General features: G+C 33.1%; 3 protein-coding genes across 3 annotated transcripts; 2 read left to right on the forward strand and 1 right to left on the reverse strand.

Annotated features, from left to right (window-relative positions):
- Positions 1-27,692: 27,692 nt before the first annotated feature.
- Positions 27,693-81,524, forward strand: Nsun2 (tRNA (cytosine(34)-C(5))-methyltransferase Nsun2). The gene is given in 23 exon segments (XM_076501752.1): positions 27,693-27,935; positions 31,556-31,637; positions 36,429-36,503; positions 36,801-36,895; positions 40,680-40,784; positions 41,437-41,542; positions 45,953-46,024; positions 47,509-47,533; positions 47,536-47,589; positions 47,683-47,819; positions 49,154-49,212; positions 50,568-50,642; positions 58,590-58,720; positions 59,095-59,296; positions 61,095-61,222; positions 64,667-64,697; positions 65,687-65,779; positions 69,780-69,915; positions 73,882-73,959; positions 75,472-75,610; positions 77,768-77,807; positions 78,096-78,220; positions 81,224-81,524. Coding segments are annotated over 22 exon segments (2,157 nt in total). The 5' UTR covers positions 27,693-27,935; positions 31,556-31,577; the 3' UTR covers positions 81,415-81,524.
- A 2,541-nt stretch (positions 81,525-84,065) lies between these two features.
- On the reverse strand, positions 84,066-106,989 carry LOC143250777 (synaptic vesicle membrane protein VAT-1 homolog-like). The gene is made up of 10 exons (XM_076501753.1): positions 106,701-106,989; positions 101,894-102,023; positions 101,179-101,394; positions 98,045-98,187; positions 95,640-95,743; positions 95,087-95,142; positions 92,060-92,254; positions 88,121-88,210; positions 86,439-86,520; positions 84,066-84,713 (listed from the first exon to the last, which is right to left on the reverse strand). The coding sequence occupies exons 1-10, from the start codon at positions 106,901-106,903 to the stop codon at positions 84,703-84,705; spliced, it is 1,230 nt and encodes a 409-aa protein (XP_076357868.1). The 5' UTR covers positions 106,904-106,989; the 3' UTR covers positions 84,066-84,702.
- A 6,220-nt stretch (positions 106,990-113,209) lies between these two features.
- On the forward strand, positions 113,210-120,077 carry Aprt (adenine phosphoribosyltransferase). The gene is made up of 4 exons (XM_076501754.1): positions 113,210-113,413; positions 115,407-115,644; positions 115,747-115,825; positions 118,306-120,077. Exons 1-4 carry the CDS (start codon positions 113,331-113,333, stop codon positions 118,440-118,442), a joined length of 537 nt encoding a protein of 178 aa, XP_076357869.1. The 5' UTR covers positions 113,210-113,330; the 3' UTR covers positions 118,443-120,077.
- Positions 120,078-144,179: the final 24,102 nt, after the last annotated feature.

Here is a 144,179-nt window from a genome sequence, read left to right on the forward strand (position 1 = left end):
AAGTTTGATTCTCGAAATAAAAAAGATGAACTTGAACCGTCATTTTCAAAAACCTACAAAGACAACTAGTCATACCAACATGCCTATTATTAGCAGAAACCTTGGGGTTCTTTCCAGGGTTAGAAAAAGGGACTACAATTGCTTGATACCATGCATCAAGAAACTTTCATCTGCAAAATTTAGCTAAAACAACTAATAGATGGGCATTATAGACAGTATGAAGATGAGCATCATGTAATAAATATAGTCTGGGCCAACTAATGTACTTTCAGACTAATGAAGAGCGATCTTAAATTCTACCACTTTCAACATTCGGTTATAATCATAAATACTGCTGCCTTAAAATAGAGTAGTGACTTTTTGGCCTGTAAACTGATGGTCAAGAAGGCATGGGAAGAAGTGTAAGTGCTGAAATGGGGAAAAAGTGCTGATCAAGATTTTGGAAATACCCTGTAAATCAACAACCTCTTGGGCTTTTGGTTACGAGAACAAATACGATGGGAGATATACTTTCCATTCACGTTTAATCCTTATCCCAAAAAAACACCCTTGTAACTAGTGGTCAAAGAAGCAATAGAAATGAATGTAACCCAAGATTAAGTGCAAGGGTACTGAACATCTTCTCTTCTAATCCTAGGGAGCAGATAGGTGCTTTATGATAAAGTTCTATCATGTCTTCATTAAACTGAAGAAGGACTATGAATCTCTGGTCTATGACTCATTCATATTTGTTTCCTTGAAGCTGTTAGCCATGTACATAATCTAGGCTCTGCTTTATGCACTTTTATAGTCCAGAATTTGTGCATTGAGTCCAGTGAACCTCTGCTTTACACCAGATGCTTAAAACTTTTTTTACAGTATGTTCTGAAGCTGCCATTCTTATCACTGCTTTCCATCTGGCATAGTGTCTTTATGCCTTGGTGAGCCGTACCTTTTGCAAATATATTGTCTAGTATTCCTTATTTTGATCTTTGTATTTAGGCACAGTTCACTGAAATTGGTTTGAGATAAGATATTTCTAAATTCAGTGATCAGCCCATTCCTCCATGATTTGTTAAAATTCTTATGTATAACCTTTCTTTAAGTCATCTGAAGGGGTCAAGTTTTTCTTGACCCATTTTCTCTTTAATGAACATTTTTTTGAACCATTCGTCTCCTTCCATTTTTCTGGATGATTATGTGTACTTTGCTATGGTTTGCTGTGGCTTTATGATTTCTCACAGGACCTTTTCTAGAGATTCTGTGTTCACTGTTGAGCTGCATCCAATTTTATTTGCTTTTAATTGTGTTGAAGTTAAGAGGTTCACTATACTGTGCATTCTATACTGACCTATTTCACTTTTAGAAGGCTTTGGTTTGGCTTTGAATATCACAAAAAGCTACATGAGGGCTATTTTCACTAGCCATTCATAATTTTACAAATAACATGAACAATTTCACTCAATATTACTATATGCCCCTATTTCTCATTAACGACAATTAACTTTAAATTGTTAAAAAGTTACTTGACTTAACAAAATCAAGTGCACAACTTGTTAGATGCAAGAAACAATGTATGCAAACTGTTGTCACGATCAGAGACTCTTCTGAGCTGGAGGTGGTAGCTCCAATACAAGAAACAGTAACACTGTTGTAGTCAGGTCAAGTGGATGTTATTGCTGGTAATTTACTAATCATTTTTTCCAAAGTAATACTAGCAAAAAACAAAAACACCAACACATTTCTACAATCTTGTGGTGAATATTCCCATGTAACGTAGTTTGCTTTTGTCATTTTCAAGCAAGACAGAAATACAAAAGACTAATAATTTTAGCATATTTTATAAATATAATATCTGACACTTGACAATTTCAGTCATGTTTTCTGTTATACTAATAACATTGCAATTGTTAACGTTCATAAAAACTAGTATATACACAACCACCTGTAGCATTTTGTATAATAACACTTAAAATATATTGTACATTTTACTTCGGACTGCATTTCTTACTTCGAAACCGTTTTATTTTACATATAACTATCAGACCAACCTTTAGGTTTACTGTCATGTTATCAACAGTTATGTTTCTAAAGTCTGACCACCTATCCAAAAAATTTAAAAACAACAAACCCAAATCCTCATCATTATTTCCTAACTAATGCTTCTAACTTTTGATCACCGTTCCAGCTGAGCATAACCCCTTATGAATTTTGTAAAAAAACAAACAAAAAACTAGCACTTTTGACTTTTGAACACTAGCAAGACAAATCAAAAACCTCTGAACCAAAATCATTTTATTCAGTAATCTTCTAATGTAATGTTAACACATTTCTATCTTTTGAAGTGATGTACATCTACATACATTTAGTATAAATTGAAGCTTTCAATAAGGTTTTTTTTTTAACACACTCCTGCTACAGAACCTATGCTCAAATGAAACAGAGTAAATGAGTGAAAAAGCCAAAATGAAAGTGTCACATTTAATTTATGAGTGAACAATGTTTACAATGTCATGTATTTAGATTGTGTGAATAAACAATCTTTAGTGTGAAATATGAGGACGTTAACAAGAAAAAAAAAAAAGGATTACTCCAGAAATCCTTAATCTAATGGAGGAGAAAAGAAAAGCTGAACCTAGTAAGGAAAAATACCAAAAAATAAATAGACTTGTGAAGAAAAAATGCAATGTTGCCAAGGAAGAATGGATTAACACCCAGTGTACAGAGATTGAAAATAACAATGTAAAAAAAAGCAAATATATGCATAAGAAAATTTGTGAAGTGACAGGAAAGACTCCATCAGCAAAAACAGGATGCTTAAAATCTAAGAATGGAGAAATCTTGATCGATAAAAAAGATATACTTAACAGATGGTCAGAATATATTGGGGAACTATACAACGACAACAGAAGCCCAACCTCACACATAGAAATAGACACAGAAGGCCTTCCAATTATGTCTGATGAAGTGGAACATGCAATGAAGAAGATACATAAAGGCAAAGCAGCTGGTCCAGATGACATACCCATTGAACTTTTATTAGCCCTAAAAGAAGTGGGAATCCAGGAAGTGACAAAACTACTGAACACTATTTATGACACGGGTGAAATACCGGAAGACTTTAAAAAATCAATCTTTATTGCATTGCCGAAAAAGCCCGGAACAACTGACTGTGAACAGCACAGGATAATTAGTCTAATGAGTCATCTTACCAAGGTTCTTTTAAGAGTGCTTATGTCTAGAATGAGGAATAAGATAAGACCAGAGATTTCTGATACTCAGTTTGGATTTAGAGCCGATAAAGGCACTAGAAATGCAATTTTCGCTCTAAACATGCTCATGGAAAGATCACTGGAAGTACAAAAGGATTTATATCTATGTTTTATCGATTATTCTAAAGCCTTTGACAAAGTGAGACATGGTGACCCATTCGACATGTTGTCAGACCTGAACATCGATGCTAAAGATCTAAGAATCCTTGGAAACCTTTACTGGCAGCAAATGGCAGCTATCAAAATTGAAAATGAATTGAGTGAATATAGACCAATTGAAAGAAGGGTGAGGCAGGGATGTGTATTTTCACCAGATCCTTTTAACTTATACAGCGGAATAATCCTACGAAACATCAATGAACATCAGGGAGTCAAAGTAGGAGGATGCAATATCAACAACTTGCGGTACGCTGATGACACAGTCCTCATTGCGGACTCTGAACGAAATCTACAGACTCTCCTCACAACAACAGTAGACGAGAGTGAAGAAAAAGGCTTGCAGTTAAACGCAAAGAAAACAGAGTGCATGGTTATCTCAAAACAATCAATTACACCCATATATAGCATAACCGGCAAGGACGTGAGAATAAAACAAGTCGAAAGCTTCAAATATCTTGGATATACTATAACATCAAATGCAAAGAGTGACACAGAAATAAAGAAAAGAATTGCAATGTCCAAGGATACTTTTAATAAAATGAAGTCCATATTCACAAACAGGAACATAACAAATGTCACTCAAATTAACACCTTGAAATCATATGTATGGTCTGTTCTCTTATATGGCTGTGAGAGATGGACACTGAACAAAGATACAGAGAAGAGATTAGAAGCTGCTGAAATGTGGTTCCTTAGAAGGATGCTAAAAATATCATGGACTGAAAGAAAAACAAATGTGGAAGTCATGGAACTGGCAGGATATAAAAGGTCCCTCATGAAAACTATAAGAAAGAGACAAATGGAATTTCTAGGACAAATGTGTAGGAAGAATGGGATAGAGAAACAGATGCTATGTGGAAAAATAGAAGGGAGGAAAAGCAGAGGGTGTCAAAGAACTAAATATATCGACAGCCTCAATAACTATGTCACCAAGAACTCAATGAGCAACGCCGAGTTGATAAGGAGGATTGACAACAGAGAAGTCTGGCATGTCATGGTCGTTGATGTCTGCCGCAGATTTGACACATGAAGAAAAAGATGAGGACGTAATTAAGGTAGACATTCTCCAACAATGTATATACACAACACATATATTAAGATGTCAAGATGCAGGTTACTCTTGGAACAACGGACAAATAACTGTATTACCTGATGTGAAACATGCAGTGACACTCCCTTATCCTACCTAACCATATAATTATTGTATATAATTATAACCTATTAATATATATAACCTATTCTGTTATCTGTGATTTAGTGTGGACACACCCCCTAACCTTCCAAATTGCATAATTACCTCATCTTTATTCTGCCACCTGATAATTTAGTGTGGACACTTTTCCATCCTACCAGATCATACATTTAACTCCCATCTTTATTCTGTCATCCAGAACTTTAGCTTGGATTTTATAATGGCATACTGAACCATACAATTACAATACCTCTCACTAACTGTGCAGTTTTCTTACTCTCCAAATCTAGCTAACTGTACTACACCATCATTCTGTGGTTTGGATAGTTTAAGATCTCTATCTGTGCTATTGAAATAATAGAATAATTATCCTTTATTTTCTTTATCTCATGAAAATACAAGACATCATTTATCTAATGAAAATACAAGACATCATTTATCTAATGAAAATACAAGATATCGTTTATCTAATGAAAATACAAGACATCATTTATCTAATGAAAATACATCATTTATCTAATGAAAATACAAGATATTACTTATCTGATGAAAATACAAGATATTCTTTTAACTTACAGTAACTTAGCTTTCATAAATATGTTAAATCTAAGACATTCCATTAGTTTCCTGAATGATAAAAAAAAGTATTAGCCATGTAATTTTATCAGTAGATAAATATGTTCAATTGTTGAATGGCAACAACAAAATCAATAACTGTTTACCTCTACCGTAATAAATAGCAACACTCAAATATTTTCTACTCTAGTGAACAGTGGAAATTCTTAGTGTAACAAATTACATGCAGCAATATTCACACAAAATATCAAAAGGTGCTACAGCTTGGAGGATCATAATAATGTAACATTACTGCCAAAAGTTACACATTTTCTATTTAATTTTAGAAACCAATATAATTTAATACTCTCTATGGTTATCTTTGATTTCTTCTGTAATATGACACTTAAAATTACCATTCAATTGTTTTTCAACCCAACACAACATATACAGAGTGCAGTGTATAATGTAACATTCAATTTTTGGCTGAGCAACTATAAAAAAATCTAGTTATACAGTAATATTTTAGAATTTATGACAATTGTTCAAATTCATTACATACACAACTTCCCAAATTATTTCTTTGAATTACATTAGAACAGAAATTCCTGTTTCATTACTTTTTATGGTATTTCACTTAAATAATTTCTAAGTTATATTTTAAATACTAAACATACTTTTACCATCTTAAAAGAGTAAGTTCTGAACACTAAGATACTGTTAGTCATAATTTTTTAATGGTTTTCCTTTATAGATTAGTCATAGTATAAGTAAATAGTGACTAGTGAGATAGCATTAAAAAATATACCCTCATTAAATGTGCTTTTATCATAACATAATATCCACTTAATATTCTTATTATTTTACACTCTCTGTATGAAGTAGCCATCACATTGAGACACAATCAATGTCTGATCAGCCTATTCACTTGCCTTATATGAAGATCATATTTCTGAACATACATGAATATGATGTTTCCTGGTTTAGAGAAAGGAACTAATTGTTCTGGACAATTTTGTCACACAGAAGTACTAGAACAAAGAAATCAGGGAACTGATCCAAACTAACATTAAAATAAAAAAAAAAGCCTAAGAATGAAAGACATTAGAATGAAATACTGGGTGTGGCCCATTCCAGCATAAAAATAAAGAAACCAAGGGTCTGGCTTTAACACAAGAACAAAGACATCATGGTTCTGATTTAAGTTAGAATTTTAACATAGAAACTATGGTTCTGAATTATACTTAAAATAGTAAGTTCTGAACACTAAGATACCCTTAGTTATAATATCTAAATGCTTTCCTTTATAGATTGGTGACAGTGTAAGCAAACACTGACTAGTGAGATAGAATTTAGAAATAAACAAACTGAAATTCTGCCCACTGTAGCAAGAGAACAAGGATATCAAATTTCTACTCAACATTAGCATTAAAATCAAAGTCAATTTACTGGCTCATCTAAGCAGTAGAAAAAAACAACAACAGTTCTGGTACAAGCTAAGAGAAGAACAAAGAAACTACTCGTGTGTCTGAAACTTTTTTGTTTGTTTTGGAATTTCGCGCAAAGCAACTCAAGGGCTATCTGCGCTAGCCGTCCCTAATTTAGCAGTGTAAGACTAGAGGGAAGGCAGCTAGTCATCACCACCCACTGCCAACTCTTGGGTTACTCTTTTCCCAACGAATAGTGGGATTGACCGTAACATTGTAACGCCCCCACGGCTGGGAAGGCGAGCATGTTTGGTGCGACTGGGATTCGAACCCGCGACCCTCGGATTACGAGTCGAACGCCTTAACACGCTTGGCCATGCCGGGCCGGGACATATTCACAGGGCTTGGTTGAGGACGTTCACAAATGTTCAATGTTGATCTTGTCCGATGATTAACCAAACCAATGTAAAGTTATAATGATTCCCTGACTTTTCTCCCATGCCAAAGATATTTAATTGTGGATCAGCCTATTTTGTCTATATCCGATTACAAATATTTCTAGGTGTTCGTGGGATTAAAAACATCACCTAATAACAAGGGGATGTATTTTATTAGTTGATTCAAGCATTTTTATTCACAGTTTCATTTACTGAGTTATAAGTGAAACATTTTTTATAGTAATAAATATTAATAATCTGTTTTTACTTCCAGCCACAATATTTCAAAGATAACTAAATAAGCTTCAGTGGAAGGATGTAACAGATACAGTCTTTCAAATAATTTCTATATTTCACTATTTAGTTCCCAAGTGTATAACATAATGTTAACTTCAGGAGGAGCTTCAAATAATTGAAATTTCTACCCTGAAAATTAACTAACAAAACGTATTAAGCTGGTTCAGTTAACTTTGTTTACTCCTTCCCCTAGAGTATTATTGCAATGTCCTCGATATGTTGAGATCCTGACTGTTTGTTACCTCCTCTCCTGGGTGGGTTAGTTGGTGGTGGGCACTGAACTTACTCATTCCTTTACGGATGAAAAACTTAAACAGCTGCGTAATTAAATTTATATTAACTACGAACAGATGATTCTATCTTAATGACACCGTCTTCTGAAGTTCTTATGCGTGAGATTTTGATTTTGTATTCGTTGTCAAAATTTTCTCATTCAAATATATCAATTTTCTGTATATACAATAGGGGCTTTCTGGTTCCTCGAAGTTGATAAAGAAAGTTAGATGTAGGTACCTCTTAGTCAAAACATCATAATTTCTAACCATTCAGCTATTTTTAATATTGAAAAGTATTTGATGAATTATCAATGGGATAACCACCCACAGTAATTTGGATTAGTAAAGAAGATTTAAAGTTCAAAATTACTCAAACGTGTTAGCTTATATTTGCTATTATTAAAAGTCAGTTGTCAAACATTTGTTCAAATTACCCAATGATTCAAGTCATTCTGTAATGACTCAAAATCCTGAATACAACTAGAAATGCTCAAGATTGTAATGTAACCAGCAAATTTTGTCAATTAATTATGTTCTTATTAAAATAATTATTGTAGATAAGAAAGAATAGCTCTAGAGAAATAATAAACCTCATTTGTGGACCCTATCAACAATGGTTTTCTGTTGTGGATTAAATTCAACTGTTCATTTAAATATCACACCTTATATACTATGGTTATTTTTCTTACTACGTTTTAAATATTCAATCACATACAGGTATAGTCTATTAATGTGTATTATCTCACTCTTTTAACAGTCAAGCAAACTTTATGATATGTTCTACATTTCTTTACATTGCATTCACGTTTATTAATGTACTTTGGTGAACGTAGGTTAGAAAACTTGATAAGCGTCTATTTCAAATACAACTAAAGATTTTAATCAAGCATCTAATGGTTATAGTTAAACAAAAATAATCAGTTTAATTTGATTTTTAATTTTTGTTATAAAATGAGATGTATTGCTATGATACACACTATTGATAAACTATAAAATAGTCCCACAGTGTAGTTTTCATTTCAAAATGTTCCATAGTATAGTTGTTATGTTCAAAGAATACCACTCATCGCTACAAGCTTTCAGCACTCTATCTAGTGTACAAAGACGAAAATTTGTCAGTTACCATGTTAAAAAATTAATAATAAAATCTATACTTACTGTAACCGACAATTTGAATAGAATATCTTCACACAGAATGCACGGAAACACACCTCATTATTGTGATATGCAAAAGCTGAATTGATACATTGTGAAAGAAACATGTAGTATTAGTTTAACGGAATGTTATATTGTGTACTGCTGTCTAGGACATGTGTACAGCTCTTACCACTGACTCTTATTATTCGTGCATTCTCACCTCTTGCACTTTTTTACTGTGGTTGGGATATGAATAATGATAAGTCTCTTCATAGTTAGTCCTGGTACCCCAATCTCATCCATATTATTTTGTTTTCCAATACCATTAACTACAAGGGGTATCCTGGTGGTAGTTTTTCACCCTGGGTGTGAGTGGTGCCTTCTTGCGGCTGCGGTCCCGCACTAGTCGTGGCTGCATTCTAACCGTCACGATCACAACTGTCCTCCTCACTTGCACCACATGTGCTGCCTCTTCTTGGATAGCAGGTAGTGCTGCACAATCAACCCTATATGTAGTATGACCGGTTTATGTTTTGGTGGGTGATGTCTGAATCTTGTCTTGTGTGTTGGTGTCCTTGATTTAAAACGAGTTGCTGATTTTGATTTTCTTTTATTAATCCAAACTGACTGTGTGTTCCAGTGTGAGGCCGAGTACCAGAGAGAGCAAGAGCCGCGTAAACAAACATAACTCCCTTTTAAACAAAGCGTGCGAACGTCAAAGTGACCACCGAGCAGGCTGACTGCTGGCACTACTTCTTGCTTCCAAGTTGTGTTAGTTTATATGAAACGAATGGGAAATTCTCTCCTTATATTGGCATTAGGGCTTACAAAGGATATTCATTTTAAACATCGAAATATAAGGAAAAAGATATAACATACATACTATTGGGTCATTTCATGAATAAGGAACAAATAACAACTAAACATAGTTCAACATTACAAAGAACTGCTCTGCGGCATTGAAATCACCAAATTATATTAAAAGCACATGAAAATCCAGGACATATCCGTGAAATACTGTTAGAGAAAGTGTTTATCTTTAACCATATAGCACAAGTACTTAATTAGAGGGTAGTGATAATGTAAAATTACAGGGCTAATTAGGGAACACAAACACAGCTTTGATAGGGCATGTCGTAAAACTGTAGGCAGCTAATGGGAGTGAGCGGGGTGGGTAGGGTGGCGTGCGGCTGGCATCTGGATCTCAATCGGTCTCAGCCGATCGTTAGCCGTACGCAGAGCGTACACCATGATCAGCGGCTCGGTGATTATACGCTTAAGGCGTTCTAGGCGGGAATCGCGCGCTCGATGTTTGTTTGTTTGTTTTGGAATTTCGCACAAAGCTACTCGAGGGCTATCTGTGCTAGCCGTCCCTAATTTAGCAGTGTAAGACTAGAGGGAAGGCAATTAGTCATCACCACCCACCGCCAACTCTTGGGCTACTCTTTTACCAACGAATAGTGGAATTGACCGTCACATTATACAACCCCACGGCTGGGAGAGCGAGCATGTTTAGCGCAACGCGGGCGCGAACCCGCGACCCTCGGATTACGAATCGCACGCCTTACGCGCTTGGCCATGCCAGGCCCGCGCGCTCGAACAAAGCAAACCCGCGGCCTGGATATTGAATGGTCATAGTAGCACCAAAACAAAATGTTTAAATTGCAGTTGACCTTTACAGAAAGGCTGGTTTCTTCATGAGTTCACATTATTCATACAGGCCAAACTGTGATTGTCATATTGTTCTTATTATCATAAGTGTGACAAGCACCTGTTACAACAATGTAACTACTACATTATATTAAATTTGGCACTTCTAAATAGCCCAATGACAATTTCAAAATTCATTCTAAAATTGTTTAGAAATATTATTTGGTTAGTTAACATGTAAGGTTGTTATCTAATCATAAGTATAACATTAACTGGATTGTAAGTCACAATTTTAAGTGTATGCCACAATCATCAGTACAATTTCGGATGGCTGATACACAATGCAAAATGATCTCACAGAGGACACAACACCGGCTAAATGCTTCATAGTTTTGATCTATACACAATACACTTATACATGCATGCTATGCTTTACTTTTCAATAAAAGATAAATGAAATTAATGGGTAAATACCTGTGAAACCTTTGGTTTATCAAGTAAAATCCCTGATGATCTGTTGTAACTTGAAATCAACGTGGTTGTCTAATCTTCGTCAAAGCTCAAGGTAGAATGGCATTACACATGGAGCAGCAAGACAGTGCATGAGTTTCAGTGCATTCAGTACGTTGCTATGGGACGCATGACACATACTTTCGTCTTAGTGAAGATGTTTTTTTTTTTGCTTTTCTTATAGCAAAGCCACATTGGGCTATCTGCTGAGCCCATCGAGGGGAATCGAACGCCTGATTTTAGCGTTGTAAATACATAGACTTACCGCTGTACTAGGGGGGGCCATGAAGATCTTGAGCTCCACATGTCTATGTCTCTTTGATGTTAATTGTTAAGCAACAACGACGATTGTGTTTTTCATATTTTATGAATATATGTAGGTAACAATATTGGGGGGCTGAGGGGGCTTGGCTCATTTGGGGGACTCAACCCCCCCCTGGCGCCGCCACTGTTATTACTGAACCACCTGGTGGATACCTATGAAAAGGAAGTCACAGTCATGAAGGAATCGATAATTAAGGTAATTAATAAAAGTAATTTAACATCCGATGAGGAAATACTGTAATATAAAGAGAACAGCGTATAGCCTGCAGTAACTTTACTTAGGGTTAACAATAACGATGGATAAGATTTACAGTGGTCATCATACTACAGTATTTCATTATCACTTTAATTAAATAGTTATTAAGACACGATAAGAGTTTTGAAAACCGTAATGTGTACCAAACAGCATTGGAATTTTTTCACAAAAAACTAAACGAATTTGTTCAAAATGTGATGGAAAAGTTCTGTTTTGGAAAATGAGAGTGAGCTTGTTCTCTCTGTTCACAAAGTCTGTAACGTTGAAGAAGCTTTTCTGTCTCTAATAAATTGCGTATGATAAACGTCGTGCCATTAACTTAATTGGAAGCTATTTGTTGTGTTTTTAAGCAAAGCCACATTGGGCTGTTTGTAAAAGCACACACACATAAAACTTATGTGATATATTTGTATTTGTAAAGGAAAGTTTTCAATTTCAAAACTGAAACCCATTTCTGTTTTACTTAAAACCTTGAAGTTGGAAGGTTTACGAACGATTTTGATATCTAATTCTCGATAACGTGTTTTATCTGTAGCGAAAAGTTTTTCCCTCAATATAATTAATGGTATTGTAATTCTCTCTTTTCTCAGTTCCAATCCAATGACAAGCGAATAAAATGGATATACTTTTGTATATCTATTATTGTCTCGTACGGTTTTTGTAACTCTCATTTTGCGAGTAGGTGAGACCGAATTCAGAGAAGTCAGACATCAAGTGGTTCAGCAGCCAACTTGAAAGCTTATAATACTAAAATCCTAGTTTCGATACCTTTGGTAGCCACATTACAGATACTCCATTGTGTTGTTTTCTGCTTAGTAAGAAGTAAACAAACAGGGGATTGGGTTGGTTACAGAGTACTGTCATGGGTTCATGGTTGTCGGAATTCAATTTGGAGCACAAAAATGTATTTCGATCTCGTAATTTTGAAAAAGACACTCTTCTGACCCCCAAATTCACCTCTTCATACTTTGCAATAAAAAATATACGAAATTTATGGGCTGGCTGGACTGTGTTCTTCTTATATAAAATAGTTAATGCATTCATGTTGGTATACTATGATTGACGAAATGAAAAGTGTTTACAAACATTATATTCCGGTGGGTTTAAGCCTCCCAGTGGCACAGCGGTATGTCTGTGGACTACATTAACAGAAACCAAGTTTTGATTTCCACCCGTGGTAGGCAGAGCACAGATTGCCTATTGTGCAGCTTTGTGTTTAACTTCAAATAAATAAACAAACTGGTTGGTTTAAAACAGACAAAAATATTTATTGGTCTCCTCAAGTGCCGTATTTGTGAGGCTGATTTGGGGCGACTGCTTTAACTGCTGCTGCTACTGGTAGTACAACTACTGCTTCTGCTTATGTTGACTTGTTACAACTATTGCTGCTTCTGCTACTGGTAGTACAACTACTGCTTCTGCTTATGTTGACTTGTTACAACTATTGCTGCCTCTGCTACTGGTAGTACAACTACTGCTTCTGCTTATGTTGACTTGTTACAACTATTGACCATTTTCAAATTTGTCCTTCAAGAATAAGAGGGATGAAGGTTACTTTACATAAGACAGTTAGAAAACATGACTGAAAATATTGCTGCTTCTGCTACTGGAAGTACAACTACTGCTTCTGCTTATGTTGACTTGTTACAACTATTGCTGCTTCTGCTACTGGTAGTACAACTACTGCTTTTGTTTATGTTGACTTGTTACAACTATTGCTGCCTCTGCTACTGGTAGTACAACTACTGCTTCTGTTTATGTTGACTTGTTACAACTATTTCTGCTTCTGCTACTGGTAGTACAACTACTGCTTCTGCTTATGTTGACTTGTTACAACTATTGCTGCCTCTGCTACTGGTAGTACAACTACTGCTTCTGCTTATGTTGACTTGTTACAACTATTGCTGCTTCTGCTACTGGTAGTACAACTACTGCTTCTGCTTATGTTGACTTGTTACAACTATTTCTGCTTCTGCTACTGGTACTACAAAAACTGCTTCTGCTTATGTTGACTTGTTACAACTATTGCTGCTTCTGCTACTGGTAGTACAACTACTGCTTCTGTTTATGTTGACTTGTTACAACTATTGCTGCTTCTGCTACTGGTAGTACAACTACTGCTTCTGCTTATGTTGACTTGTTACAACTATTGCTGCCTCTGCTACTGGTAGTACAACTACTGCTTCTGCTTATGTTGACTTGTTACAACTATTGACCATTTTCAAATTTGTCCTTCAAGAATAAGAGGGATGAAGGTTACTTTACATAAGACAGTTAGAAAACATGACTGAAAATATTGCTGCTTCTGCTACTGGAAGTACAACTACTGCTTCTGCTTATGTTGACTTGTTACAACTATTGCTGCTTCTGCTACTGGTAGTACAACTACTGCTTCTGTTTATGTTGACTTGTTACAACTATTGCTGCCTCTGCTACTGGTAGTACAACTACTGCTTCTGTTTATGTTGACTTGTTACAACTATTTCTGCTTCTGCTACTGGTAGTACAACTACTGCTTCTGCTTATGTTGACTTGTTACAACTATTGCTGCCTCTGCTACTGGTAGTACAACTACTGCTTCTGCTTATGTTGACTTGTTACAACTATTGCTGCTTCTGCTACTGGTAGTACAACTACTGCTTCTGCTTATGTTGACTTGTTACAACTATTTCTGCTTCTGCTACTGGTAGTACAAAAACTGCTTCTGCTTATGTTGACTTGTTACAACTATCGCTGCTTCTGCTACTGGTAGTACAACTACTGCTTCTGTTTATGTTGACTTGTTACAACTATTGCTGCTTCTGCTACTGGTAGTACAACTACTGCTTCTGCTTATGTTGACTTGTTACAACTATTGCTGCTTCTGCTACTGGTAGTACAACTACTGCTTCTGCTTATGTTGACTTGTTACAACTATTGCTGCTTCTGCTACTGGTAGTACAACTACTGCTTCTGTTTATGTTGACTTGTTACAACTATTGCTGCTTCTGCTACTGGTACTACAACTACTGCTTCTGCTTATGTTGACTTGTTACAACTATTGCTGCTTCTGCTACTGGTAGTACAACTACTGCTTCTGCTTATGTTGACTTGTTACAACTATTGTTGCCACTACTCCTTCTATTTATCCTTCTCAGATCAGACTAGCTCCCATAACCGAATTGGCGAGTATTTGTCTTCAATTCTGAGCAGAAACGGTCACAGAAATGACTGGATAAGTCGTACCCTACTTTTGCACCCAAATGTGGTTTATATTTTCCTCGGCCATCTCTTCTGATTGAACTCGCGAAACCGCGTACAAGAGGTTTTGAATCAGAGCTTGCATTGCAACCTTCCTCGGCCATCTATACTGACAAAACTCGCGAAACCGCAGGGAGAGCTTTGAAACAAGACCTTGCTTTGCACTACATGTGAGCCTTGTTCGTAGGTGTGGGTGTATGGATTTTGGATGAATATGCTGAGTTTTATTTTCTAACAGATTGGAAACTAGCGCAAATTCGGCCGTGCTGGTATGATACCAAATATCGCAAGGAGTTCAAAATTTTGATAAGAAATAAAGTTCTGAAAAGCAACTCGCAGACTAGTCGTTAGTAAAAATTATTTGTTGAATGTACGGTAAGTTATTACACTGGCCAGTGAAAATGCACCAGATAATGGATTTCTCTTTAAGTGTGAACAGTACACGTTAGTGTTGATAGATGTTTTTCGTCATTTCTGGTGAACAGAAGTCGCGAGACCAGTTTAAAAAACATACATATAACATTTTGTCATTAATTACGTGATAAGTTCAAGGACTTAGAAGATGGTGAAAAACAATTGACTCCGCCCCTTTGACGTCAACTGTGGAAAGTAATATATTTCGTTAAGATGTCACATGTTTGCATATATCTAGTGAAAAGAATAAGGCCTCAGTAAAAGAACAATTTAAGTATTATGATTCACATGAATATAAAATGTTTATTGATATTCTAAACTGTCTGTTTTTGTTTTTTAAAAAAATGATGTACTAAAGATCAGGTCTGAGCGCGTTCTGTGATTTGTCCTTTGTCTCCACCGGTAAAAGATTATCTCTTTGATAAGTGTCAATTTTTTGTTCAGCATAGCCAGGTGATTCGGGCACTCGACTCGTAGTCTGACGTTTATGGGTTCGAGTCTCCGTCACACCAAAACATGCTCGCCCTTTCAGCCGTTTGGGCGTTATAAACCACGATCAATCCCACTATTCTTTGGTAAAAGGGTAGTCCAAGAGTTGGCGGTGAGTGGTGATGACTAGCTGCTTTCCCTCTAGCCTTACACTGCTAAATTAGGGACGGCTAGCACAGATGGCCCTCTAGTAGCTTTGTGCGACATTCCGATAAGAAACAAATAAACAAGTGTCATTTTCAAGATGAGCTCTACAGATTTCAAGTTTTCGATAGAAAAGAAAACTATAGGTTTTTTTTAAAACTCTCAATATGACCAAGTGGTAAAGGTGCTCGACTTGCAATCCGAGGGTCGCAGGTTCGAATTCCCGTCGCACCAAACATGCTCGCCCCTTTTAGCCATGGGGACGTTATAATGTGATGGTCAATCCCACTATTCGTTGGTAAAAGAGTAGCCCAAGAGTTGGCGGTGGGTGGTGATAACTAGCTGCCTTTCCTCTAGTCTTACACTGCTAAATTAGGGACGGATAGCGCAGATAGCCCTCGAGTAGCTTTGTGCGAAATTCCAAAACGAAACAAACTCTTAATAAATATTATATTTAGTAACAGAACTTTGTACGTAATGAATTGAAAACTAAGATGTTGTAATTTTCAAAAAGTAGTTAAACTGATATTCTCCTTTTTGAAAATTAATCTACGATCCCCACGAATTGTTATTGTGTTAAAATAAAAATAAAATGTTTACTGAAGTGTAATATTACCTCTTTCTCTCTTTTTTCTTGTATTTCGCAGAATTCAGTTGTAAACAAACACATTTTGCTATGTAGGGTTGATAATCATGGTCTTCAAATGAGTTCTAATTATAAATCAAATGATTATTCTTTCATATTTTGTAAATCTAACGCGTTTGTTGTTTATCGTTACAAAATATACTTTGCCAGAAGAATGTAAAATCACAGACTTGACAAGTTTCGCACAAACTGAAACACTAATTAACAAAATATCAAGATATGTTAATACATTACTTACGTAAATATCTTAGCATACTAGATTAGGTTTCATACAGCTTTCCTACACTATGTCCATATTACTATTTGCTCATTTCAGTTAAGTTTATATTTTGTATATAAATTATGTAATTAATTTGTATGTGTGAAAACAAATACTACATTTATCAGGAGACACTTTAATACATCGTACTGAAGACATTTAACTACATAAAAAGCGAATAAAGGATTCAGTTACGTACATTCTTGTCAAACATAATTATTTTGTGACAACAGCAGTATTATTTGTTCACACTCCACGTTCAATGCAACTTCAACATGTAATATTTCAGTTTGTAGGCTCAGAAAAATTGGTTTATCGACTATTTATCATTTTAAAACAGACATTCGCGTTACGTAAGTTTTGAAACAATGTTACAGTAACATATGATACGTTATCTTTCATATATACTTTATACAAGTATTATCAAATGTATTAATCGTCAGTTAGAAATAAATGTTCTAAAAATTACCGAAACGAATTTTCTTCTATGACTCTAAACAAACTCTATGTCGACGACGTTCAGATTTCCTTTCAGTCTTTGAATGTGAGTTATTTTGACTGTCAGTTTAAAACCGCTAATTTCTCGATGTGGAATCCTGTTTATAATGGGTATAAGGTTCCATGCATCATTCAAAATCTTACAGATTTCTCCAATACAGTTTCTAAACAGAGTTCTATAACCTCCTTTTCACCTCAGATGTTTGCAACCTTTTCTTTTTCTAGTATTCTGAGAAGCTATCATCCTTCTCGCATCATTTCACCAATTTTATGTCTTCACGCATCGGTGGGCTAAGTTCTTTTGCAAATAGAGGTGTATTATTCTTTTTTTTCCTTTGTCTTCAGGTAAATTTAACTGGAATAAGTTTTACATTTGATAATACTGTATAATCCAATCAATGGTACACCCTATTATAACTTCTTACCGTTCCAAATTATAATATTTATATAGGTTGGGATTACCCATTCCTCTTTCATTAACATCTTTCAAGACATTCTTCTGTTCCCACTTTTTATGAATAATTCGAAACCGTGTGACTACAAGAACTTTGCCATGATTTGCTGTGACCTTGTAATTGCTTGCAGGATCCCTTTTAAAGATTTTGTTTCACATGGTTTGCTGTGGTCCTGTGATTGCTTGCAGGATCACTTTTAAAGATTTTGTTGTCTTGCTCTGGATCATTTAGAAGCTAAACATTACACTAGTTGCATAATCTATACTAGGTGGTTAAGGCGCCCGACACGTAGTCCGTGGGTCGCGGATTCGAATCCCCGTCACAGCAAACATATTCGCCCTTTCAGTCATAAGGGTGTTATAATGTGACGGTCAATCACACTATTCGTTGGTAAAAGAGTAGCTCAAGAGTTGGTGGTGAGTGGTGATGACCAGCTGCCTTCCCTCTAGTCTTAAAGTGTTAAATTAGGGACAGCTAGCGCATATAGTCCTCGTGTAGCTTTGCGCAAAATTAAAAAAAACAATCATACAACAGACATTGCTTCTGTACTGCCAGTTTACTATATGGCTACATTCTCAACTACAAAACTTGATTCAGGTGTTAAACATAATATTCAGAGAAACTAGGTTTGAAACTATTATTTATGAATGATGGCTGGAATTACACTGGGAAATTCTTTAAGCACATCTATATTTGGCATGAATCGACGTTTCTGAAATGTAACATCATATAGCGTGTGTGTGTGTGTTTGTTGTTAAATACAAACCTATACAAGTGGATATTTGTGATATGCCCACTGCGGGTATCTAAACACAATTTTTAGCGTGTAAATCTCTCAATTTTTCTCTGTGCCATCAAGGGGTATCATTTAGAGGGCTTGTCTTCTCATAATCACCTTCTAGTGGTCATTTTTGTAATCTGTCGTGATTGAGTAGCACTGAGACATGTAAGTGAACAAAATAATGACACATAAAACTTGCATTATGTTTTATTACTCGCAAACGGTAGCAATTATGACCAGAAAATATAACACCATTTAATATTCTTGGTTCATCTACATTAAGGGGTAAAAGTATTATTCTATGAATTATTTAGATGTAATACCTTTGTAAACTTTTTTGTTTGTTTAGAATTAAGCACAAAACTAAACAATGGGCTGTCTGTTTTCTACCTTCTATTGGTTTCGAAACCCTGATTCTAGTGTTGTAAGTCTGAAAACATACTGCTGTGCCACTGGGGGGCGTTTGCATAGTGATTATCACACAACTACGAAAATTATATCCGAAAAAACGTAATTAGTTAATTAATTAGGGTCTTCGAAACCATAGGCTTTTTATCATGTTCTCACGTAACCGTATGATTTTCTTTCAGTCATTCTACAACGAGCAATTATGCATAAATAACACTATGTAACAAAATTTTTACTTTTTCTTGTTCCTGAGTAGAAAGTGTTATTTCCAAATTGCTTATGCCTAAAATAAATGGAAAAGACCTATTTTCCTCTTCAAACTTTGCTTTTGTGACCTGGGTAATGAAAATTTTCAATTTACTCATTTTCCAGAACATTCCAGGTAGATTCAGTGCTGAGTAGCTGATCGAGAATTTTCTCGAACTTACAAGAATTTTCAAGAACTTTCTAGAATGTTGTAGAACTTTTCATCTGTCTCATTCAGTGCACCTCAAAGAGGAATACAATAGTGTCAAGACCTTACTAGAAGCCTTGAAGTGTGATGAATATGGCTGGGAGGTTATCGGAGACTTCAAAATGTTGGCATTGCTGATGAGTCTCCAAGGAGGATTTACTAAGTTTCACTGTTATCTTTGTCCTTGGGGCAGCAGGTACACCGCAGCGCACTACAACAGGAAGCACTGGCCACAATGGACCGAGTTCTCTGTGGGGAGGCACAATGTCAAGTGTGAACTACTAGTGGACTGCCAGAAGGTGTTGTTCCCACCATTGCACATAAAATTGGATCTTATGAAACAATTTGTCACAGCTTTTGATAAGGAGTCTGCAGCCTTCAAGTTTCTTCGAGGCTTCTTCCTCAAGCTGTATGAGGCAAAGGTCAAATCTGGTGTCTTCGTTGGACCACTAATAAAGAAGATCCTGGAGTGCACAGAATTCCCCAAGAAGCTCAGTAGGAAGGAAAGAAAAGCTGGGGGCTTCTTGGGCAATCACAAGGCCGAAAATTATGTGCAACTGGTTGAGACTCTGGTGAAGAACTACAGCAAAATGGGCTGCAGGATGTCCCTGAAAGTCTGTATCCTTGACGCTCATCTTGATAAATTCAAGGATAATATGGAAGCATACTCAGAGGAGCAAAACGAGCGCGTTCACCAAGATATACTGGACGTTGAACGCCTCTACCAAGAAGCGTATAACAAAAACATCATGGGAGACTATATTTGGGGGCTGATGCGTGAAAGTTATTTACATTACAGTCGCAAATCTAGAAAAAACTACTTACTTCTAAATATTTTATTCGTTTTTGTATAACTTTAGTGTAAATAAATATAAATCTTGATTCATATGTTGTTTTATTCAGACCTTATGTAAATGAATATGTGCAAATTTGCCCGTTTTTACATAGAAAATAGGTTAATTTCTAAATTTTATTATCCAGGTCACAAAAGCAAAGTTTGAAGGGAATAATGGCTATTTTCTGTACTTTCACAACATAAGCAATTACGAAATAACATACTATCCAGGAAAAAAAATTATGTTACATTGTGTAATAGTAACAAAATACAACTATACTGAATAAAAATTCACCACAAACTTTATAATACAGATTTATACAGAGCTAAACCTTACCTTTGCAGGAAAAAAACATAGAGATAATAGTTTTTAAGGCACGAGCTTGAATTACGATTTTCTTACTTTTTTTGTCTTTCAAAGATTTGACCTTAGAAATATCAAAAACATAACTTATATGTTTATTTATATTCCACAGCACTCGTTAATGGAGTAAAAACTGCTTTTTGCGTAATCCTAATTACTGTCTATTTTTAAAACAAAATTTAATAGTAGTTTCATTAATTTTATATCTAACATATATTAACAATTTAATTCTTTAATTTCGGTTATGACAATGGAAGTACACTGTGTGAATGCAGTTTCAAATATTTGCTCTTAAAAACATCCAATTTATTCTTCTTACTGATTCTGAATCTTTTATTATTTAAGCTTTTAGAAAATCACTACACAAGTTTCAAAATATTGATTCTTTTCAAATATTAGCAAATTATGGCATTTATATTTGGGTGGCCTGCTATGGCCCGATGATTAGGGACATTCAACTCGCAGGTTCGAATCTAATTAAAGATATACGTCTTTTTAGCCGTGGGAGCGTTATATGTGATGATAAATTCCAATTTTTATTGACAAAAGAGTGATACAAGTATTGGTAGTGGCTGGTATAAACCAGCTACCTTCCCTCTAATATCTCACTTTTAAATTACCTAAAGCTAAGTCACACAGTCTTGGAGTTGTTTTGCAGAAAATTAAACATAAAACAATCTATCTAAGGTACTTTTAATAAATTTCAGCTCATAATAAATAACATTAGACAGTAATAAATCCGTTAAGGATTTTGTTACAAAGAAAATATGTACACTAAAATTTGGAAGCAGAGTTATAGTGGTTTTGTGTTGTTTTGAATTAAGCACAAAGCTATACAAAAGCTATCTGTGCTTTACCCACCAAGGGTATCGAAACCTCGTTTTCAGTGTTATAAGTCCACAGACATGTTACTGAGCCACTGAGGAAGCGTGGTTTTGTGTCCACTTTTGAAAATTTGACATCATATTGTCTGAAGTGAAAAAAAAAAAAAAGAATTTGGTAGACCTTACTGAATCGTAACTTTATGAAAAAGGAATATCTGGAATCGTATTGTTGATAAACATGTAGTTAAGAAAAATGCAGTGAGTAGATAAGAGTAGTGGTCGGAAATTTACTGAAATTCGCGCAAAATATACTGCTATCTCAGCAGATCGAAAAGGTGTGTGGTTCTAATTTTAAATTCTAGCTTGTAAATGCCTGTGATTTGTGTTTTCAATTCGTTATTAACTATGGACTTTGTACTGTACGCGTAATAATATATATAAAGTGAGTAAGAAGACACGCCATTTGACATACAAAAAGCACATTTGATATTTCGTAATTATTTTTTTTTTCAAATTAAGAACTTAAAATAAGTAATATCAAAATCTGAATTATAAATTATGTTATAATACCAATTTTATTATGAATTATAAATTAATATGTAATACCAATTTTATTGGCATAAAATGATAATAAAGTTGTTCAATTAAATTTTGATAATAACTCTTTAAATTCTCAAGACATACGCCCTTTGACCTCTCTGCATAGGCAGGTTTCAACATTTTCTACAGCACAAGTAACATCAAATTTATCCAGAGTAACTAGCGCTACTTATGAGGCTGATATTTTTCATTCAAGCATTGGGGAGACTTTAACCTTGTCAAGCCAATGAAGAACACCAGCCGTTCATTTTCTTGCATAACATGCATGCAGAACGCAATCATAATTTCCAAAGGTAAAATGGGTGTGACATGAATAACATGAGAAAAAAGAAAGGACTATCAGTAGCGTATTTATGTAGGGGCTAGAGGGAGCTCAGCCCCAGGTCCCATTGATGATTTTATTATATGTAAAAATTACATGGGATATGGGGTTCACAAAAGTTATTAGCCCCTGGGTCCTCACAACCTTAAATCCGCCACTGAGAATGATTTCATTGATACATTTTCTATGAAAATAGCACATACAGAGTAAATGATAAATTCAGAATAATACTATATTGAAGTTGAAAGGTAGAAATGCATGACATATTAATATACAAAAAGCAAAATTATAGTCTATGAGTGTCGTCACTGGTTGTTATTGTTTTGAATTAAGCACAAAACTACACAATGGGCTAGTTGTGCTCTGTCCACCACAGGTATCGAAACCCGGTTTTTAGTGTTGTAAGTTCGCAGACATACAGCTGAGCCACGTCGTCAATCCAGTAAAGTAGACAAAGAGTACTATTTTTATTTACTTCTAATAGGTTTTTACAATCTTCAATTTTTTTCAGTGGTCTGAGGTGTTCAGTTAAAATCATGTAGTTTCACTTCCACATTTAAACTGCAAGTTCAGTGACAGTTAAAGCATAAATAATGTATAATTTCACTGGAAGAAGACAAAAACCAATGTATGTTGTTACGTATCACAGCTTTTCTCGGACAAGCTTCCGACTTATTATGTGACGTATATTAGGCATTAATATTTAAAATAGCAAGAAATGTTAATTTATTTTAGAAGCTAATTAAACGTTAATATGTATCAGATTTATGATATTTGCCAACAAGACTGATACATGCAAGTTTCTTTTTTAACACAAATATATTTTAATACACACACACAATACAATTTATAATAACGGTTACTACAAATAGTTATTACAAATAATGATTTATATACAACAGTTTTAAAAACTTACAGACAATACAGATTCTTATACCCGGTGTAGAACTGAATATTTTATCAACAGTTAAGGTCCACGACGAACAAATGAATTCTGAGTCGCTATTGTCACACCTTACTGAAGCAAGTTACCTTGGTTTGCCTCTCGCCGGTTACAAGCCGGCTTTTTCCGGCGAAGATATTTAATGTTTTTTTGTAAAATAATAATGGTCAAAATAAATCACTGAAGTTGAACGGTTTGTTATATTTGAAATCTATAAACGTTCCTGGTGACATTCTGAAGTTTTCCGATTAATAGATGTTAATCACAATTATAGCTTCTGAGGCACACTGACTGCAGCTGTCCAACAATATTCTTCTATTACTGTCTCTTGACTAGCTGCTTTTATACGAATCACGCGAAGTTTTAGAATGATCAAAAGTGTTTGAACACGGTAGCGTTTTCGTAAATCAAATGTTATAGATTCTTACTCTCAAAAATCTTCTACAAATTTACAGAACAGACGGGACTTACGCAATACACAATGAACAATATAAGTCACATGCATCAAACTGAAATACACGTAAGTATCAAAATAAATGTATCACGGTAAATCTGTTACAACTCTCTCCCCAGAGAATTACAAATTGGCGTCAGACAATTATTACTAAAATATTATATATATATACATATGCATTGATAACAATGCATTAAATACAATACATTGTCAAAGAATTATACAGTTTCCAAAATCATGCCAATGTATAACACAATTACTATAAATAACCTTATGATAATAAAAGTACGTAGAACGTGAAAATGCTTAAAAACAGATGTTATTTTTATGGTTTAACACAGTCAATAATCATTCGACTGAGGTATTCTTTAAAAGCTGGAACAGGTTTGAAAGGAGTAACATGAATTTTCTGGTTAGATTTTTCCAATCACTTGTCATGTCTGACAAGTTTTACAAAAATGAGAAAAATTTACAAAACATTTTGCCTAATTTTTGTCAAAATAAGTGTTTCATAATTTTGTCACGCATCTTGTTGACATCTAGGTTATCTCCCATAGAAAGTTCATGGGTAGCTTTCAATATTTCAGAACGTTATGCTTTTGGAACAGCAATTTGATAAACTACCGCCCAGTTCTCTGAAGCTGATACTATGGTGGTCTCCATTTTCTCTCGAGCACATCATTTCTGAAAATATAACAGTCTGGAACTTTTTCCAGTTCATTCTTTGGGAGTGCATGTTTAAATAGTGAAGTGATCTGCAGATCCTTTTCTTGCTCAGAGATCGGTTTAATTCCAGCAAACAAAACTTCACCAGTTGTACCAGATTTCTCATATCCATCATTGTCACTCACCGAAGAACTGTAAGAAAGACAATTATTCAAAAAATTCCCGTTGGATCCAAAAAATCTATCATCCCATCCTCTGAACACGTGTCTAACATCTCTTTTTGGCTTAATTTATTAACCCAAGATCGAGTCACAGCATACGAGAGAAACAAGTTTTGATTCTCTTCAACAACAGCGTCTTTCTAAGATGAAACAGTGATCGGCTCGCTAACCATCTTAAGTTTGGCAACATCTTTTGCCCTAGCCAAATCGTTTCCCAACAATAATGATACACTCTTAACTGGCACAACTGGTCCTGAAGAGAGATCTGATGTTAAATGAATGTTATGAAAAGGAGCATTAATAAACCCACTCTTAATACCCTGAGCTATAACAGACTCACCAGTGGCAAAATTCGAATCTGAAGGCAATACACCTTCTAATAATAATGACTGAATCACCCCAGTATACGTAATATACGTATGGACGTGGGATTAGCAGTCATTTCACAAATGCACTGAACTAACAGACACAAAAAGCTTAAATTCCTCCCTAACTACATCAGCGTTTATATCAGTGACCAAATAAACAACATCGGGTGCTCTGGTGAAATTGCGTCTATATGTGGACACAAATGCATTGAGTGCGACCTCATTTTCTTTTTCAAACTCCAACAATCGGACATAACATGACCAGGTTTCTTACAAAAATAGCAGACGTGCTTTGATGACTTTAATAATAAAGTTTTATCCTGACTATCTAAAGATTTCGAACTAGAAGAGCTGGATTGAACAAATACTGGTTTTTGCTGAAATAGCAGAAATATCTTGTCATGAAAAGTGGTTTTGTGAGTTAAAGTGTACTCATAAGAAAAAGCAGCTGCTTCCTGTAGTGTTTCAACTTTCTTTTATTCCAAATAAATTTTGAGATCGTCACTTGTACAGCGTTTAAATTCGTCGGTTAGACATAATTGTCTAAATTTGTTGAAACTGTTTCCAATATGCATAGAATTACATCATCGATCAAAATGAACTTCTTGTTCCTGGGTGTATTCAATACAAGTTTGGCTATCTTTCTTGTGATAACCTCGAAACTTTTGGCGAAAAGCCTCTAGTACTAACTCATATGCTTTGAGGATAGCTGTTTTAACCAGAACATGTGGGACTTAAGCAACACGCATCTAACAATATAAGTTACACACATCAAACTGAAACACACGTAGGTATTAAAATAAAGGTATAATGGTAAATGCATACACTTAATACAAATATATTTTAATATGCAAACAATAATATAATTTATAATAATGAGTATTACAACCAGTGATTTATATACACAAGTTTTACAAACTTAAAAACAGTTTTGAGTCTTCTAACCGATTAAAAAATTCCTTGATATCTTTACGAGGGTTCATGACGAGCGAATTAACTCTCAGTTGATTTAAGAAAAAATAATTTAACGGGGAGCTAGCTAGCTCTTTACTGATCACACGTGAGTTTTTCATGAAAGTACTAATGTCCGATATTAATTCGCTGAAGTTAAACGGTTTGTCATGTTTGAAATATATAAAGGTTCCTGGCCAATATCTAAATTTCCCGATTAATAAGCGTTAATCACATTTACAGCTTTCAAGACTTATAGTATACCAATTGTAGAAAAGCAACAATATATACTGTCTCTCGGCGTCTCGCGTTAGTTGTATTTTATATGCGTTATGCGAATTTCTAGAAATTAAAGCTGACTCAACAATACTGACGATACGCTAACGCTTTCGTGAAACATATATTGTTGATTCTTACAATCGAGAATCTTCTACAGATTTAGTGGATAGACAGAAATTTCGCTACATGTATTTCTTAATATATATTTAAATAAAACGAACATCGGTATTAAAATAAATATATAACAGTTATTCCATTACAATGTATATCTGCTGTTGCTATTTTGAATTAAGCACAAAGCTACACTATGGGCTATCTGTGCTCTGCCCACAACGGGTATCGAAACCTGGTATTTAGCGTTGTAAGTCCGCAGACATACCGCTGAGCCACTGGGAGGCACAATGTATATCACATCTGTAAATGAGACCTGAATCCTACTGTGGTGTTCCACAATTTTAGGTTGACCCATATAAATTCTAATTCTAATTGTACATATTCAAAAGAAGTTTGAATAACACCTCATACCAACTTCTTAAAACTTATAAACTACCCTTTTACCTTTTTACATAGATTCGGCATGTCCAGTTGGTTAATGTGCGCGACTCGTAATCCGATGGTTGCAGGTTCGAATCCCTGTTACACCAAACATGTTCGCCCTTTCAGCTGTAAGGGAGTTATAATGTTACGGTTAATCCCGCTATTCGTTGGTAAAAGAGTAGCCCAAGAGTCTTACTCTGCAAAATTAGGGACGGTTAGCGCAGATAGCCATCGTGTAGGTTTGCGCGAAATTCAAAAACAAAACAAATTTTGTTACAACACACACTCTGCTGAAGTCATCTAGAAACTCGACCAAACTGTGATGTGTAGCTTTAGCATGAAGCGAGATGTAAAGCAAAGTTTTAGTTGTGTTCTTTCCATAATAATGTAAACAAAATTTGTAAAAATGTTCGTAAATATACCTAAATAAAGATATATTTATTATTTTAGAATAGTAAAACCTGACACTTAACATTGCCAAAAAATGTAAAAGTGACTCGTTTAAGATTTCTAAAACATTAAAAAATTACATCTGTTGATTTATTTATTGCTACGCACAACGCTATAAACACCTAACTATTCGTGTTCTGCATATCGCGGGTGTTGAAATCTGATTCATAACATTATAAATCCTAAGAATTACTGCTGCGTCACCCGGGATGGAGAGATTTATTGGTAAAAAATATACTTAAAATTTCAGATAATTTCACGTCCATTCTTAGGTAATGTTAGCCAAACGTCCCCCCCTCCCCAATGGCTCAGCGGTATGTTTATGGACTTAGAACGCTAAAAACCAGGTTTCGATACCCGTGGTGGGCAGAGCACAGGTAACCCATTGTGTAGCTTAGTTCAAAATAACAAACAACAACAACGTTAGTGAAACACTATAATATCTTTAATTCCTATTTAGTGTTCAATGATTCCTTTTGTCATTTGGAGCAGATTTTTCAGAATCACAAAATTATTTTAAAATTCTAACTTTATGTTTTAGAGTAATTTTAAGTATCACATAGTCTACTGATTTTAGAGATTTATGCACTGTCTGGGGCATAGAGGTAGATAACATTTCGATTTCTGTGCTGAGACAGAAATAGTTCGTAGAAACTTCAAAACTCTGAATTATTATTGTTTTAGTTTTGCCTTTAGATGGCGGAAGGATTTAATCTTGAAGAAAACGTGTATTGGTAGTAGTTCTGGCAGTTTGTAACATCAAATGTATATCAGGATTTAAATAAGTTTGACAATTATATCTGGAAGTAAAAAAGAAATTTATAAATTTAACGACATATATAAGTCTGTAGTTTGGAACAACAGTGAGTAGATTAAAATTTGTACTATAAGCACATTTTTATACTAATTGGTATCTGTTCTGTTTTAGCGAAAGGTAATTGCAAACATGAAAGCAATTCAGTGAAATTAGCGACACCGGTTCACTAGTTCTGCAGTTATGAATTGAGACGAATGTTTGTTTTATTGTTTTTGGGACATTCATTTAATTTATTTGAATGTTTTAGTAGTACAACCTCAGAAAATAGAGATGTTAGATTGACTAACAGTAGCATATAGTCGAGACGTATTCGGTTTTCCTCTTAGTCTTGGCTTTATTACTTTTAATATTTTTAAACTGTCTTTATTTGTTAGTTTAAAAAAATGAAAAAAATGTACTCATTCATGGGACAAGGAGAGAGAACGACCACTTTCTAATTTTGTTGTTAAGCGGTTTTGTGTAGGATTATTGCTATTACATGAAGAGGCACTCCCATTTTAACTAGTCATTACTGAGACTTGAAGGCTGTGGCAGAACTTAGGGTTTAATTGTAAATATCGCTGCATTTTTGATAAAAACTAAACTTTAATTAAATGTTAGATTGTTCAGATGGTAGTTGTAAATTTTATCAAACTGTTGAATTTATTATTAAAGCAAAAAATAATAATTGGTGTGTGTCATTGTAGCTAACTAGACCCAAAAGTGAAATCACCACAATATATGAAAAGTTTTTATAGACTGTAATTTTAACATATAAAAACAAAGAAAAAAATCTAATACAAATGATGGAAATTTGACTTGGTGATGTAAGTTGTTGCAGGGTGTTATCTAGGATGGAAGGACAGGTTAAGAATTTTCTTTTGAAAGAAGAAGAGTTAGAGATGATCTGATTGAGTTGCTTGAGATTGTTAGCATTAATGCATTATTCATTTTTGCACTTAATGGTGAGAATGGTCAGACTATGGAACACAAGTGTAAATTTTGGTAGGATAGCAGCCATTTTTTGATAAGAAAGTTGTATTTCTCGAACAAGTTGGTTGTCATCTGCAATAGGTTGCCTTGAAATGTGATGGATGCAGTAAATTTAAGGAGGTTTAAGAGAAGACTTGACAAACATTTTGAATTATAAGGGTTGGTTTTGAGTTTCTCTTTTTAATTTAACTGAATGATATGACCTGGATGGATCGACAGACTTCTTTTTATCCTTAAATTTGATATTAGATGCTGTTGATGATTATAGATTAATAGGTAACATATAATGGTTACAAATTTATAGGTTCATATGCAGTTGGTATAAAAAAATCATCAGCCATGGAATAAATTAATAAAACAAAAAAGTACACTTTGTAAATGAGTAAACAGCTTCTGTCATTTCATTTCCAGTAGTTTACAATAGGCTATTAGGTTTGTCTCATCTTTTTTCTTTTTCATTTTTGTTTGCTACTAGCCTGTTTGTGAAGTTAGGCCTATTGTTAATTACTAACAGAAGTGCCGCTTAGTGGTTAGCTGTTTGTGCTAATAATTACTAATCATAGTATTCAAATATTAGAAAAAATGAACATTTTCTTGAAGTTTTCTTGGGAATTTCTGTATGAAAAAGTGTTTGAATTGTGCTATTTGGTTATACACAGCCCTCTTTGCACCTGAACGATATACAGCAGCCCTCTTTAAATCTGAACGATATACAGCAGCCCTCTTTGCAGCTGAACGATATACAGCAGCCCTCTTTGCATTTGAACGATATACAGCAGCCCTCTTTGCATCTGAACGATATACAGCAGCCCTCTTTGCAGCTGAACGATATACAGCAGCCCTCTTTGCAGCTGAACGATATACAGCAGCTCTTTTTGCATCTGAGCGATATACAGCAGCTCTTTTTGCATCTGAACGATATACAGCAGCCCTAATTGCACCTGAACGATATACAGCAGCCCTCTTTGCACCTGAACGATATACAGCAGCCCTCTTTGCATCTGAACGATATACAGCAGCCCTCTTTGCATCTGAACAATATACAGCAGCCCTCTTTGCATCTGAACAATATACAGCAGTCCTCTTTGCATCTGAACGATATACACAGTCCTCTTTGTATCTGAACGATTCAATGCACAGAGTTCAAAGTTTTCATATGTTTCATTGATATAAGCTGTAATGCTTTTATTTATTAAAACTGGTACCATTCCTTAATATATTTGTGAAAACTTTAGTTTTTCAGTACTAAAGTTAACTATTACACCAATAAAGATGTATAATCAAAACTATCATGTACAACCATAATGAAAACTGTGTTCTTGTTGTGAGAAAACTTTCATTTAAAATTGTGTTTTGTCATAAATAAATGGTTGTTGCATGTACAACTGTTATTTTTGTAATGTTCTGAGTTTTGAATATCCCAAGTATGAAATGTTTTATGGATTTTTATTTATGGCACTATTCAGTAGATGGCACAGGAATTTTTGGTTATATACATAGGTACTGATATACTTGCTACATCCATAATAGTAAGATGATATTATACATGTTAGAATGTGTAATCAATGACATAAAAACTGTCTTTAAGTAGATTTGACCTTGTATTCCTTTTTTTATTGAATAACCCTAAAGAATGTACCTCACAAACCATTATAACAATATAATAAAATTAGATTAATTAAAAGAAAGTAATTAAAGAACATCATAAGACAACTATTGTACATTACCCATGAATAATTATTTATATGCTACACAGGCATGTCTGTGCTTTTCATTCTTTGTACTTGCTCACGACACAGTGATACACAACCTAAATGCTTGCTGTGCTAAATTCATTAGATTTTTAGTAGACCCTCAGTGTATAAAAGAAACTGTATACTTATTCCAAAATTATCCAGTATTAAACTTATGGTGTTTTTTCTTCTTAACTGTTGTATAACAGGTGTTTTTAACTTGGTTGATCATAGAAGTGGACATGACCTATAATCTGAAGTTTTCACTCCTTGTCGATGAGTATTTCACGTGTTTACAATGTGGTGCTAAATCTCTTAATTTAAGTAGTTTTTCACATCTACTTAGCTATAACTCTCGTTGTTAGATTTGTGGTACTTGCTAATTAATTAATCAGTGGCACTGTTAACTGATTACAAAAAGTGTTGTTGATGGGTACTGCCAGAGAGCAGAAAGTTTGCTTTCCTTCTAGAGAATGATTAACAAAAAGAAAAAGAGACTGGTAGACTTCATTATTAACCATGCCATCACATAAAAAAGAACAAGTGTGGTGGCAATATTTTGATTACTTGGATGATTGGAATAATCAAAACTGACAATAATTGGAAATCTTGATTTTAACTAGTTCATAAAATCATAATTTTTATTTATCAGTTCTAGGGATAGTTGAAAATGGTGGTAATTGGTAACAATAATTTTGATTAGTTGGTTATTTTCATGACAATTAATATAATTGGAATTCAGATGAACTGATTTTTGAAATAACTGAAAATGGTAATAATTATAAACACTAATTTTAATTAATTGATTTTATCATAATTTCAATTAATTGACCACTTCCGAAACTAATTGATGAAATCCTTGCTTGTAAGTAATTGATTATATCAGTTAAATGTATTTGTGTGTATGTAATGTGTATACACATTTTGGAATTCAACTGTATATGTTTTATGCATGTTTCAGGTGAATCTGTTTCTTGTCCAAAATGGGAAGAAGGAATAAAAGGCAGAAACAAGTCAAATCTAGTATAAGGTATCCTTCCAAGGTAAGGAGGTTTTGAAAGCTAAATGTTTGTGTCAGATGTGAGCTACAGTATTATATCAAAGAGGTATATAGTTTGTGAATTCTGTATTAAGAGATATGGTTTCTATATATTTGCTATGTGATTACCACACAGACTGTATGGAATTGATTTAATAAATTTATGTCATTATGAATGTTTGTTCAAGGATAGAACAAAGTAATTTATTCTTTAAATAAAATTTGTTTTTGGGAAATGTTATGTTTTTCAATCTTTCCCAGTAAAAATGCACCAACATTAAGAAAACTACTCTCAAGAAAAGCAAAAGAATACATATAATTTAATCTAGGACCCAAGGTAAACCCTGGATCCTGGCCAAAATGCATGAAGTAATTTATTTATGTTAATGCATAACATGAGTGACAACCATGGTTTTATGTGGTCACATTCACATGAGTCACAACTATGGTTTGATGTGGTCACATTCATGTTGCCATTTATGATTATTTAAGGAGTATAAAAAGCGAGTCCTCATATAATGCCTTTAGCTTATGATATATTTAGTAAATCAGTGCATAAAGTTTATTTTTTAAAGACTTGTGAGATATAGTTGAAAGAGAGCATTTTGATAGGATACCTTCTCTCACAGAACATCTTTTCTTGATTAGTGCTGCCCTGTATTGGCTCAAATTTTCAATGCTCATCACTGACCTTCTACATCCAGCTTCCGCATATCCATGTGTAAATTATCATGCAGCAGCTCTCCACCAACAGGAGTATAGTGCAACCCCTATAATAACCAGAGTTGTCTTTCACATTCGCACTTGTTAATCACTTCTCAATTAGCAATGGTGCTGGTGTTTGCTCAAAGATTTGTCAGTGTTTTTCTGTCAACTATAGACTTAATTCCTCTTTACTATTTATTTAAAATTTTGCATATTTGGAATTGAGAAAAGTTATTTTTCCAACCTTTCTTACTTTTTCAGTGGCTTTTTTAGCTAATGTATTGTGTATCCCACTCAGTGGCAAGTGGTTCCTCAAGAGGTATTATTTTATATTTTTTGAAAATCTCTATCCATGCTGTGATCATGCTTAATGCAGTTACAATGTAGACCTTTCTACCTTGTACTTGATGTATACTTCTAGATTTTGCCAGTTGTTGGTTGTGTATCTCTATTCTGTTGTCATCTGTGCCTAAACAATTACAATGCAGGGTTGGGTTATGAACACCATGGAGATGAAGTGTTCCTTAGGAGTGCTAAAAATCTTCTTTACTGATATTTTAGCTCTACACGTGTTCATTCAGGACCTTGCACTTGTGGACAAACATGAATAAAGCAGACAGAGATTGCAGACCTTCTCTGATGCTTTGTGGCATTGAAACGTTTCCTAACAAAGACCTAAAGAACAGTGACAGGTGCTACCAGGTTTTGGTTGAATGACTCCTTCGAAACGGTATTGAGGTTACTTATTATACCATCTCCAGTGATGTAGTCCTCTGGATTCTTCAGTGCATTTTTCTGCCCTTACAATTTCGTAGCTACTGGGGTGGGGAATTAATAAGGGCAACTTAAAAAAAAAAAGGCAACCAGATTGAAGGTTACTCTTTTTGCAAATGAAAACTTTCGAACAATGTCACTTTATTTGATCTTTGATTGAAACTTTGTTTAATTTAAAAAGTGGTTTAGTTCAAAATGTGTAGAGTGATAGCAGAAAGTGTTTGAACTTATGGCTGAAGTGAATAATGAATTTACGCAATGAACCTCAACAATTTGTTTTTCTCTCACAATGGTCACATTATGTTTCAATCATGTACTAGCTACAAAGTCAGTTCCCATTTTTATTTTACAGTTCTTCAAATAAAAAACAGTAAAGTGATTAGAATGTTTTTTTTCATGGCACTTTTGTTGATAATTTCAACTATTTCAAATTTAATGAAACTTCAAAGTAGATTATCTGTAGCCATTACAGTTTTTAAGGTTAGATTGTTTTTAATAATATACAATGACATCATCAACATTACTGTACATCATCAGAATCAGGCCACTTGTATGCTGTAATAACATTGTATTTTCTGTTTTCATATTTGGCTCGTGCAGTCTGCAAAATTGGAGTCAGAAGTGTTTGCCTTAACATGCATATATTTACAAGTGCATGTAGTAATGTAATGCTTCAAAAAATTAACAAATTTGCAGTTTTTACGTGCTTGCTTTTGGAAAGCGTTGACAAAAAAGAACTTGTATTTACGTCTTTCAAATGTGGGAGCCTTGATGTAGGCTTGGTGTCATATATAAAAAGTAAACAAAATATTAACATTTTAATTGAAAACATTATTTGTCTTTATAAAAAGTTGAAATAATCACTCTATTCTTCACATTTTATAAATTAATTTTTATCTATCAATTCCATCACATTGATACAAAAAGTTTATCTATTGAAGAAAGTAGTGATATTTTTATTAATGAAAGTGCATTTACTTTGAATACATGGGCATTCATAGTGACAGAGTTTGTGGAGAGTATGTGACTGATGAGTGTTCATAAAGTTAGGAAGGTCAGTTACAGTTTGATGTGAGTGCTGGTCAGTTAAGAAAGATTTAGATCAATTTATGTTGGGTAAAATTTTTAATGGCTCTTTTTATTTCGATGGGCCAAGCAAGCTACCTAACAGAAATTTTTTACAGGACTACTATCATTTTTGGAGGCTATTGGTTCCTGGGCCCCTACTAATTTTGTGTTTGTTTCCCTCTTGTTGGTGAATTTTAATTTATGTTGCGTATGACACATGGATTCAGGATGAATGTTTCTCTCCATAACCACATGCTTTAACTTTTGGTACACTGTTTGACATGATGCTATTGTTATCACTCCTAATGAATGTAATGGACTTACTATTATATATTTATTTTACTGATGATATTTGTTTCAGTTAAATATATACTTAGTAATGCAAGTAACTTGTATTGTTAAATCTGTATTGCGAAATTCTTGCTTATTCATTAAAATTGTAGAAGATTCTCAAGTGTAAGATTCACCAATGTACTATGTGTGTATGTAACTACTGATGATTGCCAGTATTGTTGTGCCATCTGAAATTCTTCGAATCTTGCTATTATCAATCAGGAAGTTACAGGTATATAACCTGGAATGTTTATAAATTCTGGACATTACAAACCATTTAACTTCAACAGATTGCCATCTGATGTTAGAATTTTTACAAAGATATTATATAACTTCAACTATGAAAAACTTGTATGATTAGCTAGCTCACTGTTAAGTGAATTTTACTGATATCAACTTAAAATTAATTTGCTCATTGTGAACTGTCGATAAAGTATTCATTTCTGGATCAGATAGAAGACTCAATGTTGTTTGTGAAACTTTTGTATATAAATCATTATTTGTAATAACTATTATAAATTTTATTGTTGTTTGCATATTAAATTATAACTGTAATAAGACTGTGTTTATCAATCTTGTTGGCAAATATAAATAAATTGGATACATATCAACACTAAATTTACTTCTAAATCCAATTTATAATTTAACTCAGTTTTAGGCTATTTGAAGTTGCAATACATAACATAATAAATTGTATCCTTGTCCAAGATGAATTATTATATGTAATATGCAATTACTCAGTTATATTTCGTTACATCAATTCCTTGGCTTTTCTTAATCTTCATTAATCTGTTTCAGAATCCCTTGCACTGTAAATTCTGAACTTTCCTTCTTTGTCATATTCTCAGGTGATTGGTTTCTTTGAGTGTTATGTACCAGATACTATGACTGGGTTATGGGTTACATCTACTGACAGGACCATGTTCTGCCTGCAGTATGCATCTTCTCTCCCTGTTTGAATTGGGGTTCTCTCATAAGGACACTACTTATTGTTGCCTTGCAAGCCATTTTTCTTTCATGTTTCTTCTCTTCTGAAGGTAGTTAATAGTTTGGTTCTTTTGGTTTTGTAAGTTGGGTGTGAAAAATACCAAGAAACACTTGGTGGAGAACAACAATAGAGGGTGATTTGAGAATTAAAGACCTGAGCCAAAGTAGAGGTTGAGAAATGAGAAAAAAAATTGAATGCAGTAGAGAGCTTTCATATTTGTGCTATTTGTACCACTTCGGTCTGGAAATGACTCATGATGATAGGCTATGATGTACAAACATACCTTTCTAGATTTTCTAGTATAGAATTCATAAGTGTGAAAGACCAAGACATTTATTTATTTATAGGTTTTCTCAAACCATTTAAGTTTTCAAACTTTGGAACAAAGAAGTGGCAAGTGTGGCCAATGTAATTTTTGATTGTGTTACAGCTGGAACTGTACAATACTAAATAAATATTACTTGTAATTTTTTAATCCCAGTTTTATTATTTCACATATTATAAAGATTTTTCATAAGCTTTCAAAACCTATTCAATCGAATAGTCACTGAGTTTGTATGCTTTTAAGAGAATTAAGCTCTTACTGTATTAAGTTCTTACTGTTAAGATTTGATTTATAATTTAATCCACTCATTCTTGTACTACTTTTAATATTGTATTTTTTAAGGAATTTCCAATCTTTCATGTAATAATGAAATCAAAACTGAAACAATACTGCAAATAAATTATAACCAACAACAAACTGGCAAATTATGTATCCTGGTGGTCATTTATATGATGTTACCATAATCATATGTTACTGGAGACAACATATTTTTCTCAACAAATAATAAAAACTTTCCTTATGCAGAAATTGATTTTGTTTAAATAATAAATAACTTCTTGTGAATGTTTTTTGTAGCATTACAAAAAAAATATATCCCTTAGAACACGGAAGTTGGTAAAAGAGAAGGTTACTCGGATATTGTCATGAAAAATGAGGCATTTGAAATGTACTACAAGGTAGGGTAAGCTATGTACAACGTTTCTTTTTTCCCTCAAAACTGTCATGATTTTGATATTTATTAAAATATAAACTTGGCTATTTACTGTACTGGGTTTGAAGTTTAAATCACCAAAATGTTAGGAAAACCTCTCTGATCTTTATGGTAAAATTTTATTTGTCTAATCGTTTATAAAAATAGTAGTTATAAAATGTTTTGCATTTGGTATGATACACATGAAATATACATATTAAAATAAAATAAATTTATTCATACTGTTAACTTGTGAAATTACTGAGATTTTTTTTTTTTTTAGGCACAGAAAATTGTTTCTGACGATGAATGGGATGCTTTTCTCTCATCACTCAGGGACACACTTCCAGTAACTTTCAGGATTACTGGATTCAAAGCGTAAGTAAAAACAGAAAATTTAGTATCTTGTTGAAGAAAAATACAAACTAGTTTTATTTTGAAATGAAAACCAAATAGAACATGTAATGCTGCTGGTATTTGCTCTACAAAATAATTCCCTAAAGAATTTCATAAACAAGTACAACAACAAAAAATTCTATGTGACAAGTGATAAGTAGTATTGCCTATTGCAGAGGTTTGCTATTTAAAGTGTATTTTCTATATAAATCTCTTAATGTAAAGTGTTCAAACTTATCCAATTCCCAATACACTTAATGACTTTTCATATTTATTTATGTAGCAGTAAGTCTGTCAGAAAACAGATATTTTGAGTAGTAGTAAAATGTACACACACTCACACGAACGGACACATAGAGATTGTTTTGGGCCAAGAATTCTTCTGCAGTAGGTGTCTGTGAGGTGTTGGTGATAAATTTGATGATAAATGAACATCATTCACCTCACTTGTTTAAAAATATAGTCAAAATAAGTTAACTGTGTACAAAAACTTCTTTATTCCATGTATATTGTAATTTATCTTAAATATTATACAGTTCTCTTCTTCTCAAAAGTCCACTTTGCCAGTTCAGTTGCTTTAGAAATCAGTTGATAAGTCAGACTATTTTTCTCTATTTTTGTCTCAAACACTGTCAGTGTATAATTAACTTATTCCTTTTCTTCTCTCTTTTTATCACAACAATATTGATGCATAATTCACTCACATTTGCTTGTGAGTTACTGCAGTTGTATCCTGAACTTCTGTTACACATGCTTTTTTGTATTTAGGATTACTTCCAATAAACATCTGTTTATTTTCATATGGGCCTACTTCCAAATTTTTTCTGCTTTTTTCAAGTTAACACAGGCAGGTTCAATGACTTTAAAACATCGTTTGACAAGACAAAATGTTCTAGAATGTCAGAAAACTGTTAATCTCACTTTTACATATCAACCCTTAGACTGTTTATTCCTATAACAGTTAATTTTACACTTTTTAACTTTTCTCTGACCAAAACTCCTTTCACTTGGCTTGACATTTGGCTTTGTTCCAGCTCTCTTTTTTTCATCTGTTTACTACTATTTATATTTCTGTCACTTAGGCTTTATATAAATCTCTATATCCTTGGTATCAATGGATTGCATACAATGTTCGATAGCCTAAACTTCAAAAACTTACAAGCGCAACTTCTAACAGTTATCCACTTTTAGCACACTCATTGTGAAAAAAAATCCAAACAATCATGAAATATTCACTCACAAAATAAATAAATTAATACTACCTACACTAAATAGTCTTTTATATCTGACATAGTCAAAGGGCTCATACTGCTGAAAAACCTGGTATTGATACTTGTGGCAGGCAAAGTACAGATAACCCATTATGTAGCTTTGTGATTAACAACAAACAAACAAACAAACAAACAAATGTATTTATGTGAAGATTTTCTAATGCTATATTTCTTCATTTGTAAAAATGAAAGCTTGTAAAATTATTATCAACTTGAATATCAGGGATAAGTAATTCCTGTCTCTGGAAACAAAACATCTTAGTACCTTCATGGCAATGTTTGAAGTCCATAAATAAAATATACAAACTGTTAGGTCTGATATTATTAATTAAAAAACCTAAATGCAGATTTTTTTTTCTACATTTTCCTCATTTGGCTTGTTGATGATTTCAAATCAGAGAACTGTTCAGTTGAGATATACATGATGACAGCTGAAAATTTAAACAGAATGCTATTTTATATGTGGTACTGTATGTAGCAGTCAGTGTCATGGCGTTAAACATTAAGCAATGAAACTAGTGTACCTAAGCTTGATAAAAACAGGCTAAGCTGCAGAAAAGACAGCAGTAGTTAATATTAATAATATAATTGCAATATCTCTAGTGTTATAAAGTGATTTGAAGTGAAAATCAAAACTTTCTATTTTTAATGGCTTTCCTAATACCAAAATAATAAATAGATGTATGTGACTATCATGATTTATGTATATCTCTCTCTATTTTGTTAAATAATGTATCTATGATGTATGGAAACAACATAATTAATTTCTTAATCAATTTTAAGTTGTTGGACCAAAATGTACCTATATCAGTAAAAAAATAAGTGTCTTAATGTAAAACTATGAGTACATATGTACATTATACTGCTGTAGTAGTATGGAAGTGTATCATTATGACAAACTTGCTTTCACAATGAACAGAAATTGTATTCTCCATCTGTTATTCTGATGCTTATTTTACTTTATTAACTAAAATAGAAAGCTTCATTAAATATTTTTATAACACTGCACAACAAAGTTTTTGCTTCTAGAACACTGTTGGATGTTCCTTATAGATTTTTGGCTGCTGATCACGAAAATCACATCCAAATTTGCCCATCACATACCGTTTCATCAAAATCTTCAGTTTTGCTACAATGGAAAAACGATATCAGGGCAACTGGAATCCTTCAATGCTTGCTGACTTGACACTGTTGGACACTGCAACGTGATGCACTGGACATTGAATACAAACGAAAATCAGGAGCAAAACACTTTTAATTATGTGGAACTTAATAGCATATTAGAAACATAAATGCAATTCAATATGTTAGTGCCAGTAAACAGTTAACTGTCTGTTTGTCAGAGTTCCTAAGTGATGAAGCAAAACCAAAACTATATTTGTGCATACCCATCAGGTACCTGTCACAATCAGTAAAACTTTTGGGAAGCAAAACTTTTCACAAAAATTGTTGTGCAGTGTAATTAGTCATATTGTACAAATATGGTGTTTTGTGTATATCTAACAGTATTTTGTTATGAATAGTGTAATTTTTTTAAACTGCTGTCTGCAAAAAATTTTATATAAGAAAAAAAATTGTAATACAGGAATTGAAAAATGTGAAACTTTTGAGTAGTTTGTTTAGACAACTTGAACTGATCAGTAGCATTTTTTTTGTTAACACAAGAACAGAGGAAATAGAGAAATAAAGTGACATTGTTTTTATTTCTCTGCCTTTCTTATAATAGTAAAACTTAGGAAATCTGGTAAAGTATGACCAAATTTCTCTGTGATGACAAAGGAATGAAAAGAAATCTGACATTGAATATTTTTTTTCTCAGTTCAGTGTATGAAGTGTGAGAATTAAAGAAATTCATTTCTTTTATCACTCTTCCTTCTTCTAATGCAAGAATGTAAAAAAATCCAATATTAAATTACCTTGTTTTTCTTTCCTAATATAAAAATTGAAGCAACCCAAATGCCAGTTGAACATTTCTGGTTTAGTGGATATCAAGTTAAAGTAATACTGTTTCTAATATTTTACTATGATTTGTTATTATTTCAAATTAATCTTTATTATTTGGAAAAATTATAATGGATTGACCACAAACTTCAATATTTTTACAAGTGAGTGAACTGTCAAAGTATTTATATTACTGTGAGTTTTGATTCTTGTTAGTATTACTTAAGTTGTATTTTTTAAGTTACTTAGAGCAAAAAAAACATGAAAAAAATTCCTTTAGGAGGAATATATTACTACCATGAGTTTCAAAAGAGATGAAGTTCTATGAGTCCCCTGCTAGTACAGCGGTATGTCTACAGATTTACAACTCAAAATCAGGGGTTTGATTCCCCACGGTGGGCTCAGCAGATAGCCCAATGTGGCTTTGCTATAAGAAAACAAACAGGTCCTGTAAATACACACTAGTTCAAGAAGTAGTAGTTTTGGAAGGAATGAATAATATTATTATAGTATCTTATTTTGTATTGTAAGTTATATATATTTTTTTTTTTTAGGCAAGCAAAAGCTCTGTTGAAGATCATCCAAAGCCAGTATTTCCATGAACTACTAGATGTAGAGGTCGAGGGAGAAAAGATTGAGTCTCCATTGTGCTTGTCATGGTACAGATACTATTAGTTCTTCAGATTTGTTGAAGATTTTGTACTTTAAAAAAAGTGATAGAAAACTAATGCTTGTTCAATATCTGTTTCATAAAGTTTATCTTGTTGAAACCATGCTACTGATAAAAGAATTTTTAAGATTGAGAAAATAATGAAATGTATAGCTATAGCTATTTATCAAAGTAGAATAGGAATTGTACTTGTTTATATAGCTGTTGTGTTCTGTTGTAAAATTGGCCTGGCCTGGACAGATGGTTAAGGCAATTGACTCATAATCCGAGGGTCGCAGGTTTGAATCTTTGTCATACCAAACATGCTCGCTCTTTCAGCCACGGGGACATTATAGTGTGACAGTCAATCCCACTATTCATTGGTAAAAGAGTAACCCAAGAGTTGGCAGTGGGTGGTGATGACTAGCTGCCTTCGTCTAGTCTTACACTGCTAAATTAGGGATGGCTAGTGCAGATAGCCCTGGTGTAGCTTTGCAAGAAATTCAAAACTAACCAAACTGTTGTAAAAGTATTAGATTTATGGAATGAATTATGAATTCTTCCTTTAGCAAGGAAATTGTATCTAACTAAAGGATCACTTGTATATATATATTTTTATTTTTCAGAAGTTTCTGAGTGTAACTTTGTGTACTTTTAAACAGGTACCCAGACAACCTGGCATGGCAGCTTAAAATTTCTCGTAAGATTATTCGGAAATCAGAAGAGTTTGAACGTTTGCACAGCTTCCTAATATCCGAAACTGAGAGTGTAAGATTTTATATTTGAATTTGTATTTGTATTCAGTTCAAATGTTACTACAATTACATGACAAATGTTCTGAAACATATTTTTGATTATTTTATCATGATCAGTGTCCTAAAATGGTTGATTTAGATATTTAAAATAGTTGAGAAATTTACAGTTTGTAATTCAGTTTTTGCTGTCTTTGGCTAAGGAGAATATGTGGAACTAAGTTATTAAAAATTTGTACACTAAGATATATGAGAGACAAATTAATAAATGACGACTCTACATTACATTACCTCCTCTCATATGTTTAGCTATTCTTGCTCAGTACTGTCCTCTATATCTAAACATTTCTTTTCTTGCCAGAAGCTTTGAATTCCCACACTCACTGTGTTTCAACTGTATCTTACATGCAAATCATAATTCAACAATTCTCCACCAATAGGAGTCTAACACACCCTCCTGATGCATGGGAGTCCTTTTATTTAATTCTACCAAACTGCCACTTCTCTTTAGACAGTGATTGAGTGCAGACATTTTTCACTTGTTCATTTCATTTTTTTCATTTTTTTGAAGTAGGGATTTACTTGATTTATTCATTTGCTACTGTTAGTTTTTTCTGTAGTTCTGTATTGCAATAACTGTTTATTGATTTTGTGTTTTTCTCATTTTCAATTTCTTCTCAGTATAAGATGGTTTTTGAAGTTTATGTTTAGCAACTTTGATATTATTACCACAAGTTCCCATGCCATTACTGGTTTTAGGTCTGGGGGGTCTAGACTTGATTTTTCATCCATCAGGATGTTTCTTATTACATGATAATTTTTTTCTCCTGACACCATTCAGGTTCCTCTTATGTTGTCTGAGTTTGTTCATGATGTAGAGAATTTTGACTGTTTTTTTTTTTCTTCCTTCTACCTATGCCTTACATTCTTGCACATCACCTACGAAGTCTACTAGGCCAGACCACGTTTTTTTCATATGCTATTTCAGGTATGTTTTTTTCTCTTTTTCATTGTTTTCATATTATACTGTTTTTTCTTTTTCACATGACTCCTGTACTTAGAGTTCCTTGTTTTCCTTCCTTTTCCTGACATCTGGGTTCATGTTGAACACTTTGTTTCTCAGTTGAGGGCTGGTTTTAGAAAGCCTCATCCTCCATAGACTTCTGATCATTATGCTTTGACTTAGCAAGCTGATCATTTCTTTGACTCCAAGCATTAGTGCCCATTTTGTTCATGTGGCAGGTTGTCCCTGATAATCTTATACACTTCCTTCATGTTAATTGTCCCCACTATTGTCTTACCATTACAGGTCTCTTCCAGTGTTTGTCCAACATAAACCTCCTTTCTGAGGCAATTCACTTTCTGTTGTTACTCATCTTTAGCATCATTGTCCTCTTTGGTCCTATCAAAACATAGTTTTGTTGCTGTTAGGATCTTCTTGGGAAGGCAGTGTTTTTCACAGGTTCATCTGTCTTCCCATTATCTTTGTGACTTCTGGATGGCTTATTTTTTCCATTGGTTTATTTTAAGAGAATTCCCAGTATCTTTAAATTCACTTACAGACTCTATGGCCAGTCATTTTCCCCCTTTTTTTTTTCCTGGAGCCTTACATCTCATGTCCATTGGAGGAAATACTTCAGTCACATGTGTGACCTTCATCTTGTATGTTTGTCCCAAATGTCTTCATTAGATTGCTATTTTTCCCTTGTCTGGATACTGCCTTCTGCCTGTTGTTATCTTGAATTGGTAAATGATCTTTTCTCCATATATTTTTCTCCAGGGGCATGTCCCATTTTGGATTTGGATCCTGCTCTGAATCGAAATTTGCCTGTCCAGGTATGTTTTCTATATTTCAAACACAACAGTTGAAATGGGGTATTCCACAGTAGTGCTAGTAGATCTTTCCTTGCAATATATTTGATTCATTAAAATACCAATTCCAGGCAGTACTAACCCATGGATTTACAAGGATAAAATAAAAGGGGATAGCTGTCTCTTTGAGTGAATAAGTTAGGAGTGGTGTGCATTGCAATATAGTGTTTTTATGGTAACCCTTTGCAATTTCCCTGGTGTTGATATTTCTCTGGACTCCACTTTATTTTCATCCCCTTGTTCTTCTATGGAAGTATGGGAATCTTTGCCACTTTGCAGTTCTGAGCCATGTTTTGGGAGGACCACAGAGGAGTCCTTCTGAATATGTTTGCTTCCATTCAGTAGGGCAATGATTTTCTGCTGGTGCACATGGCTTGTTATCCTCTAATTATGCTCTTCACTTCCATATGATTGGCCCTGGAGGTTGTTGATGTGCCCAATATCTGTGAGGCTCAATCTGGAGGGTGAAGCTGCTTACATTTTACCATGCAGTCTACTTCCATTGCTGTGGGATTCAGACAACACTATTTTGCTCTGGCTTTTGTGCAGTCCTGTCCAGAGGATGTTACTGCTTTTGAGTAGATCTGTCACATTGCAGTTCCCCTCTTCAATTGAGATCCTCATCCTATCATCACCTGGATGTCAGTTCCCTGTGAATGACTTTGGATTAGTATTGGACCAATGAACATAAATCCTCAAATATGTTGGTTGTGTTTCCTCCTGCTCCTTCAGTCTGCCTCAGAATCTCCAACACTGTGTGGTGGGTCATAGAGGTTGATGTTGTGCTAAGCTTCTGTGGAATTCTGTCTGGATGATGAGGTTTATATGTTTCTAGAGGTAAGCCACTCCCATTTTGTGCGACCCTAAGTATGGTGTTGCACTCTGGCTTCTGTTCATTCTATCCAGAGGATAATTTTGATCTTGGTAATGGTTTTTCCTCTTGTGCTCCATCTCAGGATGGAGTCTGAGGCTGATGTTGCACAATGTAGTTCCAGTTTGAGTGATTTTAATGTGGTGTATCATATTGGCACGCCTCTTCCTTCCATAATTTAGGTTTCCAGATGTATGGTTGATTGTGGATTTGTACGTGTATCCATTTCTTATATTGATTTGTACAAGGTATGCTTCCATTCTTCCTAATGTGAGGTGAATACAGTGTAGACCATCTTCCTACCATGGGTTAGAGATTCTGTTCCTGATGCTGCTTTGGTTTGAGCTCTAGTTGCTCAGTAGAGTCAGATAGAGGGAGTCGTGCATCAGGAGGGTATGTTGCACTCCTGTTGGTAATGGATTTTCATGCATGCAAGATGCAGTTGAATCACATTGATTGTGGGGTATGTGGGAACTCAAGACTTGTGGCATGTATAAAATAAGGCAGCACTAAATGAGAATAGCTAATGTGAGAAAGGTAAGTACCTATTGGAATTCTACTGTTAGTATAAGAAAATGATAATTTATGTGAAGTACAAATTATTAAAATCATTATCTGCATAACAGCCAAGTGCATAACTCTATGTCATGCTCTGTATCTCTTGAAAAGTTAAATGCAGAAAAATGAATAACGTATGAAAATGCTACTTTTCAAGAGTAAAATATAAGAAATTATTCACTTTTTGCAATTCCTAATATTTCACATCCATTTTAACATCAATCCATCAGTCTTTGTATGTACTGACATTTGAGAAAAACTTGTAAAACCAAAAATGCTTTTTTCATGATGGAAATTCTTAAAAAAACATAAGACTTCTTTCTTTGATTGATTAAAAGAAATACAGTATAACCCCTTTAAGCGGCCACCACTCAGATTCGGTCACCTCTTGAAAGTGGCCATTCAATCACAGTCCCTTTTTTTGTTTACATAATCCCTAATTATGTACCTCCAATTATGTTGGAGGTTTTGAAAACAACATCCAATAGAAGGAAATGATTCACATATTATGCTAAGCAAAGAGGAAGATGATTTGCAACTTTTTTTTTTTTTTTAGCAAGTTGTGATGCAAACCCGGATATTTTGTCCTTTTAATCAATATATATATATATGTGTGCGTATATATATGTATAATTAAATTTGTTTCATGTAACATTTACGTAATTGTTACAACTTTAATTTATAGAGATTTTCTCTTTTTCTAGAAAAATGTCTCAGCTTATTTGGATCATGCAAAACTAGTTTTGTTACCCACAGTTAGATTTCTGATTAACATAGGTTCTCAGATACATTTTTTTTTAATCTACAGTAAATTTTCTTATGAGCACAGTTTGAGAGGCAAAAGGTTTATTTAAACAGTCAGTGACACAGCAGTTTATCTGCATACTTATATTGCTAGAAACTGGAATTTGATACCCATGGTGGACTGAGCACAGATAGTCAAATATACAGTTAATGTATATTATACATTATAGTGTAGCTTTGTGCTTATATACAAATAAATTGTTAAACATTTATCACACTCATGTTTAGTTTCATTTGGATTTTTGGTACACATTCATGTATCATGAAGCATTTTTAAACTGTTTTTTAGAACTTTGTCAATTATTGTTTTATATTTTTCAGGGAAATATAAGTAGGCAGGAAGCTGTCAGCATGATTCCACCTCTTTTATTAGATATCAAACCTCATCATAAGGTTAGATTTTGTTTGTGTGTAAGCATTGCTTTCTAACCTTATGTAATTACTGTCAAATATTTATTATGGAGCATTGGAAATTCTACTTTTCTGTTGCATATAATTATTCAACAAAACTGTTGCAGTGTTCTGTATAATTCATACTAAACATAAGAAATAACAATCATGTTTTAGTCAACCAAGCTGTAACTATGCTTCATAAACTAAAGGACTTGTTTTTTACCTAGTTATAAACAGTATCTGAATTTTTGTATCTCAAATGTTTTAAAAGTTTGATTTAAATCACAGTTCTCTAAGATTAATACTTCCATCTTAGTTGATGATGATGTAGGGCAGTTATCTTGGTGTAAGAGACTTTCCATTATACAATGTAATTATAATAAACTATTTTTTTTAAATGTGATTGTCTTACTGAGGTCTTTGTGTATGTGACAGTGATTAAGTAATTACATATCAGGCAGAGCAGGTCAAGTCTAGTACAAAAGCAGAAGTTTGTATTTAAGGGTCATGTAAAACAGTTGAACATTATAAGTAAGTTTTATTTAGCCTTTGTACATGAAAATTAGGTGTAATAAGTGGAACTGTTGGCCAGAATTATGTGAAACTGTAAATTTGTAAGTCAAGATCATGTAGGACAGCTATTTTATAAATGAAGGTTGAGAGAATGAGTGTAGATATGTAATGTCAGGGGTTACAGAGGAAAGCAGAGCTAAATCTCGTCTTAACAAAGAACAGTAGCACTGTATAAATCAGACTGATATGGAGCATGGAATAAGCCATAGTTTTATAAAATCTATAACTATAAATCAGGGTAGTGTAAAACATGGAATTCTCAAAATTATGTAAAAATACTGTAACGACAAATCAGGGTAGTGTAAAAACAATGTAATTATAAATTAGAATATTGTAGAACATGGAAATGGACAGGATTATGTAAAACACAGTTTAATTAAGTCAGAGAAAATAAAATTGGTCAAGGTTATATAAAAACAGGGCAACTGTAAATTAGAGTAATGAAGAACATGAAATAAGTCAGGGTTATGTAACACTATGAATATAAACAAATAAAACAGTGAAATTGTATGAATAAGGTTGTATTAAGTAATGCAACTATAAATTAGGAATGTAGAACTGTAAGTCAGGGTTATGTAGAATTGAATTCTTATAGATCAGCATCATATAGAATAATGAAATGGTATGAATTAGGATAAATAAAACATTGGGGCATTATTTTTCATGGTAACATTAACATACTACACATTAAAATATTTAAACTCAAATGATCTATGTTATTTAGCACACAATTAAAACCTTTGTTCTGAGATCATTGATCAATCTTAAAGATTTTAATTGTATGCTAAATAGCATTGATCATTTGAGGTTTTTTAAATATTTACACAAGTACCTTGGATTTTAATATACTATATTTTTATTAATGTGGACAAACAGTGTGTTCAACTGTTTGATTTTGATTTTTCATTTAGGTATTAGATATGTGCGCTGCTCCAGGTTCAAGACAGCTCAGATCATTGAAATGTTACACAAAGAAGAAACTGGAATTCCAGGTATTGATTTTTTTAAGTTTAGTAGTTCTTGGGGTGTTTTTATATTTGAAGGATTAAAAAAAACTATTCTCCTTTTTTTCATACTTCTAATAGGTGGAGTTGTTGTAGCAAATGACATGGACAACAAGCGTTGCTACATGTTAGTTCACCAAGCCAAGCGTCTCCACAGTCCATGTTGCATAGTAACCAATCACGATGCTTCACAGATGCCAAACTTGAGAGTAAAAACAGTAAGTATTTAAACTGCTATATTTTATTGTTGAAAATACATTTAAAAGACTAATGTTAAAATGGGATGTATTTAAAATGTTGGATGAATAAACAACCACAGGTATATGTAGTTTTTGTAATTCATTTATTTTGAATAAATACAAATTTCTCTTCTTGTTACCTTCTAAAAAATTGTTTTCTGTAAAGTTGGTTGTTTCAGCTATTATAGTAGCAACCTGCATACTGTGTGAATGTTATATATTTTCTCTCCACTTATTCTAATTTTAATACTGTTATTTTAGTTTGCCTATTGAAAGATTAGACTTTGGTTTGTTGGCTTACAGTTATACACGTAGATTTTAATCAGAGTTTTTTCTTTTGTGTTTGTATGTTAATGAAAGCTAATAAAGTCTGATTGAAAAACAACTTCATATAGGTAAACTGACAGTGATAGAGGATAACAGTAGGAACTTGTTAGTATTAGGTAGATTTTTATGTTAAATGGTATCATTTTGTAATGTCACCAATAATGATTTATGATATAATTATTTTACAAACTGTGTGAAGACATGAAATCAGATTAATTTGGAACAAGATTTTTATGGTCTTTATCACAAAGTTTTATAATTTTTATTTAGGCTGTATAAAGCAGTTTTACATCAAGTGTCTATATACTACTTTTGTAGTTTTGACATAATTTTAAAGTATGATTTAATCTTTTAATGTGTGTTTGTGGGGAAGGATTGCTGATGTCAATTTATGAATGAGTCTTATTATACAGGGTGTTCAGAAAGTCACTGTGCACTTGTACATTTATTAACAGACATGTTTCAATATAGAATACAGGAGGTAAATATGAATGACAATTATAAACAATGTTGAAAGTGACCCCCGTTGGCATCAATACAGGCTTGGATCCTTCTTATTTTGTTTTTAAACATTGCTATCAGTTGCTGGCTTGAAATAGACTGAATAAAATATGATGACAAAACTGCACAGTGACTTTCCGAACACCCTGTACTTTGCTGCTTCTAAATAAAGCCATAATGTGAAAAAAATAGATTTGAAATGGATATTTCACTGTTTTTCCAGTGCTTTTACAATGGTAATACTCTTGATAAACTATACTGTTAGAAAAAATCATGAACCCTCTCGAATTGTATTTTTTATATGTATGTATAAGAATACTATATATAAATATGTATATATATGTGTGTATCTATATTTGATTTAAGTAAAAGTTGTATTCGCAAAAGTTTTTTACAAAATTTGTGCAATTGCAAAAGTTTTAAAATTTAAGAAAAATATTTAGTTTTAATAATTTTAAAGCCATTATAAAATTTATTTTTCTTAGCCAACAGGCAAAACAGAAGTTTTGAAATACAACAGAATTCTTTGTGATGTACCTTGTAGGTGAGGTCGTTTTTTACATATTTTTCTTTGTATGAAGGTTAGTCTTTAATTTTATATAAGTAATTGTTTAATTCTTATTGTATCTTAATTCAGTAAAGTTTAGTTGAATCAAGTATTTATCTTACAACAGCTAAGAATATATCCAACTCTTTCCAATTTTCTTATTGCTAGAAGAGTCTAGTTAATGGAGTTATTTCAGGTATGTGATAAAATCTAAAGACAATACTAAATAAAACTGTTTTTTGTATTAAATGTTAATTCTGTAACCAATTTGGAGATACTTGAATAAACAGGCCATGAAATTGTGCTTATAATCTTTGTAGCATCTGAAAAGCAGTTGCTGATTTAATACTGAGACACAAAATACTAACAGATTTGTCAGTTACTATAAAATGACTATAACTGTAAAGGAATTTTTTAAAATAAAATATAAATATTTAAAGGATTAAGAAAACAAAGGAACTGATTATAAACAGAGCTTTTAGTTTACTAATCTCTCCATAAATAGTATTTTCTCAAGGTAAATTTGATATGCAAAGTCCAGTATAAATATTGTACTTATTTAACTTTCTTTGTCTGAAAATTCTAAAAATATACAATGTTATACTGAGATTTAGCAAAATGAGGTAATATGAAATTAAAGTTTATTTTTGTGTAAGGTTTATGAAAATGATACATTTATCAATTAAATCAAAATTGCACAATATGTGATCAGAACTTCTTGTAACTAATACCAGACTGAGTTTTGTCTTTTAAAACTTAAGTTTTTTAATCTACTTTAGATTTTAATATGTAATTAGAGAGATTTTAAAATGCTCAGTTCTTGGTAATATTGTACTTTTTACCATTAATGACTGAAAAAATGTAATTTCATATTAAAAACAGTTGAACATAAGTTTTGGTAATTTTTTACAGTAATTAAGCAATAATCATCATTAGGACATGTGAAGCAATTTGTACAGTTGCAATTTTCCACCACTTGTATTAAAGTCTGATCACTGTCTAGTGGTTAGCATGATGGACTGTTGACCTAAGGGTTCATGGTTTGCAATTTGTTACTAGAAAAGAAATTATGCTCTGCACTTTGTGGGTGTTTTATAACAGGTGATTACTCCATTATTTGATTAAAATAGCCCCAGTGTTGGTTGTGAGTGCTGTTTACTAGCAGCATCCAACCCACTAATTTTATTAGTTCAAAGTTAGGGATAGCTAACTCGTGTATAGTCCTTGTGTAGGTTTGCTCAAATATATGAAACAAAGAGATATTAAACAAAGAAGGTAATGTTTGAAGTAATTTTTTTTATTATATTCAAGAATGAAAAGTAGGATAAAATTTTTGTTTTCAATTCCTTAAGTGGTGATGGAACTTTAAGAAAAAACGTTGACATTTGGAGAAAATGGAATGTTGCTCATGGAAACAACTTAAATGGGTAAGCATTATTTTTATTTTCAATTGTGGTTCATTAATCATCCAGTGTAGTTTTGTTCATCAGTGTCCATCTTAGAAAGCTAGTGAAACAAGGCTTAGTTTTATAAATTACTAATTATTATAATTACAAGCATTGTTGTATTATAATGTCGTTTAAACTACTTGGTTTTACGGACATCTGGACGTATAAGACAACTTTGTAAATTTTGAAACTGCTTCAATTTGTCCAAAGTTTAAGTATACAAGGTTTATGAGAACCAAACGATAAATAACATACATGTCGAAGTCAAGTTACATGGCTGTTTCATACAGTCATTATTAGGTTTATATTCTAAATGTATTGCTTGATAATAACTTTTTTGCTTATGCATTTCTTCTGGTTCCAGAACCATTATTCTTTCAAAAATAAAATTCATATTGAGTTAGTGTTTTAATATATCATTTTGGGTTATTTATATTTCTACAAAAAATTAGTACTGATGTATTGATTAATTTATAAAAAGACATGTATATATTGTAAAAATCCTAGTTTAATTCTTGTTCATTTAGTCTTTCCAAAAGTACGGAAATGTTTCTTGCAGTGAACTCTAACGAATTAGTAATTTTAACTATTTCAGACTTTTCTATTATCGTGTTATTTATTTCTTCAGATATGTTTCTAAGTAAGCAGAAAAATAAGATTAGATAGAATTCAGACTCAAGACTGTCTAAGTAGTTAAGCTTCATGTATTAAATTATTCTGTGAAGGCTGTTACTTTAATTTTTAATTTTCTTGTTTAGTGAGAGTAAAACTTCTGATAAGAAAATGTTATCCATTTATAGAATGGTGATATATGGATCTCTTAACAAAAGTTAAGGAAACCTAAAGTTGAGTTAATCCTAACATTCTAACAGAGGATACTATCCAACTTTATTCTTTGCTAAACGTAAAGCACTATATGTATATTAGGGGTGCTGGTTGATCTTGTGGTAGAGCTCTGGATTTTGGAGTTGGCATTTCAGCTTTAAATCTGTGTAGTGCTCGAAATAATTTTCTGCACTTTAACCATATGTCTATGTCACCATTTTTAAACCACTTCTGTATGTTTTTACTGAGGTACATTCAAATTTTAATTAAACTACTTTAATATGAATGTATATTAATGAAGTTACTATTGTCAAGTACATTATAATTTAAAGTTTTATATTATTTTAGTTTTATTCCTTTATTTTAAAAGGAAAGATTTAAAACAGCAATTAAAACTGCAGGTTTTACTCTCATGTGATCTGCTTGTGCTTATAAGTATAAAACTTCATAACTATATGATATTCTGAGAACAGGATAAATACTTTCACCAGTAAAGGTCAAATTGAAGTTCCACCTGTCTTTCCTGAGCATCTGGAATATTTTCAAGAATTTCTTGATGGGGTTTTACATTCTAATATTTCTAAGATTAAGGTCAGCCACACCCACTTGCAAAGTCAAAGCTGTGTTGCTATGTAACAGTTTGAAGTTGAGTGACATGCATACCACCAATAAAAAGAGGAGATTTCCCAATATTTAGTTATGTCTTAAAGAATGTTCTACCAGTGAATGTATTTGTAGCATAAGATAGAAAAGAAGCTGAATCCATTGTTCTCTTGAAGTGTATCTAGTGTTTGTGTTTCTTCCATTATATATGTATCAGTTTGCTAGATAGATTCATTTAGGTTTCACATTAATATTTTAATTAGTTATGTAATATTTGTGTTTATAGATGCATATTTGAAAATTTTCTGATTGTATGCATATGAGTCATTGTAGTTTGACTTGTGAAAATGTCTAAGCAAGATGGCATTATTCGCATGTTACAAGTGTCAGTGAAAGAGTTTGTGGATGATTTTTGCCATGTGTTAATTATTACAACCATGGGGTCACATTGGCAGGAACAGGTTGGCATACACGAATCAAGAATAAAAGACAAAGAATTAGAAAGGAAAATTAAAAATAAATGATAAGTGAAAAGATAAAGACATGAAATTATGTATATGAGAAAAAAGATAAGATTACAAAGCACTCTGTAAACATTTCAAAGGTATGTACATGTTTCCATTTCTTAAATTTAATCATTTCATTGTGCTGTACTTTGATGGTAATATCTAGAGTTAATGATATAATACAGAAAATGGAAAATAAAATATAAATATTTACTTTATAAAGACATTTGATATTTATTTAGGAGGTTCTAGAGATTATGTAAATGAAATTTGAAAAACTGTAAGATAATAAAGTGTATTTTTATACTTAAAATTTCATTACCTGTTAAATATTCTGATTCTGAGTGTATATAACTACATTAAATAGTGATTGTTTTATTATAAATAGTAGAAAAAACCAAAATTAAATTCTTATTTTTCAAAAACTGAGTAATCTTAGGATCATACAAGACATTTAAAGCTATTTCATGAACTGGTTTGATTCTTATAAAGAACTTTCATGAGAGTTGCATACCTACTTATGTAAGTAGGTTGTCATCATAAGGTTAAGCTGTGGTTGTGTTATAAGAATGAAAATCAGTTTCTTATCATGGGTAATAAAGTGGCAATGAGTGGCTACTATTCTTCTGGTCAGTAGCTGAAATGTAGAGATGGAAGGGGATAGCCTCAGTAGCTTTGCAGTAAATACATAACACAAAAATAAATGTATAATAGGTTTATTTAAGACATAATAGGATAATTATTTTAAATAAAATATTTTGAAAAAATCACCTCCATGGTACTTCGTAACTGCCAGTGCATTTGTTTGGCTTACTCAGTGTGTTATTAATTCTACTAAAGAACAGTATAAATACTTATGTGTGTGCTACGCTTTCACTGCTCATAATACATAATGAATATCTTTTCTCCTTCAGTTATTACTATGATATAAGGTCCTTGCACAGCCTGATGGTTAGGGCAGTCAACAAACAATCTTGAGGTTGTTAGTTCAAATTCCCTTCACTGAACGTACTCCTTCTTTAAGCTATGGAGGTTTTATAATGTGATGGTCAATCCCACTTTTTGTTAGTAAAAGAGTAGCCTAAGAATTGGTGTTGACCAACTACTTTTCTATTAGCCTATCAGTGCTAAATTAGGGATAGTTCATGCAGATAGCCCTCAAGTAGTTTTGCATGAAATTCAAAACAAACCAAGATATACTACAAAATGTTAAATAAAAGAATATCCTGGTGGTTGAGGGGTCCAACCCTAACACACCACTTTGGCCTCGAATTCCTGTAGAGCTGCCTTTGAGTGGCTACCCCTTGGTCGGCTGGTCCACTTGGGCTAGAGTCAACCAAGTACCAGTGTTGGTAGTTCTTAACGGGTGTTGTGGACATTGTGTCTGATGCTGGTGTTTGGGTATAGTGCTCACTTTTGCATTGTCCTTGATGTTTGTAGTGCGTCCCCTTGTAGGGCTCCATGGTGGGTGGGGTCAGTGGGTACCGAAATTTTTCTTTTTCCTATGGATCCTCTAAAAATTTAAATAAATTTGTAAAAAACAGTCAATGGGTAAGTTACCACGCCTTGAATACTCAGAACAGCAATCTTCAACATCAGTAACACACGCACCTCATTTTCTTATATTACATTCTCTTCGAAAACCTTTAGGGCAAATGTCCCCTTTTTTATTCAAAAGGGACTAGAGGGACTTGCTGGCTCTCCAAAGTAAGTAAAGAAACTATCTGGTGACATATTGGTTGAAACATCCACATCTCAACACAGTGAACTCCTCTTGAATTCAAAGGCAATTGGGGATATACCTATTGAGGTTACACCCCATGCTACCTTGAATTCTCCACGAGGAGTTATTTTTGAAAGGGATTTGAAGAACGCTCCTGAGTCAGAGATTCTTGTTTTAACATTTACTTCACCATGCACCTGCCACCATCAAGGCAGGTTATCTCATTTGCCACATACCAAACCCTCTTCGATGTTTCCAATGTCAGAGATTCGCCACTCAAAGACATCTTGTCGTGGTTCCCTGACATGTGCTAGTTGTGGAGGCAAGGACCACGATACTTTTCTATTAGCCTATCAGTGCTAAATTAGGGATAGTTCATGCAGATAGCCCTCAAGTAATTTTGCATGAAATTCAAAACAAACCAAGATATACTACAAAATGTTAAATAAAAGAATATCTTGGTAAGTTCACTCAAGTTCTGATGAAAATGATTAAATAATAGTGACACACACACGCACACACACACACACCAGTTAAATGGAATTATATTAACAATCTATGTTTTTACAGTACTGATTAAATAGATAGATAATTTTTGTACCTGGGTTTTTATAGAGTATGTGTGAACACATATACATGCCAATATGTGTATTGAAAAAGCAAGCATTTAAAATACACACTTATAGAACTGTGAAAATTACCTTAGTCTGAATAATTATTTTTGTTTCATATATTTAAAGTCAGACTGTTGCAAACATGGCTATCTTGTGTCAAAGTAAGATAGTTTCTTTGAACACTATTTATAAATTCTGTAATTTTTTTTCAGGTAACTAATTAAATAACAGTGTTTATCTGATAAAATATAAAGTTAGTAATTTTTGCATGTTTTGTAAGCAGTTCTGTAAGTAAGTATTTTATTAAATACGGCAAAATAACTTAAAGCTTGTTGAAAAACGTTTTTACTAATACAGTAATGTTTCATGTTATAATACAGTAATTGGTTACTTCTCTGCAGGGTAATATAAAACATTACTTCAAACACAGTTCTCCCCTTCCCTCATAAGATTAATTATTCCCATTTGGTGCTGCTCTCTATATGTGAACTTTTTTATTATGCATACTACAAGCTTTTCCCACCCCCTATTAGAATCAAATTATTCCATTGTGTGTCTCGTGTAAATCATCATGTGTCACTTGTTCACCAATGGGAGTACAGTACACTTATGTGATTCTCTCTGTGTGCTTATACCAAACTGTTGCTTTTTGTTTGGCAGCAGTTCCACTTGGACATTTTTCCTTTTGGTCTTGATTAGTTCTTCAGATTGACTTAGTTATTGAAATGGCTTCAATTAAATGTACCAGAGAAATTTGACAACAGTCCAGTGATGCTATCCTTATTTTGGTCATGTTTATTTTTATTTCAAACATTTTCTTGACTGCTGCAATATTAATTTCAAAATTATTGTCACCACTTTGAATATCTGACATTCAACAAACACTTTAATACTGGCTTCAGGTGTTGGTGACCAATGGGAGATTTGTTGGCCTTTATTCACACAGAGAATAACATTACATAGGTGCATTTTTTATCTCTAGAATTTGCCACACTTCCTGAGCATGTGGCATTTGGTAAGGTTGATGAGGACTTTGATTGCCCTTCCCATGATTTTTTGGCTTTGGCTTTCTAGGGTTTTTTCAGTCTTTTTTTCTCAGGTATGTAAAAAGTCATGATTCATGCACCTATATCTTTTGACCCATTTCTTTCATTATTACATGACTATACTTTAAAATCCTATATGCTTTTACCTATCCAATGACATTCAGATTCATGCTGACAAACTTGCCTCTCACTTGGTTGATAGGGTTAGTATACCTCATCATGGATCCATCCTGCTATGTGGTGAGTACTTAGTTGCTATAGTATTCTTTAATACTAAATCTGCACTGTGTGCCATATCAACTAACATTTTCTTTTCCATGGCTTTGCATGCTCACCTTTGAAATAGGTTGTTCCCCAAGATCACATGTAGGTGAATAACCTTGTGATATTTTACTTCATAAATATACCCATTCCAGACTGTACCACCCATGGACTACATTGTAAAGCAGAAAGGGATGGATGACTGTCCCTGCCATGCTTCAAATGAATAAATTGGTATGGTCTACATTTCAAAATAGGGTTTTCTGATCACCCATTGCACTGTGTTTGGTAATGACATTTCTCCATTGGACTGTCCATTACATTTTCACTCCCCTCTTCTTCTGATGGAGTATGGGAGTTCTTACCACTAACTAGTTATAGCTGATGGGGTAGTTAACCATAGAGACACCCACTGAACAGGTTCCACAAAAGATAGATGAAACCATTCAATTGAGAGGAGGATTCTAATGCAGATGAGACTTGGCCTCTTCATACCAATTATGCAAACACTGGAGTTGAGCTGTTGGAAATGCAGTTCACCCCTTTGATTGAGAACCCTCATCCTACCACTGCATGGATGTCAGTACTCCATGTCCTGGTTTTTGAATTAGATTGAACCAATCAACATAACGGTTCACACAGGTTTCAAGTTGTCTATCTTCCTCTCTTGATTTCTTCCACTTATGTTGTGGGTCACAGTGATGGTACATGAGATTGTTTTGGTACTATTCTTGATTATTCCATGCTTTCTTTTCTCACAGGAATGTTACTGTCATTTGGATGATTCTGACCTGTTTCATGGTTGGGAGAGTTGATTGCATGTGATATGTTAGCCATCCTCTCAATACCAGATGTCTTATTTCCTGATGGATAGCTTGGAGCTAATCCTGTCATACCTATGAATTTTGGTGGTTTTCTATTCCCTGATCCTTCTATTCCCACTTTCTTATTGTAAAATTGAGTTACTATATATTTCTCTGGTTAGGATCACTTCCTGCCACAGTCTGTACCACTCAGATGTGCTCCTCTCATTTTCGGCTCTGTTTTCTTGCGCATTCAACATTTGGGCAAAAGAGTATATTTGGATCAGATGTTGTTCAGCTCCCCTGTTTAGAACTTTACATCTGACTGTCTCATATACATTGGTATCCTTTGGATGCTTTCTGGGAGTATGTCTGTTCTTCCCTCACACTGGTTCCTCCTCTGTATGAATATGAAACTTATGTTCTGTAAATGTGTGAATTCAAAATAACATGAACAAAGACACAGCATTCATATAAGCTTTATAAGCAAATAAAAAGTGAGGGTGAGATTGAACCAATTTTTAAAAATGTTATATCATATAGGCCTAGCTTTGCCACTAATGGGTGTGTTAACTTTATATTTTTTTTGTATATATTGTAGAGTGAAAAGTATAGGTGTTAGTTTCAGTCTAGGATGTTAGTTATCAGTATTTCTTCTAGCAAATGATTGTTGCTTAACAAAATCTTGGAATAGTATTGCTACAACTTGGTGTATCTTGATTCTCCACTTACAAAGGAGAAGGTATAAACAACATGTACATGCTGTATATATTTTAATGTTATTTAACAATATCATTGTGGAGTAGTACTGCTACCTCCTGATGTATCTTAGTTTCCCATTTACACAGGAATAAATATAAACAGTATGTACAAGAGCATAACCACACTAGTGCAATCTGATGTTGTATAACAACATCCTGTAGTAGTACTGCTACCTCCTGATGTATCTTAGTTTTCCACTTACACAGAATTATAAACAGCATGTACAGCCTTTTTATTTTAAATTTTTTTATCCACTTATTATTATTAAACTGTTTTCTGGTTTAGTATGTTTCATGGTAAGAGTGCTAATTGTGTTAAGCAGTGTTTTATTGTAGGAAATTCATTGTTTTTAACAAACATTTTTGTAATGTTTTTTTCATATTACATTCTGTGGTGTAAATGTTTCAAGAAATTTAATATCTTGCATTTTTTTCTTTTTCTCTGCTTAGAATCACATGTTATATATTCTGATATAATATATTAAGCCACTCAAGCAGCTATTGATTTCTTTTTCAAAGAAATGTAACATCATTTTCTAGTGTATGTCTATAGAATTGTTTCTTTATACTATTAAAACACAATCAATCAATTAGACTTGTACCTAACTGTAACATCTCCACATTTTGTTGAACTTACAATATTTGACAATTTTTAAATGTTAGTGTAAGTCATAACCTTACTATTTTAAGTTACCAGTTGCTATACTATAGTTTACAAATTTGTCTCTATAGCTTTCTATTTTTGTCTTTTTTTTAATATAGTATTTTAAATAAATTTTTCCAGACTACAACTAAGAATAGCAAAACGAGGTTTGGAACTTCTTGAAATTGGAGGGATAATGGTTTATTCCACATGCTCACTAAACCCAATTGAAAATGAGGCTGTCATTGCTGCTCTTTTATCACAGTGTGAAGGTAGTAATGCATTGTTGTTGTATATTAATATTTATTTACTTATTTCTGTTTTGAAGAATTATAAATCTTACAAGTGACAAGAGTAAAATAATCTATCTATTCCTTGTGCTGTTTTTACTTTAATTGTGTTCAGAAATGAAAGGATAAATAAAAATATTTAACATATTTAATTGAACAATGTATGAAACTTTGTTCTTAATAATTTAGTTTTTATTGCTCTTGTAATATATATATATTAAGCTACACACTGTCAAGCTAATTATTATGAAGTTTTAAAAGTATTAAACTGCAAAGGTTAAGGTTTTATGTTAAGAATTTTAAACTTTTTTAGGAGTAAAAACTACACATGTTGATGATTTTATATCCAAATGTAGGAAGTGTAGAGTTACTGGATGAAACAGAAAAATTACCAGGACTAAAGACAAGTCCTGGACTAAACCACTGGAATGTTATGACAAAGGAATTAGAAGTTTTTGAAAATTATGAAGATGTACCAGAGCGATCTCGTACACAGATTAGACCACACATGTTTCCACTTTCTCCTGAACTTGTGGAGAAATTACATTTACATAGATGGTAATAAAAGTTGTTTGATTTATATTTGATTCATATTTAACATTGTATCTTGTATACTATTGTTTAATGAATAGTTTTCATATAAATTATGAATAATTTGTACATTTAAGACAGTATATAAGTTACAGTTTTAGGTAAATATAAGAAAAATTATCTGAAAGCTTTATAGGAAATACTCTTTAAAAGTAAGTTTTTATTCGTGTTTGGTGTGTAAAAATTCTAACTAAACCTTTAAAAGTGCATTCTTGTTAACAAAATAGAAGCTTTTCAAAAATTAAAAGTAAACTTGAAACAGCATTTTTTATATAAAAACATCCTAACAATAGTAATTGATCAGGGTTTCATAAAAGGAAAATCAGAATTATAGGGGAAAAGTTTCAACAATAATTACTTTCATTTTTAAAACTAGGCATGTTATATATTTTCATAAAACCAAACTTTTCTGTTTCCTTTTGCAGTAAACTTTTATTATATTAAGTTGCTTATTAATTTGAGATAATTTATTATTTTAAAATTTCTTTGTATGAAGTATTTCTTAATTTTAGCCTTTGAATGACCATTAAAAGCAGTTAATTTTTAAGGCTAGAGACTTATCTGTGTAATATTTTATTGTACTTTATAATTTCTGTTGACAGAGTCTCTTGATGTAAATATATATATGAATTATGTTTTAGATTTCAAGAATTGGATTTAACATATGGATACATAGCTATGGGTAGAATTTATCATATATATATGTATATTTTATGCAAACCATGGTATTCCTCTGAACATCTGTCTTCCATTTAAAAAGGTGCACATGCAGGCAAAGTTCAGCATTTACTTTTGAAATGATGGAAGAACAGACGTGAATAAAGTTGATGAAATTTTTTACAAACAAGATATTTTACACAAAACTGTTATTAATTAATCACTCTATCATTCATATTTCAATGTATAACACAAAGAATAAAAATGTTGAGTTAGTGTATGTTATTGTTGAGTGGTGCTTAGTGTGACTAAAATGCACAACAATCACTTTTAGCAGTGAGTGGTAGAAATAGCTCAGAGCTTTGGCTTTGAGTTAAACCAAGAGCATAACACAAATAACCTTTTTAAAGTCCATGAACTAATTTAAATTGGTTGACTAACTTAAATTTTCCTTGTCACGAGGGGTGGGTACTTGTTATTTTATATATATGTAGACACACACACACGTTAGCTTTTAGCATGCATACTTAAATGGATAGTTCATTAAAATGAAAAGTAAACTAATCATCTGTATATATATTTGTGTGTACTTCACCAAATACAGAAATTTATATAAAAGAACATTAATGTAATATTCTGCTTCAAAATTCTTGTTAGGGTCCAAGTTCCACCAGTTTTTTTTTAAATACAATTTTCTGTTGCTTTATGTTCCCTTGGTAGATCACCAAGCATGATCGTGGTTTTTGGAGTAAGTTTTCAGGGTTACTTAACTCAGTTTTATTTAATACAGGGTGCCTAGTAGTATGAATCACATAAAATGTAAACACAGTTAATGTAAATATTACATTTAACGTCATTAATTATTTTTGGTGTCCTCCTGTGCATTTTACATGTTAAGTGAGTGATTTTACCAGTTATTTTGTTTGGTTAATTGCTCTGAGTATTATAATAGGCAAAAACATATAATTACTCAATACAGTGCAATATGTCAAACAACCAGTAGTGAATGACATACAAACCAAATACACACACCTAAAAATAAAACAGCAATGGTATTAATGTAAGGGAATCAAAAGGGTAAAGTTAATGTCTTTGCATTTCATTATAGCATTCGAATCCTACCCCACCATCAAGATACTGGAGCCTTTTTTGTAGCTGTTCTTCAGAAAAAAGTAGAGAGATTACCATGGGAACCAAAGATAGTAGAAAGAGACCATTCTGGGATGAGTGCAGAAGGTATTCATGTTCAGTTCTAACTTGTACAGTTGTTGGTATTTTGGGTTTTAATAATTTTATAGTAGGTTTTTTACATGTCTGCTAACTCTTCTGATTTTTTTCCAAAATCATTCCTGTACTTTACTTCTTATGAATTTCCTTTTTTTTAATCATTCGTTTCTCTTGTTTTTTGCAAAAATTGTTTGTTAGAACTGTATTATTTAACACCTACCATAAATGTCAGCCCAGCATCTTTTAGTACTGAGCCAAGGATGATCAACAGATTGGTTATTCCAGAAACTGGTGATTTGGGGTTATTTTGATAGATCAGGATGAAAAAAACTTCTCACAACTTCTGATATGAAAATGAAAAACACACACACAACAGAAACTTAAACCATCACATTCACAACCACAATTATAATATTTCAAGCATTGTTCTAATTTACATTTATGAGTTTACTTCACCATTTTGGCTGCTATAGGTTTTGCCAGTTTACTGGTCCAGTGACCCAGATCATAAAAGTAGTGTCAAAAACATCTTTTTTGTGTAATCAAATCAACCCAATTCTGATTTTTTTTATCCACAACAAGATGCTGGGCTAGTTTGTGTGGCTGATATTAAGTTTAAAAAAATTAAGTTCTATGTTCTCTATAACTGTAAATGCTCATAAACACATGATGTAATTGTGAAATTATGCGATACACTGAGTGTTCTGAATCCACTGTGATTAATAACAAATCACATTTTGTAAATATATGTTTTGCTATTTGAAATGCACAAATTTAAAAGAAATTTCCATAGGATTTCTAGCAGATCTTTGCTGTTTGCTGAAATATCATAGGTATGTTGATTAAGATTTTTGTATGTATATAGTTGTTAAACCTGTTTAATGCTTTTTTGACACCAAATCTGAGTCAGTGAGACCACGTTTGGTGGATTGAGTGAGCTACAGAGGTTAGTACAGTTTCTACTATTCAAGTTGGAACTACAAACATCCACTCTATAAATGACTTGTTTTGTTAACCTGAAAAAGAAAGTCAAAATAACTTACCTCTTGTTAATGTTCAGGAACAAAGATATGGAGCTTCAGAGGGTTAATCAGTTTGTGTTCCTCTTACACAAAATGATAGAAGGGTTCAAACAGAAACCACTCTTATTCCACCTTAATTAAGTTTTGTTGAGCTTCTTTGACCATTTTTATTGATAGAACTCTTGGAAAACATGGAAAGAGGAGTTTTATAGAGCTGAAGAACTAGATCTTGCATTGGTTAACAATCACTACCACGTATTTTTGTGGGATCTTGTATGGGGGTACAAGTTTTATTCCCTGGTGACCTAGAAATTAACGTGAATTTACCCACTGCAGTGGATGATTTGTATTACTGATATTGTAACAAGGAGTTCAAATAGCCATTTAGAATTTCATGAGTTGATTCCTAAGCATGTCTTCTTGACCTACAGAATGGGTGTTAAAATGAGAACTAATTCTAAATTATCATTTTTATTTCATTTTGCAGTTTTTAAACAGAAATGTTTAAGAATACTTTTAAAACTAATAATTTTGTCTTCAGTTTCTTTAGCACAATCATTTTCATTGTCAGGTTTTGTTATTAAGGTCCTACATTTGGTCACTTGTAAGTTTGTGGATTTCAAATACTAAAATCTGGCATGCTGCTCCCTGTGGTGTACAATGTGCAGATAGAAAATAACTTAAAATAATATTGTTATTGGGATATTATTTGTTTTGTTCTGTATGTAGTACTTTTTAGGTTCTTTTGAAATTGTGTATATATATCAATATCATTGAGAGCTTTTCTTTATAGAAGTTTAATAGTGTTTAGAAACTGTTAAATTGCTTATTACTTGGGGTTAAAAACACATATTTACATTGTGTATTTGTTTGCTTGTTTACAAACTCCTCCAACAGTTTACAAACTAGCAGGACCAAGCTTATCAGGCAGATTCATGGTAGTCTTGTCTATATTGCAAGCACATTACAAAGGGAGGGGAGCTAATACATACTTGAAAGATCACCAAGCATGATTGTGGTTTTTGGAGTAAGTTTTCAGCATCACTGAACTCAAATGTGGAATTGTTTTTTCTGTTTCTATTTCCCTCTGGATCCTCAGAACAACATGGTTGAAATTGTGTTCATACTTCCACTCACAAGATAGTGGGATCAAATATGCACATGTGCTTAGATGCCAGTACCCTAACAGAGCTTTTTTATTTATGGAATCCTCTTAGAAGTAGCTGTAAAAGTAATTGGGGATATTAGGAGGAGGAATTTAACTAGTACATCTGAGTCTCTGTTAACCATGAGGGGACCTTTGAAACCTACAGTGGAGTGGGGGTATTTATACTAGTTAGGTTATATAGGTGGTCTTCAGCTGACAAACAAGTTCTCCATTAGTGTAAAGAATAGTGCACACTAAATATTTCTAATAGGAGCAAAGTTTATAGAAATTATGAACATTTATTTTTGTGTGATAATATGACATATCTTCTGTATATAACAAACTGGTTCTGTGTATACTATGTACCACTGAAAGCATATTGTGAATTAAGATGTTAAACAACACAAGGAATCAGAGTAAGATGCAACATAAACATAACTTTATATATGTAAAAACTGATGGTTTGGGTTGAGAAAATCTTTATGTAGAGGAGAGAACAACGTTTCGACCTTCTTCGGTCATCATCAGGTTTACAAAGAAAGAAAGAGGTAACTGACCGATAGCTGACCACATGTTTAAAGGGAGTTGTGTAACTGAGTGTAGGAATGTAGAGGGCATGCTTAGATGTTTGATTATATTTATTAATATAGGTATAAAGGTGTTCCTTTGTATTGGTTTATTTTGGGCTTGAGTTGTTGTATAAGTAAGGCTTCTTCAAATATGTGGTCAGCTATGGGTCAGTTACCTCTTTCTTTTTTTGTGAACCTGAAAATGAACGATGAAGATCGAAATGTTGTTCGCTCCTCTACATAAAAATTTTCTCGACCCAAACCAGCCATTTTTACATATATATTTTTCTCTACAAGTAGGTTCTCTCGTCATCACTGATAAACATAACTTTATTATAAATGTAATAGTAGCAGAGAACAACTAAGTTACTGTGGTCAGTGGTCAAAATAGATTATTTCAGCATTTTCACCATAGCAAAACAGAAAGAGTTTAGAATAAAATAAATGATATATTATTATCAAAATACTTCATTCACAGTTTAATGATCAGATAATAGGAAAGAAGCTCTTGCACATTTTATAATATTTTGTCGTTTTTTTAAAAAATACTTTTTTGATTGCATTACCCATCAGATTCAACTTTCCATAAAGGTTAAAGAAGGAAATAAAATTATAATAGTCTGGACAGTTTTAGAAAAAGTATTGGTTAGTTTTAAAATATTTTTTATAGCTATATTGATATAGTGTTTTTGTGTTTGTATTTTTTTTATTTTAGGTTATGACGATGATACAAGTGAACCGAAAATGTATGTTCATTGTTTTACTTGAACACATTTTTTCAATGATTATAGCATTAACCTTAAATGTATTATAGAAAACAACAATAATGTGTTGCTTTTTAACATTTAAAATTGCATTTTTTTACCCTGTTATATCAAAAATTGCTAATTAGAGATGAATCAATTAATCATTGCAATTGATTACCTCAATTAATTTCATGTAAAATAATCATTTAATGGATTTGGATTATTTTAACTATCCAAGTAATTTAAATATTGCTGTCATAATTTCCCATTATTATTTTGATTATTTCAAGACTGTTCATCTTAAATTATTAGTGTCACAGTTTTTGAACATAATTGTCTAATCAAGGTAAGTTTATTGACTATTAATATTTTTGATTATTCCAAGTATCTAAGCCTAATGCAGATAGATTAGTTAAATGTAATTATTATTGAGTCCAAAAGTTAATCAATTATCAGATTCTACTTAGTGCTTATCTCTAATGCTACAAATTCATTACCAGGGTTTCATTTTTTTAAAAAAATACAGAAAAAAAACTTTAGAAGTATGCTTTGAAAGTATATGTAAGTCCAGTATTTATATTAAAGCTGATAGACATTTATATTTGCTTCAGGGTTTGTGATTGTACATGTGGTTTGTAGGTATGTGTTGTTCTCAACACAAATTTTAAGTTCTAAAAATAATATAAACACCTTCCAAAGTAAATTAGTTATTCTATCCTGTTATAATGTAAAAATAAGTAAGTAGTAATTTTTGTTTTGTTTTGTTATATGCTTCAAAGTTGTTGAGTGCTTTTAGAGGGTATGTTTGTTACAGTCAAATTCATTATCATATTATTCTTTCAATAGTTTACAGACTGGATTAAGATAACTAGGCACACACTTCAAATTTTATCAAAAACTGTTTTGTTTTTCTCTTGTTTTATTTAATGAGTTTTTTATGAAATAGTTTGTTTTTGTGATATAATTAACAAATATTTACATTTACTAAGGATGCCACCTCGTAAGAAAAAAAGAGTGTGGGGTTACAAAGAAGATCCCTTTTTATTCTTTAGAGGTGATGAGAATGCTTGGAGTGAAGTAAGGTGAGTAAAACAACAACATTGTAGAAGTGTGTAAAAAAAATACTGATATTAACATATGAGAAAAACTGCAAAGGTAAAACACCCTTGTACTGAAATAAGTGCTCCTTTGGTTTCTTGGTAGAAAGGTGGAGTGCTTTTTGTGATCTTTACATGTGACACATAACAGATAAACCAATCGGTTGCTTTGCTCTTTAACCAACCAAATAAACTGAAGTTAATTTTTCTGTGAACAACCAGTTATAACATGCTAATCAGTGCATTTCAATTCCATGTGAAACCAGTGGCTTCTGAGGCTTGTAGCAAGGTCTTAAAAAAAAAAAAAAAGAGTTCCACATAACAAAAAACTTTATGTTTGGTATTGGTGGGTGTTCTAATTCTGTCTTCTTGCCTTTGTGTGTTGAATGGCTACTGTACAAACAAGCAAATTACTTTTTTTTTAGCCTTTGGTTATTTTGATTTCTGTGATTTGTATATCACTGAGTGAATTTAGGTAACATTGTGCCATGGAAAAGAGTTAATGTAACATTGGAATGATAAGAAACTTATGTTAATAATATACATATAAAAGTATCTGGTGTATGGCATGTATTGGTATTTTGCAGAATTTGTTAATTTATACATATTGTATATATATTAGGCACTAGATGTATATGATTTATAAAAGCAGTATGTATCATGAGTAATAAATGGATATGATGTACGTGGCTTATGTAGGTTTATATGTACTAGGCACATAATCACAGTACTTGAGAAACACATACAATAATGGAAACCTGAATAGCAAATGCTCGTTGATTGCACTGAACACATGATAAACATCAGCATTTAGCCTTAAGGATTTTCATGGACTTCTGTATCCTTGAATACGGAAATGTGCATCTTGAGTATTGTATGGGAATGATTTTTCATGGATGGAAAGGAAGCAAGATGAGAAATAAATATAATTAATATAGGAAGGGGAAAATAGGCAAAAAAATTTCTCAAAAAGCATTAGAAGATTTCATGTATAATATAAGAGAAATCTTAAACTACAAATAATTATAAATAAACAGAAAAGGGTAGAAGTAGAACTACCTAAGAAGTTATTGTTGTTTCTTTGTTTTATAAGGTAACAATAGTTGTGCAGCTTTTGTACTATAGGGGTACTTTTATTCTCTGAGATATCTCAAGTAACTTTTGCTTAAGCCTGAATATACTGTTCATAAATTTTGAAATCTGTGTAGCCTGACTGTGTTATTGTTGGTTTTAGTTTTACACATTTTTTGTTACATGTTTTTTCTTAGTGCAGAATGCCTTCATACTTAGATTATAATTGTAGTTTTGTTTAGTGTGGAATAGGGTGGAATGGTAGCTTTGAAGATTTTGTGAACTATGTGTCAGTTTAAAAATCAATATGCAGTAGGCCATATTTTAAAGAGACAGTGGTATCAAGAAATATTTGTGGATAAAGTTTTATGATTCTGCTAAAAAAGGAAAAGCTAGTTTTTGAATACTGGTAGTCAGTAGGAGAGCACCTTTAGCCATGACAGCAGATATCCTTATTTCTAAATGCATTCTTTGTCAGTTAAAAGTTTCTATGGAAATATATATATCTTATTTTAAAAGCTATATTTACACATCTGGTGTGTACTTTAGTCAACCAAGTAATGCTATATCATTTTCAGTTGGGCAAAATTCTTGATTTATAATGTAAACATTTATTATTCTTTTAGTAAAACTTCAAAGCATTCATTGTTTCTTCATGGTTCTCATTTTCCATAAAATTAATTGTATATATCTTAATAAATACTGATTTTTTGCACATTTGTTAAAGATATAATGAGATAAGAATGCTTCCTAATGTGTGTGTTAAGTTTGGATTAATTATGATATATTGATATAAGCTTTAATATACATATAAAGTGTATTCATCCATATGACAAAAACATGTAAAGATTATATAGAGAATCAGGATTTACATGTTTGATAACATCTGACTTGTAACATGTTTATAATAGATGTTATCTACCAAAAATATGTTCACTTTACAGTAAAACTGAGTTTAATAAGCACATTTTCAGGTTAGCATGGTATTTGCTGATAGTTTTTAAATATAACTTGTGTATTTATTAAATCATGGATATGCATAAAAATATATTTATCAAAAATGTTTATATTTAACATTTAAATGCTTACAAGCAAGATACCTCAACACCAAATGAAATGCAAGATCATGTGATGAATATATTTGTCTTTTTTTTAATCTTAGCTTAATATAGTTTTATTGTATAGAAAGAAAACATAGAACTACCAGAAGCCTGAAATGTCTTCATATTTAGCAAAAGAAATGTTGTGAATTTTATTAGTTTAATTAAGTTCGAAGAAAAAAATATGGATAGTCTTTCTTGAGAGCCCATTGAAACAACTTCTCTAAATATGAGAATTCTCATACAGTGTAAGATACTCAGAATGACTGTGTTAGCATTCTGGTCAAACACTTGCTTCAGAGGTGAATATTTTATTCCATAGCTTTTTACTAATTTTAGTTTCAATTTTAATTATTAGATATGTTAATCTACATACAAACTTCAAGGTTTATGGAAACACAAATACTATTTAGTTATTTTGGAGAATTAGATGAGTGATCGTGATTATTATTACTAAACATAAAAGTAACGTCATACTGGAAACTACGTTATACCTGAATGTAATTTATGTTGATCAGTAATTATTGCTTTTATGTTTGTAAGTTTAATAGCTCTACATTTTTGTGCATCAAACAGCATAGGTTCTGTGTACTCATTCCAAACTGTTATTTCTTGTGTTCCATTATGTTATTATAAACATTGAGCAACTGGGATCTATAAAGAATTAGTATTAATATAAGAAGTGTCTTATTAGTTACCCAGGGGGACAGGGGTGAGAGTATCACAAAAAAATCCAAATTCTGGGACACTTTGAAGCAGTTTTTATAATGGGAAGATAGGGCATTTTTTGAGGTTTTGAGTTAATAACTCTGTAAAATGTGTTTAATTTGCACCAAATTTCATTGACACTAATTTTGAGACTCCTCATTATCCTGCAGAAACGATCCAGATCACTGATAATTTTGGATCTGAAAAGACTTTTTCTGAGTTTTCAAAGTTGAAATATGATGCTATCCAATATAAATGTTTGCAGTTTTGTAATGTACAGGTGGGGCAAGAGGTATGCTGTCTATCTGGTTACTCTTGTTGATTTAGAGAAACTGCTAAGCATCGTTACTAGTATTAAAATACTTCATAGTAAATTAACACAGGACAAAACTTACCTTTCAGCATCATTATTGTGGTGTTTAAATACTTCATTGTAAATTAACACAGGACAAAACTTACCTTGCAGCATCATTATTGTGGTGTTTAAATACTTCATAGTGAATTAACACAGGACAAAACTTACCTTGCAACATCATTATTGTGGCGTTTAAATACTTCTGAGCATATTAACACAGGACAAAACTTACCTTGCAGCATCATTATTGTGGTGTTTGAATACTTCTGAATAAAGTAACACAGGAAACACTTAAAGAGTAAGACAAACATCCCTTCCCAGATTAGGAAGGAGAATTTCATCAAACATTCTATATCAGAGGTTTAAAGAAGTAAGTTTGTTAGCATGATTATCATGATTTTGAACAACTCGATAAGAAACAGAATTATACACTTACATGTAATGTACAATTACAAGGTGCTACAAGTCCTAAAAATGTTTATTTTTTGTGCCATTGGTGTGTATGTACTATGTTATGCTATTAATGTGTGTTGATATACGTATGTATAATAGACATGATATATGTTGTGAGTTTTGGTGTGTATACTACATTTTGTTTTTTTTACTATTAAAATTTACTTGAATATAACTTGTTAAAAGAATTTCTAGATGGCTTTTTATTCTAATCATAAACTACCATTTGTTGAACTGATTGAGAAAATTAGTGAAATAATTCTTATATATCTGTATTGATGTTTTTTTTTCATTCTAGGCATTTCTACAACCTCAAACCGACATTTCCCTATGCACAGCTTCTCAGCAGGTGCCAGTTAGGCAAAATGAGAAACATTTACTTTGTCTCAGAAGCTGCAAAACAGATAGCAGAAAACAACTCTGGTCATGTAAAGGTATCCACTTCATGCAATAACTTTCAGTTTAGTTCAGTAGCTCCTAGTTGTCAGGTTCTCAACATGAAATTCTTGAAGATATGCATACATCACAATGTTAATCCTTTTGCAACAGACTCAGTATAATGTACACCAGTTTGTCTACACATTTGCACACTTTAGGTATTTCCATTACAACATTTAATACAGCATGTATATCTTCAAAACATTTGGTAGGTGTTTAGTAAAGGTTACAAGTATGTTGTATACAAAAAAAATCAGATATTTTAATGAAATTATTTTACTAAAAATTTGTTTGTGAAAATAGAATCTATTTCATTACTAGTCTGAGTGCAAAGTGATTTCATGTTGTGATTAAAAAAAGCTGTTCTTCATCCCAAAAATCTCAAATATTATTTGTGTAATCTCTGAAACCTCCTAAATACATTTCAATTATTTGTTCTCAGTAAGACTTTATGTTATTTACTATACTGTAACTGTGGGGTCTGTCAATTGACCAACCTTGTAACCACCAAGAAAAAATTAAGGAATGAATATATATTATGCTTTTTTCATGCAAGAATGACTACATATAATGACATAAAAATACAAATGTGCAGTCTAAGTAGCTTAAGTATCATAACTCTGTATATATATACATACATATATATTTATTATTTTTTATTATATTGACCTTCCAATCATGCCTACTTAACATTACATAACTTGTATTGATGTTGTATATGTGCACTCAGGTCGGTATCCAGTAATGTAAAATAAAACTTGGCTGTGTTTTAGTGGACTAGTATTTTGAAATATATGGTTATGTTTCAATTATATATATATATGGATTATTACTATTTAGAAAGAAATTACTAAACTTATTTTTCTTAAAATATAGAACATAAAAATCCAGAACTAAAGCAAACAATTATCTCTTCTCACTACGACCAATTGTACTCGGTTGCTGCTGGACATAGCTTGCTAAGCCATTTAAAACTTTGCATGTTGAGGATATTAAAAAAAATTTTTAGGTCTTGTATATACACTTGAATAACCAAAAAAATCATGAATACTATGACTCCACTATAATTTATTAAGCTTAGTAACTAAGATTTATTTTGATTTTAAAAAATATGAAATTTCGAGCAGACTAAAGACAACACGTCTCATTGAAATCTTGGATCAAAAGAATGATTTAGTGTTTTCAAAGGTTAAATTAGGGTGAAAACTATTCTGGGGGATTCTAATATTGAAGTAAGTGTATATAAGGTACCATTTCAAAAAAATTGAAAGAGCTGAATGGGGCCACCATTCAATACATAAGCCATATCTCAGCAAAATAAAAATATATGAGGTTCTAATGATATATTATAGCTTGATAATATTAGTAACTTGAATTCCTAATTCGTACAAAACTAGAGTATTTTGACATCACAAATATCTAATTTTAAACAGTGATGCATTCAATATACCATGTGACTAAATCTATATTTAGATGCGTTCCTTTAATATTTACTTTGAAATTAAGAAATTAACTCATATATAATATTAAAGTTTGAAGTATAATCTACAATATTATTCCAGATTTATCAACATAAATTTATAAAATAGTAGTTCAATAAAATTTTGAATGCAAGTCAACAAACATAACGACATGGCTTTTGAACTCTGACCCATTGTGAAAGGGTTAAGTATGTGATAATACATCTGTGAGCTTTATTTTAATGCATGTAAGTTTTCAAGTTTAACTGTAAAATAATCAATGAAGTTCATACAGATTCTCCCCTATCCCCTTTGGGGGGAGAGGCAGTTCTTTACACTCAGTAGCATAACGACCAAAAGCATAGAATTATTCAATATGAGACAGTTTATGAATCCCTACCAGTAGTTCACAGTATAGATATAGGTATATAATTAGTTACAAGATTAAAACATTTCTTGAGTACATATTTAATGTTCAATGTGCATAATAACCTAGAAAAGTAGTCATTTGATATAATTAAGTAAATTATGTAATTTTTAGTTCTTACATCTTGGTGTTTTATAAAGTCAAAATGAAATAATGCTTTTAGTTAAACAACATGTTATTTAGTTTTAAGTTTTATAAAGCTAATCAAACTGAATCATGAGTTAAATGCTGCTCTCTTGGATTTAAATTTAACTGCATTTAAGGATGCTAAGCATTAGCTCTCTTAGAGCTTGAAGATCAAAATTTGATAACAAAATAACAAAACCATACTATGGAGTGATGAATCTTGCTACTTTTGGTTTGTTTCAGACAGATTGGTCTGTGTTTGAGTAAAAATATGTACATGTGCCTTGCATCCTTAAATGCAGTTAAATCCAAGAGAGCAGCATTTAACTCATGATTCAATTTGGTCCAAAAAATATGTTTGTGTGTTTTAAATTAGCTTTAGGGTCAGTAATAAAACATAAACTCACTTTTCATTAAAATTGAACCTCAGAAAGCAAACATGACATCAAGCTTTTTAGTGTTTAGTAATACTTACACTGTCTTTGAACAGTTACTTTATGAAAAATCGTTATAGAATAAAATTGTCCAGTGTTTTAAAAAATTAAAATGTGATCAGTAATCATCTGATATGATTTTGGTAAATATGACAATAATTGTAATTCTACTCAATGTAATTTTTACTTTTTAGACTAAGTTTGATGGAAATTGTGTGAAATAATTTAGACTTTTATGAATATATATAAAAAAACAAATTTCAGTTTTGTATTCTTTAAAGGGTTAGTCTCAATCCCATGCTTAAATTGTAATATTTTTTTCTATCTATATATAATCTTCTGAGTGTCCCACTAATTGCACAGTTGTGCTACACCCCTACTATCTAATCTTGTTGTTTTTTTTAAAGACAATTTTCTCTGAATTATTTTGTAAGATTTGTTAGGAGGTTTTAGCTCATTTTGGTGCATGTAATCATATACTTGGCTTCAGTTTCATTTTTTGTAATTGTGTTTTTCTACTGCTCTAAACAGAAATTGTGTTTTAACATGTTTGGGTTATAAAATGTATAGTTGAAAGCTTCAAGAATTTTTATTTGAAGAACTAACTTAGTGAAAAAGTGAGACTTAGCTCAGTTAAGGTTTGCACTCATAAATATGTTGGTCACTTACTTATCTTAAAGTGTGTAAATCCAAGAAATACTTTCAGCTGTAGATACTACAACAATAAAACCATAAATATATAAAAAAAAAATTTGAAAAGGTTAGCATTTTAAATTTTTGAGATAGGAACTACATAAGACAAGTGAAATTATGCATCAGAAGAAGAAGAGAGTATTGTTTATTTCATACTTTACAGTTTTTATTGTACGTTAATCATGAACTATGATTTTGATATAGTTAGTGTTTGGTTAAACAAAAATGGCAGACAAAGTACAGTTTTACCAAAAACTTATCTATTTAAGCCATTCTGGAGGTTGTGAAAATAAAATATAAAAACTGCAAGATTAATAGAGGTATATGTATTCATAACATGAAAATCACCTTGCATTCAGACCAGTTGGAGAGTGAATGAGATCAACTTAATAAACTCAGTGACAGAGCTATTCTGAAAATAATTAAAAATCCTGATTTTTCATGTTTACTGAAAGATTGCCAAATTAAAGATAATTCACCTAGTAAATTTAGAATTATACTAAACATTAATTATCTTGCATGACACTGGTCCAATGGACCAGATCATGTGCGTAGGGGTTAATGTAAAATCGTAACATAATCAACAATGAATTTTTTTGTGGGTGTAATGTACACTATAAATAAAATTATGACTATCTGATCTCAGATTATCAAAATATTTAATGTAGTCAAAAATGATGAATGTTTTTTCTCAGGTTGTCAAAACGAATCAGCTGTAACTCAAATGTTTGTAACATCTAATGAATCATGATAATACTTATAGGTGTTAACATACATGGCAGAAAATACTATCTCAATGTCAACATCAATATTTTCCCTCAGATTGTCAATACAGGAGTCAAAGTTTTCAGCAGAATTGACAACAAGGAGACAAAATGTTGTTTTCGTCTTTGCCAGGAAGTAAGTACAAGTGTAAAATGATTGACTTATGAATTCAAAGAGAACTTTACAGTGAATATTGTTAAATTAACTGTATTAAAGACAGTATGTCAGTTTGTAAAAAGCACTTGTAGTCTGTTGATGTTATTGTGATCCTTACACTCTGAATATTGATGTAAAAAGTGTTAATTAGGCAAATTCAAACGTTTTTTAATAAATAAAAGCTTTTTGTGAAAGCTTTCTAGTTTATTTACTGATCTTTATGTAATTCTATAGCAATAACAGTAGAGTGAAACCACAAGAAATCAATACTTCTTTGTATTTTTTTATATGATAATGAAATGTATATATTTATTTATCTTTAGTTGCAACAGACAAACATGTGAGATTTTGACACCAGCACAGTAGCTTGAACTATACTGTTTAATTTGTAATGTACAAAAGCTTTCTCAAGAATTCTGAAGAATGCTATACAGTAATAAACAAGTAATATATTACTTGTTCATGTTTTGTTACTCTGTTCCTGTTGATTGGCTGAGTAAATTGACTGTGTACATGCTACTACTACTTTGGTTTATATTTGTACTTAATTCAAGTTACTATGATCTGTTCCTTTTGTAAAGTATTTTTAAGAGATGTACTTTGTATTTTTAAATAAAGTCTAATCAGCATAACTTTAGATTACTAGAGTTCAGAGAAAGCTCTAAATGTTTTTTTTTTTTAAAGAGAAACCCATACTTAAGTTTTAAAAGTAAGAAATAATAACACTATGTAACAAAATTTTTCTTGTTCTTGGACAGAAAGTGTTATTTCCCAATTGCTTATGCCTAAAGTAAATGGAAAAGACCTATTTTCCTCTTTAAACTTTGCTTTTGTGACCTGGGAGCATATAATGAAAACATGATGGGATACTGTATTTGGGGGCTGATATGTGAAAGTGATTTACATTACAGTAACAAATCTCGAAAAACTACTCACTTCTGAACATTTTTGTATAACTTTACTATAAATACATGTAAATCTTGATTCATATGTTGTTTTATTCAGACCTTATGTAAATGAAAATGGTCAAATTTGCCCGTTTTTACGTAGAAAATAGGTTAATTTCTAAATTTCATTATTCAGGTCACAAAAGCAAAGTTTGAAGGGAATAGTGGCCATTTTCTGTACTTTTACAACATAAGCAATTAAGAAATAACACATTATCCAGGAACAGAATTTGTGTTACAAAATGTTATAGAATATTACAGTTTAGTTTGTTTTCTGTAGTATATTTGGTTTATCAGTATTTTTTACTGCTATTAGCTTCAGATGTCTGTAATTTCCTGTTAATCTAATTTAGAATATCTCAGAGCTAAGCTTTCACATTAGGAAGCCATAATTGGAAAAAAATAAGAACTACAAAAAAATCACAATATATTTAAAACTAACATATAAAATGCAACTGTATAATATTATGAAAATTCTATATATAATTAACTGATTTATTAAACTTGTGACAAACTGATACTATCATATATTACACAAAAACAGGGAATTCCTACAATGATGCCATTTGTTCAGAGCCGATGTTTACATGTGTCTCTGGAAGATTTAAAGGTGCTGTTGACTGAAGAGTATCCACTTTGTTTTCAGTTTTCAGAGGAAACCCAGAAAACAGTTCAAGACATTGGTGAGGAATTGCAAGAGAATTTTTAGAAAGTTTAAAAGTACTGAGAAAAATGTTACCTGTAATCATTCTACAATAGTTGTGGATCTACAATGTATGTGTAGCTTTGGAAACCTAGGGATGTTGGTAGCATGACATGGCTATATTTAGGGCACTTAAACACATACCATAAATTACTTATTATTTGTATGGAATTAACTTTTGTTATTTTTCAATGTGTTTATTATTGCAAATGATAGTTCCAGTGAAATAAAGAACAAATTCATGGCCTACAGTAGGTGAATTTACCAATATGTCACTTCAGTTGCACAACCTGATTGCAAAGGCATATAGTATGAAAAGTATTACTTATAAAAACAGTATGCTGTATACAAACTTTTTTTCTAAATTTACTTAAAGGAAAGTTGATATATTTTTAATTTCATTTTTATGTGAAAGTTAAAAACCACAAAAGAGAGTTATTGTGAATATTAAATAAACTATATTATAAATATTATTGCTTGAGAAAAATTTTAGTCACAATAAAGTAATATTTAATTGTATGTTTGCATCATATCATACAGTAGAACAGACTGTAGTAAAAAATAATGTTTTAAAAGTGTTTTATTTATCTATAAAATGCTTATTGTAAAAGTAAAGTCAAAGGCAAAACATTTGGATTTAGTGTTCCTACTTTTTTATTATTGATTTGAAAGCTGGTGTAAAAAAGGGCCATGAGGAAACTACCAGAAATTTTAGGAACAGGATGACACCATACTTGTATTCATCTGTTTCAGTAACAGGATTGAATGAAGGGTATTATTTAATAGTACAAACATTTAATCTTTTCTGTGCCTCGTGATCAGAAATCTACATAAGTGCTGAATGCCAACTTCTGTCAGACAACTTTATTTTATTTACAGTGATTTCTCATCTTGTAATTTTTTGCACTGTACCAAAAACTGTAACATCATTAACACCATGTGAAAATCTGTCTTGCATTTAACATTCATCATGATATCAGAAAACTTGTTTCATGCCTTTGTTAACCCTGGTACTTTATTTTGAGCTGTATCAAACACGTCACAGATAAATTTTTTGTTCTCTCCAGTGTACAGTATCAAGGTAGTAGCTTGAAAACTTCAACCTTTAGTTTCTTTACTAATAAGAGACCATTGGGGGTTATTTTTATTCAGAAGTTCCTTTCTGATACTTACATTAATTGTCTTTGGTTCAATGTATAAAGATTAAAATGCAACCTACTTGATAGTCAAAATAATTTTGTTGTGTTCTGAGTCAGTACTAGTACACTGATGACTTATTTTATTAACTACTTGTAATTTTTTCCATTGTTTTAGGTAAACTTCCATCCATGTTGAAAAACCTACTTGTTCAAATGCATCTTGTATCAGTATATGTATTAACTTTGCTATATATGTATCTCCACTTTTTACTTTAGAACAACATTCTGCATAATTTATCATAATGCTAATTTAGGTTAATATATTATAGCATGAGCCTAAATTTGAAATACAATGAAAACAATACAAGATGAAGAAACAACATATTTTTAATAAAAAGACATCAAATGTGCCACTGTCATTAATTTATTGGCAGTATATCCTTCTATTCAATAGTCACTGAAGTCATATTAACTAGAAAAAAAGGATCATAAGATGTACATGTGTTATAGCTATATTATTTTCTGCATCTGAGTGATTATAATCATTAAACCTAAATGTTGTTTCATTAAAAAAAAAACTCTTATGCCACCAAAATTGTTAATAACTAATTATATATGTGTATATATAAATGAATATATTTTAACATTTCAAGAGTGTATAGTAAGTCAAGCTTAATATGTACGTTTTTAGATGTTGAAGGTATTCATTATTTTATGTAATTTCTCTTGCACTTAGGAAGTTAAATTCAATTACTATTCATTCCCATTGCACCCACAGTTTATTCATTTAATCTCCAATATGTGGGTGCATTTATTTAAGAACAGCATGATGGTAAATTTTCTCTCTTGTCAAAATGTGTGAGTGTATGGTTATGAAGCCTTTATCAATTTTAGTTACCATTTGTTATATTACCAAGTAATATAAAGTAGAACTGATAAATTTACTTTAAAATTAAAAGATGCATTAAACATTGAAATAATATTCTATTTTTTGAAAGATGTCGGATGTGTGGCTGTTATCCATACTGCAAATGAAGGGTAAGTCTGCATATATTTTTTTACATAAGCTCGATCCTATGTGTATATGTTAACTACAAGAATAGCTATTTTTATAAATAGGATATTACTTAAATAGTTAAACAATTGCTCTTTCATGATGCAGTATTCCTCACTATGGAATAAATAAGCAGCAAATTTATCTTGAAACAGATGGTTTTGTGAAAAATAAAAATTAACAATTTTTTAACTTCCATCTGCTCATTTTAATGCAATCTTTATAAGTTTCTACCATTAAAAGTTGCTTTTTCTTACATTATTTTGTTTTAGGATGGAGGAAGAGTTCTGTATCAAGCTGTGTGGGTGGAGAGGAAAGATTTCATTACGTTGTTATATTTCTAGAAATGAAAGGATCCATTATTTAAGAATATGTGGAATTGATATATCAAGTTATGGTATGTGAATAGTTTTTATATTTATTGTGATTAGGAAATGAGCAATTTCACTTGCTCTTTTTATGCTCAGTACTTTACCTCAAGTGTTGTAACAGGCAAAAACAAAGTTATTCAGTTTGATACAATATGTTAACCCCACCTATTGTTAAAAAGAGATAGCTAATTTAAGGATTAAAAAGTGGGTTTACCCTTTAGTTCCATCAGTAAAAAAACTTGATCCTACTTATTAGACATAGAAAAATAACAGATTAATGATTCTCAACAACTAGTACATGAAGATCTGCAGAAAAAACTTAAGTTTTCCTTCTTCATAAAGATGATAAACTAAAATTACTATATTACTTTGAACTTAAGATGCACCTATTTTTGCTCTTTGAAAGTCTCAAAAACATCATTTTCCTTGGACAAAGATTTTCGAAAAGATCCTGCATTAGCAAACAGATTCAACTAGATTTTAAAAATAGCTTAGAAAGACTAAAAACATGTACAAAACGTCAGATTTGCTGATGTCAGTGCCTCTAGTGGTGTAGTTGGATACACCGTCCTCAGTCTTTGTCTGACTTTCCTGTTGTTCAGATGCTATTTTGTGGTTATTTTTATTGCATTTTTTACCCGTGGAAAAGCGTTTTACGTACGATGCCGAATTCAAAAGAAAAGTTATTTTGTGTACCACCGAACAGATTGGGAATCGTGCAGCCCGTAAAAAGTATACAGTGAAAGAGACAAATGTACGTCATTGGCATGGTATGAAAACCAAGTTGTTTTCTGGCCCAAGAAAAGGAAGACATCCTGAAACTGATGCTGCCATTTTAACGTATTTCAGAGAGTTAAAAAATAAATGACTGCCTGTAACGAGAGACATCTTAATGTTAAAAGCAAAATAAATGTGCAGGAAATAGTGGTATTTGTTTCAAGGCTAGTCATGGCTGGTGTGAAAAATTTATGAAAAGAGAAGCTTTTTCATTACAGCGAATGACAACAATTAGTCAAAAATTGTCGTCAGATTTTGAAACAAAACTCACTGAATATCAACGGTATGTCTACACCAAAGGTATCAATCTTCCCTAAACCAAATTAGTAATGCAGATGAAACAATAGTTATTTTCGACATGCCGAGCAACTACATTGTAAATGCCGAAGGAGAAAAACAGGTTATAACCAAAACCACTTGTTTTGAAAAGTTAAGAGTTAGTGTCATGCTATGTGTAATTGCAGACGGAAATGAATTAAACAGAAAAACATTACCAAAAGAAAAGTTTTGCAAATATGTAATAGTTTGTGCACAAAACAAAATGCATGGATGGCGTCAGAGTTAATGGAAGAGTGGTTGGGATGTGTATGGGAACATTGGTGTGGTGCATATTTAAAGCAATGGAGCATGCTTGTAATGGATGCATTTCATGGTCATCTCTCTGATAAAATCAAGAGTAGGTTAAGAAACAAAAACAGTGATCTGGTAATAATTCCTGGTGGAATGGCAGGTCAGTTACAACCTTTTAATGGGTCCATTAATAAGTCATTCAAAGATCATATCCATAAGCATTATGATGCTTGGCTGAATAAATACAATCATGCTTTGGCATTGAGTGGTAAAATAAATAGTGGAATGGATTTTAAAAAATTGGAAAGAAGTGTCAGACAATATTATTAGAATATCATTTTCAAAATGTTGATAGGCCTGGTGTGGCCAGGTGGTTAAGGTGCTCAACTTGTCATCTGAGGGTCATGGGTTTGAATCCCCATCACACCAAACATGCTCATCCTTTCAGCTGTGGGGGCATAAGGTGACAGTCAATCCCACTGTTCTTTGGTAAAATAGTAGCCCAAGATTTGGCTATGGATGGTGATGACTAGCTGCCTTCTCTCTAGTCTTATACTGCTAGACTAGGGAAGGCTAGCTCAGATAGCCCTCACGTAGCTTTGCGTGAAATTCAGAAACAGCCAAACCGGATGTGTTTATCCAATGCAAAAGATGGAATGCAAGATGACATTCTTTGGCACAATAGTGAATCAAGTAATGAAGATGCTTCAATTTCATCAGATGAGTCGGAAGAAATGTCAGAGTAATGTTCTGCTTAAATGAGGAAAGCAGGAAGAAACATTATTGTGATGAAAATTTTAAATTTCCTTTATAGTTTTATTATATTTCATTTTAAATACATTATCAACATTTTTGAGTTGTTAATAAACTCTTTTCTAATTATCATCCTTTTTTTTAACCCTGAAAATCCCTTTTTTAAAACAAGGTGCATCTTGATATGGTATATATCATCTTAACAGTAATATTCTCATGTGACTTGTGGTACTTGGAAACTTGATTTAATTGAATTGTATACTCTGTTTCATTATTGCAGTTTCTTCTTTTACTTTGAAAAACTTTTTCACAGAACCACATTTAGTAGAGTTATGGACTGCAAGCAATCTATGTAAAGATAGATAGTGGTGTTTTTTTACACTATTGCTTCTATTACAGTTAATTTCTCACTATCATACTTTTACAGCATTTGAGCTATTCAGTGTAAATTTCAGCTTAAGTTTCTTGTAGCAAGTCATACGTAAAACTAACAGCAAACAATAAGTCTTTATTTTATTACAATGTTTCTTTACAATGCAAGTGAAAAAAGGATATAATTTTGTAAAAATGTAAAAATATTTTATTGTTCAGTTTTCAGATAGAGGGAGGTTGGTCTGTAGCAAAATTTCATAACTGTTATATGGATGATAAAATGTACTGTGTGTGTTTAAAACTGTGTTAACATATATTTCTATATGGTGTTTTCTTGTTTCTTTTGGAAGTATGTATGTGAGTGTTGCTGCTGAAATTTGTCTTGTATTAAAAAATAGAGGTACGTGAACAAACTTTTATACAATTTCAATTCCTTAAAGATACCCTCTAAAAGGTTTTCTTGGTGATTTTGTTATCAGTATTAGTAGACTTTCACCAACCCTTAAAGACAGTTTATGAGAAATTACTGTAAATTAATCCAGATTATTTACTCATAGAAAAGAGAGAGAAGAAATTCAGAGCAAAATCAACAGATAGAATTGACAACAGTAGTAATGAAAGATCATCTACTGATGGTCTAGATGTGGTGTATGGGTCTGAGAAAGATCTTTCTACAAAACCTACAGAAGTAGATCTTGAAAAGGAGTCTGATGATGAATGCGGCGATGAAGAGGAGTGTATGGCATGAATCAAACAATAGAACTGACGACAAGTAATAAACTATTTTGTGTGTGTATAAATATATATATTTGATTTCCAACTTTTGCAAGCTGTGAAATTAAAATGTTGGACATTTTTGAGGATGTTTCCTTTATGTGTGGAAAACAATAATTCAGTTTAATACATTGTTTTTAACTTTTTTTAAATCATAATTTCATGAAAAGCAATTTAGCAGTGTGACATGCACATAAACCAACAAAAGGAAACTACAGTTACGACAGAAAGTGTTCGTACCCCTGCGTCGTGAGTAGTTTTTTCCTAATAAAGTAAAAAGTATCACAATTAGGATAATGAAAGTATATTATATTATAAATATTATTCTAACACACATCTACATAAATTTGTATGTAAATTGAACGACAAATAAACTGTTTATAAACAAATAACCAAACATAGGAGGGGCAGAAAGTGTTCGTGCATCTACTTTAATGGTCAGTTGTTTAGCCTTTCAGGTTAATTACTTGGCACAATCTCTCCTCATAGCCCTCCATGATCGTTTGAAAATACCAGTCGAATACTGTAAAAAAGAATGGCTTCCAACTCTTGCAAGTTTTTTGGATGACACTGATGAACCCTGGTCTTCAACTCACGCCAAACATTTTCAATTGGGTTGAGATTGTTTGACTGCGATGGCTACTCCATAACGCTTATATGGTTCCTCTGCAATCAGGATTGCACATATTTTGATGTGTGCTTAGGGTCATTGTCATGCTGTAAGATCCAACCACGCCCAAGCCGCAAGTTCCGAGCATCATTCTTGACATAAGTGCCTAATATATCAACATACTCTTCTTTTTTCATGATTCCATTGATGCAGTGAAGGCTGCTTACACCAGAAGAGCTGAAGGAACCCCATAGCATGATCAAGCCACCTCCATGTTTAACTGTAGGGATGTTGTTCTTTGGAAGATTTCATTCCCCCTTCTTACAAAAAATATGGCAAACATCATTGTGGCCGAAAAGCTCAATTTTAGTCTTGTCTGACCAAAGAATACTCTTCCAATAGGTAAAGGGTTTATCTACATGCTTTCCTGCATACCTCAATCGTGCTTCTAAATGAACAGGTTTTAAATATGGAGTTCTATGAGGATGGCATGCTTTGAACCCAGAAGAGCGTAACATGTTCATAACTGTAGAGGTGCTTACTTTAACCCCAGTTTCCCTTACCAGTTTCTGTATGTCATTACGTGTTAAATGAGGGTTCCTACTTGGTGGGGCATCTGGAAAGAGGGAGGTTAGCAGTTGATCCTTTAAGCTTAAACTTGGCAATTATGCTTTGAACAGTAGATTGTGGCACATTAAGTTGTGTAGCAATACTGGAAAGAGACACATGAGACTTGTATTTTACAATAATTCGGTTTTTTAAATCACTGGACAGTTGTTTCCTGTTCATCATGATGACCAAGCAGATAATGACGGAGACGACGCTAAATTGCCGGAAGTAAATATTTTGCTGGCTAAATTCCAATAATTATGAACCCAGTGTCTAGTTCTGGAATGGTATAATGTAGTTTATTTGCCAAATGAAACAAAATTTTTACGGGAATAACAGTTTTTTCACACATTGTGAACTGTACGAACACTTTCTGCTCCTCCTATTTTTGGATATTTGTTTATAAACAGTTTATTTGTCGTTTAATTTACATACAAATTTATGTACATGTGTGTTAGTATACTTATAAGTATTGTACTTCTATTAGCCTAATCGTGATACTTTTTAAGTTATGAGCAAAAAAACCACTTGGGACGCAGGGGTACGAACACTTTCTGTCATAACTGTATGTCTGAATACTTTGTGAATTCATACAAAACAACAGTGTTTTCTGAATTGGACCTAATTTTATATTTGATAATGCTTACCAGAAAACAACATTGATAAACTGAAACAAGACAAAAACGTTTAATGCAAATATTTATATTCATATATGTGTGACATTAAACAAAATCTTTTAATTGAAATAACAGTTTTTGATGATATCAGTCTTGGAATATACATAATCTTTGTATAGATCCAGATAAAACTTAAAAATTACTGAATAAAAAAAATAGGGTACTTCTCAATAGAGCTAGTTGGATTTGTTTTTTGCTATTCTAATTGGCCCACATGCATCATAGCTGGTCATGACTGACTATATGATGTGAATTTTTAACTTTGGTATGGGCTCATGGAGGCTGGTTCAGAATATTTTTCATAATTAGATGGGGTAGTCTTAATTTTGTTTTCAAACGTTCAGTATAACTTTTTTTTTCTCTCTCCCAAAACACATTTATGAACTTTAGCATCAAACATTGTATAAAATTCCTGCCTGTTATGATGTACCTATAATAAAGTGAGAAGGAAATCTTATGGCTGTATTGTATACTAAACCACAAGCATGCTGCTTTAGTGGCATTTGCATTCTTCATGTATAGCAGAAAAGAAGGACATCTTATGTTCATATTGAGTCAGAAGTATGAAGTATGCTGCTTTACTGGCCTTTATAATCCAGATTAATGAAAAAATAAAGGAAATTTCATATCAGTACTGAATCAGAAGTTTGCTGTTTTAGTGGGCTTTTAAAGTTTTTAGTACTTAACCTATAAAATACTATGTTAATACAAACGTGCTAGCACAAGGCATTTTACATTTTCATATGGTTTCAATTTAATAGCATGCTTTTGTTTACATTTTTCTCAATCAGTCATTTAATTTACGTATATCATACAAGTACATCACCATAACTAGGTAGCTGGTATAATTAACATGTGAAGCCCTGAAGTAACGTTCAGTGCAAAAATATAAAGTCATTCAGAAACAACACTAAAAGTGTAGGGTAATATTATGTAATATTTCTTCATTAGTTAAATAGACATAAAACACTGAATTATCATAGGGAAATGTAATTATACTAATAACAAATCGCTTTAGGATAAGCAAGATATTCTTAAGACTTATTTGTAAGAATAAACTTATGGTAAATTACATTCAAATACTGTTAATGTAATAGAAACATTATATTAAGAGATTCTTTCTAGTCCTCTGGAACAACAAACAGGCTTGTTGGTTACCAGCTTAGAATTAACCTCCTTATTAATGTAAAGCTGAAGCATTGATGTTCTGCATGTGACCTTGGTTGGGTGTTAATTAAATAACAACAACAGGAACACAAAGGAAATTGCTGGTCGACAGGGAATTGCAGTTGTAAATATATGAAAAAGTCCATTTTCTAGATCCTCAATTTGTGTATAGGGCGATCTCCAAGAAATGGATGCATTGCTATTTGGCAGCTGTGTCAATAAAAATATACGATTTTAACTGTCACTTAAGACAACTAAATATATTTATGCACATAACATTTCTATGAAATTTGACCATTTTTAATTAAGTGTAGCTTACAACACCTAAGAATTTCAGAAAATTTTGAGAAATGTGTTATAATTGTTGCATTATGCAACTTTGTTCTTGTAGTTTAAAATGATTAAGAAACAGGGGTTTCTGATGACGAGGAACCCACGTGAAGATGTATTCTCAAGACGGCTGGTATAGGCATTCAAACTTTAAAGTACAAAATATCGTTTCGAGAACCGATACACAATTCAAGATAGAAATCCACATAAAACTTACCCATACTAGACTATACGTTCTCTGGGACACGGCATACGAAATGAAACAAAAACTCAACATAAAGAAATTAAATAAACACAGAAACAAAACTGCACATTCGACAAAATTAATGTTAAAATCAACCAAGTAAAACAACATTTCACCAACAAGTATCGTTGAAAAATTTTTACACACATCTAGACCAACAACAAACAAACAATAATAATTTCCAAGAACAAACTACAAAGCCTTAACTGCTGCATACCATATATTCCCGATATTAGAAAATCCAACATTTATAATAAACAACAAGACAAAACATTCCGGTAAACACTAAATTTATTCAAAAAACAGGTAGAAAACTAAAGTCAATACTATGTGAAAACTACAATAACAAACATAACACCAACATTATTTGTAAAATACAATGCAACAAGTAGGAGAAACACAGAAAAATGTAAATCAGATCGAGAAAACACCTTCGCGCGTTTTTGAACACTGGAAATCAAATAAGCACAACATAACCATAGAAAACACCAACATACCAAGTAGGGATACAAATACAAACGGACGTAAAATCAAAGAAGCCCTACTTATACAATAATTCAAACCAATATAAAGTAATACCTATATTAATTTAATAAACTAACAACTGCAACGCCCCCTACAATATCGTACCTGTTTACGCTCTCGTTCCTAAAACATGCACCAAGCAACAGTCAGTTACAAACTCCCTTTGTTTACCTGAAGATGACCTAAGAAAGTCGAAACATTGCACTGTATTTTATTTTAAAGTTTTAATACCCATACCAATCATCTTGAGAAAGCATGTTTGGTTCAAAATATACTTTAAGTTAAAATGAACATAATGCATACCAGAAAATAGCACTTCTTTTATTTACAATTAGCATATCTACTACTCATTTGAAATCATATGTTTAAAGTCACTATGTAAGTTAGAGTAACATGATAAAAAATCTTTAAAATTTTAGAAACTGATCCGACAAATTAGAAATAAATATATTGTTAGAAGCCTCAGTTTATGGTAAATAATTTTTAAAGACAAACGCACTTTAATTTTTACCTTGACTAAACTGGTACTGAGCTTATCTCAAACTGAGTATATTTGTGCATGTGGTTAAATATATACAACTTACTGTGTTTTTCAAAGTAACGTAAAAAAGGTATACGTTGTTAACAACGACAATAAATTTAATACACTTATTATTCTATACGACGTTCTGTGTTCGAAAATAAATTTAAACACTACTTTCAATGGAAAGGAATCGGTCATTATAAGTTTTGGTCGAAAGTAAACACCACTTTATGAGTAGAATAAGTTTTACGTTTAAATAAACTAAGATTTACTATACGTTTAAACTTCAATCTTTAAACAAAAAACAACTTACACGAAGGTAAAGATGATTCCGTATCTCTGTTTTCAGTAACAGCCTTTCCATCATTAATTTCCTTATCTTTTCCAGCGTTCTCCTATAATGTCCATAAATATTTCATAAGTAGTTAGTTAATGGTATGTTTCAGTTAGAATGTAGAAATCCTAAAATTCACTCATGTACTTGTAAAAGAATATCGGAAACGAAAAATTTCGGTTGTCATATGTTTCCATGAAGCCAAACTCGTATTATTTCTGGTTTAGAAATCTACAGTTGTACTGTACAAACGTTTTAACCACAGTACAGCGGCTCATAGAATGGCTTTTGTAAGTGCTTTTGTAAAAGTTCGAATTTTTAGCTCATAGCTCCATCCCTTGACCGATTTGAGATCTAATCACAGCTGCGGCAAATGAGGATTCCGTCCTGTTGTTGTTTTATTTTTAGGTTGAAAATATATCTTCATATTTAACATATATTTAAAGACCAAACATCCAAGTTAAGGTATTTGCATCAACACGAATTGCTGTAATGATAAAATAAGTCAAACCGTAAAAGTAAATAAAGGCTATGTTGTACGGGGTTTCCATCGTCATAGTTTCTCGAATTCAAATCTCAGTGCCATTTTCACGCTAATAAACATGACTCATAGTTTAGTTTTCATGAAAAAATAAAATGTTTACTCATTACAACTATTATACGCTGGTCTGATGCCATATTTATTTAGTAAATATCGGGCTTAAAATGTTAAAAATTAATACCTACGTTGAACAGAGAGACCTCGTTTATAGAATATTTGACGACAAATGTACTGATAGCAATTTGAATAAAGGTAACGAAACATACGTAAATTGAGCATAGACCAATAGGAACAATTGTTCATTGTTAATAAATATTTTCATCTGGGAGTATTATAATTTTGATTGAAAAATTTTAAATACATCAACATGTCGACGTTTCATACAGTACACTAAGTTAATTATTAAACAACAGATAAGTAGGATAAAATTACAGATAGGCTAGCAGTAGGTCTGGGAAGTATAAAATTGTCAGTCGCGCGTGATAATTGTATTCTTATAACATTTGCTATTTACTCAGCATAGGGATGGGTAAGTATTATGTGGTGCTTGCACATAGGTTAAACAGTCAGTCCAGATTCTATGGTTCATGTATCACTACCCCTAATTTTTTTATATTGATGAGAGAGACAACGTCCCAATCCAATATCCAAACAACAGGTTCGACTTCAGATTATGGTACTATAGAAAAAAAAGAGAAAATATATGTTTGTGTGTTTTCTTATAGCAAAGCCACATTGAGGTATCTGCTATGTCTACCGAGGGGAATCGAACCCCCTGATTTTAGCGTTGTACATCCGTAGACTCACCGCTGTCCCAGCGGGGGACAAAGAGAGAAAGGTGATGAAACAAAGATATTACACTTTTATGGTATACAAGGTACTGCATTTGTTTAATATTTGACATAAACTATAATATGAATTGTAATTAATAACGTTATTATAAAAAATACTAACGTTTGGTATATTAAGTTCTTAAAGATTTAAAAAGGTGGAAGGGTTATCGAGATTATTCTAGGTACAGGGATAGTTTAAAAATGTTGTTCCCAATTTTTTAATACCATTTCTAAATTCGTGAACGTCCTGATAACACACACATAGGAGACAAAATTACACGACTCACCTGCTGCTTTGATTTTGGTTCCATACTGGGGTCGAGAATTATTTTACCAATGTTCTTTCGGTCATGCAGTTTCAACATAGCTTCGGAAACCTTCAACATAATACGTAAATTTGCAACAACAACAAAAATGTAATTTATTATCTAGACACTTTTGTATGTCAACATTTCAATACAGTATTTACATTCTTTAAAACAAAATGAAATAACATGTGACGTTTTGTTATGACGCCTCATTGCTTTACGTATTTCAAAACAAGTATGGTATAAATATGGTGATTCGTTGTCTTCCGGCCTATCTGTTATTATTCAGGGCATAATATCTAATGTTTCACAGATATATTATGAAAAAACAATTGTTGCTCACAAATACTCGCTTTTCATGGAACAGAAAATTAAAAAAATATATTAAGGCTTAAAGACAAACAGACGATATGCTTTGACCTTAGTGGTATCCATTTAAGTCCAACACTTCCTCTAATCAATATTTAAGTTTGGAGAAAGATAAAAAATAAGCTGCAAAATATCGGTCGTTATTCAAATTAGAGGTCAAGAGGTGAGAACAGATTAGTACAGTCAAAATACTTTACAAATTGTCACAGGGATTTAAAACAAAGTGAGAATATCTTATTACAGACAGGGTTTACAAATTGTCGCTTATGTTACGTCATAGAGTGACAACAACTGATTAAAATCAAGAAAACTGACAACAGCATGACCTATATTTTAAAATAGAATGAATGTAGTTACCTCAGGAGCTTAGAAAGGGGTTATGTTTGGGTTAAAAAAAAAGGGAGAGGGAGAAATACTATCCTCTAGGTTGCTTTTCAAAGGAATATTTTCCCCATAGCTCTCTATAACTTGTACAAGGCCTGGCATGACCAGGTGGGTTAAGGCGTTCGACTCCTAATCTGAGGGTCGGGGGTTAAAATCCCTGTCACACCAAACATGCTTGCCCTTTCAGCCGTGAGGGCGTTATAATGTGCGGTCAATCCCAATAATCGTTGGTAAAGGAGTATCCCAAGAGTTGACTGTAGGTGTGATGACTGGTGCCTTTCTTACACTACTAAATTTGGGACGGTTAGCACAGATAGCACTCGTTTGTTTTGAATTTTGCGCAAAGCAACACAAACAAAACACTTGTACAAAGGTGACTTGTCACAAAATATGCACCGTATTACTTCGAATTTAAGACGCACTTTTTATCACATTTTTCTGAACTGAAAATTAGGGTGCCTCTTAAATTCGAGGTATTAATTTTCGCTCTTCGAAAGTCTATAAAACAATTTTCCTCAAACAACAAAAATATTTTTGAAACATCATGCATTAACAAACAGATTGCACTATATTATAAAAAAGAACTTAGCTTAGAAAGATTGAAACAACGCGTACAAAACGTCAAGTCTGCCGATGTCAGCGCCTCTAGCGGTGTAGTTGGATACACCGTCCTCAGTCTTTGTCTGACTTTCCTGTTGTTCAGATGCTATTTTGTGGTTATTTTTATTTTTATTGCGTTTTTTACCCGTGGAAAAGCGTTTTACGTACGATGCCGAATTCAAAAGAAAAGTTATTTTGTGTACCACCGAACAGATTGGGAATCGTGCAGCCCGTAAAAAGTATACAGTGAAAGAGACAAATGTACGTCATTGGCATGGTATGAAAACCAAGTTGTTTTCTGGCCCAAGAAAAGGAAGACATCCTGAAACTGATGCTGCCATTTTAACGTATTTCAGAGAGTTAAAAAATAAATGACTGCCTGTAACGAGAGACATCTTAATGTTAAAAGCAAAAGAAATGTGCAGGAAATAGTGGTATTTGTTTCAAGGCTAGTCATGGCTGGTGTGAAAAATTTATGAAAAGAGAAGCTTTTTCATTACAGCGAATGACAACAATTAGTCAAAATTTGTCGTTAGATTTTGAAACAAAACTTACTGAATATCAACGTTATGTCTACACCAAATGTATCAATCTTCCCTAAACCAAATCAGTAATGCAGATGAAACAGTAGTTATTTTCGACATTCCGTGCAACTGCATTGTAAATGCCAAAGGAGAAAAACAGGTTATAACCAAAACCACTAGTTTTGAAAAGTTAAGAGTTAGTGTCATGCTATGTGTAATTACAGATGGAAATAAATTACCACCGTATATCATATTAAACAGAAAAACGTTGCCTAAAGTAAATTTTTGCAAATATGTAATAGTTCGTGCACAAAACAAAATGCATGGATGACGTCAGAGTTAATACAAGAGCAGTTGGTATGTGTATGGAAACATCGGCATGGTGCATTATTAAAGTAACGGAGCATGCTTGTAATGGATGCATTTCATGGTCATCTCTCTGATAAAATCAAGAGTAGGTTAAGAAACAAAAACAGTGATCTGGTGATAATTCCTGGTGAAATGACAGGTCAGTTACAATCTCCTCATGCATCCATTAACAAGTCATTCAAAAATCGTATCCGTAAGCGTTATGATGCTTGGCTGAATAAAGACAATCATGCTTTGACACCGAGTGCCAAAATAAAAGGGCATCAGCATAAAAATAGTGGAGTGGATTTTAAAAGCTTGGAAAGAAGTGTCGGACAATATTATTAGAAAATCGTTTTAAAATATTGTTTATCCAATGCGGAAAAAAGAAAGCAAGATGACATTCTTTGGTACAATAGTGAATCAAATGATGATATTTCAACTTCATAATACAAGAGTGAGCCAGAAGAAACATCAGAGTGACATTCTAATTAAATAAGGAATGCAGGAAGAAACATTACTGAAACGAAAAGTTTAAATTTCCTGTATATTTTATATATTTTTATCATATTTAATTTTAAGTACATTATTACCAATTTTGATTCGTTAATAAACTATCTTAAAATCTATTTACTCCTTTCTAGTTATCATCCAATTTTTTCCCTGAAAATCTCTTTCTAAAAGTGGAGTGCGTCTTAAACTCGAAGTAATACAGTAGTTTGTTTTCTATTAATATTGAGTTAAGACAAATTTTCATTTCTCACCAAGAACTGGACCTCAACAAGAAAAATTAATTGATGTTACATTGTCACTTTCTCTTCCTACTAAGTACGTCATCCTGACAGACCCAAGTCCTTTGTATACTTTTTTTTAACCCAGCTAAGCCTAACAACCTTCCTCCTACATGTCAATCGGCTACTCGATATTCAGCTTCGCCAAGTATTTTTTTTTTAATCTTGCTTTTTATTTTCACTAAACACCTTTCTTAGTGATCCACATTTTACTTGCCTGTCTCCAACCAAACATTTTCTTTACTACTCGATATTCACTGCCCAACATTAAGACTGTTCAAACATTTCAATTATTGCTCGACATTTTACTTGCCTAATTAATACCATTTCTACTGCTTGACATTTGGCTTTGCCAAACACCTTCCCTTGTAATCATTACGTGCTTTACCGTTTCAACACTCACGCTCGTATTTAAAATCTACTAAAAATATTGCCCTCCACACATACAGACACTTCTGTTTGTTTGTTTGTTTTTGAATTTTGGACAAAGCTATTCGAGGGCTATCTGTGCTAGCCGTCCCTAATTTAGCAGTGTAAGACTAGAGGGAAGACAGCTAGTCATCACCACCCACCGCCAACTCTTGGGCTACTCTTTTCCCAACGAATAGTGGGATTGACCGTCACGTTATAACGCCCCCACGGCTGAAAGGGCGAGCATGTTTGGCGCGACCCTCAGATTACGAGTCGCACGCCTTAACACGCTTGGCCATGCCGGGCCTTACAGACACTTCTATAAACACTTAAAGTGTATAACATTTCTTGAGTGAAACTAATTTTAAGACTTTTTTAACTCAAAGTTAAAAATTATATTGTTAAGCCTATCATTCTATATTTAATACGCATATCTCACTAATACATTAAACTGTGTAGTGCACTTCAAGGAAAGATCAGATGACACTTACATCTTCAAATGCCCATGTTGAATCAATAACAGGTTTGATCTTTCCATCTGACCAGAGTTTAAACACTGTGTTTACCACCTGACGAACATAATTATCTTGACCCTGCTGGTACAGAAAATGACGAAGATGGAATCCAGTAACAGACTTGTTTTCATCAAACAGCCTCATGGGGCTGATTTTATCCACCTGCCACCACTTCATGAAGAAGGAAACAATTAATATGATAGATATACACTGAACAGTATATCTAATATGTAATGATGATATTTAACAGAATAGATACATATAGCTCAGGTAGTACCTTAGTTACAGTCCTTACAATATTTTGTTTCAAGGCAACTCTTATTCATTCTAGTATGTAACACAAATTTTGTCCCTGGATAGTATGTGTTATTTCGTAATTGCTTATGTTGTAAAAGTACAGAAAATGGCCACTATTCCCTTCAAACTTTGCTTTTGTGACCTGGATAATGAAATATAGAAATTAACCTATTTTCTATGTAAAAATAAGCAAATTTGCACATTTGCATTTATATAAGGTCTGAATAAAACAACATATGAATCAAGATTCACATGTATTTATACTAAAGTTATACAAAAATGTTCAGAAGTGAGTAGTTTTTCGAGATTTAGGGCTGTAATGTAAATCACTTTCACGTATCAGCCCCATCATGTTTTCGTTATACTCTCCCAGGGCACAAAAGCAAAGTTTGAAGAGAAAAATAGGTATTTTCCATTTACTTTAGGCATAAGCAATTGGGAAATAACACATTCTGCCTAGGAACAAGAAAAAGTAAAAGGTTTGTTGCATAGTGTTATTACACACTACAGTTTCATAAAATCGATTTTTAAAAGTTTTTATCAGAATGTCATGATGGTTATTTAATCAGCATGAATATCTGAAACCATGCATAAGAAAAATCATGTGACAATTGGGTGAAGTATTTTCTGGACATACATGGGTCACAGAAACTTTCTGAAATAGAACTGAGTGTCACAAAAGCAACTATAGTTACTTATGGCTTTATATTGCAACATGTAACTTTTGTCCGAAATCTACCTAAATCTCTTTTAGAATGCCATTTTGTGCTTTAGGAATATTTGCTGGATTATATTATAAGATTCTGTATTTTCAAAAAAACCCATAGCCTAAGGGGAATAATTTCTGGACATGATAGAAATGAAAGCTTATATCCCGATCCCCAACAAAAGCTTGCAATAAGAATGCCTTTACCAGGTGTTGAACATGGGATGAGGAACTATCTTGTTGCTACACAAATATTACAGTATTGACACAATCATACTGTTAAGACATAAGGTTAAAACATTATTTAACGTTGTCTAGTCACTATGTGCGTTGCCAAACCTTTTTGTTCTTATTCTCCAAAGATGAATAACCCCAAGATAAATCGATGGTGAATGTGCCCTACAATATGACCTTTAAGGAACGCAAATATTACTTGCAAGAGCATGTAAATTACATTAGCCCAGGTGACACAGTTTCAAATAAGAAGAGTGAATAGGTCAGAATCTGTCTATAGAAGGCACGTTTTTTTTCAGCCAATTGGAACAAGTGCCGTAAAATTCCAATACAATTTTTTAACTCACAGTCACGACCATTTCAACTCTTGAATATGAAATGGTGTAAAAGTACACCAGAAAGTTAATGTATAAAACTTTTCACCCAGCTGACCATGGCAAACCGATCTGACATCCCACATAACTTACATCATGGACTGATCTTGCAGCACCATCACAACAGTGGCATTGATATTTGTCTTTGGATTGTCAGTGAAAATTTCTGTCTTTCGAAATTTTCAAACTAATCTGCTGACAAAAATAATTATGCCTGTTCCACTTCTCGGTTCTATGGTGTCATACTTGGATGTATGTTCCAATATTACAGCTTTGGTGTTGGTCAGCTCCAACATTATTAAATTGGAACCCCTAACACGAGTAGCATCTTGAACGACACAAATGGGGCTATGTGTCCAGGTGAGAGACACCATTTATACCATCAGGTATAACCATTTAGCATTTTTAAGATTTTAACAGAAGAAGGGAACACTCAATCAGCAGCACTCGCCGCCCAAAAGGCTTTGTTTTTGTTTAGCTTTTTGCGCCAAATAACAGGATGTCTAACGTTTACAGAAGAAACTAAGGAACACCATGTTCACCAACATCATGATTCGAATATTGATCCTCACTATCTGCGGCCAAACACACTAACCACTTGGAAATGTCCGAATCCCGCCGATAAAATTCGCCATTCGAAACTTAATGTGTTGTGACTTCCGTTGCTAACAGAAAAATAACGATTACCTTTACCATTCTATGCTTATATATCACACTAATTGGCGTATGATCGTGTACAGAACTTCTAATAGTATTTATAAAACCAGATTATGTCATTTACACTTGCAAGTAACATTTGTAAAATATTTAGAACTCATGGAACATGATTTATCCTATAGGCTGTTCCAAATATCCGTACTGCCTTAATAGTTATACTGCCTATTAACAGTTATTTTTGACTCAAGTCTAGCAATGATATTAAATCTTACCCCAGTGATAATAAAAAATAGAAACGTTCACCTAAAAATTGCATTGAAGCAAATCAAATATCAGTAAAACGAGTAGCAACTACACATTGGAAGAATTAATATTAGTATAATTATGTGCATTGTTAAAACAACTCAATGATCACAAGCTCCAGTTATATAGAAATTTAAATGTTCCGAACGTTTATACTTACGTATTTACAAAGGGTTAGATTCAACCCTTGATAAAGCTTTAAGTCGAAACGTCGGGAACAACAAAGGTTTTTATTTTACTGAAGTTTGTGATCGTATTTATTTCAATAATTATTTCTAGCCTCCACTTAGACATTTTAAGTAATATAATTATACAGGTATTTTATAAATGTCAACATTTTCTGAGCCTTTTTAATCTCATTTAAATGGAATTTTGTATTCTTAAGGAACCTGTGCCGTTATTTTGATATACAAGATAATTTGAGAAACTTACAGATTTTGCAAAAGTGAAGAAGCTCTTTGTTTCTCCAGAAACAACATTCGAGGTCCCTAAGACAGATGAGAAACAAGTACTGGTGAGAAACAAGTACTGGTTAATTTAGATTATACATTTGATGCAAACCACTAACACGATAAACTCTTGAACCGTCATCAAATTTACTAAATAATTACTATTTGTTGTCTAGTGAAAGCTGCTACATTCTAACAAGTTTTCGTAATTTATAATCACTTTATATTCTTGTACATATACATAAAAACTAGAGAACTGATAAACTGTAAGTTACATTTTTTTAAAATGATGAATGTAGAACTTTACGTAAATTTTTACCAACAGATTAGAAGCTGGAATATTACTTATTTCTCAAGACGCTTTAAGAAAATAAAAAAAACATAGATTGAGTTGTCATATGTACTAATATATCATATTTTTTGTTTGTAATAATTTTTACCTTTGATAGGGTTGGAAGTTTACAGAAGCATTCAAAAGGTACTTCTTTCTACTCATTTTTACCGCAACAATTTTGAGAATGAATAAAATAACATACCATACAGAACATAACGACCGAGAGGTTTCAGCAAAGAGTATCCTTTGTTTGTATCATCACCACATAAGCAATCCAAAACTAGGTCAACGCCATCTGGTGATATTCTTGAGAAACAATATATATTTTAAGTCGAACATACCAAATGATTACTCGCAAATCTGACAGGTGTTATACATATATATAGTGATTGCAAAATATTATATTTGTAAATCTCTATAAAGCATAGTAGTGACTTAAACACTTAAAAATAGCACACAAATCAATTGTTGTTGTTATTCGAAACACGCGATCCAATTTTTATTATTTCAAAATTTTATGAAAGATCAACATAAAATTTTAAATATTAAATAAGCTATTGTTCGAAAACTATTTAATAAAATATCCGTTTTTAATTCAAACGTTCTGTACCTTTTCTTATAATGAAAAGTCTTAGTGGTAACCACTGACATCAAATAAAATTCTGTAACTGAAATTGTTTGTTAGCCGTCCATAATTTAGCCGTGTGATAACAGAGGGAAGGCACCTAGTCATCACCACCCACCACCAGCTCCTGAGCTACTCTTTTGCCAACGAATAGTGGGATCGATCGTCCCATATAACACCCCCATGGCTGAAAGGGCAAGCATGTTTGGTGCCATAGGGATTCGCACTCGCGACCCTCGGCTTACGAGTCGAGTGTCTTAACCACCTTGCTATAGCTGTAATACTTATAATTCTTCCTTCTTCATTTCGTTGTATGTAATTGATTTTTCGGGATTTTAATTTCTGTAACAGTGACAATCCCAATTTGTAAAACACACGTCATAATGCTTTTTGAACACTACTCGACAAATCGGTGACGTAACTCATTATTTCAGGCAAAAAAACTCCAAATTCGAGTAACTTAAGTTACGGGTTAATACAGATATTTCTAGGTTACAAATTGTGTGTTAACTTACAAAATTAAATTTTAGCGTATATCGTATAATTTTCGAATCTTTTATTTTTGCATTAGAATTTAATCACCTGCATATTCACAAAACGTTAGTGCTACTAATAAGGAAATTTAAGGGAAACTTATTTAAGAAATCATTATTTATAATTAAAATTTAATCCTTAACCTAAAACCACAAGTCACATTACATAAGTTGTTTGTTGAATTTTGCGCAAAACTACTCGAGGACTACTTGTATTGGCGGTCCCTAATTTTGAATTGATAAATAAGAGAGAAGACAGTTAGTCAATATCACCAGCTATTGGGCTATTCTTCTATCACCAATAATGATATTGGCCGTACCATTATAACGCCCCCGCAGCCGAAAAAGTGAACATATAGTGTGATGGATTTAGTTCCAGCGACCCGTAGAGTGAGAGTCGAGCGTCTTAACCACAAGGCCATGCCTGCGTTTCAAAGAACTGTTTAGAGTACACATTTACATAAATTAATTATTGTAACTTAGTTAAATTTCAGGCCCGAAACCTGGGATAAAGGTAGATGAATTTTTTGAAGGTATGTGGATGTTTGTACAAAATAAAATTAATTTGCAAGTCAGAGATAATGTTAGTTTTTCTAAAAGTTTAGTATTTGATACACAAACAGTGTAGATAAACAACCGCTAACTATCATTATACGTGTAATATTAAACTACTAAACAGAAACTATTTTAAAAAAACTAAACAAAATTGTTATTCTTTTTTTAAATTTACGGTTGTACTCCAACTCCCAGATCAGTGTCAGTGACACACAGCTTAAAAGTAACGGTATGAGGGATTTTCAACAGCTCTCCCTTGACTCAGCAGTAATTCTGCGAGACTATAAAGTTAAAACTAGACTTCGATCTTAGCGATGGGCAAAGCACAGTTAAACTTCTTACGTAACTTTGCGCAAAAACAAACCTCAAAAAAATAATAAAATCTGAAATTACTGGCACCATTTGATTAAAAAATAATGTCTTTGGATTTGTTTCATTGTTTAAAATTTTGCGCAAAGCTTACGAGAGCTATCTGCATTAACCCTCTCTGGTTTAGCAGTGTAAAACTAGAGGAAACTAAGCTAATCACCACTACCAACCGCCAACTACTGAGCTACTCTTGTACCAACGAAGAATGCAACTGACTGTCATATTATAACGCCCCTACGGCTAAAAGGGCGAGCATGTTTGGTGGAACAGAGGATTCGAACCCGTGATCCGCAGATTGCGAGTCGAGCTTCCTAACCATACGTCAAAAGTGAACATACACATTAAATTACTTATGGCTTTAGCTAAGAATTAACAGCGTTTTCCAGATAAGTTAGTGGCTCTTATATGGTACTGACTCTCATAAACACGCTCTGACCACTTTTAATTTCCATTAACCACACATGCGACCTAAAATTATTGATCGCTATATTACTAATTTGTTGATTACTTGTTTATTACTCGTACTTTTTTACTTCCTGGACATAATCACTGCCATGGTCGATAACGTGGGTTACTGAGTCTTTGATGGATTCGTGTTTATGTTTTGATGCTGTACCAATTACGATGACATCAGGGACAGTCTTACATAACTGTGCAACTGCCTGGCCCTAAAAAGATCATCGAAAAAACCCATCATGAATCATTAATTCAAGAAGACGAACTTGGCTTATTTATTAAATTTCATGCATACACTAAACAGTTAATTGACTTACCAATCATAGTAATATTTAAATCATAAAATTAGTATTTCGTCGTATTATAACTTATTTACCACAAACTCAAATTATCTGACCTATATATCTGAATTGAGGCTTACTCATGTTTTGATTATTTTCAAATATTGTATTGGAACATTTGTATTTTACTGTAACAGTTATAGTTTTTTTTTTTAAATTTTACGCAAAGCTATACGAGGGTTACCTGCGCTAGCCGTCCCAAATTTAGCAGTGTCAAACTAGATGGAAGGCGGCTAGTCATCACCACCCAACACCAATTCTTGGGCTACTCTTTTACCAACGAATGGTGGGATTGGCTGTAACTTTATAACACCCCCACGGCTGAAAGGGCGAGCATGTTAAATGTGACGCGGATTCGAACCCGCGATCTTCCGATGCCAGGCCTATTTTCAAAATATTCCTTCCTTTTTATGGTATGATTTAATTAGTTTTAGCATGTTAAATGAGCTTATAACTTCAGACTTTCTTCTAATTTCTTCTAATATGATGTCCCCTTATTCAGGTGTTTGAAACATACAGTTGCTTAACGTTTAACCCCATTTATACAGCGTTAAATAATAGTGAGAGCTGAAAAACCATCCAAAAAAATACATTTTCAGCGAGAAACTTAAGAGACCTGAATTCAGTTCAGACTGATAAGTAGGATACATATTATAATAAATGTTATAGTTTGCAATTACGATTCGCTCTTAAACAGCTTTAATAAGTTTTGAATATGTTTGTTCAAAATGTAACTTAAATTATTCGTAAACGTATGTATTAAATCACAAACTGCTCCTTTCTAGACAGGTTTATTTGCGGTTGTATCAAACAGTGTGACAGATTAAACAACAATGTTGGTGCAATGCTGTACAATTTAGTAATTATTAATTCAAATAAAAACTCAGAAGTGATTAGGACCATAAATTATTATAATATCAACACTTTTAATTAAGTCGAACACGATATTTATGACATCAAACTTATTTCCTCAGGTCCCTTGATTGGACAGCAATAACTTTACAGACTTACAACTCTATAATACAGGATTCGAATTCCTGTGGTGGCCTCAACAGATAGCTCAATATGCCTTTGCTTTTAAAATAAACAAACAAACACAATCAACAGCGTTTAAATGTTAGCAGTAGTATAGATAAACACACAGAAAAAAATTATTTCCCTGGTCTCAAATGGCTTATCCTGGACTCCAGAAACTTTTGGATATTAAGATAAGTTAGGAAATTTAAGGAAATACGGTATGTAGAAATATTGATACCCAAAACACAAGTTCAAAATATTTGCAAAACGCAAATTCAGGACACTTAAATAAAGAATAAATCAAGTACTGACAGAAAAGAAAAAATAAATAACAATAAAAGTATTTATTCATAATAAAGGTTATATTTTTACCTACTGGATGGCTTCTTAATTTTAGCTGTGACTTCACTGGCTGCTGGGGCTGGAGGAAGAAGCTTTTTGAAATGCTTCTGCATTTTATAATGGAAGAAAGAATTACGGTATACCGTACTTTGAAATCAAGCAAAAGGTCCATGTATTTAGCAGTGTAAGACTAGAGAGAAAACAGCTAGTCAGCACCACCCACCGCCAACTCTTGGGCTACTCTTTTACCAACGAATAGTGAGATTGACCGTCACATTATAACGCCCTCACGGCTGAAAGGGCGAGCATGTTTTGTGCGATGAGGATTCGAACCCGCGACCCTCAGATTACGAGTCGAGTGACTTAACCCACCTGGCCATGCCGGGCCTATGGTTTCTTTTATTATACGTAGTTTTTCTAGTTCTTAATTTTGTTGCATTGTTGAGTTATTTTATTTTGGGCTTTATTTCAATTATTATATTTTCGATTAATTTTACTTTAACAGTTTTGTTTAACAGTTTAAGTCATTTTAAGTTATTATATGTTGTTAGTTTTACTAGCAGGTGTAGCCTGAATACAGTTTTATTCCATTGTTCGTTCCACGTGAAAATGCCATTGAATCTTATGCAACGTCTGAGACGATGATTATAGAAAATAAGCCTACGTTTATTTTACACTTAAATTGGAGATCTAAACTTAAATTTTAAAGTTTGGTACTAAGAAATCCTAGGGCAGGAATGTGACAGTTGAAACTACCAAGTGTCATTTCTTCATAACTGTAATACGAGTATATATTCAGGTATCGCTAAAAACATTTTTCACGCTGGAATGAATCATTAAGTCAACACTCTCCTAAACGGGATGTAGATAGTTGAGGGTATGCTTGAATAGTCACATCAAACTATAATTGTACATCACAATGACTGGTTGAGAAGCCTTATGTATTGTCTTTCTCCTGGCTTGTGGACCATGCACCAGTGGAGAAACATTGCAAAGATTTGCAGAGGCTAGAATAAGTAAAATGTGTTATGAAGATTACCTCTGAGGGGCATAATCTAGGATTATGAGACATCACAATAAGGACCTACTCCGAACAAGTATAACGTACATATAATCTTGTCAGGTTTTGTCGTATGGACACGAGATCCTCCTCATTTAAATATTCAAGACGTTTTTCGGTCGAAGTTCGCCAGTTAAGACTACTACAGATAGTGTTAGCGCATATACAAACATTAGACATTTTGTCAAAAATAAGCCATGTTTTTGAGTTGTTTTCACATGATTCATTAATTATTTTTCCCGATGTTCGTGTTGATGTTATTCATCTGTGAGCAGATCTTTTGGAACCTTCCGTACCGAAGTCTTGTAACATACTTTTTATTTACGAATAATATAAAATTAAAACACAAAACAATGAATAAACTTGTAACAATGCTAACTTGAAATAGTGATTTCAAAAGTGCTATAAAAAATGAGTTCAACAGTTTACAATGTCATACTTACCACTCCACCGCCAACAGAGTGCACCAAGACACTTTGTCCTTTGCGAAGATTTCCAATGTCAAACAATAAAATCAGGGCAATAACGGAATTCATGAGAAGTGCAGCAGCGTCTTGAAAACTCATTCCAGTTGGAAGCTTGTAGACAAACTTTGCTGGAACGTTGGTCAGTTCAGCCCAAGCTTTGTATTCTGTTAGAGCAGCAACATGATCTCCAACCTGATGAAATATCCAAAAGATAATACATCAGACACGAGCCTTTCCGTCTCAACAAACTGGGTCAGCAATATGCCCTTTAACCTTTATAATGATATAATTAAGTTGTGGTTTATAAATTTAACAAACAATCTGACCAATTATAGATTAGAAATATGGTATAAAACAAATACTGCCAATGTTCTAGATATAAAGATGTATCATTCCTCACATTATATATTATAAGAGCTAAACAGGACCATATCTGGACGTCTGTAACTGTCAGTGTTCTAGATATAAAGATGTATCATTCCTCACATTATATATTATAAGAGCTAAACAGGACCATATCTGGACGTCTGTAACTGTCAGTGTTCTAGATATAAAGATGTATCATTCCTCACATTATATATTATAAGAGCTAAACAGCACCATATCTGGACGTCTGTAACTGTCAGTGTTCTAGATATAAAGATGTATGGTTCATCACATTGTATACTATAAATGTTAAACAACATCGTACCTGGATGTCTGTAACTTCTTCACCTACAGCTTCCACTTTCCCTGCACATTCAAACCCCATGATGAAAGGAGTTTTTGGTAAGTTGTTGATCACACCCTGCCTTATCATTAAATCGATGAAATTCACTCCGCTGGACAAAAAAAATTATTTCGGTCAGTATATTTTTCTGCTAGGTGCGTACATAAAATATTTTTATACACATTACACATACAAATAAAACAAACCAATCCGAACATTTAAAGTTAACTTCATTTATGTTTAAATAAATTATATATAAACATACTATTTTTCAGTAATCACTCTCTCAAGTTTGTTTGTTTTAGCGCACACCAACACAATGAGCTATCTACAATCTCTCCACCACGGGAAACCCAGTTATCACACTTAAACTTAGCAACTGTAAAGTTCGCCCAAATTTATACGTAAGATTTAATGAAATATTAAATTTAATTATAGGTGAATTGACTAAGATAGCAAATGAAAATTAGGTGTATAGGATTATTGTACAATTCAACATTGTACGTTGAATTTGTTTTTATTTAAATAAACGTCTACTATTACTTCATTACCTGGTTCATTCGGATCCTGATTTATGCGATTTATCTACAAATGGATAACTTCATTATTACTTTAATTAAAACAGACTACAAATTAAGGCCAAGCTGCATAATAACAAGCGTGTATACTTGTTTGTTTGTTTTGAATTTCGGATAAAGCTAGACGAGGGCTATCTGCACTGAGCAGTCCTTAAGTTAACAGTGTAAGAAAAGAAAGAAGGTAGCTAGTCATCACTATCTACCGCTAAATCTTGGACTACTCTTTTACCAACGAAAAGTGGGATTAGCCATTAAATTATAACGCTCCAACGTCTGAAAGGGCGAGCATGTTTGGTGTGACGCAACCCACAGATTACGAGTCGAACGCCTTAACCACATGGCCGTATCAGATCAAAGCCTGAATGCAATACAGTATTTGATGAAACTATTTTGATAAAATTACAGATAATATTTAATTCACAGTTCGTAACGTTTAGATCATTTTCCTGATCCTGTTAAAACTGTAAATTAACCTAAAGATCACATATTATTCAGATCTACTTCAAAAAGTAACAAAATTCCCTCAAATTACAATCTGACACATTCATTAGTTCTTAAAAGATTCGCTTTACATTTTAACCTGAGTATTTATCTATGACCCCCAATGGCACAGCGCAGTATGTTTGCGGCGTTAGAAACTGTGTTTCGATACTCATGGTGGGTAGAGCACAGACAGCCTATTATGTAACTTTGTACAAACGGACAACATTTATTTATCACATTAAAAATCACAGCTCAATCCAGCTAATGGTCACAATCAAATTAAGTAAATGAGATCCCGAATAAGAAATCGAATAATTAATTAAAGTTTCTCTTATGGAAAAAAATAACTGCACATAAACTTCCTGGATTCTAAGTCATTTTTGTTGTATTTTCCCAACGAGTTCTACATAAATTACGAAGTTAGGAAGTAACCTTTTATTTCAAAAATTAAAGCCTACTCCACTCTATATTTCAAATTCAAACACATTCAATTCAAATACGGTAACCCTTCTATAGCGTTGATAATTAAGATAATTATTTCCCATTATGACGAAGACATTGTTTTTAGTTTTGGTTTCCATTATACTGAAATATTAAAACAATTTCCTAACTTAACTGTTGGAAAATATTTCCTTTTAAGCTACCCTGATTTAAGTCTGGCCTGAATTTCTTGAAAGATCTTTCAGATGGAAGATGCAGACTAAAAAACTGCTTTAACATTAATCAAAATATAGAGCTAACTAATATTTAAGAACAACTTAAAAATCGAATTCCATGTTTAATTGACGTCACATCACGAGCAATGATGCTTTACACATTCGCGTGGGTTTGGTGAAATTTATTCACGCTTTGTTTATTAATTGAAATCACAAATACTTGAGATTTCTTTTACAAATTAGATATCTGACACCACTTCGTTTTAAATGGCAAGATATCATCAAGCTATTGTTCCCCCGAGAACAAATATATGTCTAAGTTTTGAAGGCAGTGTTGTTTCTCAAAGTGCTCTTCATGCTATCAGTTCACGAGTCAGCTTTTCTGTGGTGTTAGACATACTGAAAAAACAAATCATACTTAAAATGCTGAAAATTATGACACATTCAAGCCGCTAAGTCCTCACACTTCAAGCTGCTATGTTTTGCACTCCAAACTGCTCAGTTTTGTAGTTCAAGCTGTTAAGTTCTTCAATTAAATAATCTTTAAATTATCTATGTCATAGTCAATTAAACAATTATTCAAAGTACTATTGAAAGTGACAGTCCAATTGCATTGAAGACTATGGGTATTTAAACAACAACCGGACTTCATTCCACTGGCTCAAATATATTAAGTATAAGATTAAATCTTCCTTTTTGTATTTACTACGCTGATAATTTAATGTATATTTGTAAAACTTCTGGGTTAAAGCTACGCATTCATTTAGAACTACGCACCAGGTTGATTCAAATTTTAAAATTATCTTATCGTACAATGTATTTTGAGCAGTGTTATTTAAGTGTTCCACTCTCTCCTGAGTTGGTACCACCGTTTCGTAAAAAGTGTGGAAAGCTGCAAAGATGAACTGCCGAAGAAAAATGGCGTGAACATATTTATTTACATTACATTCTTCGGGTCGTGATGTCGAAACCTATTATCGAACACAGTCGCACTTTCAGACGAAAGTGTGTTACAATGTGAATGTTAATACCATTATTAGTTGATAAGTAGTAAACCAAGAGATGGTGATGGTGGGCTGACTAGCTGCATTCTCTCTATCACTTCAAAACAATGGACGGCCGACCTTAATAGCCCTTGAACAGTTTTATGTGTGTCTGTTTCTTAGAGCAAAGCCACAGTCCACCGAGGGGAATCGGACCCCTGATTTTAGCGTGGTAAATCCGTAGACTTACTGAACAGTTTTGCGCGAAATTCAACAAATGAATAAACAATTTGCACGAGTCGTAAAGCTTGTCGTCGAATGAAAAGTTTTGAGTGTAACTAATGCGTCACGATATTTAATTAAATCTGATTCTGCATAAAACGAGAGAAGATGTTTCACTTTAATAGCAGTTGATATGAAACACAATAACCTAGCTGAACGTTTTTAAACCGCTTCCCTAACTCAGTAAAGCGATACGGCAGGTACAAAACTTACATTGGACTCAAGTTTCAGAATCCAAAATCTTTAAAAAGGTTTTTACAGGTAAAGATACAAAATATTACATTTGTTTATGTTCCTGTGCTTAATAAAAATATATTTTTTTCTAAAATAACCTTTTAATGCGTCTCAGAGCATCCAAACTCTCACATTTTTTCAGGGGGAGTACCCCTGAAACATCACCTTGTGGGATTATAAGATCACACGAAAAAAAAGAAAGAAAAATTTGTAGTTACGTCTCTGAACAGGAATAACAAAATCAGAGAAGAAAGAGATGATCTGACATAATCACTGCGTTAAACAAATCAAATTACTGAGAAGATACAGATATTCCATAAAACGTACTACTTTTAAGCGTTTAAGCTGTTAAAACCACACGTGATGTTCATAATATATAACACTAAAATTATGTCTTGTTTAGCTGGGTATATGGCGCAGGCAAGTTGTTGTTGTTTTGAATTAAGAACAAAGCTACACAATGGGCTATCTGTGCTCTGCCAATAACGGGTATCTAAACCCGAATTTTAGCGTTGTAAGCCCGCAGACATACCACTGAGCCACTGGGGGGCGGCGCAATCAATACGAATAAAGTTTCCGGTGAGCAAGAAACCTCTGACATTTCCCACAACTAACATTTGACGTAAAATCACGTTCGACTGAACTAATATCTAGGTATTTTATATGTAACGTCTTCACTTTACCATTATGTAGGCTCTGCCGTATGCAAAATGTATATAAACTATCACTGCGCTTATTCTATTACGGTTCAAGACAATTTATACACGTATGTTTAAATAACTATCTCTGTTTAACTTTCATAGTTTACAATTATAATTCAACACAGAAGTATTTCAATGAATAACAACTTATGTTAGCATTACATCACATTATTTCAGTTATCTTTCGTGTTTTGATAACAAAAATAAAATAAGTGAAACATAAGTTAATCCCTGATAAGCTTTAGTTCAAACGTCTACTATCGCTTTAAAGTTTTCGACCTTACAGTTCCACAATTTGGATCTTTGTTCTGAATTATGTATATCGTAAACTTTATTAAAGTTACGTCTATACTTTACCTACAGATTGATACGTTGATTTTTACCATATGTTAGATCAACGTTCTAGCCTAAGTAAAACTAGACATATAAATATTTGATCACATTTTATATTAGTCATGCGGAAACAAATTTCAAAATATAACTACATAATTTCCTATTATATTTATATCATAAATCACTTAGAATACATACCTTTCCATACCCCATACTTTCAACTTAAAATTTAAATACTCTGCGAGACTGTGAAGTTAAAATCCTTTACATTACGTCACTGCCAGATGGATCTTTTTCAACATCCTTTAGAAACAGTATTTGACAGTTTAATGAAAAACAGCTTGTTAATTAATGTCATAAAGCTTAATTTTTGTAGTCAAAAGTAAAGCGTACCTATAACTTCAAGTAACAAATACACTGAGAATTTTATTTGGAATAAATCATTCTAAAAAATTTTATATGTATTCATCAGAATATTAATTACAGGAGAGTTAATCAATAAATATTGAATGAATATACTAATTACTGTAATGACTTACCTTGCCTTCACTCGAATGAGCACTTCTTCCTTCCCTACTGTTGGTTCTAGTCTCTCCACTATTTTTACGGATTTCAAGCCGCCAAAACCAGAGAGAACCAGCGCTCTGATTTTCCTTTGGAGAAAAAGTTGTTCATCTTTAGCCTGATCGTTATTGTTGTCTGCAGATGGAACTTTAGCTTGAGCATTGCCGGTTTCTGCCATGCTTGTAACAGTCAGTATCTAACTGATATCGTTGACAGACAAGCACGTAACGACAATCTAGTACTTCAGTTTCTACAGGTGGCGTAGTGATACACAAACTCTTTAACGTCATCATTGGCCTGTACCAATTTTATCCTATATCTGGGGTGATCCACAAGTTAGTCTCCAACTATGTTGATACAATGTTGAATGAAACTCTGTACAACAGAACAGTGACAACATTCCGTAATGTTATGTGAACTATTTATCAGAAATATATATATATATTCCTTTATATACTAATATTTCCAAATATTTTTGTGTTTTTACGATTATTATAACTGTCACAATATGATTTACAATTGTAATGTTTCTTTGAACTTAATAATATTCATTTCCATAATATGCTTTTAAACACTTGTAAATTTTTAGGGTTTGTGGTAGGGTTCTGTATTTCGGAGGTGACGAACTGTGTTCGAATCTGTTTATTACCACAAAATATTCCCCGCACTTTAAGCTGCGGAGGAGTTATTAAAGCGAAAGTCATTCCCTTCGCGTGGATGGTGGTTGCTGGTTATTGGCTGCCTTAATATCTCTACCATATATACACAATACAAGTTTTAGGCCTTAACGAAATTATTAATTGAGAGCTATAAAACAGATGTTTCGGTGTTGTTGTTTTTTAATAGCAAAGCCACATCGGGCTATTTGCTGGGCCCGCCGAGAGAAATCGAACCCCTGATATTAGCGTTGTAAATCCGTAGACTTACCGCTATACTGGCAGGAAACTGCTGTAGAACAGAATATTGTAAAAACTGCGAAGCGTACAAGAAAGTATTTAAGTCGCACGCAGATAAGATTCTTCTAGAACTGTTGTAATTTTAAATAATTAGAGCTGTTTGTTTTAGAACAAAACCACATTGAATTAGCTGCAGTGTAACGGCAAGGACGCGAACTAGGGATTTTGAAGTTATAAGTCAATAGACTTAGCGCTCTCACATTAGAATACAGAGGTGATTATTTCACAGGTGTAAAATAGTTTTATTAATGCTCTATTTCGCAGAAGCTTTACGTTTTTAACATTAATTCGTAAGAAAATATAAATAAAAGAAAATAGCCCCAAGTAGTACAAAATGACAAAACTTAAGTATGATGTAAAGATGGCAATGCCCAAAAAAGTACAGAAACAAAGTATTGATGAATACACTACGTTATATAAAAATCACTACTTAAGTATCCAAATCTTTCCAGGAATAACGATATCGGTACGACATGGCCAGGTGGTTAAGGCACTTGACTTGTAATCTGAGGGTCTCGGGTTCAAATCCTCGTCACACCAAACATGCTCGCTCTTTCAGCTGTGGGGGTGTTATAATGTGACAGTCAATCCCACTATTAGTTGGTGAAAGAGTTGGCTGTGGGTGGTGATGGTTAGCTGTCTTCCCTCTAGTCTTACATTGCTAAATTAGGGACGGCTCGCACAGATAGCCCTCGAGTAGCTGTGAATATTTGTTTTATTTTTATAATTCAATGTTAATATATTTCTATAAAAATATAACAGTAATGTCTGTTGTACGTTCATGTAACTGTTTCGCAGGGAACTTCATCATATTTGGTATGGAGGATTATCTCGTCCAAGAAGAAATACTCATAAAGTTTCACTTTTGAATTTTGCGTTTTTTATAACTACTTCGCCCCCTGATTATGGATCTTCACCAAGTAGCATGATGGTGTGTTGGGTCCATGAAGAAATACATCCAAACATATGGTTTCACGTTTTTGTGTTTTGCAGTTTTTATGGGCGTTTTTGAGTTTTTTACAATTATGTCATCACTTACACAGTTATGAATGGATTTTAACCAAATACAGTGTGAAGCTTCCTTGGATTCCAAAGGAGGTGGCCTGGTATGGCCGAGCGCGTAAGGCGTGCGACTCGTAATCCGAGGGTCGCGGGTTCGCGCCCGCATAGAGCTAAACATGCTCGCCCTCCCAGCCGTGGGGGTGTATAATGTGACGGTCAATCTCACTATTCGTTGGTAAAAGAGTAGCCCAAGAGTTGGCGGTGGGTGGTGATGACTAGCTGCTTTCCCTCTAGTCTTACACTGCTAAATTAGGGACGGCTAGCACAGATAGCCCTCGAGTAGCTTTGTGCGAAATTCCAAAAAACAAACAAACCAAAGAAGGTCAATTTCGATGTTTTGATAAAATCTTGAGAGACATTTTGATGGGTTTATAAATTAGCTGTTTTTTAAGCGACTTTCAGTACTGTATACAGTAAAATTGAAAAAAAAACCACCAACTCTTGGACTACTCTTTTACCAACTAATAGTAGAATTGGCCGTCACATTATAATGCACTCACGACTGAAAGAGCAAGCATATTTGATGTGACAAAAATACGCAAGAAATGTTAGAAATAAACGAAGCTTGGTTGAAATTGGTCTAAAGACTACGAAGTAGTTTGTAGACAAACAATTTATTTTAGTTTTGTAAGTATATAAATATCTCATTCTGTTGAAACTTAAATTATGTAATGCTTATAATTATAATTCTTGGGGATTTCAGTTAGGCCTATTTTCAAAAGTGTTTGAATAGTCGAAATATATATATTTACTTATTGTTTAACATTACCACTTGTTGGTTTAATACCAAGCTATATAACCTAATCATTAGATTTTATTTTATTATAACTTCATTGATTAAAAAATGAACAATATTATATTTTTAACACTTTATTTAAAGCGTTAATTTAAACAAACGCTTTATTCATTTATTTATAGATTAATTTAAAAAAACTTCTGCCTCAAAAGGTTCAGTCCAGGCTTGATATTTCGGTACATTAGCGTAAAATTACACTAGACTTCAGAAAGGTATGGTCTTTCTGTTTTATGACAGGTACTTAGAGATAAAATAAAAACACAAAAAGCATAAAAGTCACAATAGAACATTACTTTTCTATTATTATTTCGTAAACGTGGAAGGTAAAATTATGTTGTACTTCGTTAACTTATCTTAACCCTACAGTTTTGCCGTCGTTCAAGTAACCAGCCAATTTCAGTTTGCTAGTGGAGTGTCAAGAAGCCCATGGATAAAGCAGAATATTATAATCTTACTTGTAAATAGATTGTATGCGTAAACAATTTTCATTATTCGTATACATATAGGAGTAATTTTAGTAAAAAAAATATATATATAGGATGAACTGAAGACGGACCTGTAATTTTTAGTCCCGTTAATTACTAAGAGCGCCGTAACTTACGTGACTGGGTTTCAAAATCAAGCGATCATGAGAGATGATTTTCCGACAGTCAACCAAACACATGGCTACTTCATCTCCACAATAACAGTAGACTCACTTATCTAGTATGGGAAAGAATGAGTGTAGGAGTTTGTTGCAAATGAATTAAAGATACAAGAAAGGTGTAAAGTTGAATAAAAAGAAGTTTTGTTCACGATATGACGAAGAAAATGAAAGACGGCAACAGTGGCTGATTGTGGAGATTATGTTTTGTTAAGTTAGAATGAAACAAACATATATGGAAAATAAGAAATTGTAACACAATTAAATAAAAAAATAATTAGTGTATTTATTAAACGAAAAGGAACATAAAATTTCCTTGAAAGAAAACTAAATTAAAATGATTTGACTGCTTCTCTGAAAAAAAAAAGAAAAAAGAGAAGCACATTCGACAATCAAGATGATCACCGCCACCACTTCAGAGCTAGTTATGATCTTCGAAGACAGAAGCGAATTTGACTAATTCATAATAACTACTCTCAAAAATCTTTTTTTTTTTTCTGTAGCTGGCCCATCGCAAAATGGGCTCACAATAACTCAAAGTAGTTTTGCTTCATGTGACATTTCGTTTGTTTGTTTGTTATTGAGCACAAAGCTACACAAAGGGCTATTAGTGTGCTCTGCCCACCGCGAGGGGCAAGACAACTCATAGAGCAGTCCCATATGCATACAAAAAGCGACATGGACATAATACAATCATCCCATGAAGCATCCTTTTCCACCGAATTGTCTTACAAGTGTCACCTAGGGTTAAATTGTCATACAGCGTCCATAAGACTTAGTATGTTTAGATTTAGAACTTCGGAAAAATTTACTACTCTGTAAATATTATATATGTATAGTGGTGTGGCATTTGTATGCAACAAAATGTTAATACTGAATTTAATTACTATACAGAAATAAGGGTTTGGCAGAAATCCTTAGATACACAGATGTAATATTTCTTTTTTCATCCGTGGAAGATGAGAAATTTGATAAGAATCCAAGCGATTAGTTGGTTGTTGGCGTTTTTTGGCGCAAAGCAACTATGCTATCTACGCCAAGCGAATAATAACAAGAACGAAATAAAATGAAGATAGAATGAACTTATAATGATATCAATCAATAAATGAAACACGTACGAATGAAAAAGCGAAAATATCACAAATAGTAATTCACAAGAATACAGCAGATCGGCGAGCATTTTAAGGTCTGTGTAATAAACCTTTGTTTGTTTGTTTTGGAATTTCGCACAAAGCTACACAAGGGCTATCTGTGCTAGCCGTCCCTAATTTAGCAGTGTAAGTCGAGAGGGAAGGCAGCTAGTCATCACCACCCACCGCCAACTCTTGGGCTACTCTTTTACCAACGAATAGTGGGATTGACCGTCACATTATACACCCCCACGGCTGGGAGGGCGAGCATGTTTAGCGCGACGCGGGTGCGAACCCGCGACCCTCGGATTACAAGTCGCACGCCTTACGCGCTTGGCCATGCCAGGCCATAAACCTTTGTTATGAGATGATTACAGAGAAAGAAACCTAGCATGACCAGGTGGTTAAGGGACTCGACTCGTAATCTGAAGGTTGCAAGTTCGAATCTCCGTCACGCCAAATATGCTCGCCATTTCAGTTGTAGGAGCGTTATAATGTGACGGTCAATACCACTATTTGTTGGTAAAAGAGTAGCCTAAGAATTGACGGTGGGTGGTGATGACTAGATGCCTTCCCTCTAGTTTTACACTACTAAATTAGGGACGGCTAGCGCAGATAGCCCTCGTGCAGCTTTGCACAAGTTTCAAAAATAAACAAAGTACTTCACTAAGTCTATTTTTCTTATTGTAATTTCTCCTAATATCCCACCTGATTTACAATTATATTAAAATATTAATTTACAAATACTTTTCCAAAAAGGCATTAACTATTCGTTAGAGAGATAGTTCATAACTGTTAATATTTCTGTTGGAGTTTTGGTTTGAATTTCGCGCAAAGCTACACGAGGGCTATCTGCGCTAGCCGTTCCTAATTTAGCTGTGTAAGACTAAAAGGAAGGCAGCTAGTCGTCACCACCCACCGCCAACTCTTGGACTACTCTTTTACTAACGAATAGTGGAATTGACCGTCACATTATGACGCCCCCACGGTTAAAACAGCAAGCATGTTTGGTGTACGGTGATTCGAACCCGCGAAGTAAGAGTCAAGTGGCTTAACCACCTGGCCATGCTGGGCCTTCTATAGATGTTAGTTATTAACAAGTTTTAAAAAATGAACATAAGAACCAACATAATAATTTTCAGTCGAAATACCATAAGCTTTGAAGTAAAAGAAAAATTAAGAATTTAGGAGTTTTCTCTGGATTAAAAAAAAACACGTAGATGTTATTTAATTCAAATAGTTCAGTGGCATAAAATAAAGCAGAAACAAAGGAAATCGTTTTAAGTCCTAGGGTCTTAGGATGAAATTCGTACATTAGTCGCAAACACATTTTTAAATTTTTAAATGAAAATGATTTCTACTGGTAGACCATGTGTTAAGTTTAATTTACAAAAAAAGTTCTTAAACTTATATTTAAAGATTGTTTATTTTGCGTTTCATTTAGATGATTAAACTAACTGATAGCTAATGAGTTGAATGCTGTCTTGGTCATATTTGCTATTTGTGTATTCTTTATTTCTGTGAAGCATAAAGCTACACCATGGGCTATGTGAGCTCTGCCCACCGCGTTGTTAACGTTTTAAACCCTCAGACTTTTCGTAAGTTACAGTGTGTGTGTTTCTTGTAACAAAGTCACATCGGGCTATCTGCTGAGTCCACCGAGGGGAATTGAAGAGTTATAGTGGGGGGGGGGTTACTGAAATATAATTAGCGGGCAGTCGTTCACATGCAGTATGTTTCGCTTTAAACACTAAACATTTTAAAAGAAGATTACCAATGAAAATCTCAAAATGTTTACAAGTAATTTTGATTATAATGAAACTTAGAGCAACGATTCGAAGTGCAATTATTCATTTCCAATTCTGTTTTTCTTTATTGGAAAGTGATAATTTATATTAGGATCACAGATGGCGCTGAATAACTTTACTGAATTGCGTAGTAATTAGCTAACATAATCTTTCGTGATTGGTTTCAGAAGGCAATTTATTAATGCTGATCATAATTTAATTAATTTAAAAATGGGCTGTAGCGATATTACTAATAGAGTTCGTGAAGCAATAAAGTCTTATGATAATTTCCCTAAAGAAGGGATTATCTTTCGGTAAGACTGGTTTAGTATTACATATAAATGTTTGACAAATAATTGAAGTACATGTTCAAGTTAAACTAGACAATTTCATGTTCAATTTTTTTTTTTAATGTTAACATTAATGTATATACACTGAAGACTAAAAGGCTAAAATGCCTCAAGGCCTGACTTTGTTACAACTAGCATGGTGGCAGTCCTTATTTTCAGTTTATTATTCTTTATAGTAACAGATGAAGAGTGATTTCCTGTGCAAGTTATTTTTATGATATCTATCTTGTGGTTTCATTTTCGATATTCTACCAACAATGAAATACTATAGTTGGTTTTAAGAATAGTTTGAAACGACTTCAGTTAAAACAGTTTATCAAAATTAAGTTTAATTTGAATAACTGTTTACTTGAGGTGGAGATATTTATTTTAGTGATATTAAAGTACTACTAGCACGAAAGTTTTGATGCTCAGAAGCAGTACCTTATCACGGGTAATAACTTTCGAAAGTTTTGTGTATAGTACTGACTTAAGTCTTGAACTTTTCACCATTAAAAAGGCTGATCCAAATTTGAATTTCTTTGCACTAAGTACTGTAGGTAGGATTTAAAGTTGTATGAAATTGGTACATTTCATTTTAAGTGTTGTGAATGACTCATGGAATGAAATGAATTGCAGTACAAACTTAAATATGTAGGTAAGTAGGTGAAAACTTTGAGGGTCCAGTTGCATTTTTTGTTTTTTCTTTTGTTGGTGAATTATCAGGTAGACAGTAGCATTGCCTTTGTTATATAGGGATGGCTCATATTGGTCATCAAAATGTATTATAAATATTTGCTCTGTAGATTATAAGAACTTTACATTGTTATATTTCATAACAATGTTAATGTGAAGACTGAGTTACAAATTCTGGGTATATATGTAAATATCATAGCATAAAAGTGTTAATTTCTTTTTTTTATTCTGTGATAACTGAAACAACTGATGTCAGTCAGTGGCTTTAAGGTGACATTTTCAAATGGAGTATCTGCTTTTGTAAGTTTTATTAACTGATAGTAATTTTAAAAAAAAATCATAATTCTAGTGTAAACAGTGCTATTAACTCCCTTTGAAGTTAGTTTTTTATGAATTTGATGTTCTTTTATAAAGCTTAAGTACAGAGTGAAATGTGAATTGCAAGCTAATAGTAATAATAGATGAACAATACATATTACAATTGAAACCTTAATGTATCTAAGACTTGGTTATAAATACAACCTTTTTATGTTATTGAAACTGCACTAAATAAACACAAGTAAACAGAAAAAAGTTTTCAAAAAAAGGAAGTAATTATAGGGATAAATAATATAAAAAATTATGCAAATAAGATAGTAGCAATGACATTTGCATCTTCCCTACATAATAGCACAGACAAGAATTAACATATAGCAATATGTATTAACTATTAAATCAATATTTAATTGAATAACAATGACATTTGCATCTTCCCTACATAATAGCACAGACAAGAATTAACATATAGCAATATGTATTAACTATTCAATCAATATTTAATTTCTTTTTTTTTTTGTCTCTTAACACTACTAAACTGTGTGCTTGTAACGTTATGTAGGAAATGTGAATAGTTATCATTACTGGCTACTTTGCACTATTTTTGAAGGATTGATATCAGTCATACTAATATTGGTTATCATATTTTTCAGTTTTTTTGTTGGCTTGTAGAATTATAGAATGGTCACGTGACTGTTTGTGTGCTTTTATTGGATGGATATACGTCAATGTGAGGGGTGACATTTAAGTTGGTTGTGAAGTTTTAATTGGTGACTTTGTAAGATGAATGATGTGATAAAAACAAAAGTATTATCTAAGTTAATTTAATTAAGTTAACATGATATCTCTAGTTTTTTTTATTTTTGATACACTAGTAAACAATATTGTTTCAAATTTGGATCAGTTTATTTCACAGAATATATTAATAAACACATGTATGTTTAATCACTTGTTTTTTATGTGGCAGAGACCTACTTCCAGTTTTTAGAAAGCCTGAGTTGTTTGGTGATTTAACCGATTATTTATGTGATAAAATACGTGCAAAAGTTCCAGGAGTGAAAGCTGTGGTAGGTCTTGAGGCTCGAGGATTTCTTTTGGGTCCAGTTATTGCACTGAAGTTAAAAGTTCCTTTTGTTCCTATCCGGAAAGTAGGAAAGCTTCCTGGCTCAGTTAGAAAAGTATCCTATTCTCTCGAATATGGAATGGTAAGCGACAGTTCCATACTCTTTGTACAGGAAGAGAAAATTACAGAGTATAATAATGGAAAATATTAATTTCATGGTTTTTTTGTTGTTTTCTTTTTCTAGGATTCATTTGAGATTCAGGCAGAAGCTCTTAACTGTGGTGAAGAAGTAATTATAATAGATGACCTTCTAGCCACTGGGGGTATGTGATTCAAATTTCTTGGTTGATATATCAAGCTGTAACCTTGTGAATAACATTTCATCAACTGCTGTTACACATTTAAATTTTCTTGTTGGTGGTATACATATTAATTGTATACATTAGTACTGTAGTTGTTATAAATCCAGTTAAAAACAAGGGCACCTTTGCATCCACTAAAAGAACAAAAATAGACCATGAAAATCAAAGTAAATATAGCATTCCATATTATGTATGTATATATATATATATATATATATATCCAACAAAGTTTAAGTAAATTCAAACTAACAGTATATCATCAGGCAAAATATCTGTGAAAATTTATTACTGGAACAGAAAAATAATTTCATAAAGCAGTTTTAGTCTAAGTATTGTTAAGGCTCAATTTCTTTATCCTACACGAGTCTTTCTATTTCCATCCTTTTCGAGCCTCTTGTTCAGACTACTCACAAGCAGATAATTCAAGGTTACTTTCTTAACCTTAAGATGGCCTAGGAAGGTTGAAATGTTGGTCTCTCCTTATCAGTAAAAGTGTTAATACCCAGACTAGCTGTTCTGAGATATTTCAAGCAGGTTTCTCGTAATTAAGAAGGTCTAAGTGTTTGAATCAAGTTACCTTTAGTTTTACTAGTCTCCAAAAACTGAAATCTTCAAGATTTCTTTGTGGTTCAATTTTTTTAAACCAGATATATTTCTAGTAGCATATCTGAATATTTTCCAATCTGTTGATTTCCTTTTTGCAAAGTGACTAAATCTTCATATAATATTCTGAATTAGGCTAGTTAGGGAACAGTGTATATATGTATATATTTTATTTCACTGTGGCTATTTTAAATTCTCATCAGCTGCTAGAAGGACATACCTGAACACAATTGTAGAGTTAATAAGACATGACACTTATTTCTAGAAATTGAGAAAAGTTAGGTTGCAATCTCAATGAGAAATGCAACATAAATAACAGCTCTGTATATATACCTTCTGTAATCTGAAACTACAGCTGAAAACCCATTCTATTTAGGAATACAAGTTTTCTCACTAAGGAAAATATTAGTAATATAAAAGGGTAAAAACATTTTTCAAGAGTATTACTTTCACCTCTAGAAACAAGAGATGTGAAATCTCCATCCTCTCCCCCAGATGTTTTCTCTGATTTCTAAATGAAAGGAGTACAAGTATTACCATTTTATTCTCAATCTCTTAAAACTTTAACTTTTTTGTGAGCTTGAAATTGTTTTTATCTTGAAAGAGTGCAAATAATACTGACATTATTTACAATATAGAGTGGTTTGTGAATATGTACTCACCATGGGATAACCAACTTCACAGACATTTTTAAGCTGAGCAAGTACTTTGATAATGCACAAAATATGAAAATTAAAATAATTTAATTTGCATTGATGAAAAAGAAGAACTTAAGCAGCATTAAAAAGTTATTTCCTAAATAAAAGTTTTCTAGCTTAATTAGATATTACAACATTTTTGTCTTTTTGGTTTTACATGAACAGTAGCCACAGTTACGACAGAAAGTGTTCATACCCCTGTGTTGTGAGTAGTTTTTTGTTCATAACTTAAAACGTATCACGATTAGACTAGTAGACATATAATATATTATAAATATTATACTAACACACATCTACATAAATTTTTATGTAAATTAAACGACAAATAAACTGTTTATAAACAAATAACCTAAAATAGGAGGAGCAGAAAGTGTTTGTACATTTCAGAACATGTGAAAAAAACTGATATTCCCATAACAATTTTGTTTAGTTTGGCAAATAAACTACATTACACCATTCCAGAACAAGACACTGGCTTCATAATTATTGGAATTTAGCCAGCAAAATATTTACTTCCGGCAATTTAGCACTATCTCCGTCATTATCTGCTTGGTCATCATAACTAGTATCAAAATAGTAGTTTTAGTTATCAGTAAAATGCTACTATCTCAACTAACTAGTTTCAAAATAGTAGTTTTAGTTGTCAGTAAAATGCTACTACCTCAACTCACTGGTATCAATATAGTAGTTTTAGGGGAAAAAATGCTACCAGGTGTACTTTAATTTTGAATTCTGATGAACAGGAAATGTTTTGAAATGTTAGGAATAAAATTCACGTTTCATTGTAATTGTGAAACCTACATTCATTTATAATTAATTCTATGGTTTGTAGTTTTAAAACAGTATTATTCAAGTATGTTATTGTTTTTATAACAACTGTATAAAAAAGTAGGTCAAATAATTCCAAGTTTTTATAAATATTACCTTCAACTTCCAAATTTATAATAAACACATTTCTGCATTGTTCATCCTTATGGTTAGTTTAAATTTTGTGCATTTATTTACAGGTTATTTGAAATTTTACTGACTGCATTGAGGTGAATAGAAAATTTTGTATTCATTTTCAATAATATTTGGTTTAATTTGGCATTTAACCAGTATTTATTTCATTCTTTGAACATAAGTAATTTCTTATTTTAGGAACCATGCAAGCAGCTGTTCAGCTATTACAAGAGTGTGGAGTCATAGTGGCAGAGTGCGTTGTAATAATTGAATTGACAGAATTAAATGGAAGAGAAAAAATAGCTGTTCCATTTTTTTCAGTTTTGCAAATATGACATTTTCTAAATGTATGTATCAAAATTCATTGAACTTGAAAAATGTTTTGAATTACATTTAAAAAATATGGAATAAGAATTTGATTAAGGGTATTTTAAGGGTATATTTTTGGGCTAAATTGTTTTCAGTACCTGAGAAAAAAAACCCACTTTGCACAAATTATTTTATGCTTCATTTTTAAGTAATTAAGCCTTTATGTCTAAATGCATAAAGCTTCATGAAATGAAACCAATATTTACTGTATGCTTGATTTTCTTAACAAAGACTTAAGTTGCACACATATAGTCCATTGTGTAGCTTTGTGCTTAACTCAAAACAAAACTGGTGATCCTTTTATTTTGGAATAAACCTATTATATTTCACTCTTCTTTTTCTTGATAATAAACTGAAAATAAAGCAGTTATTTTTGTTTAAAATTTAAAGACATTTTACCTCAATTTTAAAAACACAGAAACATTTGCAAATGTAGCACAGACAAATGAACTTAAGGTGCAAACTACAATACAGAATTATCCTGGCTGGAGAGAATGTTAATTGCATCATCACTACATAATAATGCAGACACACAGTGTAACAGAATGTTAACAGACAAAAATAAGATAAACTCGGTTGTGATTAAATAGTTATGTCTTGCTAAATGTTAGTTATAGTGGAATTGGTACGAAGGCTATCCCTACCACCTTATTTACGTTGTTTTTGAAGGATTTATATATTAGCCGCCCCCTACCTTTACTTTTTCTTTTTGAAAAGTTTTTGCTTTAAATAACAAACCGAACACGGGTCCAGTTACCAGACAGGCGTAAATTATAAAGGTATTTATTAAATTTACGTAAGTAAATATGTTGAATGAAGGTGGATACCTTTAAAAACATAAATATTCATGTGGCTTCAAGCTTGTAAATATGAAATAAACTACGTTTTTATGTAACTATTTCACTCAACACAATTCATAATGTAAACAACTAATAGGCTTAACATTAACGAAAATAATGGTAGTAAAAACATATATATATATATATATATAATATATACCAATACATTTGGCCCCAGCTGTTTCAGATGTTGATATTCTATACCGCTTATAAAATTTGTCGCATTTTTGTGGAGTTCTTGCATTTGTTTCAGACGATACAAAATGGAACGAAATCGCTATTTTGCTAACGAATACCGGTGAGTAACTTTCGGATCCCATAAACCTTTTTGCAACACCATTTTAACATGGTAGCAAAAAAACATACCTATCGAAATACATATTTCCAATAACTGGCATATTAATCTTAAAGGCGAAATGAATTCACGTAAAATTCTAAAAAATCAAAATATTCTTCAAAACAAGAAGTTTACAAATATTTAAAAATAACATGTCTTTTACTGCAGTCACCCACACATAAACGATAGATTAAGTGAAGTCTTTTTAGAAAGTATGGTGAGAGTGTTGACAATAACTTAAAAAAAAATTAGATGTTGACCAAAGAGACCGGGTTGTAGACTAAATATAAAATCACAAATGAATAAAGGAGAGACAAGTTCTATTTCATTATATGTTTTATCATTGTTTATAAAACCATTATATTTGTATGCTATCCTCCTAAAAGTATAAAAACTATGAATAATAAAATCAAAATTGTCGGAACTCCGATGTTTGATTTTTGTTTTTTTTAATTAAGAGTAAATAACACGAAAACGATATTTGTTGGCACAATGAAAGGTAAACTAATGGCAGTATCCCTGATGATGGTAACTGTTATTCGAAACCAGTCAGCCGTAACTAATAATAAAGATTTTACCTTTCACTGAGAAAAAAAAAATTGTTTTCGTGCATTCATTCTTAATATATTAACATATCGTGCCATGAAAATAAAATAGATTTTCAAAATTAATTTTTTAATGAAAATCAAAATTGTCAGAACTCGGATGATTCGATTTATGATGTCAAGATTATACAGAAATTTAAAGGAAGCTATGACATTTATTACTGTCCTGCTTCCCGGCATGGCTAGGTGGGCTAGCTGCCTTCCCTCTTGTCTTACACTGCTAAATTAGGGACGGCTAGCGCAGATAGCTCTCGTGTAGCTTTGCGCGAAAAACAAATAAAAGCTGCCATCTGGAGGCACTGAAAATCCTATCTTTTCTCCCCTCCACGAATTTAATATGAAAAAAGAAATATTAAGTACGTTACAAAGTATTGTCTATATGATATTTAATAAATAATAAGCCGTACTTCAAATATGTGTTTTCTGGTTCTTCAGTGAGCCTATTTTGAACATCATTTGTGTGACGTTAAATAAGCTGATTTCTTCTAAATTGGTATACAATTACTTTAGACATCATTCAGTACTGTATATTTATATCTTAATTACTGAAGTGAAATATGCTAAGTTCACGTATTATTTTATAATTGCTTTCACTATTTTACCATGCTAAATAACTTAAGATTGTTCTAAAAATGATACTTTTATGATATTCATTATGTATTTATCCCTCACTACGCCATTTTTGTTTTTAACAAACTTTTTGCGAGCCTGGCAACGCCAAAGGATACGAATGATTTTATCTTCCCATTTTAGGTATTGATCAAACTTCTTGTTCAAACTTTGCAGTAAAAAATCGTTGAGGAAACGTTCTTTTTTATTTTAATGCGTATCGAGATATAGGTGAAAAACAAAATTATTTGAGCATGTATTAATCTGTTTAATCATTCAGTTTATTTTAACCACTATTTACTATTTAGGCTAACAGCTCTATACTTTATTTGAATTGAGCGGTGACTGATTATCACTCTTATAACTGACTCACTTCTTTCATGTAGTACTTCTTTCATGATTGTCAATTACAGTAGTATTTCGCCAGTCACTGAACCATTCTCTTTCAATAAAACGTGAGGAAAATTTAGGGGCAAAAAGTTTACAAACAAAGCAGTAAACTGACTCTGTTGATGGTGAATACAATAACCACTCTCTCTTGTATTGCTCACCATTGGCTTTTACCCCAAAGAAAAGTTTTTTGCGAACAGTATCTCATTGTCTTGCCATTATTGAGTCTGACAAGATTTGTCAAATGGCCCATTGTGGTGTTGACAGTCAATGGGTCTACCAGCAATCCAATAAACCACATCATCAGCAGAGAAATCGAGCCATAACCCTGGATCTTTTGTTTAGTTTCTTCATCTTTTGTAGACTGAAGCAGTTTACTATAGTCTAGTAGAATTTGATTTTCATCAATTATTTCAACTTCAGACTGTCTTGTAGAGCAACTTGCATCAACATTAACACAAGAGATATCAGGAAAATTTACAGGCAAAGTAAGATCAGTGGTGAGATTTGTGCCAGTTGAGCCAGCCTGTGACACCTCAACGTCATCATGATGATCTGACCTTGAAGTGGATAAAGTAGTACTTATAGGTGTGGAGCATGGTTTAACTTCAATCTTGTCAGATTCAGTACAAGCGACTTTTGACGGCGGAGATGGATGTTGATATGGAAGATCATGTTGTGTAAGTTGAGTGAAAAATTAGTCAACTTTCCAGTCTTGGCCACTAAATCCAAAGCTTTTTGTTGGTTCTTTTTTGTCAGTTTTCTCTTTTGTGCACCACTTAATTGAACACGTTTCATCTTACAGTCTGAAAAATACAGAAACAAAAGATTATGGATCATATATAGCTACAATATTTTGAAAAACACTGAAATTCGTGAAGAAAAATGTTGGTAAGACAGTCAAACATACTAAACTCTAGGTCTACATTTAGACAAAGATTGTCAGAACGTTATCCTAGGACCTAGGTCCATCAGCACATGAAAACATTAATTCATAAATACCTTTATTGATTTGCTGCATTCTGATTGATTGAAAATCAGTCGAGACCAGTCTCGAATCGATTCGAGACTGGCTTCAATCCATTTTAGGAGAATTAGTTTTCAGTCATTGCAAAAGTTTCATTAAGTTGTTGCTATGGTAGCTGTATACAAGAAGCAGTGTCAATGGTCATATGCAAATCCATTGTGAGCCAAAAAGTATTCCAGAACAATCTGTTATCAACAACACATACTGTTGTAGCCTATATACACGGTGATCATTTTGTACTGGTACACATACAAAACATATAATAAATTGTAAACTGTACTGCACGTTGAACTACTAAATACTGGCTAGAGTACCTTAATCCCAATCAAATATCTGAAGAATGAGTTGTAATCTCAACTTTGAGCTCAGTTTTAATTCGGGGACTTCAGATGAGTCAACAAAATAGACATATGTTTGAAACTTTATCTGCATGCCTGAATGCGAAGGCAAATTCAAAACGATGGCCTTAAATTGGGAATAGTCTACTTCATTATTCCAGGCTACAGTAGCGATTCCAGTGTACTTACACTAAATCACTTACAGTATTTAGGTCTAATGTTATTGTCACTCAGTTCTCTGATAACAATTATCGTTAGGCTTAATGCTAATACATTGCAGCTGAGGCCACTAACGTTAAGCCTAGTACTCAGTACTAACCTTGCTCACATGAACTTGTTCAATTCATGCACTTTTTCAGGCAATCTTAAATTGATTTTGTTGATTTGTTGGTTCTTTACAGTATCTATGTATGACCTCTGTGCCACAGAACTGTACTACTAGTATAGTGTATACACAACAACGTTAAGAATCAATTTGTCGTACATGTCGAAGTCTTACGCAATTTTACCTAAAAGGTCGAATTATCGCCTTTAGACTGTTCCGATCAGTCAATTGTTTTCCCAGCTTTTCTGAAATGTAATAAAATACGCATTGATCTCAATTTATAGTCGCAAAATAGTTGAATTACACCTTAAAGTTTGTCGTCGTTGTCTCTATGTTTCTGTCTCGGATTGTTCGTTCATCTCATAAAAATATATCACCAGAGGGCCGGGCCCAGTCTGGTCGGGTCGGGGCATTATGACGTCAGGATAGGATCAAGGAAAAAGTAAAGAGAATATAATTGTGATTTCCATTTTTGGGTATAAAAATGGCATATTTGACAAAATTTTGTTAGCTATTTATGAATGGGGATAAAAACAAGGGTGCCATGTCTCAAATCACATTTAAGACCGGGCATCCCTGTATTTATCCCCTAAGTAAATCTCAGCTTCAGATCTATTTATATTATTACATAATTATAAGGCAATACATACATACCTAAATATTCTTATAGGTTACATGTAATCTATGAACCGTGGTATTTCTACAGTGGAGTTTCTTTCTAAATTTTTTCGTGGTATGATAAATTTCAAAATATATACTCACACACAAAGGAGATTTTTTTTACAACGAGTTGTTTGAATCAAAAAAAAAATTACGGCTCAGAAAAGCTTCAGTGAGAAACACACTTATAAAAAAAATTACAAAACACACATTAATAATGCTATACTAACGCAAATAAAACTAAAACAAACGAGACAATAAACCAAATATAACGTACGAAAACAGAAGCCGAAAAATATATAAAACCAGCCACGTCTCTGTACACATCTGTTACCATTTCGTTTGACTTATGTTTCTGTGGTATTCTATTCTTATTTTTCTGTAGATGTGACTGAATAAAGCAGTAAAAGGTCAAACAAAACAGTTTTACTAACTATAATTTCTTATAAATAGCCACAACAGAGGGAATGATTTAGAAAAATATTTTATTTTCAAGGTCAGACATCATAACATTCGATCATTTTTTACCTGAAGTTTCGTCAACATTTTGTCTTGCTCTTTACAGTAATTTTTCGCAAATCAATGACTTCTTACTTCAGATACATAGTTTAGTAGTTTTTCGAAACTTTAATTACTCACCGAGCTAACGTTTTTCTTAACAATGTAGAGAAAAGTCGAACACGGCAGATAAGAACAATTACAAAAATACCGACTAAAGTTCAGTATGGCAGTGAAATAGTTAAGGAGATGATAGCTTGGGAAAAAACTCTGTGGTACCTTAAGTACGTGTTTATTTTACTTAATGGTTAATCCAGAGCTGCGTTAAATCCTTACAAAAATTCATTAAAAACCAGAAACTCTTGCTATCAGTAATAGATTTATCTATCCACCTGAAAACCTCAGCTGTCCTAGATGTATATCTAGCTAGCTTCAAGCTCCATATAAATTCTATTACAATTCATGTAGATAGATATACAATAACTGCAAGACACCTGGCTAATGCCTTGATACTGATATCACTTGATAGCTTGAAAAATACGGATCTCGATGCCCTTTTAGCTGATAATTTTTCAACTAACGGTTATGTTTAACAATATATCAATTACCACATGACATCCTATATAATTATTGTTAACATCACTTAAATAGCTTGAAAAGTAAAGATCGCCACATTCCTTAAGTCGTCGAATGTTAGACAACTAGTCATACAGTTATCTTGGGTACAATAATGAAAAGGTTGAAAGAAATAGTGGAATGTTAGTTTTTTGAGACTCTTTAAGTCCAAGCTGATAAAATGTTTCCGAAACTAACATCTTAGTTTGGGAACATAGAAATCTCGTGATAACCATACCAGAGTCATTTAAAACATACCAAAATGGGTATCCATTCAGACATCTGAACTGTCAGTGTCTTCTGTCTCAGTCACCGTTTCAGCCGTGAAGCGTTATGAGTAACGCTCAATCCCACTATTCGTTGTTAAAAAGTAGCCCAAGAGTTGGCGACGAGTGGTGTTGACTAGCTGACCTCCCTCCAGTCTATTATTGCTAAGTTAGGAACAGTTAATGCACATACTTTTTGAGTAGCTTTACGCGAATTTCACACCAAGCCAAACTTCTATCCCTTTTATTGGATTAGAAGTGAAATGAAAATCAACTCGATCGTTTTCGAAAAGTGGAATTTTCTTCATCAATGGTAAATGTGACTACTGCCACTCTCCTTGATACTTAGGGCAATTGCATACAACTCTGGGAATTAAGGAGAAAAAAGTATGAAATAAATATTTCAGGAATGAGCGAAGTATTAATAAATAACAATAGAATAGTGAGATTAAGAGCAGCTAGACATACTACATAGAATGGAGATTTGTTAGTAGAACACGTATATAAGCAACGTGCTATCCCAATTGGCAATGCGATCACATGTAGAAAAATGAGCTTGTAATATGTTATACTGGATAGACGAATATTCTGGTTCTGACTTATCCAATTTTCTAGCATCTAACACAGCAAAAAAATACTTGGCCACTTAATTACTCAGCTGTATGACTATTCTAGCACCTGACATCGACGAGGATTCCTTAAACAGATTAATAGGCTTAGAGTTTTCTCTGGTCAAATGACATGACAGAAAAAGCAAGTTTACAACTTTCGAAGAAATTTACTTCTACGACGACAGCTCAAAACAACAGCTATTGTTTGTGTGTTCTCTAATTAAGGTATACCACACTGTTTATTTATTGTACTTTTATTAACAGTATTAGGCATACTACTAAGTGTTTTGAATGTAATTGTTTTTTGTTTATTATTGTATTTTTATTACAAAGATTGTTTTGCATTGATAGATCCTACTTAGCAATGGCCCGGTATCGATATTTTGCACAAAATTCGGCTATATCAACTTTGTCTCCACTCCTTTTGTATCTGATTTGCATAAATATAAATTAAGAGAATGATTAAAATTATTTAATAATAATCAGTTTACCCTATAATAATGTCCCCCCTCCCGGTTGGTTAACAGTAAATTCACAGGATTACAACCCTAAAATCCAGGTTAGATTTCTCCTGTTTTACAGAGTGAAAAAAAAACACCTATTTTCATGTCCACCCCACATCAGCTTAATATTGTTTAACTTTGCATTTAAAGGAAAATTGCTATAAATATCCCCTATCGTTGTTGAAAAGTGTTATAATTCCTCATTATCCATTAGTTGTTTGATGCACTGCATTTCTAATTTCGACTGAAATTAATAATATATCTTCATCAAACGAGAGTTAGTGACGTCAACAGTATGTCTGTTTTAGTAAATGGCCACGCGTTAAGGCGTGCGCTTCGTAATCTGAGGGTCGCGGGTTCGCGCCCGAGTCGCGCCAAACATGCTCGCCCTCCCAGTCGTGAGGGCGTTATAATGTTACGGTCAATCCCACTTTTCGTTGGTAAAAGAGTAGCCCAAGAATTGGCGGTGGGTGGTGATGACTAGCTGCCTTCCCTCTAGTCTTACACTGCTAAATTAGGGACGGCTAGCACAGATAGCCCTCGAGTAGCTTTGTGCGAAATTCCAAAAAAGTAAGTAAAAGTTTTAGTAAATTTCAAATAAAGCTTAAATTATTAGATTCTGTTTATTTGTTTTGAATTTTCACGTACAGCTGTACGAGGGCTATCTGCACTAGCCGTCTCTGATTTAGCAGTGCAAGACTAGGAGGAAAGTAGCTAGACATCACCACCCACCGCCAACTCGTGGGCTACTTTTTTACCAACGAATAGTGGAACCAACGGTAACATTATAATGCCCCCACGGTTTAAAAGGCGAGCATGTTTGGTGTGGCGGGGATTTGAACCCGCAACCCTCAGATTACGGGTCGAGCGCCCTAACTACTTGGCAACGCCCAGTCATTTGAGTCAGTTATTAAATTCCAAAAGCGTGAATTTACTTTCATACAATGTTTATGAAAATACTAAATAAATATGGTGAATATTGATGAACCAATAGTAATACTAAGAAAAACAAGAGGGAATCCTCAACATTCGCGACACTTATAATTTTTTAAAGTAGGTTTAGAATAAATTAATATACGAGACCTATTCTTCCCTTTAATAAGCTATATTTCTGTGCGCCGGCAATAAGAAACGTCGGACATGCGTATATTCAATTTGATTTTATTACGCATCTGGATTTCTACAGCCTATCCTCAAATTTATATTATTTCAGGCAGGATTAGTGTTGTTGTTTTTTATTGGACTATCTGTGCTCTAACCACCATGGGTGTCGAAACCCGGTTTTTAGAGTTGTAAGTCCGCAGACATACCGCTGAGCCACTGGGGGGCTATCATTAGTGTATATTTATCTATGAAACGGTGGGAGTGGTCATATACATCAAACGAAAAGGTTTGACTTCCTGATTACAAAACTGTAATTAGAACTCAAATCACTCAAAAGATGACGAACCTGTGAACTAAAAACAAAAACTCAGAACCATTCTATGAGGCGCTGTGTTCGCAGCTAAAAAAACAAAAACAAAACGTTGGACCTGTTTTATGAGCCGCTGTGCTATACCTAATAATAATTGATGAGCAAATTTGGTGGATAGTTGCAAGTATTCATTTCCACAGGGAAATTAATTAACAAATTGATTTTGAAAATCTTAACTCAGTTTCTTCGCATTTGTCCTTAAAAATTACTGATTCGTTTCTATGACGTTCACTACCAATGAATCAACATAAATCTTCTTCAGTAACGTTACGTCTTTGCTACTTATGGCGCGCAGTTCAAAAACTGAACAAAACAAAATAAGGTGAAATTGATAATTACGTATATGGATTTCCAGCAGTGGATTCGACGGATTAATTGAAATATTGCTGGTACTTTAGTTTATAATTCTTTTTTTATTGGCATTCTGTTTTTTTATTACAGTCAGTGCTTGTCGCAGCTAAGAAAATAATAGACCTATTTCGCTTCGAAGCATAAAGTTTAAAATGTTTGGAAAGACACACTGGTTTCTATGGAGAAAAAACGTTATTTGTAGTTGTAGTGGCTGTTAAACTTCTCTCTCTCTCTAGGTGTTTGGGTATATATATATTTGTATATCCAGGAGGGTCAGGTACACTAGACCTCTTCCTCCTTCCATAACTTTGTTGGAGTGGCCTGATTAGTATATTTCGAGTAAATACTGAATGGCTGGAATAATATGATAACTTTAGTCTGGTCCTTTTCAGGACAATGTCCATTTATATTGTTCTTTCATATATTTTTAAATAAGTCTAGAACGTAGATGGCCTGTTTTATTTTAGCTCTATTTTATTATTACTATTATTATTATTATTTTAAATGATTTTATCTTAAAGATCTGATGTACAAATTTAACGGGGAGAGGTGTTTAGGTCTCTCTTCATCATATATGTAATATCTGTTTAGTTCGCATAACAACTCATTTTTTCTCCAATTTTATCTAAATATTTTATTGTACTATGTAGAAGTCTATCTGGTATTGTTTGTGTATTTGAGTAATTATGTATGAACTTTGATGAAGTGGTTTTAGGTACCCTGTATGCTGATGTAATTAGTGTATTCTGTAATGTTTGGAGTTTGGTTTGTATTTGTTTTACACTTACATTGATCCTTGCAGGAGCTGCATAGTCTATTACAGGTCTAATGTATGTCTTGTATATTTTAATGATGTTTTCTGGTGTTGTTCCGTAGTTTTTACCTGTTAGACTCCTAGCATAGTTTATTCTTCGCCAAATTTTTGTTTTTATGTTATTTACATGTTTTATCCATGTAAGTTTAGAATCATATGTTAACCCTAAAAATTTTGCAGATGTAGCAGTTTGGAGAAGCTTTTCGTTTATGTAAATCTGGGGTTGAACTTTTTGATGTTTCGTTGATTTTGAAAATATCACAGCGAGTGTTTATTTTAATTCTATATTTTTCACAATATTCACATAATCTATTTAGTTGTAGTTGTAAGTTAGTGGCTACTATTTCTGGTATAGGAGCACTTTTCCAAATTGCTACATCATCAGCGAACTGTGACGCGTATCCATGGTTTGGGTCTTTGAGTGGCATATTATTTACATACATGATGAAGAGAATGGGGCTCACCACCCCTCCTTGAGGGACGCCAGCTTCTGGAGTGAAGAACTCCGAGAAAGTTCCTTCTACGTTTACTCTATATTTTCTATTTTCCAAAAAGTTAGATAACCAGCGAATAATTGCTCGCGGTAGTCCCATTTCATACATACGGAACCGAAGACCATTGTGCCATACAGTGTCGAATGCTTTCTCGATATCAAGGAAGCAGGCGATAGTGCATTCTTTTTTATTAATATTGTTTATTATTGTTTCAGTTAACCTAATTAAGTGATCTGTTGTTTGTCTATATTTTCTAAATCCGTTTTGCTCTTCTGGTAATTTTGAATTAATCTCCAAAAATGTGGAGAGTCTATTGCTTATTATTCTTTTAAGAATTTTGCCTACACAGTTGGTCAGGCTGATCGGTTGATAACTGTTTGGTTTATTGGCTGGACTTCTTTCTTTGTGGAACATTAAGATATTAGCTTGCTTCCAAGAAACTGGGATGTATCCAGAGTATAGAGATAAGTTAAATATGGCTAATAGGTGGTCAAATAATTTTGGAGTGCCTTTTTTGAGAAGTATTGTTTGTATTCCATCATTTCCCGGCGCTTTGTTTTTTGTATTTTTGATTGCTTGTTCAAGCTCATTTAGTTTGATTTTTTTTGGTGAGTAGTTGTGTATTGTAGTCATATGTATTATTAGTGTTGCTGTTCATAATGTTGACTGGAAAGTGTGGTTTATATAATTCTATGTTATTTGTTACGTGGTTGTTTATTTTATTGTAGTAATAGTTGTTCATGTCCGAGTCATTATGTGTTTTAAATGTGTTTTGTAATTGATGTTTGAAGGCTTCTGCTTTTTCTTTGTTGGTTTGTGTTAAGGTATTGTTATATTCCAATGTTGGGTATTTTCTTGTCGTTCATTTGTTCATTTGTGAATCTTTTCAAGCGTAGCCAGAACTTACTAGGGTCGGTTTGTTCGTTTAGTTGAGAACAGACGTTGTCCCATTTTTCTTGTTTTAGCTGTTTAATTTCTGCTCTAATTTTATTTCTAATGTTGTTAATTTGTGTTTTTATTTCTTGTTCTCTTGTTGCCATGAGTAGTCTCCTTAATTGTCTTCGTTGTTTTATCATTGTTAATAGTTGTTTGATTGGTTTCCATATATTGTTTGTGGTTATATATTGTTGTTTAGGTATCGTGTCCGTAGCTGCTTTTAGAAGGCACTCCATGATTATTTGACTGTATGAATCAATTTCAGATTCGTTGTTCGCTGTATGTTTAATTTTGTCTGGTAGTATGCTGTTTAACACTTTTTGAAATTCTTGCAAATTAGCTTTTTTGTAATCAAATTCGTCTTGCCTACAGATTTTATCTTTATGGGGGATGAGATGGAAGGCATATCATATTGAGAGATGGTCGCTGTCAACATCTTTTCCCACATTAAAATTTATTAGTTTTTGTCTAATATTAAAAGAGATGAGACAGATGTCTAGGATATCATATGAATTTGTTGTATAGATAGTATGGGTAGGTGTATTACCATTAATAAGGGATATGTTATTATTATCTATGAATTGTAATAGGTGTCTGCCTTTGGAGTTTGTGGAATTACATCCAAAGTTCTTATGTTTGGAATTCAAATCACCTGTTACTATTGTATTTTGGTTGTGGGAAAAGATGTTGTATATTAGATGTATATCTTTAGACTTATTTGGAGAACAGTATAATCCTGCTATTGTTATTTTCGAGTAGTTTTCTAAGAGAATATCAACCACTATATTTTCATTGTTGCTGATTATTTGTATTTCAGTAACAGAAAGGTTGTTTTTATATAATAACATAATTCCTTTGTTGTTGTCTTGGTTATTTCTTCTATTTCTTCTTATTGAACTATTGTTACATATTTTAAATCTATTCTTAGGATAAATTAGTGTTTCACTTATGATAAAATATCAGGGTTAATATCTGTTATTAAGTCTTTGATCTCGTGTTTCTTCGAAGCAAGTGCACCTTGGATGTTGATGCTTAGAACTGTGAATTATAAGATTTTAGCATGTATCCTGTGATTGTTGTTATTAGTTGTGGTATGTGTGGTGTTATGTGTTTTTTAGCTATGTTTATGAAAAGGTCGATGCTATTTTTCGATTGATTCGGTTTTGTAAATTCTGTAATGAGCTCTGTAAGAATGTTTTTAATTAAGTTTACTATTAGACTTGTTTCATTGTTTGTGTTTTACTGTAAGATTGTTGTTTTCTTGGTTGCTTGTTATATCTGTGGTTTTGTTCTTGTAAAGTGGTGACTGTTTTCGTTGAATTTTGTTGTTCTTTAGTTTGTGGTTTTGGTTGTATAATATTTTCTTTCAGCTTTTGTGCATATTGGTCCTGTAGTTGTGTGTGCTTGTTGTGTTTTCTTGTGTTCGTTTTATTGTTTTATTTCATAGATGCGTTGTTTAATCTGTTTATATTTGCCGCATTCTTTATAATTTGCTGTATGTGTTTCACCACAATTACAACATTTTGGTGTGGCTTGTTCTTTTTTACAAGCCGATATATGTTAAACTTGGAGTTCTTGTTTGTTTGGTTTTGAATTTCGCGCAAAGCTACAGGAGGGTTATCTACGCTAACCGTCCCTAATTTAGTAGTGTAAGACTAGAGCGAAGGCAGCTAGCCATCACTACCTACCGCCAGCTGTTGGGCTACTGTTATACCAATGAATAGTGGGTTTGACCATCACATTATAACGCCTCCACTGCCGAAAGGGCGAGCATATTTGTTTTGTTTATTTTTTAATTTCGAGCAAAGCTACATGAGAGCTTTCTGAGTTAGCCGTCCCTAATCTAGAAGTGTAAGACTAGAGGGAAGGCAGCTAGTCATCACTACCCATAGCCAATTCTTTTACCAACAAATAGTGGGATTGAGCGTCACATTATAACGCCCCCACGGCTGAAAGGGCGAGCATGTTTGGTACAACAGGATTCGAACCCGCTACCCTCAGATTACGAGTCGAACGCCTTAACCCACCTGACCATGCCGGGCCAGCAAATTTGGTGTGACGAGGTATCAAACCCGCGACTCTCGGGTTACATGGAATTACTGTATTACAATTTGCACAATATGCGAAACACTAAATTAGACTGTTGCACGTCAGTGAAGTAAGGCCTTGTAAACAGTACAAGTGTTTAGTCTTTCATTCTTATTATGCAGTTTATATTGACGGGTTAGTAAACAAGCCACTAATCGTGACGTAAGGATTAAAAATACCAAAATATAATAGTAAATTTCAGTTCAAAGTCTACCCTTATAAACTAATTCTCGACATCACTGATTAATATTATAATTTAAGTGACGCACTACATCGTCTGACTACGGTCAGTATACCTTATTCGAGTTTTATTTATATTACTTTACACGTGCAGTAAAACACTGATGCTGACGTCACTTATACTGTCTTAAGTGTTGTTGTTCTGAATTAAGCACAAAGCTACACAATAGGCTATCTGTGCTCTACCCACCACGGGTATCAACACCCGGTTTTTAGCGTTGTAAGTCCGCAGATATACCGCTGAGCCACCGGGGAACCTGTCGTAGGTGATCAGATTACATTCAAGATGTTTTATTCTTATCGAATGTTTTATTATTTGTTTTTATTTTTCTCCTCAGAAGTTGTTTGTTTTTCATTCGAAACAAATAGATTCTATTCAAATGAAAAACAAACAACTTCTGAGGAGAAAAATAAAAACAAATAATAAAACATTCGATTTAGAGTTATCTAAGTACGAACATGTCTTTAAAACCCTTAATGATATATCCGGACTTAGACAGTTAGTGTTTTTATTGAATAAATATTTCTTTATAGGAAAATCACGTACATCTAATAGTCCACAAGGTATTTGTGTTACTTATCTAAGCTATGGTGGCTATGGAATGACACGAAGTTCGGTGTGTCATACAGAAACTTGTTGCTTTAATTATAATTTATAGAATAGTGTAATTATTTGTTGTGACACGAAATTCGATGTGTCATATAGCAGTTTGCTGTTTTAATTTGTAAAGCGTACAATCATTATATAACACGAAGGGTGTCACATCCTATAATAATTCTATCTTTGTAATAAGCAAACACGACGCTTTTAATACACAGTATCACAAACGGTGTGTTCTAATACTTACTTGTTTAGTAACAAACCTAATGGGCCCGGCATGGCCAGGTGGGTTAACGCGTTCGACTCGTACTCTGAGGGTCGTGGGTTCGAATTCCGGTCGCACCGAACATGCTTGCCCTTTCAGCCGTGGGAGCATTATAATGTGACGGCCAATCCCACTATTCTTTGATAAGAGAGTAGTCCAAGAGTTGGCGGTGGGTGGTGATGATTAGTTGCCTTACCTCTGGCCTTACACTACTAAATTAGGGACGGCTGGCGCAGATAGCCCTTGAGTAGCTTTGCGCGAAATTCAAAGTAACTTAACAAACCTAATGTGAAACTAAAGCTATTGTGGTATAATATTTTCTTTCACATACCGCCATGTCGTGGATTTCGCATTTATTACTAAAAAAAAATCTGACGAATAAAGAGATACGACGTGTAATATATATTACGTTATCACTCTCCTGTTTACTAATGAACGAAATCTGAAACAGAAAAATTCGTGGTTTCAAGTGTATTTTTACTGTCCACTTAATCTGCTACTTAGAAACATGTGGCATTTTCAAAAAGTTATTATATTAACACATCTGAAATTAACACCTCCTCCAGTTTATTAAGTTGAAAAATGCTGTATAACACATCGAATTCCGCGTCGCAACTTAAGGTCATTTCGCACTGGATCCAACATGAACGCGCACAATTGTCACGCGACAAATAATATAATTTAACAAGCATGAACGTTCTCTTTTGCATCTTTCATCCCTAGTCGTCACAACTAACGTAGTAACTATGGTGATGTGTTAATTTTAGAATAGATAAAAGTTTGATTTGATCCAATTCGATGTTCGTTGAAAATCACTTTGATCAGTAATAATCATTTGAGAAGTCACGTGCATTATTGATGTACCGTGTACCTCCACCACTGAAAATGGAGGAAGGTTATGTTGTCATCCCTGTATGTATCTTTTTCAGCAAAATTTCTAGAAACGGCTGAATGGATTTTGATGAAAATTACAATATATTTGGACTAAGACCCGACTTAGAAGTGATTAGTTTTTGGAGGGTCGAGAAGAATCTATACATCCCTACCTGTTAATATGGGGACCAATTTTTTTCGCACTATTTTTTTTTTAAACTCAGTAAAAAATGATTGGATTTTGATTAAACATGATAGACATATATAGAATATGATTCCTTATTGACCTGATAAAAGTGGTCCGTGAATAATGACATACGTACGTGCATATTTTCGGTCTTACATGATCAATATGCGCTCCACTGAGTGCCCCTTTAGTTCTCTGAACATTACGTTTGGAAAAGCTCGTATGGTATGTAATTGAACATAAACTGCATGACAAACCAAACGAGGGCTACAAGAAGGCGGCAGAAAATATAAAACGAAATGTATATCAAGTTACTGCACTGGAGCCGTGAATAACTGTTATGTATTGTAAAACACTGAAATGCGAACAAACAGTAGTATTTACCATTGCAAACACAAATAATATCCAAGCAAGGTTTACACGACTTTTCGGATGACAAATCGGATCCAGTGTGTAATGACCTTTATAATGTGCACTAATTAAAAACATGCTGCAATGTACACTAAGCACTGTGTCACAGAGTTTACTGCCATTTTCTAATTACAAACAGCGAATTCTTGTGTAACATGTCTAGCATTGTCCCCCTTCAAAAATTATAAATAAAAAAATCAACTTCTCTTACGACAATGATCAACTAAAAATTAGTTGTTACAAAATATTTAAAACAAATTGGATAAATCATTCATTTAATGAATGATTAAAATATATTAGGGCTCTAGAGTAGTTATGTTTTTAATTGTAAGTTGTCTGTATTGCTCGGTTTCGAATTTTGTCAGCTCATTTGGTAAGTCATAATTGTGACCGCCCAGTACTCCTGAGGCCCGATACTTTCGGATTTTTCGGTTTTCGCAATAATTAAAAACTGAATGAATAAAGATATTCGTGGGCTCATAATAGATTAATTCAATCTTAAATGAAAAGTTTAAAGGGCACATCTTGGCAAGTGTTTGAGGGTCAGCCATCCCTTATGGCTTGTTCTCGCTTTAAATACAACCAACATAAATATTTCAGTCAACATTTATGGTGTAACAGCTCATCGTTGGCTTGGTGCCAAGATAATTGTACTGGTTGAAAGTTTTCAAGAAGTTTGATGAGTCTGAGCAACGTGAAATAAGAATCTTAAACGTCCTCTCTCTCAGTAAAGATAGTTTGTTTGTTTTTGTTTGAGTTTTGAATTTCGCGCAAAGCTACTCAAGGGCTATCTGTGCTAGCCGTTCCTAATTTAGCAGTGTAAGACTAGAGGGAAGGCAGCTAGTTAACACCACCCACCGCCAACTTTTGAGCTACTCTTTTATCAACGAATAGTGGGATTGACCGTCACATTATAACGCGCCTACGGCTGAAAGAGCGAGCATGTTTAGCACGACGGGGATGCGAACCCGCGACCCTTAGATTACGAGTCGCACGCCTTAACACGCTTGGCCATGTAAAGGCCTCAGTAAAGATAGATTTCCAAGTCTAATCCTGATGAATAACTATGCGGGCTGTCCAGTTAATACTACAGAGGCATCCAAAAAACAATATTGGAAAATTATGATAAACATTATCCATCCATTCACGAGAAATTGTAATATTTTAGCTCAATCCTGGGTTTATTTTTGTCATAAAATATCAAATATGTAAACCAAACAATTAGTTTAATATTTTAACAGTTAGAAAACAAACAAACTTGCATCTTCGGTCTATCCTACCACCATCGTTATATTGTCTTGATGACAGTTTCTGTTACGTTAAGACTTCTGGCCCGACATGGCCAGGTGGTTAAGGAGCTCGACTCGTAACATGAGGGTCGCGAGTTCGAATCCAATCCCACCGAACATGCTCGTTCTTTCAGTCGTAAAGGCGTTATAAGTGACGGACCATCTCACTAGTCATTTGCAAGAGAGTAGCCCAAAGGTTTACTGTGGGTGATGATGACTAGCTGCCTTCCTTCTAGTCGTACACTGCTAAATTAGAGACGGCTAGCGCAGATAGTCCTCGAATAGCTTTGCGCGAAATTGAAAGACAAACAAACGTAAATAGCTCTCGTGTAGCCTTGCGCGAAATGCAATAACAACCAACCAACCAAATTTCAAGTTTCAATTAGCTCCCCATCGTCATGGCTCAACTAAAACTTGTGTTCTTATAAACTCGTGGTGAGCAGACCATACAGCGCTTATCGTGTGCTTTGCACTTAACAATAAACCAATCAACACCCCCATTATGTAACGGTAAGTTTGAAGGTGCATAATTCTAAAAACTAGATTTCAATACCCGTGATGAGAATAACATATATAGCCCATTGTTCAGTTTTGTATTTAGCAAACAAACATCGCAACAACGTTTACTGTGAGAACTATTCCAAGTAATGTATTTTACTCCATATAAAATTATTCAGTATGACGCACAATGTAGACAACACCCACCGACAATGAACAGTATAAATCCAAATCAATAATTTGAACGTTAAATTTAGTGTCAATAATACACCTTCCGTAACCATACCGTTTCCAGAAATGGTTTGAAACAAATGATATCATTATGTTAGGCATACGATTCACGTAAAATCCCAGTGGAGAAAAATGAGGTTTAATTTTCTTCTATTTTTAGTTGCTCATCTCCTCCAGAAACATGAATATATTTTGTATTCTTGAAAATCACGAAGAATAATACATTATAATGCTGTCCTTAAAGTTTTAATATATCGCTAGGTTGTCCTTCCTTGAATAAGCAATGTTAACAAAAAAATGTTTGACAAGTTACTAGCTCTAAATAAAACACACTCTTCTTTCTCTCTCTCTCTTCTCCTGTGCTTTGACCACCCCTGTTGGATGTAGGGGCTGGATTTCTAGCCTGATGAAGAGACAGTTAAAATATTAATATGATTGGTCAAAGAGTTTGCACATTAGTGGATTACGTTCACTTGCCACAACAATAGAACAGCTTGTAGAATACTTCGTAATAAATATATTTCCTGGCAATATTTCCTAATGTAACCTAAATAAGGTTCAGTTCTAACGAACTGTTAAGGGGGAAAGGTGGTTCATTACAGCAAAAGTTCTTTGTGAGTGAAATTAATAGTTTTTTAAAGAGAAAATTAAAATTATACTTGTAGAGCATATATTATAAATGTTTTAACTTATCGTTACCTATAATTGAAACAATTTATAATTACAAAATAAATTATGTTGACTTTCTTGGATCTCTCCCTCTCTCTGCGTCAGGATTTGGTTGTTAAGGGCCTCAGAAGGCCAGATACATTTGACCTCTTCTTCCCACTTGCACAATCCGAGAGTCGCGGGTTCGAATCCCAGTCAAATCAAACATGCTCGCCCGCTCAGCCGTGGCGGCGTTATAAGTGACGCTCAATCCCACTATTCGTTGGCAAAATAGTAACTCAAGAGCTGGCGGTGGGTGATGATGACTAGCTGCCTTACACTGCTTAATTAGGGTTACGTCTAGAGCAGATAGCTCTCGTGTAGCTTTGCGCGAAATTAAAAGCCCACCAAACCCACCTGCACAGGTTGTTTTCAGAGTGATGTTAGTTTATTTACTACGCGAGGATCAGAGCTAATTGCGTGCTTTTGCTTTGATCCTTTTCAAGGCCGTATCTTGTTAGGTAAGTAAAGTAACATCAGATGCATAAAACACATTATCGTTTCTGTTGGTTGACGTATAGTCTGATACCTCATAAACAGTTCCAGTGATGTTCAAACATTTTACATCTGGTTTAAGTTGAGATAATTTACATAAGCATCCCTACAATGTTTTTAAAATAACTTAAACTTATGTTAGATTGAAACGTCTAATTAGATTATTGGATCTGATTACTGAAAATCCTCGAAAATACATCTGTGTTCCAATATGAAAATAATATTCCGCCTTTTCTTCCATGCAGTTTACCCCTGTTTTGTTTCTGTCTGGCAACACTTGAGCTCCGATCCAAAACCAAAATCCAAATAGTATGGAATATTTCTAAATTTCTGTACAACTAAAGTAGACATTAATTCCTGAAATCTTATTTTAAATAATCATTTCGAGGCAATTTCACAGCTTAGTAACTGTGGCTTAACTATCTAAAACGTTATGACTAAAATATTTAAAAAATCACCAAAACGCTATAGAGTTTATCTTTAATGCAAAGTATGTAATATTATAAAGTATGTGCTTTGTTATCACTCGATAAAATCTTACCAAAGCACATATAACTGCCATAAACCTAGGTGTATTTCTCAGGCAAACATAATGCGTCTAATTTGGTCTACAGGTAGGACTAAAACAAGTTGGGCCTCGTATTCTCGTACGTTAAAATACTGTGAAGGTTACATATAAACATGGCCGTAGATAAAATGAAAATTTACCCAAGGTTCAAATATCAGTATCACATAGGATCATCCTTACATATTGTACCATTTTTCCATATGAGTTTAAAATTACAATTGTGGTAATAAAGACAAAAGTTAAAACAGCAATTAAACAAAAACAACAACAACAATGGATTAAAAGTAAATCGGTGTGGCGAGAGACAAATATAGTTACACAAACGTAGCTTTGTTCACCTGTATTGTTTGTTATCAATTCCATAGTGGGATGAAATAATTGTAAATTATCTTTAAAACACATTTGCTGAAGACATTTGAAAACATCTGGAGGTAAGATTGTGAGGTGGCATGTGATACTATTGTTAAGATATCTGTACGTAAATTCTAAGCCAATGATTAGAAGCCGTGATGAAATATATATAGACGTACAAAGCAAACAAAATACAAGAAAGGGCAAACCCAGCAATAGTGTTTCACACCAAATGCGGCCCCCGCTAGTGCAGCGGTATGTCTAGAGATTAGCAACGCTAAAATCAGGGGTTCGATTCCCTCGGTGGGGTCAACAAATAGCCCGATGTGGCTTTGCTATAAGAAAATACACAAACACATTCATATCAAATGTAAACAGTAACAGGAAGCCTAGAAGGGGAAGCTAATAATGGCAAGCCATTAATTAGAAAATTATATTAATAACAACATAATTATCAACTCAGTTGGTTTACATGGTTTTAACAACTGGTCTAGGCTTAGCCTTTTTGTTATTAATAGTGTTTTCCAAAATATTTTTTAACTGTTTCTGTAATTTTCTTTGTATTTTTCCAATTGACTTTTTCCGTTGTAAAATTAAATAGCATGTTACATTTAATTTCAAATTTTAAACTAGGTAGATAGCTACGGTCATGCGCATAAAGCATTTGAAGAAGAAAAAAATACGTACATATTTTCAGTCCTGGTTTGACAGTTTCTTTAATGGTTTTAACTTTGTTCATAATACGGACTTCAAGTCATGATAGGATTCCTGCTAATATTGCTAAACTGACTTTACAGAATGCACTAAAAACTTTGCCATGAAAAAGCTTGGAAAGATGTTAACTCATATTATAAGGGACCATATGTATATCATTACCCCTTGGATAATTCTCTGCGGTCATGGAAACATCGTCTACAGATATTCTAAACAGATGCATTCATTTAACGACACATCATCTGACAAACAAATAAAAGTCAGTAGATTTCGTGGGAATTACCTCACCTTCTAAAATCGCTTTACATAAGTTAAATCAAAACGCCATTACCTGTGACAAGTATCAATTATTTCTAGTAACAGGTGATGTTAAATTTACTTTGTTTTATAGTGTTATCGCCACGATTAGGTTAAGTATTACTGAGCAAATGATTTTATGGTGGAGGGTGAGCTATTTTGATTATTTGAGCACTATGTTAGTAACGTTTGAACTCTCGTTTTTTTTATAGTTCTAGAATGTAGGATGATCGAGTTGACCTAGAAAGAAATGTGGGTGGACACTGTAGTACAGATGTTTACCATCTATTTTTAGTTCTTTAAATAAAGCTCCTCGGGGTGAATTCCTGTCCGTGGTGAGGGGACCTCCCAGAGAAGGCTCTGCACTTTCAGTTTACCCCCACTCCACATGCTTGCTGTGCATGGCGACCCTTGAAGGAGAAAAGAGGATCCTGATGGTTAAGGGGCTCTACCCAAATGCGTCACTTTGGCCTTGAATTCCTGTACACGAGTGATCTCAGAGTAGCCCCTAGGGTCAGGCGTGTCCTCTTGGGCTAGAGTCAACGGAGTACCAGTGTTGGACGTTCTCAACGAGTGTTGTGAACAATGTGTCTAATGCTGATGTTTGGGTATAGTGCTCACGAAACCATGGCGTTGCTACAGTGTTCTTTTATTTGACGTTGCAGTGCATCTCCTCGTAGGGCTTCATGCTGGATGGGTTTAGTGGATACTGAAATTTCCTCTCTTTAATATGGATATCCCCAATCCATGAAAAAACACAACTAAAAAAAAGATTATTGAAAAACGACCACGCAGGGACAACTTTGTTGCACAGTTTGATTCTACATCTCGATTTCTCATTCTTTATTCATTATCTATGTCCACCGACAGAGATTTGCCCACTCTACCCAGGATAGGAACTATGGAGGTCGATAGATCTCTTTTAGTATAAATAAAAACGATGTGCTCGAAAACAGAAGGATTTTACACTCAATTCTCCTCCACACAAGTAAAAATTACTTCTTTTACACAGTGGAACTGTTGAGGTTTTTGTTTTAATACTGATGACATTAAGGCTTTGATTGATTTTTATCACCCTGTTTGCCATTTCTTACAGGAAACGTTTTTCAAAACCTGTCGATACAGTCACCTTTCGGCAGTTTTCTTTGTACCAGAATGACAATTTGTATGATGGACGAGTACATGGAGGGGTGGCACTTCTGGTTGACCAGCACGTGCCCGACCTGCTTTTGTCACTCGATACACCCTTGGAGACCATAGTCATCTGTGTTTTCTTGTGTTGCACCATAACTGTTTGTTCTCTCTGGAGAGACCTATGAACAATAAGACCTAGATGTTTTTATTGAATAGTTGTCGTTTCACGTTTTAATCTTTGGTGACTCTAATGGACATAAATCCCCTTTGGGGTGGTGCTGATATTGATTGGAGGGATCGTTCTATAAATGGTATGCTCTTTAATAAGAACCTTTCTCTTATATTTCTGATACTTATTTTCATGCACCTAGTCAGTCTTTTACTGAGCTCTCTATCTGCTCCCCTTCACTCTTCTCTCACATTTCTTGGGGATTAACAGTAACCCACAGGACAGTAATCATTTTCCTGTTATTTTATGTGAGACTGGCTGTAGTCGATGCATCCGACATGCATGTCTCGATGGAAGCTGGACTAAGCCAACTGGCCCACTTTCACCACTTTCTCGAAACTTAATCCTGCTGTTGGCAACAGTGACTGACTGTATTATCCAGGCAGCTGCTCAATCTATTCCTAAAATCTCTCGTTTTCCATGGTATCCTTGTCTGTGGTGGAGCTCTACCTGCCAAATGGCATGGAAGGCCCAAAACAGGCCTGGGATAACTTTTGTGGGTATCACATACTTTCAAACCATGTTGCTTTTCAGTGGAATCATGCCTATGCATGGCAGGTAAGATATCAAAGCTAAAAGGAATCTTGTATTAAGTTCACAACCAGTATCTCTTCTACTACCAATTCCAAAATCATATGGGACAAGACTCATAAAGTCAGTAAACAGTATACTTTCCTCCCCCTTTCAATCTTGTTCTCTGATAGCCAGGAAGTTGCTGATGTGTTGATACTCTCCGTGAAAGCTTTTCATGTACATTCAGTACTTCTCTTTTGTTTTCCAACTTTTTGGCCATCAAGTCTCGGCCAAAGCAATCGCCTCTTTTCCTTTGAGCTAATCCAACTGATGTACTGCCAGACTGATAAAAACCAAGCTTGAGTTCTATCAGTCTGGCAGTACATCAGTTGACCTGATTATGTTCACTATTAGGTGCTGTTCCATCACTCTCCTGTCTCTCTCTTGCTATTCTTCTGATTGTTTTAAATCAGATCTGGCAGAAGAAGGTTTTTCTTTACTCTTGGCACAGATCTATTTCCCTCCTTCTATCTAAGCCTGTAAAGGATTCCAAGATTCCTTCTAACTATTGTTCAATTGCTTTGACAAGCTGCTTTTGCAAGGTCTTAGAGAGAATGATTAACACTAATTTTATCTGATTCCTCGAATCAAACAACCTTCTCTCGCCCACCCAGTGTGGGTTTCGACAACAGTGCCCCACCATCGACCACCTGGTTTGACTTTAAACGTCGGCCAGGAAGTCTTTCTCAAGCGACAACATTCTGTTTCTATATTTTTTGACGTTGAGAAGGCTCACGATTCTATATGGAGATACAGTATTTTGCGAGACCTGCACTTGTATGGGTTACATGGCTATTTATCCACTTTTCTACAGAACATCTTAATGGACTGGCGATGCTTTCCAGTTACTTTCCACAGAAACTTAAAGCCCCTCAGGACTTTGTCTTGAGTGTCACATTTTTTCAGTATGAAAATCAATGATATCATTGAACAATTTCCTCCTACCGTTACAAACAGGTTTTATGTTGACGATTGACTCGAAATGTGGAAGTCTTCGAGCATGAGGTTTATTGAATAGCAACTCCAGAATGCCCTCAATCGTTTGTTGAAATGGACAACAGCAAACGGTTTTACCTTTTTTTCTCTAAAACCGTTTGCATGCACTTTTCCCACTAATGGTGTATTCACCCCAATCCCGAGCTTCATCTCGGTAATGTTGTTCTTCCCATGGTCTCAGAGGCAAAGTTCTTGGGGCTTGTTTTTGACTGCAAGCTGACCTTCATTCCACACATCAAACAGTTACACGACAAGTGTACAAGGTCATTAAACATCCTCAGTGTCCTGTATTACATCTCTTGGGAAGCAGATCGATGCTCTGTGCTAATGATCTATCATGCCCTCATTCGATTCAAACTGGACTAAGGGTCTCTGGTCTATGGTTTTATCAAGACCTTAGGCTTGAAGATGTTGGACTCTGTTCATCATCTGGGGCTTCGGCTCTGCACGGGGGCTATCCACACTTTTCCAGTACAGAGTTTTAGGAACCTCCTCTCCACCTCTGCCACTTGCAACTTTCTTTACTGTATGCTTCAAAACTTCGATCCTTACCACAGCATTCCACTTGGGATTCTGTTATCTTTACTCAATGGGCTATTTGAGCCCAGGAAGTTGCTGATGCGCTGATACTTTCGGAAACATTTCACTTTAAACAAGATCCGCAATTAGGTGCTTTTACAGATAGTTATGGCCATGCGTATAATGTATTTAAAGAATAAAAATATAGTGCACATCTTAAGTTCTGGCTTGACAGTTTCTTTAATGGTTTTAATAGGGATGCGTTGAAAACAATGATTAAAATATTTTTGTAATGGCTCTACCCAAAACCTTAATTATAAACTTTCACATATAGGGCATTGAAAACGTTTTATTCTGAACCGGTAGGACTAATAATTATTTCCTCCAAAGGGGACCGAAAGCTGTCTGGACAGGTCACCTGTCTCAACCATTCCAACCACTATAGTTGAATCGGTAGACAATATCTGTATGAATGACTAAGGTACTCAATAAAAATCACAGAAACATGCAGGATAAAAATAAACAATGAGAGAAAGTTTTAGTTTTAAAGATGATTGCCTCTTACATTTATTTGTTTCTCTACCCAACAAGTCTAAAAGTAAAGAAAGAAACCATCGTTACGATACCAAACCTGAAAGTAACCAGCCCACCAAACTGTTCATCTTTCTTTTTTTGTTTCAATTGATATAACTCTGCAAGTACCTTATCACTAACGTCAATTTAAAGCTAAATCCACTGTATGTG

Source organism: Tachypleus tridentatus, chromosome 5 (genome assembly GCF_004210375.1).
Source record: "Tachypleus tridentatus isolate NWPU-2018 chromosome 5, ASM421037v1, whole genome shotgun sequence".
Lineage (NCBI taxonomy): Eukaryota > Metazoa > Arthropoda > Merostomata > Xiphosura > Limulidae > Tachypleus > Tachypleus tridentatus.

Coding starts and splice junctions, on each gene's coding strand:
- LOC143250777 (XM_076501753.1), bottom strand. CDS start 106,903: ATGGCAGAAACCGGCAATGCTCAAGCTAAAGTTCCATCTGCAGACAAC. Junction 92,255..95,086: donor TCTTCACTTTTGCAAAATCT/GTAAGTTTCTCA, acceptor TTCTTCATGAAG/TGGTGGCAGGTGGATAAAAT. Junction 88,211..92,059: donor CAACATGGGCATTTGAAGAT/GTAAGTGTCATC, acceptor ATTATGTTGAAG/GTTTCCGAAGCTATGTTGAA.
- Aprt (XM_076501754.1), top strand. CDS start 113,331: ATGGGCTGTAGCGATATTACTAATAGAGTTCGTGAAGCAATAAAGTCT. Junction 115,645..115,746: donor ATTCTCTCGAATATGGAATG/GTAAGCGACAGT, acceptor TTCTTTTTCTAG/GATTCATTTGAGATTCAGGC. Junction 115,826..118,305: donor TGACCTTCTAGCCACTGGGG/GTATGTGATTCA, acceptor TTCTTATTTTAG/GAACCATGCAAGCAGCTGTT.